General features: G+C 37.3%; 3 protein-coding genes, 1 long non-coding RNA gene and 4 pseudogenes across 8 annotated transcripts; 5 read left to right on the top strand and 3 right to left on the bottom strand.

Annotated features, from left to right (window-relative positions):
* Window positions 1-1,520: 1,520 nt before the first annotated feature.
* Window positions 1,521-2,116, bottom strand: LOC101710031 (elongation factor 1-alpha 1 pseudogene; annotated as a pseudogene).
* Window positions 2,117-24,646: 22,530 nt separating this feature from the next.
* LOC110348362 (uncharacterized) lies at window positions 24,647-32,850 on the bottom strand. Of its 4 annotated transcripts, none has more exons than XR_002393572.2 (4): window positions 31,880-32,850; window positions 30,529-30,712; window positions 29,526-29,727; window positions 24,647-28,933 (listed from the first exon to the last, which is right to left on the bottom strand). XR_002393572.2 is itself a non-coding variant. In XM_021255324.2 (2 exons), exons 1-2 carry the CDS (start codon window positions 31,148-31,150, stop codon window positions 29,576-29,578), a joined length of 774 nt encoding a protein of 257 aa, XP_021110983.1. In that variant the 5' UTR covers window positions 31,151-31,857; the 3' UTR covers window positions 29,051-29,575. The 4 variants fall into 4 exon arrangements, 1 of the variants encoding a protein (XP_021110983.1); XR_002393573.2 differs by having other exon boundaries at window positions 30,529-30,688; window positions 31,880-32,842; XR_002393571.2 differs by lacking the exon at window positions 31,880-32,850 and having other exon boundaries at window positions 30,529-31,857.
* Window positions 32,851-37,306: 4,456 nt separating this feature from the next.
* On the top strand, window positions 37,307-38,321 carry LOC101714113 (olfactory receptor 8H1-like). The gene has a single exon (XM_013070867.3). The coding sequence runs from the start codon at window positions 37,307-37,309 to the stop codon at window positions 38,252-38,254; it is 948 nt and encodes a 315-aa protein (XP_012926321.1). The 3' UTR covers window positions 38,255-38,321.
* A 24,828-nt stretch (window positions 38,322-63,149) lies between these two features.
* On the top strand, window positions 63,150-130,571 carry LOC147822140 (uncharacterized). Of its 2 annotated transcripts, XR_015445947.1 has the most exons (5): window positions 63,150-63,260; window positions 63,445-63,516; window positions 73,404-73,506; window positions 124,630-124,685; window positions 127,477-130,571. It is a non-coding gene; the product is annotated as an uncharacterized LOC147822140 (long non-coding RNA). The 2 variants fall into 2 exon arrangements; XR_015445946.1 differs by lacking the exon at window positions 73,404-73,506.
* Window positions 109,232-113,401, top strand: LOC101719769 (E3 ubiquitin-protein ligase TRIP12 pseudogene; annotated as a pseudogene).
* On the top strand, window positions 114,575-115,666 carry LOC110343854 (E3 ubiquitin-protein ligase TRIP12 pseudogene; annotated as a pseudogene).
* LOC110343862 (E3 ubiquitin-protein ligase TRIP12 pseudogene) lies at window positions 115,711-117,296 on the top strand (annotated as a pseudogene).
* An 11,091-nt stretch (window positions 130,572-141,662) lies between the features above and the next one.
* Window positions 141,663-142,741, bottom strand: LOC101719414 (olfactory receptor 5W2). The gene has a single exon (XM_004875400.3). It carries the CDS (start codon window positions 142,691-142,693, stop codon window positions 141,761-141,763), a length of 933 nt encoding a protein of 310 aa, XP_004875457.2. The 5' UTR covers window positions 142,694-142,741; the 3' UTR covers window positions 141,663-141,760.
* Window positions 142,742-144,179: the final 1,438 nt, after the last annotated feature.

The raw sequence follows: 144,179 nt of genomic DNA, 5'->3' as shown, positions 1-144,179 counted from the left end.
TAAGGCAGGAATTATTGATTTTGAATTCTAAATAAAGTAATATATCAAATTAGAGTGAAATTATAGGAAAGTGATATATCTTAATGTTCAAGGCAATTTGGAAAATAATTATTAAAGAAGAGAAATTCTATTTCCATTTTCACTGTTTTGTACATTTTTTTATGTCCTTGCTTATGAATATGTCTATATGTTTTTATATAATTCTTGTCATTTCTTGTGCTATCTTTGCTGGTTTTCTTTACTTACTTTAAATTTTAATATCTAATAATCTCTGTATAATTAAGACTTTCAGATTTACAAGTACTCAGTATAGGAGCACAATTGCCACTCTCATTGTGTAGTGCTGGATCCTGAAATGGTGTGAATTTAATCAGTGAGAAATAGTAGCTGTTAGTTGTCATCCTTTGAGCCATGTGGATACCAAACCTTTCTGTGACATGACAAGGGGTTTCAGCTGCCATCTTCTTTGCCTTTCTCCTCATGACTTTGGGTGTGTAGTTTTCTCAAAAAATAAATTAATCATTCTCTTGTTTGCCTCATGTGTTACACTTTTTAGATAGAGCTGATTTAAATGAAAGATTCAGCAATGAATTTAGAATATGTGAAACTCTATACGCTTAGATCAAGAAGAGATATAAAAATCTCCATATTGCTAAAAATATTTCTCCCAACATTTATAATTGTCATTTAAACTTTCTCTTAGCTATTTTAAAGTTATTGTATAATAAATAGCTCCATTTTGCAAGTAAGCTATTTAATCTTGAGTAACAATTATTATACTGATTATTTGACTCTAAACTTGTGATAATAAAAATTGTCTATTGTTTGAAATTAAAGTTATATTTTGTAAGCATATATTGCAATAGTTTAGATGCCTAAAGTGCAACATCTCTGCTTTTAGGTTTGTTTTATCAGTGTTTTCATAATTTAAAACTGTTAAGTGAATTTACCAAAATATTTAAAAATATACTATATTACTCAAATTTTCAAATCAATGACAAAATTATGACTTTACTTATAATTATATTGGTGAAAATCATTAGTTTTTTCCTTTGATATCTATATTTTCTAAAATCTATATTTGTAGTTATTCCTGATTGTCTTTCTTTGTTATCATCTTTAAGAATTTAATAAATATTTTGGTTCAATATATAGTTTGGGCTCTTCTCTCATTACATGAATGTCTTAGTGATTTCAGATATTCACAGGCTATTTCTCCTCTCTGGTTATTTTTTTCTCATTAAACTTTGTTTTAAGGGTCTCAAAATTCTGATTTTTGGTCAAGTTTTTTCCACTAAAAAGTGATTTTAAAAACTAATAACTTAAAATTGTCACACACAAAAAGAAAACAAATGGTCCACAAAACACATTCTCCTTTCCTCCTGAAGGTTTTATGATGCAGTATTATCAGTAAACCAGTCTTTTACCATTAAACTTAAATGGCCAATTGGGACAAACAGTTCTGAGATTGGTCTTCCTCCACTGATTAAAACTTTGGTGGCAGGTGTTAGGGATGATACTCATTTAGCCTCCTGAGCTTTCTGGGCAGACTTAGTGACCTTGCCAAAAGTTCCAAAAGCCTTCTTGTCCACTCCTTTGGTGACACCCACAGCAATTGTCTGTCTCATATTGCAAACAGTAAAGTGACCCAGAGGTGGATAGTCAGGGAAGCTCTCACACATGGACTTGCCTGAAACCATGTCAATGATGGCAACATCAACAGATTTCAAGAATTTGGGGCCATCTTCCAGCTTCTTACCAGACCATCAATCTTTTTTTTCAGCTCAGCAAATTTGCAAGAAATGTGAGCTGTATGGAAATCCAGTACAGGAGCATAGCCAGCACTGATCTGGCTTGGATGGTTCAGGATAAACACATGAGCAGTGAAACCAGCTGCTTCCATTGGTGGGTCATTTTTGCTGTCACCAGCAACATTGCCAGAATGAACATCTTTGACAGATATGTTCTTGATGTTGAAGCCCACAATGTCAACAGGAAGAGCTTCACTCAAAGCCTCATAGTGCATTTCAACAGACTTTACTTCAGTTGTGACATTGACTGGTGTGAATGTGACCTCCATGCCAGGTTTGAGAACACCAGTCTCCACTCTGCCCATATTCACAGGCTATTTCTCCTCTCCAGTTATTTTTTAAAAAGGTATAGTTTTACCTTATTTCATTTATGTGTACTTTATGGTGCAGAAAATATATTTTCAGTTTTTCTTGTATCAGTTTTTGTTGACAGAATGTATGACTTTGTAGACAACATTCAAGTTAAAGAAATTCTTTAATTTTAATTAAATTAGGCTAAGTCATTTTCTTTATTATATAGTGAGGAAAGCATTTATATTGTTATCACATGAGCATAATAGGATCTAGTGGGCTATTGATCTATTGGAGGCTTTCAGAGTACCCAGGGCAGCAAATGGACACTGGACATCCAAGGATCCAGGAGCCAGGCCTAGGAATTGAACCGTTGGGGATATGGTCTAGGGCTGTGCACAAATTATACAGACACCATGTTCTCCCCTCATCCTGGGTCCCAAGAGCAGAGGGGATGAGGGCAGCTGTGGTCCCAGCTCCCCAAGGGTAAAACTGGCAGAGGACAGAGGTTACCATGGAGGACACAGGTCAGCTTCAGACTGCCGGAAATGGCCTCTCCCACCTGGACAGAGGCTGAGAGGCAGACACAGGGAAAGACAATGTGATTTTCATGTTCTTCCTTCTATTAGGCCCTGTCCCACAGTGGAATTCTAGAGGTAATACTGGCCTCCAGTCCTGATGCCCCCACAAGGAGGCAGAATCATTGTTTGTGTTTGTGTGTGTATGTCTATTTGTGTGTGTGTATGTTTGTATAATTGTATAAGAATCAAAGCTACTATTTTTGCTGTTACCTTGTTTTGTTAGTTTCTCTCATAGCTGGAGTGTTTCATGTGTTTTTCTGTTATTCTATCAGATACACATATTTGGTAGTTTATTAATTGGGATTAAACTCCCTATAATTTTTCTCACTTTCCAATTGTATTCCCTTCCCTTCTCTTTTTCATTCCTTCTCTTCTCATACACTCTTGTAAGGATACAGGTCTGTAGGCAGGGAATGAATAGAAGTATTGTAGCAAATATAACTTACAGTGTTGTAGTTCTACATGGTATAATAGACTCAGGCCTAGAAGAATGGAGCACATAACCTGGAAGGTGGAGCCAGGTTTATTTCCCTTTCTGACTGATCAGGGACTTCTCCACAAAGCATTCAGTCCTGTCTGAACATTGTTTATATAGATTTGGTAAAAGAAGTTTGAGGATACAGTGGCAAGTCCCTTAACATTAGTTCATTAGTTAAAGTAGATACATTCAGTTTAGACAATAGGGTAGAATGGTACATTAGGATTCACTTTATTTACATATGGTGGGAAGCAGGGGTCACAGAAACTCTACTAGAACAAAGGACAATGGAGGAAAACATGTCCAGGCAAGTCTGAGTGAGATCTGGACATGTTCTAGGTGGGGGAGGGGTAGGAATTAGGAAGAGCCTTATGTTGCTACCTGGTTAGTTGCAGCACAGGCTTCTTTTGGTCAGAAATCATTTCTGTGTTCATCCCCTCCTCTTTGTGGATTACATTTGAATCTTCAACTTGTTTGGTGGTTTATGTTTTTGCATGTGTGTCAGCATTGGACCTTCAAGTTACCATCAGTTGGTATGATTATTGGATCTTAATGGAGTTATGGTGATGAGAAATAAACAATATGAACCAATTCATAAAGCATGGACCAATTGTTAATAAAATAACATGAGAATACCAAAGAGAGGTCTTAATAAAGCATCTCTCCATGTCTTCCAGTCAATGAGGACACTTTACCACTTGTCAGGGTTTTCCAGAGTCAATCTAAACAAGATAGGATAGCAAATACCAGCATAAAAGCCCAAGATTATAGCTAAGAAGAAACATCTTTGGAAAGTATTGCAGTCCTCTGGAGTAACAGTTATTAAGCCTCTGCCAAGAATAAAGGCAGTCACTATGAGGTAGACAAGAATAATGATGTCAGGGAAAGAACAAGTCTGGAAAGCCTGGCAGTGGTTCATGGGTTGAGGTTCTCAGGCTTCAGCTGTGCATTGGCCTGTCAGCATCCAGAGTGACAGGAGCAGGGCTTTGTGTTGTCTCCTCAGAGTGATCTTTAAGGGATTTCTCTTGTTGGTGTGGGCCTCCCTGGAGTTGTCATGATGGGTCTTCTTGTTTTGAGCTTAATGAATACACAGCTCTGAAACCTTAACAGCTGTGGACATTGTTCATGTTATCTGGATGGGTGGTCCATAGTTAGTATCTTCTGAGGGACCTTTGGGAATCTGCCAGAGAGTAGCCATGGCCATCACCCCTCAATTATCACCTCACTTTCCACTAGTTCCACACTATTATAGATTTGTCTCTGAAAGGAACCAAATTACCTATCTGGTCAATGTTCCACCCTCCATTAGCTTCAATGAGAGGGGGATTTATCAGAGGGCAACTGGAGAAACCTGTCCTCTGCTTTGAGAGTGGCAACTGCCATAAAGGCAATTATTAGCTGGCAGAGTAACCACTCTTTAGCATTTTATATGGGACATATAAAAGCTTGAACTGTCTTTATCAGAGTTGATTTTGCATGACAACCATTTTACAACATTTTAAAGTAATTAAATCCAACATATACAAAATGCAACATATACAAAACAAGAATAAAATGTAATTTTAAAAAAGTATAATGCAACAGAACACACCAAATCAGCGCACTGCAGACAGGCAGGTCTGTGCACACCCTACTGAGGTCCCCAGTGGTGCAGAATACACTGAATCAGCCCACTGGACACAGGAAGGTCTGTGCACACCCTGCTGAGGTCCTGAGTCATGCAGAAGACACCGAATCACCCCGCTGCAGACAGGCACACACCTGGTTCCACACTACAAAGACGCAGAGGACACCAGACCACCAGACTAAGGTACTGAGTCCCGCTGCTCCCAGCCCAGAGGAAAGGACTTTTGGGCCACCTTCTGTCCCACTGCTCCTGGCCCAGAGGAAGGGGCTTCCAGGCCACCATCCCTCCCACTGCTCCTGGCCCAGAGGGAGGGGCTTCTGAGCTGCCATCCCACTGTTCCTGGTCCAGAGGAAGGGGTTTCACAGCTACCATCCCTCTGGCTGCTCCCAGCCCACAGGAAAGGGCTTTTGGGTCACCATCCCTACTGCTGCTCCCAGCCCCTGTCCCACCTCACACAGCTCAGAGGAGGTAATCTGTGCAGGCACTAACAGCCACCCGCCCCAGTCAAAATGAGAAAACACATAAATAAGTCTCAAAACCAGACTTCCAGATCACCTACAGCAGCCCCAAAGGGAAATGAGATGGAACACTCTGATACTCAACCACCTGGACCCACTGAACTGGCAACAAAAGGGGATCTGGAAAAAATGAAATCAGAAATAATTTGTCAGATAACAGGAGAAATTGTGCCCCTAGTGCAAGACATGATTAATAAATCTAGAGAGGAGCTGAGGAACAGGATGGAATCCCAACATAAGAAACAAATGGAATCCATAAAACAGATGCAAATAGATTTCCAGGACATGAAAAACTCCATTGAAAATCTACACAGCAGAGTGAGCCAGTGTGAGGACAGAATTTCAGATATAGAAGATAAGATTGCAATTAGTGACCAGGAAAAGAAAAATTGCTTCAAAATTATAGGGGAACATGAGAAATCAATCCAGCAACTGCTAGATGATGCAAAGAAGAATAACATAAGACGGATTGGGCTCAATGAAGAAACAGGAGAGAGTGGAGATGACATAAAAAATCTCTTCACAGAAATAATGGCAGAAAACTTCCCAAGCAGGTTAAAAGAGCTTGACATACAGATAAATGAGGCATATAGGACTCCAAATAGCCTTGATAAAAAAAAATCTACACATAGGCATATAATTGTTAAGATTCCAGAAACACAGCAGAAGAACACAGTTCTCCAAGCAGTCAGAGAAAAGAAACAAATCACATACAGAGGAAAGCCCATCAGAATGACAGCAGACTTCTCAACACAAACCATCAAGGCAAGAAGAGCTTGGAGTGACATATTCCAAGCCCTAAAAGAAAACAGCCTCCAACCCAGATTGATGTACCCTGCAAAACTATCTTTCAAAATGGATGGAGAAATAAGATACTTTCATGACAAAGAGCACCTTAGGAACTTCGTGGATACCAAACCAGCACTCCAAAGAATTTTACACAATATCCTAGGAACAGACATTGAGGATCACAACCTCAGGAAGCAAAGCAGAATGAACTCATCTGGCATGACAAGAAATTAAATGTAAAGGGGGAGAACCCAACCAAAAGAAAAAGTCATGGCAATGACAAGTCAATATGTTTCAGTTATAACCATCAACGTTAATGGTCTCAATTCACCAATCAAAAGAAATTGACTGGCAGAATGGGTCAAGAAGCAAAATCCAACAATATGCTGCATACAAGAAACACACTTAATTCAAAAGGAAACTCATAGACTGAAAGTTAAAGGGTGGAAAACAATACTGCATGCGACAGGAACCCCCCAAAAAAGCAGGAGTAGTTATCCTCTTGGCAGATCAAGTAGATTTCAAACCAACACTGATTAAGAGAGACGAACAAGGACACTACATCCTTGTAAAGGGAGCAATCCAAGAGGAAGAGATGACAATCATAAATATCTATGCACCAAACACTAGTGCACCCAACTATATAAAACAAATACTAACGGACATGAAAAGTCATATATGTACTAATACAATTGTAGTGGGGGACCTCAACACCGCACTGTCACAAATAGATCAACGAGACTAAAAATAAGTAATGAAATACTAGAACACAATCGAACTCTTGAACAAATGAACTTAACAGATGTTTACAGAGTCTTCCACCCCACAAAATCAGAATACACATTCTTCTCAGCTGCACATGGGTCATTCTCAAAAATAGACCACCTACTCACAGATAGAACATGTTTAAGTAAGTGCAAAGGAATTGAAGTTATCCCATGTATATTATCAGACCATAATGCGATGAAATTGGAGATCCATAGCAAAAGAAACTCAAAAAACTTCATAAGCACGTGGAAATTGAACAACACACTTCTGAATAACCAATGGGTCACAGAGGAAATTAAAGAAGAAATCAGACAGTTTCTTCAATTAAATGACAATGACAATACAACATATCAGAATCTATGGGACATAATGAAAGCAGTCTTATGAGGGAAATTCATAGCAGTGAATATGCTAAAATAGAATGAACCCAATTAAACAACCTGATGCTGAACCTCAAGCTCCTAGAAAAAGAAGAGCAGGACAACCCCAAAGCTCATACAAGTGAGGAAATTATAAAGATCAGAGGAGAAATCAATGCAATGGAGACTAAGAGAACAATACAAAAAAATCAATGAAGCCAAGAGTTGATTCTTCAAAAGAATCAACAAAATTGATGAACTCTTGGACAACCTAGTCAGAAAAAGGAAAGAAAAGGCCCAAATCCATGCAATGATGAATGAAAAGAGTGAAATTACAACAGACCCAGCAGAAATCCAGAGGATCATCAATACTGACTTCCAGAACCTATACGCCAATAAGATGGACAACACAGAAGAAATGGACAGATTCCTAGATACATATGAATTTCCAAAGTTGAATGAAGAAGACCTAAAAATTCTGAACAACCCAATATCAACCAATGAAATTGAAAATATAATTAAAAACATATCACCTAAGAAAAGCCCAGGCCCTGATGGCTTCACTGCTGAATTCTGCAAGACATTTAGAGAGAAACTGCTGCCACTACTGTTTAAACTCTTCAAAGAAATTGAAAGGGAAGCAATACTCCCAAATTCATTCCTGGAAACAAGCATCACCTTGATCCCCAAAGCAGAGAAAGACCCAACTGAAAAAGAGAACTATGGGCCAATCTCACTAATGAACATAGATGCAAAAATCCTTAAGAAGATACTGGCAAACAGAATGCACAAGATCATCAAGAAGATCATACACCCTGATCAAGTGGGATTCATCCCAGGGATGCAGGGTTGGTTCAATATATGAAAATCAATTAATGTGATACACTATATCAATAGACCCAAGGACAAAAACCATATGATTATCTCCATAGATGCAGAAAAAGCATTTGGCAAAATCCAACATGCATTTATGATAAAAACCCTGCAAAAATTGTAATATATGGTCTCTACCTCAAACTGATAAAAGCCATCTATGAAAAAGCAATAGCCAGTATCATACTAAATGGTCAAAAACTGAAATTCTTCACACTAAAATCAGGAACAAGGATGTCCACTATCACCACTCTTGTTCAGTATAGTTCTGGAAACATTAGCCATGGCAATTAGACAAGAGAAAGAAATAAAAGGAATAAAGATATGCAATGAAGAAGTCAAATTGTCATTATTTGCAGATGACATGATACTCTATATAGAAGACCCCAAGAACTCCACCAAAAATCATCTAGACTTAATAACCAAATTCAGTCAAGTAGCTGGTTACAAGGTCAACACACAAAAATCAACAGCTTTCCTCTACACGAATGACAGACTCACTGAGAGAGAAATAGGGCAAATAATCCCTTTCACAATAGCATCCAAAAAACAGAAATACCTAGGAATCAACGTAACAAAAGAAATCAAAGACCTCTTCTCTGAAAACTATGGCACTCTGAAAAGAGAGATTAAAGATGATATCAGAAAATGGACAGACATCCCCTGCTCCTGGGTAGGAAGGATTAATATAGTGAAAATGGCCATTCTTCCAAAACTGCTATATAGATTTAATGCAATTCCAATTGAGATCCCAGCAGCACACTTCTTGGACCTTGAGAAAACAATCCAAAAATTCATTTGGAACAACAAGAGACCCAGAATAGCAAAAGTAATTCTAGGTAACAGAGACATGGCAGGGGGTATTACACTCTCCAACTTGAAACTATGCTACAAAGCTACTGTGATAAAAACAGCATGGTACTGGCAAAGAAACAGATTTGAAGACCAGTGGAACAGATTAGAAGATGCAGAAACAATGCCAGACACACTCAGCCATCTCATCTTCGACAAAGGAGCCAAACACCCTCACTGGAGGAAAGATAGCCTCTTTAATAAATGGTGCTGGAAAAATTGGGCTTCAACTTGCCAAAGATTAAAACTAGACCTGTATCTCTCACCATGCACTAAACTAAAATCAAAATGGATTAAAGATCTAAATATTAAAATAGAAACTCTGAACCAGTTGGAACAGAGGTTAGGTAGAACCCTTGAAGACATCGGTGTAGGAAAAGATTTTATGAATAAAGCCTCAGTTGCCCATGAACTAGCACAAGCAATCAACAAATGGGATCTCTTCTTATTAAAAGGCTTCTGCACAGCAAGAGAAACCACCAGCAGTGTGAAGAGACAATCCACAATGTGGGGAAAAATCTTCACCTCCTCTTCCTCAGACAAAGGTCTACTATCTTGAATCTATAAAGAACTTAAAAAGATCAGACCTCCCAAATTTAAAGACCCAATCCAAAAATGGGCATCTGAAATGAACAGACGTTTCTCAGACAAAGAAGTAGAAATAGTAAATAAAAACATGAAAAAATGTTCAACATCACTGGTCATTCGAGAGCTGCAAATGAAAACAACGCTGAGATTCCACTTCACTCCAGAAAGAATGGCTGCTATCATGAAATCAACCAATAACAAATGCTGGCGGGGCTGTGGGGAAAGAGGAACCCTGCTCCACTGCTGGTGGGAGTGTAGACTGGTGCAAGCACTGTGGAAATCAGTATGGAGATACCTCAAAGAACTAGGACTGGAAGTCCCATTTGACCTACCTATTCCCCTGGTGGGTATCTTCCCCAAAGAATTAAAAGAATCATACCACAGTGATATATGTGTGCCCATGTTCATAGCACAGTTTGTAATAGTTAAAACTTGGAAACAGCCCAAATGCCCATCAACTGGAGACTGGATAAAGAAAATGTGTTTTTTTAAATAAAATGGAGTACTACTTAGCCAGAAAAAATGAGAAATTAGAGACATTTATAGCTAAGTGGATGCACATTGAGGCCATACTCTTAAGTGAAATAAATAGGACACACCTGTGTAAATACTGAATAGTTTCTCTGGTGTGAGAAACTGAAAGTGTAAATAAGGACTAAATGTATAATAGCTCATGTGAAACAGGAAGAAAAGGGGCAAAGGGGAAGGAAGTGGGAGGGCTAGGGGAAAGGATAGAAGGGAATGGGATTAATATGAGAAAATGGAAAAATAGGAACAAAATCTTTGTAAATAGGGAGGACTGGAGGGGTTGAAGGGAGGGCTGGGCAAGGGTGAAAAATAAGAACCAAGAGAGACTATGTAAACATGCAAATTTCCAGTGATGAATGTCATTATATTGTATACCTAAAATTTACCATTAGAATGAATAATCAACAATGTAAAATAGGAAGAAAAGGTCCAAAGGGATAAGGTTAGTGGGAGGGGCAGGGGGAAGGAAAGAAGGGAAAGGAAAAATGCTGAGAAATGGAAAAACTGGAAATAAAGTCTTTGTAAATAGGGAAGGGTGGAGGGCGTGAAGGGAGGGCTGGGAAAGGGGAAAAAATAAGAACCAAGATGCATTATATAAAGGTACAATTCCCAATGAGAAATGTAATTGTGTTGTATACCTACAATGTACCAATAAAAGAATTTAATACAAAAAAATAAAAATGGAGAGACTGTTAGACATGTATAAATTACCAAAGTTGAATGAAGAAGACCTACAAATTCTAAACAACTGAATATCAATCAATGAATTTGAAAATGTAATTAAAAACTTACCAACCAAGTAAAGCCCAGTTCCTGGTGGCTTCACTTCTGAATTCCAAAAGACATTTAGGGAGGAACTACTGCCACTACTATTTAAACCCTTCAAGGAAATTAAAAGTGAAGCAATATTCCCAAATTCATTCCTGGAAGCAAGCATTACCTTGATCCCCAAAGCAGAGAAAGACCCAACTGAAAAAGAAAACTGCAGGCCATCTCACTAATGAACACAGATGCAAAAATCCTTACTAATATACTGGCAAATAGAATGCAGAAGATCATCAAGAAGATCAATCACCCTGACCAAGTGGGATTCATCCCAAGGATGCAGGGATGGTTCAACATATGCCAATCAATAAATGTAATGCACTATATCAGTAGAGTCAAGGACAAAAAACAAATGATCATCTCAATTGATGCAGAAAAAGCATTCAACAAAATCCAACATGAATTTATGATAATAACCCTACAAAAAATCAGACTAGAAGGTCTCTAACTCAATCTGATAAAAGCCATCTATGATAAACCAACAGCTAATATACTAAATGGTCAAAGACTGAAATCCTTCACACTAAAATCAGGAACAAGACAAGGATGTCCACTCTCACTACTTCTGTTGAATATAGTTTTGGAAACATTAGTCATAGCAATTAGACAAGGGAAGGGAATAAAAGGAATAAAGATAGGAAATGAAGAAGGCAAATTATCATTATTTGCAGATGACATGATACTCTATATCAAAGAGCCCAAGAACTCTACCAAAAGTCTTTTAATTCAGTAAATTAGCTGTATACAAGGCTAACACACAAAAATCAATAGCTTTCGTCTACATGAACAACAGACTCACTAAAAGACAAATAGGGCAAACAATTCCTTTCAAAATAGCATTCAAAAAACTGAAATACCTAGGAATTAACCTAACAATAGAAATCAAAGAACTCTTCTCTGAAAACAATAGCACTTTGAAAAAAGAGATTGAAGAGGATATCAGAAAATGGAAAGACATCCCCTGCTCCTGGGTAGGAAGGATCAACATAGTGAAAATGGCCATACTTCCAAAATTGCCATAGAGATTCAATGCAATCCCAATTGAAATCCTAGCAGCATACTTCATGCACCTTGACAAAACAATCCAAAAATTCATTTGGAACAAGAGACCCAGAATAGCAAAAGGAATTCTAGGTAACAGAGACATGTCTGGGGGTATTACACTCTCCAACTTGAAACTATGCTACAAAGCTACTGTGATAAAAATAGCATGGTACTGGCAAAGAAACAGACCTGAGGACCAGTGCAACAGATTAGAAGATGCAGAAACAACGCCAGACACACTCAGCCATCTCATCTTCGACGAAGGAGCCAAACACCCTCACTGGAGGAAAGATCTTTAATTAATGTTGCTGGAGGAATGGTGTTTCAACTTGCCAAAGACTAAAACTAAGCCTACATCTCTCTCCATGCACTAAACTAAAATCTAAACTGATTATAGATCTAAATATTAAAACAGAAATGCTGAACAGGCTCAAACAGAGGTTAGATAGAACTCTTGAAGATATTGGCGTAGGAGCAGACTTTCTGAACAAAAGCTTAGTTGCCCCTGAACTAGCATAAACAATCAACAAGTGGAATCTCTTCTTACTAAAAAGCTTCTGCACAGCAAGAGAGACCACCAGCAGTGTGAAGAGACAACCCACAATGTGGGAAAAAGTTTTCATCAGTGGACCCTCAGAAAAAGGCCTACTACCTCAAATCTATAAAGAACTTAAAAAAATCAGACCTCCCAAATCTAAAGACCCAATCCAAAAATGGGCATCTGAAATGAACAGACGTTTCTCACATGAAGAGGTAGAAATTTTAAATAAGCATATGAAAAAATGTTTAACATTACTGGTTATTCAAAAGATGCAAATGAATACAATGCTTAGATTCCACCTCACTCCAGAAAGAATGGCTGCTATCATGAAATCAACAAATAATAAATGCTGGTGGTGCTATGGGGAAAGAGTAACCATGGTCCACTGCTGGTGGGAGTGTAGAGTGGTGCAACCACTGTGGAAATCTGAATGGAGAAACCTCAAAGAACTAGGACTGGAAGTCTCATTTGACCCAGCTGTTACCCTGCTGGGTATCTTCCCCAAAGAAGTAAAAGTATCATACCACAGTGATATATGTGCACTCATGTTCATAGCAGCACAGTTTGTAATAGCTAAAACTTGGAGGCAGCCCAAATGCCTGTCAACTGGAGAATGGATAAAGAAAATGTGGTGTTTTTTTATTCAATGGGGTACTACTCAGCATCAAAAATGAGAAATTAGACATTTATTGCTAAATCGATGCACATTGAGATGACACTCTTGTGAAATAAATAGGACACACATGTGTACATACCAAATAGTTTCTCTAGTGTGAGAAACTGAAAGTGTAAATAATGACTAAAAGGTGTAATAGATAATATGAAATAGGAAGAAAAGGGGCAAAAGGGAAGGGGAAGTGGAAAGGGTAGGGGAAAGGAAAGAAGGGAATGGAATTAACATGAGAAAATTTAAAAAAATGAAACAAAGTCTTCTTAAATAGGGAGCATGGAGTGTTTGAAGGGAGGGCAGAGGAAGGGGGAACAAATTGGAACCAAGGGAGTATGTAAAGGTGCATATTTCCAATGATGAATATCATTTTATTGTACACCTAAAATGTACCAATAAATGGATATACCAAAAAAAAAAAAAAGAAATCCTAATAGTCAATCCTTAAAATGTCAAATGAGACTGTGAACCAGCTTAGCCACGTGGGCTGGGAGGTCCCCAGGCATCTGGATACCCGCTCCTTCTGGCTTACCATGCCCACCTGCAACCAGCTAGATCATGAGGACACCTCAACCCACTCACTGATGACAAGCTTAGCCACGTGGGCACCTGCAACCCCCACCCTCCACCCTGCCTCCCTGCCCCACCTCTTGCTTGCTGGGTGTGCCAATACTGGTTCCACACTATAGAGCCACAGGGGGGCAAAAAGGCCATTATTCTGAACTGCAGAAGTGAACAACAGATAGAGGGCCTCTCTTAGTAAACTTGATGAAAACTGAAGCCCGCTGGAAAACTGAAGAGAATCTCTGCAAAAAAGGCACACCAGACCACCGTACTTTGGTATGTTGGAGGGATCATCACCTCCCATCAGAACTTAGACTATCTTCGGGGAAGGAAGGACAGCTGGAACCTGAAGTAGAGCCTTGCAGAATTCAAACCTACAGGAGGACAGGGAGCTCAACCTGGGCCTTGCAGCCAGAAATATGCCTGAATTTCATGGGTCTGCAATTGGATTGCTGAGACTCAATGACTTATAACTGCGCATTGCTGTCCATGCTGTCTATTGCGACAGCAGAGACATACCGTGAAGGAGGCCCTTCATTTTTATCTTTTATTTATTTTCAAAATTATTATTATTACTTTTTTTGCTCTTATTTATAATTTATATTTTTTAATTTTTATTTTTTCTACTGATTTCATATTTTTATTTTTCTCTTCTTTATTTTCTCTTTTCTTTCTCTCTCTCACTCATTCCCTTGCTGTTCCACATTGTTCTTCATCTCCCTTTGTGTTCCTGTTATGCCCCTAATTTGTATTTTGTCTTTATTTTTCTTTCTCTCACCTGTGTCCTCTGGCCTCACTGCTAACCTTCCCCTATCCTTCTACCTAACTATCCCTCCCTCCCCAACTCCTACTAACTCCCAATCCCAAAGGGTAAAGTTGCTATATTGAAGAATTTAGACATATGTTGAGTTGGTCCTCAATTTTGATTTATTTCACACAGTTAAGATCATGGACTAATAACTACCACAAACTGTCATTTTCTAAGAATGTACTTGATGCTATGGAGTTGCTGATTTTATCACTTGGGCAAAGGTGTTGTGATTGATCTAATCAGTTGTCTTTCCTGGTATAATGAAAATGAGATTGACCCACAGTCATTAGAGACTCAAAACCTAAAGACCAGTTATATCTGGAAGACACTTCTGAAAAGCAATCATTCCATAAGTGTTCTAATTACAAGCAACAAAGATACTTACAATAAGCAAATTTGAAGTATCAATCCCAGAATTAAACCAAGGACATTACCAAAAACAAAAATGAGAAGACATTTAAGCAAGATATAATCTCAGACTTCCACCTCACCAAAGGCAAATTTTGGAGGAAATGAGGTGGAAAAATACAAAAATCAAGTCCCTGGACCCCCTGAACTGATAGCACAGGAAGTAACAAAACAGATGAATGAGGCTCTAGAAAAATTCAAAGCAGAAATAATCTCCCAGATAACTAGAGAGATGCTAAGCAGAGTGAAAGACATGATTAGTGGCTCCAGAATAGAAGCAGATAATAAAAATAGATGAGCTCAGAGCCATGCTGGAAGCCATGAATGCCCAGCATAAGAAAGAAATGGAAACCAAGATTGCCCAGTATATGAAAGAAATAGAATCCATGAAACAGATGCAAACAGATATCCAGGAAATTTAAAAACTCCATTGAAAGAATGCACAGCAGATTAAGGGAATATGAAGATAGAGTCTCAGATATAGAAAAAAAGATTGCAGTTAATGACCATGAAAACAGAGATTTCTTCAAAATAGTGAGTGACCTTGTGAAATCAATACAGCAGCTGCTAGATGATACAAACAAGAATAACATAAGACTCATAGGAGTCCACGAAAAAGCAGAAAGTACAATTGACATAAAAAAACCTGTTCACAGAACTAATAGTAGAAAACTTCCAAGACAGAGGTACAGAATTTGACATACAGATAAGTAAGGCACAGAGAATTCCAACTAGCCACCATAAAAAAAAATCTACACCTAGACATGTAATAGTTAAGATTAAAGAAACCAAACAGAAAAACAAAATCTTGCAGGAAGTTAGAGAAAAGAAAGAAATCACCTACAAAGGAAAGCCCATCAGAATCACAGCTGATTTCTCAACACAAACCTTCAAGTCAAGGAAAGCATGGAGTGAAATATTTCAAGCCCTAAAAGAAAATAACTTCCAACCTAAACTGTTGTATCCTGCAAAATTAACTTTCAAAATTGATGGGGAAATTAGACACTTTCATGACAAAGAACAGCAAGGAATATCATGAACAACAAACCAGCATGCAAAACAATTCTAAACAATTCCTTAGAAAAAGACAATCAAGTTCATAACTCCATGAGCCACAACAAAGGGAAGCCACCAAGCAAAGTAAGAAACTAAAGGGAAAGGGGGACGAATAAGAAATAAAACATCCAACAGCAGTAAAACATCATGACAAGGATGAGTCAATATCTACACTTATAACCATCAACATTGATGACCTCAATTCATCAATCAAAAGAGATAGACTGGCAAAATGGATTAAGAAGTAAAATCCAATAATATGCTATATACAAACAACACATCTAACTCAAAAAGAAATTAATTGACTGAAAGTAAAAGGATGGCAAACAGTTCTCCATGCCGTAGGAACCCAGAAAAAAGCAGGGATAGCAATATTATTTGCAGATAAAGTAGATTTCACACCAAAACTAATTAAGAGAGACAAAGATGGTCACTACATCCTTGTGAAAGGAACAATCCAAGAGGAAGAGATGACAATCTATCTATCTATCTATCTATCTATCTATCTATCTATCTATCTATCCCAAATAGGAAAGCCCCCAGATATACAAAACAAATATTAATGGACATGGAAAACCAAATAACCACTAATACATTTGTAGTGGAGGACCTCAATACCCCATTATCAAAAATAGACAGATCATCCAGAAAAAATAGTAACAACAAAATTCTAGAACTGAACCAAGTGATTAAACAAATGTACTTAATAGATGTTTACAGAGTGTTTTACCCCACAAAAGCAGAATGCACATTCTTTTTGGCTACACAATGGTCATTCTCCAAATTAGACAGCCTGCTAGCTCAAAGGACATGTCTAAGTAAATATAAAATGTTTGAAGTTACCCCCGTACATTATTTAACCATAGTGCAATACAATTGGAGATCAATAACATAAGAAACCACAAAACACCCACAAACACATGGAAACTGAAAAACCAAGGGTCACAGAGGTAATTGAAGAAGAAATTAGACAGTTTCTACAAGAAAATGATAATGCCAGTATAACATACAGGAATCTATGGGACACAAAGAAAGCAGTTCTATGTGGGAAATTCATAGCACTGAATGCTCATATTAGGAAAACAGAGAGAACTGAAATAAATAACCTAATGCAGAACATCAGGGTCCAAGAAAAAGAAGAGCATAATAAACCCAAAGCTCGTACAAGAGAGGAAATTATAAAGATTAGCACAGAAATCAATGCAATGGAGGCTAAGAGAATGATCCAAAAATCAATGAATCGAAGAGTTGTTTTTTTGAAAGAATAAATAAAATCAATGAACCTATAGCCAACCTTATTGGAAAAAGGAAAGAAAATGCTCAAATCCATGCAATTAAGAACAAAAAAGGTTAAGTCACAATTGACACAGCAGAAATCCAGAGGATCATAAACACCTACTTCCAGTACTTGTACTCTAATAAAATGGAAAACACAGAAGAAATAGACACATTCCTATATACATACGAAATGCCAAAGTTAAATGAAGAAGATATAGAAAGTGTAAACACCCCAATTATGATGAATGAAATTGAAAATGTAATCAAAATTTTACCAACAAAGAAAAGCCCAGGTCCTGATGGCTTCACTGCTGAATTCTACAAGACATTTAAAGAAGAACTATCACCATTACTCTTTAAACTTATCAAGGAAATTTAAAGCAAAGCAATACTTCCAAATTCATTCCTGGAAGCAAGAGTTACTTTGATTCCAAAACCAGGGAAAGACCCAACCCAAAAAGAGAACTACAGGCCAATGTCCCTAATGAATATAGATCCAAAAATCCTCAACAAGATAATGGCAAATAGGATACAGAGTGTCATCAAGAAGATCATACACCCTGACCAAGTCAGATTAATCTCAGGGATGCAAGGATGGTTCAAAATAAGTAAATCAATAAATGTAATACACTCTATTAACAGAGCCAAGGACAAAAGCCATAGGATCATCTCAATAGATGCAGAAAAAGCATTTGACAAAATGTAACACCCATTCATGATTAAAAAAACCCCTACAGAAAATTGGAATAGAAGGTCTTTATCTCAACCTGATTAAGGCTATCTATGAAAAACCAACAGCCAACATCATACTAAATGGTTAAAAACTGTAAACTTTTGTTCTACAATCAGGGACAAGTCAAGGATTCACATTATTACCACACCTGTTCAATAATAGTTCTGGAAACAGTACCCACAGTAATTAGAAAAGAGAAGGAAATAAAAGGAATGAAGATAGCAAAGGAAGAAGTTACACTGTCATTATCTGCTGATGACATAATTCTTTATGTAGAAGACGCAAAAAACTCTGCCAAAAGAATTCTAGACTTAATTTACAGATTCAGTAAAGTAGCTGGATACAAGGTCTACACTCAAAAAAAAATAGCACTTTTATACACAAATAACAGACTCACTGAGAGAGAAATTAGGAAAACAATTCCTTTCACAACAGCATCCCCAAAAAAATGAAATATCTAGGAATCAATCTAACAAAGGAAGTGAAAAACTTGTACACTGAAAACTACAGCACTCTGAAAGAAGAGATTGAACATGATATAAGAAAATGGAAAAATGTCCTTTGCTCCTGGGTAGGAAGAACCAATAGAGTGAAAATGGGCGTATTTCCAAAACCAGTACATAGATTTAATGAAATGACAATTGAAATTGCAATAATATACTTCCCAGAACTAGAGAAAACAATCCAAAAAATATTTGGAACAAGAACAGACCTAGAACAGCAGAGCAATTCTAGGCAACAGAGACATGGCTGGGGATATCCAATTCCCAACTTGAAACTATACTATGAAGCTACTGTGATAAAAGCAGCATGGTACTGGCAAAGAAGCAGACCCCAGAATCAGTGCAATAGATTAGAAGATGCAGAAACAACTCCAGACACACTCAGCCACCTCATTCTTGTCAAAGGAGCCAACCACTCTCACTGGAGGAATGATAGCCTCTTTAATAAATGGTGTTGGAATAACTGGATTTCAACCTGCCAAAGATTAAAACTAGACCCATACCTCTCACCGTGAACTAAACTAAGATCAAAGTGGATTAAAGATCTAAATATCAAGACTGAAATACTAAAGTTGCTGGCAGATATGTTAGGTAGAACTCTTGAAGACATTGGCATAGGAAAAGACTTTATGAACAAAACCTCAGTAGCACAGGAACTAGCACAAAGAATGAACAACTGGGATATCATCTTATTAAAAACTTCTGCACTGCAAGAGAAACCACCCACAGAGCTAAGTGACAACCTACAATGTGGGAAAATATTTTTAGCAGCTGTATCTCAGACAAAGGACTATCTAGAATATATAAAGAACTGAAAAAATTCAGACCCCCAAAATTTAAAGACCCAATTCAAAAATGGGCATTTGAAATGAACAGACATTTCTCAAAGAAATAAAAACAGCAAATAAACATATGAAAAAAATGTTCAACATCACTTTTCATTGGAGAGATGCAGATGAAAAGAATATTGAGATTCCACATCACCCCAGAAAGAATGGCTGCTATCAAGAAATCAACAAATAACAAATGCTGGCTGGGGTGTGGGGAGAAAGGAACACTTTTCCATTGTTGGTGAGAGTGCAGACTGGTTCAACCACTGTGGAAATCAGTATGGAGATACCTCAAAGAACTAGGAATAGAGGTCCCATTTGACCCAGCTATTCCCTGGTGGGTATCTTCCCAAAAGAATTAAAAGAATCATACCATAGCGATATATGTGCATCCATGTTTATAACAGCACAGTTTGTAATATCTAAAGCTTGGAAACAGCCCAATGCCCATCAGCTGGAAACTGGATAAAGAAGATGTGTATTTTTTAAAAAAATGTACTACTCAGCCATAAAAATTGAGTAACTAGAAACATTTATAGCCAAATGGATACATATTGAGGCATACTCTTAAGTGAATTAAATAGGACACACACATGTAAATACCAAATAGTTTCTCTAGTGTGAGTAACTGAAAATTTAAATAAGGATTGAAGTGTTTAAAAAGAATAATTAATAATTTGAAATAGGAAGAAATGGTCCAACATGGTAGGGGAAGTGGGAGGGGGGAAGTGGATTGGAAATAAGGGAAAGGAAAAATTATGAGAAACAAAAAAATTGAAACAAAGTCTATGTAAATATGGAAGTTGGAGAGGGTGAAGAGCGCACAGGTAATTGGGAAAAAATGAGAACCAATTTACTTCATGTGCAGGTACACTCACCCAAAGATAAATTTAAAAGTAGTGTATACCTAAAATGTACCAAGAAAAAAATTTAAGCAAAAAAAAAGTCAAATGAAAAATTCATTTGAATGTCTCAGCAATAGTTATGTTGTATAAAAAACAAGAGTGAATATTAGAATTAAATGACAAAGTGAGATGTGCTGGAACAATGGCCCAGCAAGAGAGAAAAGAAAGACAAGTAATGAGAAGATTATTTTAGAACTCTTTGAATATCTAAAAGAACAAAATGAAGACTCAAGTAGGATGATAAAGTACAGGCCAATAGCATAAGAAAACCTATTTATTAGAATTGTAGGAGAATATTTTACTAGGGAACAGAGGCAAACAAACACGACCAAAAAAGAAACTCCTCATAGAATATCAGTCAACTAACCAAAAATTTGGACCTAGTAGGTTAAAAGCAAATACAAAGAAATGTTAAATCATTCAGAATTGTTAAATCTGAAGGAAAAACAAAATTTTTCAACTGAAAATATAAAAGCCAGAAGGGCTTGAACTGATTTGTTTCAAGCCCCGAAGAAAATAAGTACAAACTTGCAGTGCTGTACCTAGTTAAATTGAAGGAAAAATGAAGACCTTCAAAGATAAGTCTAAGGAAATACTGAATAAAAAGTTTTGCAAAAATTCTAAAGGGACTTTTCAAAACAGATAAAGAGGGCAGTCACAGTCATGAGACTAAGGGGAAAAATTCATCTCATTGTGGGAAAAGATAAAAAAGAAAATGAAATAGATATGAAACAAACACTACAAAAAGAACAAAATGTAATAAATTTATAAAATCTATTTAATAATTTTTAATGAAAAAATTTTAAAGTCTACAGTGACATAAAATAACAGATTGGATCAAAACACAACACACTGGTATATGTTGCCTGAAAGAATTACATGTAGCCCCAAAAGACACTGATTGAAAGGAAAAGGACACTTCAGTCAGCTTGAAGGCTAAAACAAGTCAGAGTTGCTATGGTTAGATCCAGCAAAGCAGACTTCAGAAAGAAATTATTCCTTAGAGACAAAGGAGGTCATTCCCTATTGGCAAAGGGAGCAAGTTACCAGAGACAACTGTTGTAAATATATATGTACCCAACATTGATGTACCCAGTTTCCTGAAAGAATTTGATATAAGAGGTCACATAGAATTCAAGACAATAATTGTGGGTGTCTTCAGTATTCTACTATCACAAATAGATGGACAACTAGAATAAAATCAACAAAGAAAAATTAGACTTTGCTATAATTCAAATAGACAACAGAATACTGCAGAGATTTTCATTTAAAAACATAATAGTACACATTCTTTGTGACATCCTATGTAAATCCTCCAATATTTACAATATTTCAAGCCCATCAAGCGTTATTGAACTTAAAATATGAAAACTATCTCAAATGCCTCATAGTATCACAATATGATGAATGTATAAAGTAACAGCAAAGAAACCACAGAGGAAATACTGGCACAGTGATTGAATATTACACTATTGAATAATCAGTGGGGCCCTGAAGGTATAAAGGGAGAAATTCGAAAATTCCTATAATTAAATAATCAAGCAAATGCAATATATCAGAATCTGAAGGACACAATGAAGAGAGTTTAGGAGAAAATCTGGAGCTGCACCTGTGTTAGGAAAAAACTGATCATAAATAAATAACCTAATAATGTAGCTAAATATCCTAGAATAACAAGCAGTAATTGAATGTAATTACAATGGATGGAAAGAAATATATACCTATGAGAGATGAGTTTAAAGAGATGCAGGGATGTGGTGGGGAGGAGTGTACATAAACGAATTATGAAATATCATTTATGTGAAACAGCTCCCTGAGATTAAGCTAATCATTATGTACTACAAATATGTACCAATAAAAATTAAAAAATGAAAATTTTAGAAAATTGAAAAATTTGGAAAAGATTGGAAGTCAAGAAAACTCAATTGTTCATGGATTGACATAATTTACATTGTTAAAAACACCATGTCACCAAAAGTGATATGGAGGTGGAATGTAATTTCTACTAAACTACCACCATTCTTTATTATTCTAGAAAAAGCAACCCTGAAAATCATATGGAAACTCAAACGACACAGAAATTCTGAAATATTCCTGAGCAAAAAGAATGATTCTGAAGGCATAACACTATTCAATTTCAAATTAAAATGCATGCCATGGTGGAAAAACACACACACATATTTAATACTGACACAATAACAAATATGAACACCAGGAGAATAAGAAAGAAAACACAGAAACAACCACATGCACCTTCAGACATCTGATTTTTGACAAAGGGGACAAAATTTATTCAGGAAAAACGACAGCCTCTTTAGTAAAAGCCAGTAGAAACCTGGATATCCACATGCAGAAGGTACAGATAGGATTTCTATGTCTCAAGCTGTACTAAAATAAATATGATCAGAGACTAGATGTAAACCTTGAAAACTGCTGGAAGAATACTTATAGGAAACCTGAGAAGTTGTAGGCACAGACACAGAATTTCTAAATAGCACCCAATAACATCAGGAAGTAATATAATGAATCCATGAAAGGGACTATATCAAATTAAAAGCCAACTGAAGAGACAACCCACAGCATTGGAAAGCAACCACAGCTAGCTACACTTTTGACAGAGAATAATAATGTCTTATCAAAAAAAATTAACACCAGTAAAGAAAAAATCCCAAACAGTAAAAGGGTAAATTAATTGAGCAGATAGTTCTTAAAATAGAAGTGAAAATATCCAACATATATAGGAAAAAATACTTAACCAATTTAGCAACTATGGAAAAGCTAATTGAAATGAGATTCCATTCCACATCAAACAGAATGCCTAGCTTTGTTAATAAAAAAAAAATGAAGGCTGGCAAGAATGAGAAGGAAATGTGTCCTCTCTTTTGATGGGAAGGTAAACTACTACAATCAGTATGGTAATTGTCATGTACTTTCTAAAAAGAGAAAGAAAGAAAGAAAGAGAAAGAAAGAAATAAAGAAAGGAAAGAAAGAGAAAGAAAGAAAGAAAGAGAAAACTAAAAGAAGAAATGCCACTTGATCCAGTTATAAGAAAATGTCAATAGGATGATTCGGGAAACCATAATATTAACAAAATAAGCTGGAAACTATATATATCTCATGTTTCCTCTTATTTTAAAAATTTAAAAACAATGAATAAGAGAAGACAGAAAACAAGAAAATCATTTTTGCTGAATTTAGGAAGTGAATCTGGGAATGGGGAGGTAAATTTTATGATCAGATGAAAATATATTATATGCGTATATCCATATACTAAAACAAATCTCACTATACTGTATTACTAATTTTACTGTAATGTTAAAAGGTTTTACATGGCATATGCAACAGCTGAAAGAAAGACGTAAATATAAAAGGAAAGTGAATAATTTTTTTCTAAATGTAGAATTAAGAATGGACTTCCCTATAGAATAGGCATTAGAAAATGGGGATTAATGGCATAATAATCATCTGTGAGGTCAGAAGATCTCACATGGTCTCAGTTTTCATGTTCTCCCTGGCCTCTTTGTAGAGTATTTCCTTCCCTAGAGTACACTTCAAGACCCTTCCAGAATGGGGGTTAGATGACATACTTCCACATGAGGTAGGTCATAGAATTTCTTTGCGGCCAGCTTGTGCACAGGAATGGTGGTTCAAGGACAGAAAGCTATTTCCAGGTTATGAACTATTTGGAAGGACAGGAGTTTTACTGTATACGACCATAAGAATTTCAATGGTAATTGAAATAGCCAGCTTTGAGGGTGAAAGCAGGTCCTGAGAAGTATTATGAGAGGACGGTTAGAGGCCCTTCCCAACTCCTTAATTTCAAAGTTCTCAGTCTGCCAAAGAGATGTACTTTGTTCTATGATGTGCTATGTTCTGATCTGTAATAATTCTCCTAAGTGGAACTTCCATAGAAGTTTCACAAAAATTGAGAGTTGAGCATTGGCTATGGACAGGAGAAAGGGGTTAGTACATGGGGTATAAACTTTTCATAAAGGGACTGAGGCAGAGACAGGAAGGAGAATCGGTAAAGAGAAAAGAATGAACCTAATATTAAAACATCCAAGCACATAAAGACAAGTATACCGCATTCATTCAATTACTCTTCACTTAATAAATTTTTTCCAATCACATGTCCCAGACACATGCTCAAGTCTTTGAGATGCAAATCTGAAGCTGATAACACATTATCTAGCTTCATGAACTTGAGATCAGTATATTAGTTGATCTAAATTGTAAGCAAAACTCATAACCAAAATAATAAAATAAAGCTGTTAAGTGCTCAGAGAGAAAGTGCATAGTTACAGTGAAAATCAAATTATTTTCTAAATGAAAAGTGACTTAGCCATGAGGAATGAAGCTTTATTACATTGAATAATGAATATTCTCATTATTTTACATTATTTTATGTTGATCTAGAAAATAACAGATAATGAGAAAATGACTTTCTCTAACATTTGATTTCTGTGGTATTGACATGTAAAAAATGATCCTTGAATTTTATGACAAGTTAACTTAACATCAATACTTGAAGAATTTATTACTAATACTAACCAGATTTTTAAATATAATGATTTCACCCAGTTTCTCATTGTTCTTTCTCATTACCTAGATAATATTTATTTGGCTTAATGTCAAAGAACAAAACACTAATGTTCCAGAAGACAACCTTGACTAAAACATATCTTGAACAAATGCATGAAAAAAATCTGAAGGAATGAACCTGGAATGCTGGACAATTTTTGAATTTCATAATACAGCAATAGGCATAAATATTGTACAGTTAGGTTATCACTTTCTTCCAGAAAACTCTATAAAATATTATGATATGAGATTTAATTATTACAAATTGTGCCACTATAAATATGGGTGCACATACATCTCTGTGGTATGATTCCTTTAATTCTTTTGGGTGATACCCAGCAGGGGAATAGCTGGGTCAAATGGAACCTTTAATCCTAGGTTTTTGAGCTATCTCTGCAATGATTTCCACAGTGGTTGCACCAGTCTGCACTCCCACCAACATTGGAAAAGGGTTCCTTTTCCTCCACAACCCTGTCACCATTTGTCTTGGAAACAGCACAAATGATCAATACCTGGTGACTGGATAAAGAAGATTTAAAAAAAATATACAATGATATACTAGAAATAAAAAATATAGAATGATAAACTAGAGGTATTGATAGCTAAATGGATGCACATTGAGACCATACTCTTAAGTGAAATAAATAGGAAACACATGTTTAAATGCCACATAGTTTCTCTGGTGTGAGAAACTGCAAATGTAAATGAAGACCAAAATGTAAAATAGATCATGTCAAATGGGAGGTAAATGTCCAAAAAGGAAGCAGAAGTAGGGAAGGGTGGGGAAGGGGAAAGGAAAGAAGGGAAGGAAAAAATACGAGAAAAGAAAGAAAAAATGGAAACAAAGATTCTTTTTTTAAATAGGGAAGGGTGGAATGGTTAAAGGGACAAAAGGGGAATGGGAAAAAAGAACCAAGATATATCATGTATTGGTACAAATTATGAATGATGAATGTGATCAAAATCTATACCTAGAATGAACCAATAAACTTCATGAATGAAAAAAATACTATGACCTTGAAAATGAATTTGAAGGAATTATGATTCAGATCAGCTTAGTTTTCATTACATAAAATTGTGTCTATAATGGAGTCAGTGCTGTGTGCCTGAAAAATCAAAGTGCTTCAGTTTTAGAGAAATTTTGCATACAGATTTTGCTGCCTAATTTTGCTTCTTCCAATAAAGATGTGTGGATCCTTTTTCAAAGCACATACTACCATAAGTCCAGATCATTTTATCCTTACTATATATTCTTCCTTGGATCACCTCAAACTCTGTACACCAACATCTGTGCAGTCTTTTGAACTGAGGGATGTCTGTCTGGAACAACTTCCTCCCAGTTACTTGTAAGACACCTCTTTCATTTGTTTGCTTCCTTGATAACTTTCCATTGAATTTTACCTTGATTGTACTATTTTTCATTGCTCCCTACTGCTCCACCTACTGAACCCCATTTACTACTGTGTTCTTTCACATGTTGTTTCTTCAATTATTGTACATTTCATGATCTAATATGTTGTATCAAATACTTTTGTATTTTTATGCATTTGGGGAATCTATCATCTATGACTACTACTGTTTTCAAAACCAGATCACCAGATCACCGTTTGAATCCTTTCCTCATCTATGATAGTTGAATACAAGTGTTCTATAGATTTCAATGTTTGCAAAACTTACTTAAAATGAGTCATATTTTTACTGATGATGGAATAGAACATAAAATTAATATTTCAGAGATAAGAAGTGGTTAACTAAGATGTATTTTAAAGATAAATTCAGAACTTTATAATCTATTGAGCCATAAAAATGGAAAACAAACTTTATCACAGAAATGTACAAGAATAGTAGTGAGCCAAACCAAAACACGCAATTGAAAAATACAGTGACATGCATATGATAAATGGAAATATTTTAGTACCATGCAACATATATTTAAGGAAAGCAGCTCCTAGTATGAGATGCTACAGAGAAAAATAAATTCAACCTAGAAAATTTGGGGAAATAAAATATAGCAATGAAAATATAATTTTACCAAAAATTACATACTGTTCATCAAAAAAATGAAAAGATTAGCAGATGATTTAACACAAAGAAATGATAAAGGTGTATTTTGATAGATATGCTAATACAGTTCAGTTGATTCCTACTCATGCATAAATCAATTTATTACAATTTACCTCATAAATTTGGGTAAATATTGTGATTCAGGAAAGAAAGAAAATAAGAGAAATAAACATTTGATTTTTTTACCAGTTAAAGCTGAAAGAAATGAAAAACTACCATGACAATATTGTAGAGAATGAGGGAAAGACAGAAAGATAAAAGAAAAAGGATGTAAATGAAAGTAGGAATTTAAACTGTGATGAACTAGCAATTAAACCACACTAATGTTTACACTGAAAGGGATTATAAATCCTTGCTGTGACTTTGCTTGCTGCTGTGAACCAGAAGTTACCACAAGTGCTCTGTCATCTTAAGCATCTCTACACATGGACCAAATGTGTTGCATTGATAGAAAATCTTGAGTAAAAAATCTTCATCTTGGCATCTTGCAATCTCATGCCTACTGAGGTGATATTAGCTTAAAGATTCACTCCATCCTCTTATTTATCTTACACCTCAACTTTAGGGTTAGGGTGAGTGTTGTTAAGGTTATGATTAGGATTAGGGTTAAGGTTGTTAGGGATATTAATAGGTTTAGGATTAAGATTGTTAGGGTTAAAATGTGGATGGACAGCATTGGCTTTCTGTAAGTACATTAATAACATAATACTTTAAAGAAGTAGCTTTTATTTACCATGACACATTTTCTCTTGAAATTTTCAGGACACTTTTTTCCTCACAGAGCAACTTTCCTCTATAAATCACAGTTCATTTTATGAGATTTAATGTAAGATTCACAATATCTATGTTCCTTGATTCTCACTGTCTACTCTTTCCAATCCCGTGTTTGTTTCCTCTTGTTGGACAGATAATAATGAAATATTTTAGTCTTATTATTGTATTTCTATTTATTTTTATGTTTTTAAAATATTTGACTTAATTATGTATAACTAAAACCATTATTTTATCTACTGTATTCATTACAAAATTTATGTTATATTCAGTGCTGATTATGTCTTTCTGATCATTTTAGTTTTCCAAAATAGAAAACAAAATCAAGTTCCACAAAACAGGAAAACACATTCCACATGTATAAATTGTATATTAAGCAGATGACACAGACCAATTGGAAAGAAGGTTCCCTCCCATTTCTTTGGAGCTTCAAAATGTTCATTTATCACCTGCGAGTTGACAGTTCACTCAGTGAAGGATGAGGCAGAATAGAATATGTAACACATGGAGGTTTTGGTTAGTAAAAGGCTGACCTAACATATGTCATGTTAGAATATAGTGTTTTTGTTATAATATTAGGATGACTGAATACAATAATTATAGAGAGTGATAAGTACACATCCAAATAAAATTTATGGGCACAAAGGAAGATAAAGGGAAAAATTACTAGTATGTAAACAAAATGTTAATGAGTCTTGAATTCCTTGTCATCAGTGAATATTCCATTTTCTATTTTTTTCTAATGAATACACCTTACTTCTAGCATCATGTCATACTTCTAATTATAAACTCTTCCCTGGTGAAAATTGTGTTGTTCCAATCTTTATACACTGTCATGAATAAATATGTTTCTGGAAATGTGTTCTCCATCAACCTGATCCAAAAAATTCCCCATTGATGACTTCAATGTACACATTATTCTTTGGAAATTAATGTAGTTCTGTGTCAGTTTAAGAATTAAATAAAATGCAGTTCAGCCACTCTTTAGAGTGTCTCAAGAGAACATAAAGTGATTTTGATTTCAGGGTGTGGCTTCTGATGGAACAGGAAAAGTCTTTGTTTACTTCATCCTCAAAATCTTGTCCTTGGAATCAGGCCAAGTAATCCTTCCTAGGAAACTATGCCCTGTGCATGACCAAATGATCCAGTGTTCTGAATGGCCATTTAATGAGGCACCCTGAGGTCAACAGGTGTGAGGGAAGATGTACACACTTTGCTGTATACTCACTGCTTCTTCCTCCATTCTTTTCAGATGAAATTTCCTGGGGAAGTTTCCATGTGACCAGGCCCTGAAAAACAAAATGTCTACCATGATATAAATTTATCTCGTTAATAAATGAATGTACTAAAACAATAATTTATATCAAAAAATGCAAATATATCTGAGAAATTTTCAGCTTCTTATATGGATTTTATATTTTATTTCTCAGAGTAAGTTGAGGTTGAACATGTTCTACCCAGATAATCTTGGAAGAAATTTTATTTTTCAGCAACTTTTCATCACATTATGTTTCATTCTTCATGTTGGAGTGGTCTAGATCTTACAAAAGGGATCAAGTATTTCATCAGAAAAACTTGTATTCATATGTCTTTTAGGACTTACTGTGAGAAATGATAAGATCTGTGAAGCAAGAATATAGAGTTGTGGTTTCAAAAACTGCAAGCAATATACATATTTTGAAAATATAATATTTCGAAGAAATGTCATTTTGAGTGTTCAAGTTAGGAAAAGGTGGTAGGAGACAAACATCCATACTGCCCTCACTCCCACCCCCCACCCTCACAAAATTGGGAGAATATTTATTTTGCTTGAATGAAAAGTGTTTATGAATAGTTAGCTTCAAAGAAGATAAAGAGGCCTGTTATGCTTCAAATCCTTACCTCCCCCGGCCAGGGCTCCCAGGATTTTATATCCCTGTCATTCTCATGTCTCATCTTCTCTTGTCCAAATTAATCAAGATTTTGACTTCCTGATAGCTGGATCTGCATATTATTTTCAAAGGGATCTGATTATTTTCTGTCACATCATAACTCCTCTGCCTGCTCTTCTTAGCTGAGGTCAGGAGTAGTAGATAGTTGAGCTCTGAGTGGGAGAAATTTAGAGAAGCAGCATACCATTAAAAAAGAGCAATGCTTAAAAATTTATTTTACCCTCACACCAAAAATATCATACTCAGGCCAAGTACTAAATTTAATTATTCAACAGTTAATGGCAAATGAATACCATGGGTAGAAGGAACTTCACCAGTGTGCCTGACTTCATCTTCATGGGGCTGACAGATTTTGAAGATGTGCAGTGGGTCTTCTCCCTGCTCTTTCTCTTGATTTAACTGATCACTATGCTGGGGAACATGGGGATGGTACTGATCATTTGGCTTTATCCCCAGCTTCACAACCCAATATACTTTTCCCCTTACCTGTCATTTCTTGACCTCAGCTACTCAACTATCATTACTCATAAACCTTAGTGAACTTTCTGACTGCCACCAAAAATATCTCAATTTGGGGCTGCTTCACACAGATGTACTTTTTATCTTCTTGGGTGGCACTGAGTGTTTGCTTCTCTCCTCCATGGCCTATGATGGCTATGTACCTATTTGCAATTCTCTGCACTATCCAGTCATTATGTCCACAGTACTGCACTGTGCCCTACTTGCTGGCTTCTATATGTTTAGGATTAAGGAATACACTGTGACTGCAATTGCTTTTGGATCTATAGGAGTATACCTACGGAAGGCTTCCTGAATTCTTTTTAGGAAGGCTGCCGGGCTTTCGTTTGGTCCCTGTTGTACATCCCCTACATTGGCCAAATTGGTGGGCTTATGAGCAGCTGTTTTGAGACCTCCCAACAGAGTCTGGCGATAGACTTAGAGCCTCTCCTTACCTTCTGCTGTGTTGAAGTCCCACTCTGGTCGGGACAATGGGAAGGAAAGGTTAATAGTATTGAAGTTGGTAGTGAGTTGGTTATTGTCGCCAGGAACCAATTTTCTGGCCTCATTCTGGATCCTTTCGTGTTCCTCTGTTGTAAACAGGATCTGGAGGAGCTGTTGATAATCATCCCAGGTGGGCTGATGAGTGAACAAAACAGTTTCTAACAGGTTAATTAAATCCCTAGGGTTGTCTGAGAATTTGGCATATTGAGTACACCAGTTATAAAGGTCACTGGTGGTGAAGGGCCAGTAGTGATGAGGCTGGTTACCATGCTCATCAGGGGGCCCTGTCACTCCCAGCGGGAGAACAGTAGAGTCTGCTGGTCCTGCCAGTGAGGCAGCATGCCGGGTGAATGTTCTGGGTGGGGCCATCTCTACTAGCGGTGCCCACTGGGGCAGGCGCCTCCTCCTCAGCTGCCGCCGGGGCTCCTCCCTCTGCCCCCAATGGGGGCGGCGGGAGTGGAGGAGAGGGGTGTGGGTGGTAGGGAGGGGGAAAGAGGAGATCTTTATCAGTTCCTCCTTGGAGGACCGGGTAAAGCGGCACAGTCGGCTCGGTTTCGGTTTGCCTTTTTCCATCGCAAAGACTCTGGGAGTCTTTTCATAGGCTGCCAGGATTACCTCCGGCTGCTGTTTCTGTGGAGGCAAAAAGGGCTTGACCCATGGAGGGGGGTCACGTATTAGATTTTCTCAAGTGATGATGTAAGGCACCTGGTCAGGATGTCCCGTTTGGGAGTGGAAGACTGCCTTTCGGATCTTCCTAACCGTTCCGAGGTCAAATGTGCCCTCGGGTGGCCAACCCACTCTGTAAGTTGGCCACTCTGAACTACAGAGAGTGATTAGTTTCCCCCCACCTTTTTTTTTAATTTCTAAACTTAGATTATAAGCGTGCTCCCTAACTTTTTTTTTTTTTTAAATGGTCCGTCATGAGGGACAGGGGGGTGGTCGCTGTCTGTCCCATCGTCTCAGTCCAAGTCAAGTGACAACAATAATACACGGTGATAGACAGACAGCCAAGCACAACAGAAAAACAAAAGGCAAGACAAAACAGTCCTCCACTCGATTGGAGGCAAAACTGAAAGTAGGACGAAGGCCTCACGCTGTGCTGCGGGAGCGACCCGCACCGTCCTTCCAGAAATCGCAGATACTCACGGGGCACTCCGTCCCCTCCAGAAGGGTCTGAAACGTCTTCCAAGACCCCGGGTCAGCGGCCCACCAGCGCGTCGGCTTAGACCATTTGCCGACCTACTCAGAAATAATTGGACCCCCGAATTAGAGACAGACAACATTGCAAACACAGACACTCACCAGCTGGTACCGACCCTCTGGTTCGGAGGTCCTGGGGGTTTTGGGGATCCCTGACGAGCCCCCAAATGTTGTGCCCAGATCGTGAAGTCCCCAAAGACCACCAAGGAGCCGATTCTGATGCAAACACACAAGGGTCGTTTATTCCGTTTATTCAAGCTCGAGCAGGGACTCACAACCATCACCGGCGCAGCAGATCAGGATTGAGAGCCCCGAATTTTAAATCAGCAGGGTTTTTATTGTGGCTACAGCAAGGTTTGGGGATTTTCCATTTAGCAGTTACATGATTGGTTGATATTTAGCAAGTATGGGGTGTACGGGGGTGGGGGTTGAGGGGCAGCTACATGTAGATTTTATAAAAAAGGAATAATCAGCTCATTGACAGAATGTTCATGGTCAGCACATAGATAATGGGCCCGGGAGCATCTGTTTTCTGGGCAAACAGAGGATTGAGTTAGGAGTTGTGTCCTTTTTTTATCTGTTGTCCCAGAGCAAGGACATTTTATCATTACTTTATGGGCACAAAGGAGACTAGGGGAATAGTTGACTTCAGTGAAGTGGAATTTATGTCTAGGCCACTTTACTGCCTTATTCTAAGATGGAATCAAATTTTAAAATGGAGTTATTTAGGTCTCACAGAATGATCACCAAAAAAGAAGAATTCAAATCATAAAAAAATTCTGGTAAGGGTGTAATAAAAAAGAAACCCTTCTACATTTTGGGTGGGAATGTAAACTAGTGCAATGGGTGTGGGAATCAGTATGGAGCTTCCTCAAAAATTAAAAATCAAAATTTCATTTGATTCATTCATTTGATTTGGAGGTATCTTCCTGAAAGATTATGGGACATTATGATGCAGGCATACCCAACTTTATAACAGCACAACGCATAGTATCTCACTTTGCCTTGAATTCAGGACCACCTAGCACTCCCTATAAATATTAGCCTTGGTGCCTTCTGGAACATTTCCATCATTTCTTATTCCTGAAATGTCATTTTCCAAAGTACATATTGTGAGGCCTGAGTCAAGTTAGCCTCTGTGCCTCCATTTTTAGTAAAATCTCCATTTATGCATGGCACTGACCTCTGCCTGAACCCCCAGGTAGTTTATCAAGATAAGTGTTGTTGTCAAGATAAAAACTGCAGGGCTGGCATTTAGCTCAGTGGTTTCACTGCCTGCTGTGCAAGCGCAAGGACCCGAGTTCGATCCCAGGTACCAAAAAAAAAAAAAAAGAAAAGAAAGATAAAAACTGCAAAATGTACCATTCCCATAACAACCGATCTGCTTCTGTAACTGGACTTGCCACTCCCGCCCTCACCGCTTACTGTGCTAACCGATTGCGCCACTAGAGCTCCAGCGAGCCAACTTCCTGGTTCTGAAACTGCTTTAAAAACTGCAGCTGAAAGAAGTCCGGGGTCCTTCTCTGGGGCTGCGTCCTTGAGATTGGACCCTGGCCAGTGAAATAAAAACTTGGCTTTCAATCTTTTGACTTACTGACCATTTGTTGGCACAACAATATAGCTATCTATTTTTTAAAAAGAAAACTTTCCCTTACTGCTGTTTTTAAAATTGCATCTGTCCACATTTTCTTCTATGCTGTACAGTTTTTCACAAGTTATTTCCATCTGACCTTTCTATGTAATTCACCAGTTTCATTTGTTTTGAGCCTGTTTTCCCTGTTCATGCAACATGAACGTCTGTTCAACCAAAAACAGTAAACTCTATGTGATTCTGCAATCCTCACACCCACAGTGCCAGTTCAACTCCAAGTCCCCCTGGCTGCCAGCCTTGAGTGTGCTTAAGAGTGGGAGGTTCCTGCCCCTGTGTGTGCAATATGTGGAGACCAGGCCCTCCCTCAGCTGGTCCTGCTGAGATTTCCAGTCAGGAAACTGGCCAAGGCAGTGGGGTCATTAATTTGTGTGTTCTGCGTAAAGCGGGCACCAGAGATTTGTGACTCTTCCTTCCTGTTAGTGCTATGTCTGGAGCAATGCTGCTGATCTTAGACTCTGTGGTCTTAGGTATCTCAATGTTCAAATAAGCTTCCTTTGGTGGCTCCTGGAAGTTATTCATTTAACATTGTGTCCAAGTATAATCTTTTCAGATTCTCATTTACTAATTTCCATATGTGTACTTAGGCATCTTTATTGTTTAAATGTTTTGTCTCCTAGTATGTGTTTTACTGTTCACTCTGGATTATTGAGATTTTTAACAAATGTTTCCCCTGCCACTTATGATTTCATTTTACTCAATTCTCTTTTTATTATTTTTTTTCCTTTTTTTTTTTTTTTTTTTTAGCAGTTTTGACTTTCAAATCTGGCAATCTTTGTCTGCTCATCTTCAAAACTGACTCATGAAAAGAATATTCAGTGTCAAAGATAATCACTTAATCATATTCTGTCTCAGATGTGACCACTCCACTGAGTGTGTGCTACACTTTCTCTTAGGTATATCCAATTCACAGCACCTCCTACATCCCCTTCTCCCCTTGACATCTCTCCAGGATGTTTGTAGTTTCTAATATTATTCTCTATTTCTCTTCCACATAGTGAACCTTCAACTGTATTTGTAATTATAAATACATAAAAATCTTGTGCAAATACTTTCATTATTTAAATTTAAATTTGCTAATCTATATATTGATAAATTTTCATAATTATTTCCAACTTGTCTTTCAGGATAGAAAATAAAAAATTGATGAAAAAATTATTTGTATCTGTTACAGTTCTTTTCCAGGCATGTATGTGTGGAGCATACATACACACAAACACACACATATATACACATATTAGACATATGTATGTATAATTTAACTTATATCATTTCAATCTACAACTTAATATGAATAAATTATATATTGGTACCCATATTTCACAAAATTACATGGTCCATGAAATCTTACAAAATTTTACCTCCTATTTATCCCTCAGCATATTTGTTATTTTTATGCTTGTCTTTTTGATTGATAATTCTCCAAGAAGATCAAAATTTATACTTTAATTTTAATAGGGCATTTTATTAAAAAAGGAATAAAAGTTTAATCCATATTAAGTGTTTTTAAACAGGAACAAGTTGACACAGATGCAGTTTTGCGGTAGCCCATACAAAGCACAAAAACAACATATTTCTACTATATTGTTAGTTAAGCTGGCTTACAGTCCATGGACAGATGTGCTACAGTAATTATTCATTCCAAGTTAAGTTTGGGAGCTCTTTCCACTTCCATGCCAGTGAATGTTGGAAGACTTTGACTTTCTTTTCATTTGCACAGGGGCTTGTAGCTTAGAGTTTGCCTTGAATCTCAGAGGAGATTTTGGACTTGGACTTTTCAGCAATACTGAAACTATTAGGACTTTGGCAACTTTAGAGATGGACTAAATGTCTTTTGTGTATAGGAATGTACATGGGTCTTTGAGGGGCCAGGGGCGGAATGTTATGGTTTGGTTCTAGATGTCCCCCCAAAGCCTCATGTGGTCATAGGATTGATTGAGAGTATGTGAAGCTGGAATTGATTCATGATGCAATGCTAGGCTCAAGGGCACTAGGATTAAGGGTGTGAGTGCTACCTCCCCTAAGGAGTCTGAATAAGATAAAAGGGGCAAGGAGACACCAGTAATTCTCTCTTGTTACCTTTGCTACCTTGTGTGTACCATGTTGTTTCTGGTCTGCCATGCCTGTTTTGCATCCTACTTTGGAGTTGGCTGATTATGGACTGAAACCTCTACAAACTGTAAGCCAAATAAACTCCTTCTCATTGAACTTTGAATGTGTGGTATTTTGTCACAGCAATGAGAGAAAAGTAACTAACACAGTGACTAAAGGCTGCAGTATTTTGCATGTCCATTTTATAAGGCTCCCTGCAATTACCAGCCTTGGAGGGAAGGCATGAACTGCTCTGGTTATTTTTACAGTTTCTCCTTGAATTCTCTTTAGACAAAACTCCCTGATAAATTTTGCAGTGGATTACCATATGAACAAAATTTCTACTGTGATATAATTAACCTCAGAATGAAAAAGGAATACACAGAAACATAAAGTTAAATTACATCAGATATATAAATATTGTACCAATGGAAATTTCAACTCCTGAAATCTAAGTTTGACAAATTTCCAAGCAGATATTATTGGAAGAAGGTTTTTTTTTCAGCCTTTGTCTCACAGTAAGTATCATTTTTAAAACTGGGGAGAAATACACTAGTAAAATAAAACGAGAATTTTATCAGACTAATATACATATTATTTAAACCTTACCATGAATACTGTTATGATTTGCAAAGGATTAATATAGAATTGTTGGAAACAAGGTATGCAAGCAACGTACATTTTTTGAAAATGTAATTTATGCAAGAATATTGATTTTCAGTAGACGTTAAGAAAATATATCATTATTACAATTGATGGTCCTTGTTGCCTTCACTCCCTCCAAAATAGATGGAGAAAATTTAATTGGTGAAAAGAAAAGAGTTTATTCCTTGCTAAGCCAAAGAACACAGGCAGGTTCCCTTTGGCATCAGAGTTCTATCTCCAAGTTTTGAGGTGAAAGGGCTTTTATGTCAAAGTCACCCCAGGCTCCTTTCCTCCCTTGTCCAAATTAAACCAGACCTTGAGCTCCTAATGTTGTATCTGAATATTCTTTTCAGAGGTACAAACTATTTTTTTGTCAGATCATTACTTTTCAGTCCAATTGCTGAGGGGAGGACAGGAAGGGGTGCCTTTTCCTGCTCTTGGCCAGAGGACAGGGGAGAAGTAGACAATCTTTGAAATCCTAATGTGTAAAGAGTATTTTACTTTCTTGGTTCCCTCATCTTCAGGAATTTGACATTCTATGTGCTCCACAATCTTACTGTGCCTCAGTAAAGTCCCAAGTCTAGAATTATTTCAATTAGTATGGAAAAGCATTGGGAATTAAAACACAGGAAATAATATATAAAAATTCATTTTAGAATAAATAGTTAAGCATTCTTACTCAGATTTGCTAAAACTACTTATACCAGAAACACAATATTATAAGCATGTTCTCTGGGGTGAAAATATCTTGGTAGAATCACAGTGTCAACCTGTAATTGCTCTGATTTTACATTAGCAACATTTTCTGTCCTTTTTCTGCACTAAAATATGTGGGAAGGAGTCCCTGTGGTACATTATTATCATGTGAATTAAATGTGTTAATGAAGGAAAGGGTTTGCAATAGTATTGGGTTCATTCTGCACACAAGATGTTACCTTAGAATAAAAAAGAATCAAATGTCAATATATTCCCATAGCTATACTTAACAACTAAATATTTTTGCTCATATTCTGTATATTTTTACCCATGAAAAGAAACATATCACTAATTATAAAAAATGCCACTCATGAAAATAAAAACAATTTTTCAGTCAATTTAGCTAAATATCAACATTGATTATTCAACCATTAGTCCAGTAGAGCATCATGGGTAGAAGGAACTCGACCAGTGTACCTAGCTTCATCCTCATGGGGCTGATGGACTCTGAAGAGACACAGCTGGTCCTTTTCTTGCTCTTTCTCCTGATTTACCTGATCACAGTGCTAGGGAATGTGGGGATGATACTGTTTATTGGCCTGGATCTCCAGCTTCACACCCCCATGTACTTTTTTCTCACTCACTTGTCATTTCTCGACCTCAGCTACTCAAATGTCATCACCCCTAAAACCTTACAGAACTTACTGACTTCCACCAAGAGCATCTCATTCCTGGGCTGCTTCACCCAGATGTACTTTTTTGTTATCTTTGTTGCTGCCGAATGTTTGCTTCTCTCCTCCATGGCCTATGATCGCTATGTAGCTATCTGCAATCCCCTGCACTATCCAGTCATTATGTCCACAAGACTGTGCTGTGCCCTGCTCACTGGGTCCTATGTGATTGGCTTTGTGGGTTCCACTGTCAATGTGGTTTTCATGAGCAAACTGCATTTCTGCAAGTCTAATGTCATCCAGCACTTTTTCTGTGACATATCCCCAATTTTAGCCCTGTCCTGCAGTGACACATTTGAGGTTGAACTCATTGTATATATTTGTGGTGGATCCAATTTAGTGGCGTCCTTCATTATCATATCTGGATCCTATATGTCCATCCTCTCCACTATTCTAAAAATTAATTCCACTGCTGGAAAGAAGAAAGCCTTCTCCACCTGTGCCTCTCATCTCCTGGGAGTCATCATCTTCTACAGCACTATGATATTTACTTATCTGAAACCAAAGACGTCCTACTCCTTGGGAAGGGATCAGGTGGCTTCTGTGTTTTACACGATTGTGATCCCTATGCTGAACCCTCTCATTTATAGTCTCAGAAATAAGGAGGTGAAAAATGCTGCTGTTAGAATCCTGCAGAAGAGAGATACCTGCAGGAAACTAAAATAACAATGATGCTAGGCATTTAAACTTGTCCACTTGTTTTTGTTTTTTCTTTTTTCTGGGAAATTCTTTGTTCTCTTATGTAAATAGCTGATATTTTATCCTCTCCACTTGCCCTTGACTTAATCATAGACATTTCAAAGGACATTTTTTTTCAAATTCACCTTGGAATTTTCACTCTAGTTCAACTGTTAAATCTATCATGTAATAAACCTGTGATTTAAAGGCAATTATTGTGCAAAACAAGAAATTATTGTAATTTTAAAACTATATTATATAGTATCTGTGCATACTACAATGATAGAGAATTTTAGAATGAAAAAGCACTACATGTTCCAGAAATCATTCTGTTTATAGAGATTAACAGCAGCAAGATTTAGAGCATTAGATTTCAAATCAAGATTATATCATTTAGATTCTAGATCTGGTACATTTCAACCTCCATGAATTCACTGCACTGCAGAGGTCCAGTATTCCTACCTACACAGGGGATGCAGTAATTCCATGTCCTTCTAAGAAGAGTGTGGATGTAAAACTTTTCAGACACTAGCAATAAATACTGGTGAATATGGTCGGAGGAACTACAGTCCTATAATATTTCAATATACAATACATATTTCTGAAAAGTATTCCTTATTTTACCAATCTATAACACAAATTAATTTAGGAACAAACAGCAAAAAGAAAAAATAAGGCAGTAATTCTTGATTTTGAATTATAAGTAAAGTAATATATTAATTTATAGTGAAATTATAGGAAAGTGATATATCTTAATGTTCAAGGGAATTTGGAAAATAATTTTTAAAGAAGAGAAAAACACAACATCCATTGTTCACAATTTTGTGCATGGTTTTGTAGATCATTGTTTATAAATGTATATCTATGTTTTAATGTAATTCCTGTCATTTCTTGTAAAATCTCTGATGGTTTTCCTCACTTATTTTAAATTTTATTATCTAATAATCTCTGTGTAATTAAGACCTGTCAGATTAACATGTACTTAGTATACAAGTGTAATTACCATTCTCATTGTGTAGGGCTACTACCTGAAGTGGTGTGAATTTAATCATTGAGCAATAGTAGCTGTTAAGTGTGTTCCTGTTTTTTTTTCTTTTCTCATAGTTTTTCCATTCCCTCTTTTCCTTTCCCCTTCCCCTCCCTTCACTCCTTCATCTTTGGACCTTTTTTCCTATTTCAAATTATCAATTATTCATTTAAATCATTTTAACCCTTTTTTACACTATCAGTTTCTCACACTAGTGAAACTATTCAGTATTTAGATTAATGACACTATGAACAGTTCGAAGAAGTGTGCTCCAAGCCTCATTGTGGAAAACAATCACCACACTTGTTGGGAGATTATCTGGATACATCTTTGATATATTTTACACCATCCCCAGCAGGAAGCCCTCTCTCCTTTCTCTCATCAAATTTGTTGGATTCACTGAAGTAAAGCACCAGGAACATATCCAAGAGTACCCAAATTAAGGAGGTGGCTATGAAATTCTTTGACTGCTGGTGACTGACATGAGTGATGCTGAGCAATACAGAACCTACAGGCTGGATATTAAGAGAAGACTGGTCAGACTTTATAAGAAAAAGCAGAGAGATCTTGCTAAGATGAGAAAATGTCTCAGGCCAGAAGAATTGACAAACCAGATGAACCAAATAGAAACAAGCATGCAATATGAACAACTGGAAGAAAGCTTTCAGGAACTAGTGGAAGATTACTGGTGTGTTATTGAATGACTGGCTCAAGAGTAAGATTATTCTATTTTGTATGGGAAGCTCACAAATTCCTATACATTGTGCTGTGGAAAACCTGATGATAACTTTAATGTTAAGATCTTGTAACATTTTACTTACACTGAAAGTTATCTATGTTATCATTAGTTGAATATTTTCTTTTTGGAGAGATTGTATATTTTAAAATACTGTCTAGAATGTTTATGAGCATATATAGCATTAAAAAATATAGCTTCTAAAATAAAAAAAATGTGTTCCTGTGAGCCATGTGGACACCAAACCTTTGTGTGACATGTCAAGGAGTTTCAGCTGCCAGCTTCTTTGCCTTTCTCCTCATGTCTTCAGGCGTGTAGTGTTCTAAAAAAAAAAATCATGATTTTCTTGTTTGCCTCACTTGTTATACTTTTTACATAAAGCTGTTGTAATGGATAGATTTTACAAGAAATTTAGAATGTGTGAAACTCTATATGGTTAGATGAAGAAGAGATATAAAAATCTCCATATTGCCAAATTATTTATCTCAACATTTATAATTGTCATTTAAACTTTCTCTTTGCTATTTTAAAGTTATTGTATAATAAATACCTCCATTTTGCAAGTAAACTATTTTATTTAATCTTGAGTACTAATTATTATACTGATTATTCTACTCCAAACTTCTGATTATAAAAATTACTTGTTTGAAATTTGTTATTTTTTGTAAACATATATTTCTTTACTTTAGATGCCTAAAGTGCAACATCTCTACTTTAATGATTGTTTTATCAGTGCTTTAATAATTTATAACTGTTAATGAATTTACCCAAATATTTAAATATATACTATATTACTCAAATTTTCAAATCAATAGCAAAATTATGACTTTACTTATAGCAATATTGGTTAGAATCATTCTTTTCCTTTTAATTTATATTAAAAAAATCTATATCTAGTTATTCCTGATTGTCTTTCTTCATATCATAGTTAAGAATTTAATAAATATTTTTGTTCAATACATTGTTTGGGCTCTTGTCTTATAACATAAATATCCTAGTAATTTCATATATTCACAGTCTACTTCCCCTCTCCAGTTGTTTTTAAAAGGTACAGTTTTACCTTATTTTCATTTATATGTATTTTTATGATTTAGAATATATTGTGTCAGTTTTTGTTGTATCAGCTTTGGTGCTAGAATTTATGACATTGTAGACAACATTTAAGTTAAAGAAATTCTTTTATTTTAATTAAATTTGAGCTAAGTTACTTTCTTCATTACATAGGGAAGAAAGCATTTATATTGTTATTACATGAGCATAATATGACCTAGTGGGCTATTGATCTTTTTCCAGCTTTTGGAGTAACCAGGGCAGTGCATAGACACTGAGTATCCAAGCACCAGGGTGCCAGTCCTGGGAATTGAGGCACTGGGGCCATGGCTGTAACCTGCACACAGATTATGCAGACACCATATTTCCCCTCATTCTCACTCCCAAGAGCAGAGGGGATGAAAGCAGCTGTGGTCCAGGCTCCCCAAGGACAAACGTGGCAGGAGACAGAAGTCACCATGGAGGGCAGAGCTCAGCTGCAGCCTGCACAAAATGGCCTCTCCCACCTGGACAGGAGCTGAGAAGGTGACACAGGTAAAGACAACATGATTTCCATTTTACTCCTTCAAATAGACCTTGTCCCACAGTGGAATTCTATTGGTCTTTGGTACAGATGGCCCCACAAGGAAGCAGAAATACCATGTGTGTGAGTGTGTGTGTGTGTGTGTAATATTATAAGTATTAAAACTACTACTTTTGTTATTAACTTCTTTTGTTACCTTCTCTCTAGTCAAGTTGGGGGGAATAAAATAATAAAACAACACTTAAACAGTTATAAATTAAAAAATTAAAGATTATTTGTGAAAAAATGAAAAGTGTAGCAATGTATTCAACATAAACCCATGATATAGAAGCCTTGCACAGAAACCAGTGGCAGCCCTGCTGGACCACACAGTGTGGGCCATGCGGTATCTGAATCTGCACAGCAGAGGGGTGGGGGTGCAAAAGTCCATGGTTATGAGCCCCAGAACATAGAGCACAAATGAGTAGCAGAGAGGGCCTCTCTGAGGCTCCTTGGTGAAAATTGAAGCCCACTGGGAACATGAAGAAAATCTCTTCAATAAAGGCTCACTGGACCATCATGGTTGGTAAGTTGGTAGGATCAGCACTTCCTATACAAACCTGGACTCACTTAGTGGGGAGGACAGCTGGACTCTGCAGTAGAAACTTGTAGAGTATTTTTATTTTTTATTTTTTTCCCATTAAGTTTATTGGTACATTTTAGGTATAAAATATAGTTACGTTCATCATTGGGATCTTGTACTATTACATGAGTATCTTGGTTCTTATTTTTTTCCCCATTCCTCTGCCCTCCCTTCACCCCCTCCACCCTACCTTATTTGCAAAGACTTTGTTTCCATATTTTTCCTTTTCTCGTATTTTTTATTTTCCCTTTTTTCCTTTCCCCTACCCCTCCAACTTTCCCTGCTCCTTTAGACCTTACTTCCTATTACACAATATCAATTATACATTTTTAAATTTACAATATCAATATCTAGGAGACATTACCACAGATTTTACAGAATTTAAAAGGATATGGAAGGCATATTACAAAAATATTTTTTGAAATAAATTTGACAAATTCTAAGAAGTACCTTGGAGGACAAATTAATGAAAATAACCCTGGAGGAAATATAAAATATGAACAGCACCTATTAAAGAAAGTATATTCCTAGCATGAAAAACTACCTATATGACAACAGCAGGCTCATATACATTTTAACTGATAAATTATATAAAACAATTAAAGCAGAAAAAAGAAGGAACACTTCTCCCCTCATTTTAGGAACTCAACATTGTGCTAATCCTAAAACTGGATAAAGATAATAGAAGAAAAAAGTATGAACATCAATAGAAATTTGTTTAACAAAACAAGCTATTAGAAGTCAGATCTGGCAGTATGTAGAAACTTGTAGAGTTTAATCCTACAGAAGGTCAGGGACCTGAACTTGGGCCTTGCAGCCAGAAATCACCCTGAATCTCAGTACACTACAGCTGGCTTGCTGAGACTTAGCAATTTAGACCTGCACACTGTTGCCCACATTGTCTAAAAGGAGAGTAGAGACATATCCTGAGGGAGACCATAGTCTCCTTTTAGGTTCTATATTTCTCTCCCTCTTCCTGTTCCTGTCCCATTCTCAATTTTTTTCTTTCTCTCTATCATCTCAGGTGTCACTATTATAGCAAGGTGAATACAATTTGCAGCTTCCTTCTTGTTGCCAGTTTCTTCTGTACTTGTCCCTGTTCTTTCACTCTGTCTTTTCCTCCTGTATTCAACAAATTCCCATAGTTTGCATGATCTTCCCATGTCCATGAGCCTAACCTCTAACCTTTACCTCTCCTTCTCTCTATCCCTCCCTCCCAAACACATTCCAAATCCTTATCCTGAAGAGTAAATTTGACGTATGGAAGGGTTTATTCACTACAAACATATTTTGGGCTGGCCCTAAATTTTGATCTAGCTCCTGAGGTTAAAGGTGACAGATTAACTGCTACCACAAATTGTAGTTTTCTAAGCTGTATTTGAGGCTATTGTTGATGCTGATTGTGTCAATTGGACTAAGGTGTTGTGATTGATTTAATCAGTTATCCTCCCTGGTGTACTGAAAACGAGATTGCCTAAGAGTCATTACAGACTCAAAGGCTAAAAAGTCCAGCTATACCTGGAAGATATCTCTGAGAAACAATCACACCATAAAGGTTTTAAACACAAGTAATAAAGATACTTGCAATAAGAAATATTGAATTATCAACCCAGGAATTAAAGCAAAAAACAGCACCAAAAACAAAATTAAAAATGAGAAGCACCTTAGCAAGATGCAAAACCAGACTTCCAGCTCACAAAAGGCAAATTCTGGGGGAAAAGAGGTGGAAAAATATGATAATCAACCAACTGGACACCCTGAACTGATAGCACAGGAAATAACAAAACAGATGAATGAAGCTACAGAAAAATTCAAAACAGAAATATTTTCCCAGATAACTACAGATTTGGTGAGCAGAATGAAAGACATGATTAGAGACTCTAGAACAGAAAGAAATTAAAAAAAAATAGATGAGCTCTGAACCATGCTGGAAGCCATGAATGCCCAGCATAGGAAAGAAATGGAAACCATAAACACCTAACATAGGAAAGAAATGTAATCCATGAAACAGATTCAAACAGATATAAAGGAGATTAAAAACTGCATTGAGAGCATGCAGAGCAGATGGAGCAAATGTGAAGATAGAACATCAGATATAGAAGACAGGATTGCAGAAATCAGAGATTTCTTAAAAATAGTAAGAGACCAGGTGTCAATCCAGCAGCTTCTAGATGATGCAAAGAAGAATAACATAAGACTGATAGGAATCCACAAAAAAGCAGAAGAAAGTACAAATGACATAAAAAATCTGTTCACAGAAGTAATAGTAGAAAACTTCCCAGAGGGAGGTAGACATACAGATAATTGACATACAGATAATTGAGACATATAGAACTCCAATTAACCATGATCAAAAAAAAATCTACACCTAGACATATAATAGTCAAGACCACAGAAACCCAACAGAAGAACACAATCCTACAAGCAGTTAGAGAAAAGAAACAAATCACATACTAAAGAAACACCATCCACTGTGAAGCAGACTTCTCAACACATATACTCAAGTGAAGGAGAGCTTACAGTGAAGTATTTCAAGCCCTAAAAGAAAATAACTTTCAACCTAGATGGTGGTATCCTGTAAAATTATCTTTCAAAATTGATGACAAAATTAAATACTTTCATGACAAATAACACCTGAGAAATTTCATAGACAACAAATGAGCACTACAAACAATTCTAAACAATATACTAGAAAAAGACAATGAAAATCACAACTCCATGAGGCCCAATGGAGCAAAGCCACCAGGCAAGGAAAGAAACTAAAGGGAAAGGGTGAAAAATAAAAAAATAAAAGAGCCAACAACACTAAAACATCATGACAGGGATGACTCAATATTTATTCATTATAACCATCAATGTTAATGGCCTCAATTTATCAATCAAAAGAAATAGGCAGGCAGAATGGATTAAGAAGCAAAATACAACAATATGCTGTATACAAGAAACACACCTAATTCAAAAAGAAATTCACAGACTGAAAGTCAAAGGATAGAAAGCAGTTCTCTATGAGACAGGAACCCAGAAAAAAGCAGGGGTAGCAATCTTATTTGCAGACAAAGTAAATTTCAAACCAAGGCAAATTAAGAGAGACAAAGGATGTAATTACATCCTTGAAAAGGGAACAATCCAAGAGAAAGAGATGACAATCATAAATATGTATGCACCAAATACGAATGCCCCAAATATAAAAAACAAATATTAATGGACATGTAAAACCAAATAGGCACAAATACAATTGTAGTGGGGGATCTGAATATCCCACTGTCACAAATAATACATCATCTAGACACAAAATCAACAACAAAATACTAGAACTGAACCAAGCTTTTAAACAAATTGACTTAATAGATGTCTACAGAGTGTTTCACCCCGCAAAATCAGAATATACATTATTTTCAGCTGCACACAGGTTATTCTGCAAAATAAATGACATGCTAGCTCATAAGACAGGATTAAGTAAATTCAAAGGAATTAAAGTTACCCCCTGCATATTATCAGACTACATTGCAAGAAAATTGGAGATCAATAGCTTAAGAAACCACTAGAACTTCACAAAAACATGGAAATTGAATATACTCTCCTGAACAACCAATGGGTCACAGAGGAAATTAAAGAAGAAATTAGACAGTTTCTACAATTAAATGATACCACCAATACAACACACAAGAATCTACAGAACACAATAAAAGCAGTTCTACAAGGGAAAATCATACCAGTGAATGCCCATATTAGGAAAACAGAGAGAGCTCAAATAAACAATGTAATGCTGAACTTCAAGCTCCTAGAAAAAGAAAAGCATGACAAACCTAAAGCTTGAGCAAGAGAGGAAATTATAAAGAAGAGAGGAAAAATCAATGTAATGGAGACTAAGAGAATGATACCAAAAAATCAATTAATCAAAGAGTTGTTTTTTCAAAACAATAAAAAAATCAATAAACCCTTAGCCAACCAGATCAAAAAAAGGAAAGAAAAGCCTCAAATCCATGCAATTAAGAATGAAAAAGTTGAAGTTACAACAGATCCAGCAGATACCCAGAGGTTCATCAATACCTACTTTGAAGACTAGTACTCTATTAAAATGGAAAACAAGAAATGGATAGATTCCTAGATATGTACTAATTAGCAAAGTTAAACAAAGAAGATATAAAAATTCTAAACACCCCAATTACAATCAGTGAAATTGAAAACATAATTAAAAATTTACCAACGAAGAAAAGCCCAGGTTCTGATGGCTTCACTGCTGAATTATTTAAGAGACTTAGAGAAGAACTATCACCACTGCTATTTAAAATCTTCAAGGAAATTGAAAGGGAAGCAATACTTCCAAATTCATTCATGGAAGCAAGTATTATTTTGATTCCAAAGCCAGGGAAAGACCCAACCAAAAAAGAGAACTACAGGCCAAAATCCCCAATGAGCGTAGATGCAAATATCCTCAACAAGATAGTGGCAAACAGAATACAGAGGGTCATCAAGATGATCATACACCCTGACCAAGTCAGATTTATCCCAGAGATACAAGAATATTTCATCATATGTCGAACAATAAATGCAACACACTATATTAACACAGCCAAGGACAAAATCCATAAGATCATCTCAATAGATGGAGAAAAAACATTCAACAAAATCTGACACCCATTCATGATAAAATCACTACAGAAAATTAGAATAGAAGGTCTTTATCCAAACCTGATTAAGGCTAACAATGAAAAACCAACAGCCAACAGCATACTAAATGATCAAAAACTCAAAACTTTCATACTAAAATCAGGAACAAGACAAGGATGTCCATTATCATCATTCCTGTTCAATATAGTTCTGGAAATATTAGTCACAGCAATTAGAAAGAAATAAAAAGAAATAAAGATAGGAAAGGAAGAAGTTAATCTGTGATTATTTGCTGATATGATATCCTATATAGAAGATGTACAAAACTCTGCAAAAAGATTTCTAGACTTAATTGACAGATTTAGTAGAGTAATTGGATACAGAGTCAACTCTCAATAATCAATAGCCTTCTTGTACACAAATAACAGACTTTCTGAGAGAGAAATTAGGGAAATAATTCCTTTCATGATAGCATCCAAAAAAATGAAATATCTAGGAATCAATCTAACAAAGGAAGCAAAAGACCTCTACACTGAAAACTATAGCATTCTGAAAAAAAAAGATCAAACAGCATATAAGAAAATGGAAAGACACCACTTGTTCCTGGGTAGGAAAAATGAATATAGTGAAAATGGACATACTTCCAAAACAACTATATAGATGTAATCCAATGGCTATTGAAATCCCAAAAATGTATTTCAAAGAGCTAGAGAAAACAATTTAAAAGTTCATTTGGAACCAGAAGAGACCTAGAATAGCAAAAGCAGTTGTAGGCAACAGAGCCATGGCAGTGGGTATCATGATCCCCAACTGGAAACTATACTACAAAGTCACTGTGATAAAAACAGCATGGTACTGGCAAATAAAGAGACCTGAGCATCAGTGGAATAGATTAGAAGATGCAGAAACAACTCCACACATACTCAGCCACCTTATCTTTGACAAAAGAGCCAACCATCCTCATTAGAGGAAAGATAGTCTCTTTAATAAATGGTGTTGGAAAAAAACTGGATTTCAACATGCCGAAGTTTAATACTAGACTTTTATTTATCCCCATGCACTAAATTAGGGTGGAAGTGAATTAAGGACCTAAATATTAAAACAGAAACACTAAACTTGCTGGAAGATAAGTTAGGTACAACTCTTGAGGACATTAGTATAGGAAAAGACTTTTTGAACAAAACCTCAGTAGCATGGGAATTTGCACAAAGAATCAACAACTGGGATCTAATCTTATTAAAAATCTTCTGCACTGCAACACAAACCACCACCAGAGCTAAGAGACAAGCCACATGTGGCAAAATGTTTTAGCAGCTATGCCTCAGACAAAGGGCTACTATCTAGAATATACAAAGAACTTAAAAAATCAGACCCCCCCCAAATTTAAAGACCTAATTTAAAAATGGGCATCTGAAATGAACAGACATTTCTCAGACAAAGAAGGAAAAGTAACAATAAACATGCGAAAAAGATGTTCAATATCACTGGTCATTCAAGAGATGCAAATGAAAACAACACTGAGATTTCACCTTACCCCAGAAAGAATGGCTGCTATCAAGAAATGAACCAATAATAAATGTTGGTGCTGTAGCGGGAAGAGAAGAATCATTCTCCAGTGTTGGAGGGAGTGCAGAATGGTGCAACCATTGTGGAAATCAGTGTGGAGATACCTCAAAAAATTAGGATTAGAGGTTCCATGTGACCCAGCTATTCCCCCACTGGGTATCTTCCCTCCAAATTTAAAAGAATTATACAATGGTGATATATGTGTGCCCATATTTATAGCGGCACAGTTTGTAATAGCTAAAGCTTGGGAAAAGCCCAAGTGCCCATCAACTGGAGACTGGATAAAGAAAATGTGTGTGTGTGTTTTTTTTAATAAAATGGAGTACTACTCAGACATAAAGAATGAGAAATTAGAGACATTTATAGGTAAATGGATGCACATTGAGGACATACTCAAGTGAAATAAATAGGACACACATGTAAATACTGAACAGTTTCTCTGGTGTGAGAAATTGAAAGTGTAAATAAGAATTACAATGAATAATTGATAATTTGAAATAGGAAGTAAAGGTCCATAGGGTTATCAGAAGTGTGAGGGGTAGGAGAAAGGAAAAATATGATAAAAATGAAAAATGGAAACAAAGTCTTTGTAAATAGGGAAGAATGGAGTGGTTGAAGGGAGGGCAGGGGAATGGGGAAAAATAAGAACCAAGATATATCATGTAAAAGTACTAGTTTCCAATGATAAATGTAAATATACTGTATATCTAAAAGTACCAATAAAAGAGTTTAGGAAAAAAAACATAAACCCATGATAAAGGTGTAGTTTGATGGATATGTTAACACATTTGAGTCATATTCTCATATTCATGCATCTGAATATCCAAATCTACTTTATAATTTCCATAAATATGTAATTAAAAATTAAAATAAAATTAAGTCTTTCAAAAGGGATGAAAAATTATACTAAGAAAAATCCAAGAGAGAGAAGATGGTAGGGGCATAGAGAGAGAGATAGAGAACTACACATGACCTGATTTGGATTAAATGTTAGAAAATCTTGCATAAGAAAGCAATCCTAAGAGCAGCTTGCAATCACATCCTACTGAGGTGATACTGACAGAAATTCACTGTCACCCCCTCATTTGCCTGAAACCTCGGTGTTACCACTTAGTCACACAGTTGGATACTGGTATTTAATCTCCAAAGTAGCCTGTCAGTGTATAAACTAAATTATTGATGAATAACAATGTCTTTGAATGAGTGGAACATTATAATAATTAAGAGAAACAGATCCTGTATCCACAGTAGTCATCTCTGGTACTTTGGGGACATTTGCACATTTTCCTGAGAAAGTCATTTTTATCTATACATGAAAATTGATTTGTTCATGACTTTGTGCAAGATACACAATAGCATTTGCCTCAAATTCTCATTATGTACATTGTCAAATTCTCCCTTTGCTTCATCATCTTGGATTTTCATACTCAATAATATATTTCAACTTCACTACTATAAATTTTTTCTTATTGTTTTCAAGACAACATATAACTTGATTATATAGAACAAGAGCAAGTTTTTGCCCACTGAATTCATTACAAAATTTATGTTAGTGTCAGGACTAATAATGTATTTCCACTCATTGTTCTTTAATAAAATAAAAATAAAACGAAGTACACTAAAATAGGAAAACATCACACACAGATGGCCTGTAGATGAAGCCAATTGCACTCCCAAACCAGAATGGAGTTTCTTCTCCAGGCAGTTCTTACCACCAGTACATCTAGGGAAGACTGGGGTCTCCCCCAATGCATAATGCACGGGGGTGTTGGTTAATAATAGGCTAACATAGCAGGTCATGGTAGATTGTACAGTAGCCATGAGATGAGGACAAGATCCTGAATCCCCAGGATTCTAATAACTATGCAAATCTATAAGTGCACATTTAAAAAATTGTGTCAAAAATAATGCATCATTGGAAAAATTGCTCTTGTGTAAAAAAATGTTAAAAAGCCTTGAGTTGGTTCATTTCTTTTGAATTTTTTTTTATATTTTTTCTAATGAATATGTGTTATTTCTATGTCCAAATTAGACTTGTAAGAAAAAAATGTTCCTAGTGAAAATTTTATTGTTCCACTCAAAAATTTTATTGTTTGAGTATGTCAGTCATAAAATGAGCATGCCTCTGGAAATTGTTTTATTCTGCACCCTAGTCAAAACTTCCAGATTCATCCTTTGAATGTAATTATTATTCTCTGAAATTTTAAGTAAGTATGTGTCAATATGAGAAGTTAGCAAAATGAGTTTGGCAACAATTTAGAGTATCACAGAAGATCTGTATGCTCTTAAACATGGAGCTTGTAGGAGAAAAACAAACAAAAATTCTGTCCAATTCTTTGCAAATTTAATCCTCAAAGTTTGTCCTTGGAATTATGCCAAGCAGTCTTCATTTGAAATGGCTCCCTGAGGTGACCAAATGCTGCAGTTTTTCCACATGCCCATTATATAAGGATCCCTGAAATTAACACGCTTGGAGGGAAGGCATGAACTGCTCTGGTTATTTTTACAGTTTCCCTCTAGAATGCTCTGCAGACAAAACTTCTTGATAAATTTTGCAGTTCATTAACATATGAACAAAATATCTACTGTGATATAATTAACCTCAGAGTGAAAAAGGAATACACAGAAACATAAAGTAAAATTACATCAGAAATATAAATATTATACCAACAAAACTTTCAACACCTGAAATTTAAATTTGACAATTTTCCAAGCAGATATTATTGGAAGAAGATTTATTTTTCAGCCTTTGTCTCACAGTATCATTCTTAAAATTGGAGGGAATTACAGTAGCTGAAATAAAATGGGAATTTTATTGGACTATTATGCATGCATACACACATTATTTAAATCTTGCCATGAAGAATGTTGTGATTTGCAAAACAGTAATATAGAATTGATGGAAACAAAGTATGCAAGCAATGGACATTTTCTGAAACTATAATTTATGTGAGAATATTGATTTTCAGTAGACATTAAGAAAATATATCATTATCACAATTGACAGTCCTTATTGACTTTATTCCCTCCAAAATAGATGGAGAAAATTTATTTGGTGGAAATAAAAGAGCTTATTCCTCACTAATTCACAGAAGACAAAGGGGTTCCCTTTGGCATAAGAGTTCTATCTCTGAGTTTTGAGGGGCAAGGGCTTTTATGACAAAGTCACCCCAGGCTCCCTTCCTCCCTTGTCCAAATTAAACCAGACCTTGAACTCCTATGGTTGTATCTGAATATTCTTTTCAGAGGTACAAACTATTTTTTTGTCAGATCATTACTTTTCAGTCCAATTGCTGAGGGGAGGACAGGAAGGGGTGCCTTTTCCTGCTCTTGGCCAGAGGACAGGGGAGAAGTAGACAATCTTTAAAATCCTAGTGTGTAAAGAATATTGTACTTTCTTGGTTCCCACATCTTCAGGAATTTGACATTCTATGTGCCCCACAATCTTACTGTGCCTCAGCAAAGTCCCAAGACTAGAATTATTTCAATTAGTATGGAAAGGCATTGGGAATTAAAACACAGGAAATAATACATAACATTGATTTTAGAATAAATAGTTAAGCATTCTTACTCAGATTTGCTAAAACTACTTATACCAGAAACACAATATTATAAGCATGTTCTCTGGGGTGAAAATATCTTGGTAGAATCACAGTGTCAACCTGTAATTGCTCTGATTCTATATTAGTAACATTTTCTGCCCTTTTTCGCACTAAAATATGTGGGGAAGAGACCCTATGGTACAATATTTTCATGTGAATTAAATGTGTTGATGAGGATCCCCGTGTGGCTTGGAGCCCCTGCTCCATCCCCATGCTCTGCACAACTTGATCAATCAGCAAAATCTGAGGATCCAGGCAGCATGAAGCCCCCATTACATTCTGGGCTCCTGCATTTGCAGGGTGTGGACCTTGGCACTGCTTGGAGGACCCCTCTGTCCCTGCCTTCTGCTTAGCTGTGCAGGCACCTGCAGGTCCCAGACCTGCCCTGCCACCAGTCTTCATCATACAGCCTACTGCCTCTGGCCTCCTGGCTTTTCTGCTACTTGGTTCCACAATACATAAGCACGGGGGATCATAAAGTCCCTTGTTGATCTCCACAAGATAGAGCAGAAGTGAGCAACAGAAAGAGGGACTCTCTGAGGCTTCTCGATGAAAACTGAAGCTCAGGGGAAAAGTGAAGAGAATTTCTGCAATAAAGGGACACCAGACTACCATACTTGGTAAGTTGGAGGGATCATCACCTCCCATCAGAACCTGCACTATCTTCAGGGGAAGGACAACTGGAACCTGCAGTAGAACCTTGCAGAGTTCAAACCTGTAGGAGGACAGGGAGCTCAACTTGGGACTAGCAGCCAGAAATCTGCCTGAATCTTACAGGCCTGCTACTGGCTTGCTGAGACTCTTTGACTTGTATCTGCACATGGCAGGCCACTTTGTCTACTGTGACAGCAGAGGCATACCATGAAGGAGAACTTTCATCTTTATTTTTTGTTATTTGCAAAAAAATTCTCTCATTTTTAATTCTTAATTTTTATTTTTTTCTACTCTTCAAATTTTTATTTTTGCCTTCTCTTTTTTCTCCCCCCCCCATTCTCTCCCTGTCCAACATTGCTCTTCATCTTCCTTTTTCTTTTCTGGACTGAATCCAGATTTCTCCTTTATTTTTCTTTTCTTCTCTTTTTCCTTCTCTCAATTATCATTAGTTTTAAAGGAAAGTAAATACAGTATCTAGCCTCCCTAATGCTGTTAGGTGGCTATGTTCAAGTCTTTGTTCTTTTCAGCTTTTTCCTCTTGCATTCAACAGTTTCTTAGAGTTTGTGTGATCTTTCTGTGTCTTCTGCCCTCACCACTAACCTTTGCTGATACTTCTACCTACCTGTCCCTCTATCCCCAACTCCTTGAACTCCCCATGCTGAGGGTAAAATTGCTATATTGAAGAGTTGATTCACTATAAACATATGTTGGATTGGTCCTCTATTTTGATTTAATTCACACAGTTAAATGTGATAGATTAATAACTACCACAAATTGTCATTTTCTAAGCTGTGCTTGTCGCTATGGTGTTCCTGATTGTATCACTTGAGCCAAGATGTTGTGATTGCCTTCCTGGTATAATGAAAATGAGATAGCCTCAGAGTCATTAGAGTCTGAAAAACCTAAAAACAACATATCTGGAAGACACCTCTGAAAAGCAATCATTCCACAAGGGCTCTAAACACAAGCAACAAACATACTTACAATAAGCAATTTTGAAATATCAACCCAGGAATTAAACCATAGACAGTATGAAAAACAAAAATGAGAAGCTATTTAAGCAAGGCACAAACTCAGGCTTCCTCCCTACAAAAGGCAAATTCTGGGGAAAATGAGGTGGAATACTCTAAAAATCAACCACCTGAACACCCTGAACTGATAGAACAGGAAGAAACAAAACAGATGAATGAGGCTCTAGGAAATTCAAAGCAGACATAATCTCCCATATAACTACAGAGATAGTGAGCAGAGTGAAAGACATGATTAGAGCCTCTAGAGCAGAAACAGATAAAAAAAATAGATGACCTCAGAAACATGCTGGAAGCCATGAATATCCAACAGAAAAAGAAATGGAATCCATGGAACAGATTCAAACAGATAAAAAGGAGATTAAAAACTCCATTGAAAGCATGCAGAGCAGATTGAGCAAATGTAAAGATAGAATATCAGATATAGAAACAGGATTGTGGTTAAGGACAATGAAAATGGAGATTTCTTAAAAATAATAAGGGAGCATGAGAAATCAATCCAGCAGCTGCTAGATGATGAAAAGAAGAAAAACGTAAGACTGATAGGAGTCCACGAAAAATCAGGAGAAAGTACCATTGACATAAAAAAAACTGTTCACAGAAGTAATAGTAGAAAACTTCTCAGACAGAGGTGGAGAATTGGACATACAGATAAGAGAGGCATATAGAACTCCAACTGGCCATGATCAAAAAAAAAATCTACACCTAGACATATAATAGTCAAGATGCCAGAAACTCAACGGAAGAACAAAATCCTACAGGTAGTTAGAGAAAAGAAAAAAAATCATCTACAAAGGAAAGCCCATCAGAATCACGGCAGACTTCTCAACTCAAACCCTCAAATCAAGGACAGACTGGACTGAAATATTTCAATCTCTAAAAGAAAATAATTTCCAACCTAGACTGTTGTATCCTGCAAAATTATCTTTCAAAATTGATGGGGAAATTAGATACTACCATGACAAAGAACACCTGGGAAATTTCATGAACACCAAACCAGCACTCCAAACAATTCTAAGCAAGATCCTAGAAAAAGAAAATAAAGTCACAACTCCATGACGCTCAACATAAGGAATCCACCAGACAAGGTAAGAAACTAAAGGGAAAGGGGGAAAAATAAGAAATAAAAGAGCCAACAACAGCAAAACATCATGACAAGGATGAGTAAATATCTATCAATTATAACTCTCAATGTTAATGGCCTCAATTCACCAATCAAAAGAAATAGACTGATAGAATGGATTAAGAAGCAAAATCCAGCAGTATGCTGTATACAAGAAACACAGCTAACTCAAAAAAATTGATAGACTGAAAGTTAAAGGATAGAAATCAGTTCTCCACACAACAGCAACCCAGAAAAAGCAGGGGTAGCAATCTTATTTGCAGACAAAGTAAATTTCAAACCAAAACTAATTAAGAGAGACAAAGATGGTCACTACATCCTTGTGAAGGGAACAATCCAAGAGGAAGAGATGACAACCCTAAATATATGTACACCAAATATAAATGCCCCCAACCATACAAAACTAATATTAATGGACATGAAAAACCAAGTAAGCACTAATACAATTGTCGTGGAGGACCTCAATACCCCACTATCACAAATAAACAGATCATTTACACAAAAAATTAACAACAAAATTCTAGAACTGAACCAAGGTATTGAACAAATGGACTTAATAGATGTTTACAGTGTTCCACCCCACAAAATCAGAATACATATTCTTTTCACCCTCATATGGGCCAATTTCCAAATGAGCTAGACCACATTCTAGCTCATAGGACATGTCTAAGTAAATGTAAAATAACTGAAATTACCCCCTGTATGTTATTGGACCATAGTGCAATAAAATTGGAGATCAATAACATAAAAGAACCACAAAACTCCCACAAACACATGGAAATTGAATAGCACCCTCCTGAACAATCAATGGTTCATGGAAGAAATTAGACAATTTCTACAAGGAAATGATAATGCTAGTACAACATACAGGAATCTATGGGACACACTGAAAGAAGTTGTATGTGGGAAATTCATAGCACTGAATGCCCATATTTGGAAAACAGGGAGAACTCAGATCAATAACCTAATGCAGAACCTCAAGGTCCTAGAAAAAGAAGAGCATAACAAACCCAAAGTTCGTATGAGAGGAAGTTATAAAGATTAGACCAGAAATCAATGCAATGGAGACTAAGAGAAAGACACAAAAAATTAGTGAATTAAAGAGATGTTTTTTTGAAAGAATGAATAAAATTGATAAACCTTTAGCCAACCTTATCAAAAAAAGAAGGCAAAAGTTCAAATCCAGGAAAGTAAGAACAAAAAGGTGAAGTCACAACAGAATAAGCAGAAATTCAGAGGATCATGAATACCTACTTCAAGAACTGCTACTCTAATAAAATGGAAAAAAGCAGAAGAAATTGACAGATTCCTAGACACATATGAATTGCCAAAGTTAAATGAAGAAGATATAGAAATTCTAAACACCCCAATTACAATAAGTGAAATTGAAAATGTAATAAAAAATTTACTGACAAAAATAAACCCAGTTGCAGATGGCTTCACTGCTTAAATCCACAAGACAATTAAAGAACTATCACCATTATTCTTTAAACTCATCAAGGAAATTTAAATGGAACCAAGGCTTCCAAATTCATTCCTGGAAGCAAGTGTTACTTTGATTCCAAAACCAAGAAAAGACCCAACCCAAAAAGAGAACTACAGGCCAATCTCTCTAATGAACATAGATGAAAAATCCTCAACAAGTTATAGACAAACAATACAGAGGGTCATCAAGATGACCATACACCCTGACCAAGTTGGATTTATCCCAGGGATGCAAGGATGGTTCAACATTCATAAATCAATGAATGTAGTACACTATATTAACAGAGCCAAGGACAAAAACCATTTGATCAACTCAATAGATTCATAAAAGGCATTTGACAAAATCCAACACTGGTTCATGATAAAAACCCTACAGAAAATTAGCATAGAAGGTCTTTATCTCAACCTGATTAAGGCTATCTATGAAAAACCAACAGTCAACATCATACTAAATGGTCAAACACTCAAAACTTTCACACTAAAATCAGGAACAAGACAAGGATTACCACTATCATCACTCCTGTTTAATGTAGTTCTGGAAACATTAGGCACAGTAATTAGAAAAGAGAAAGAAATAAAAGGAATAGAGATAGGAAAGGAAGAAGTGAAACTGTCATTATTTGTTGATGATATGATACTTTAATAGAAGACCCAAAAAATGCTGCCAAAAGACTTTTAGATTTAACTGACAGATTCAGTAGAGTAGCTACATATAAGGTCAACAACCAAAAAACAATAGCCTTCTTATACAAAAATAGCAGACTCACTGAGAGAGAAATTAGGGAAATAATTCCTTCCACAATAGCATCCAAAAAAATGAAATATCTAGGAATCAATATAACAAAGGAAGCAAAAGACCTCTACACTGAAAGCTATAGGACTCTGAAAAAGGAGATCAAGGAGGATATAAGAAAATGGAAAGACATTCCCTGTTCCTGGTTAGGAAGAACCAATATAGTGAAAACGGCCATGCTTCCAAAACTACTATATAGATTCAATGCAATGCTGATTGAAATCCCAACAATATACTTCATAGAACTAGAAAAAATCCAAAAATTCATCTGGATCCAGAAGAAACCTGGAATAGCGAAAGCAATTCTGGACAACAGAGACATGGCTGGGGGTATCACAATACCCAACTTGAAACTATACTACAAAGCTACTGTGATAAAAACAGCATGGTACTAGCAAAGAAACAGACTCGAGGATCAGTGGAATAGATTAGAAGATGCAGAAACAACTCCAGACATACTCAGCCACCTCATCTTTGACAAAGGAGCCAACCATCCTCATTGGAGGAAAGATAGCCTCCTAATAAAAGGTGTAGAAAAAACTGGATTTCAACCTGCCAAAAATTAAAACTAGAACCATACCTCTCACCATGTACTAAACTAAATTCAAAGTGGATTAAACATCTAAATATCAAGACTAAAACACTAAAGTTGCTGGAAGATAAGTTAGGTGGAACTCTTGAACACATTGGCATAGAAAAAGACTTTATGAACAAAACCTCAGTAGCACAGGAACTAGCAGAAAGAATCAACTACTGGGATCTCATCTTATTAAAATGCTTTTGCACTGCAAGAGAAACCACCAACAGAGCTAAGAGACAACCTACAATATGGAAAAAGAATTTTAGCAGCTCTACCTCAGACAAAGGACTACTGTCTAGAATATATAAAGAATGGAAAAAAATTAGATCCCCCAAATTCAAAGACCCAATTCAAAAATGGGCATTGGAAATGAACAGACACTTCTCAGACAAAGAAGTAAAAGCAGCAAATAAATACATGAAAAAATGTTCAAGATCACTTGCCATTCAAGAGATGCAGATGAAAACAACACTGAGATTCCACCTCACCCAAGAAAGAATACCTACTATCAAGAAATCAACCAATAACAAGTGCTGGCGGGGGAGTGGGAAGAAAGGAACCCTTCTCCATTGTTGGTAGGAGTGCAGGCTGATGCAAAAACTGTGGAAATTAATATGGAAATACCTCAGAGAACTAGGGCTAGAGGTCCCATTTGACCCACCTATTCCCCTGCTGGGTATCTTCCCCAAAGAATTAAAAGAATCATACCACAGGGATATATGTGCACCCATGTTTATAGTGGCACATTTTGTAATAGCTAAAGCTTGGAAAAAGCCGAAGTGCCTATCAACTGGAAACTGGATAAAGAAGATGTGTTAGTTTTTAAAAATAGAGTACTATGCAGCCAGAAAGAATGAGAAATTAGAATTATTTATAGCTAAATTGATGCATATTGAGGCCATACTCTTAAGTGACATAAATAGGACACACATGTGAAAGTACCAAATAGTTTCTCTAGTGTGAGAAACTGAGAGTGTAAATAAGGATTAAAAGGATTAATAATGAATAATTGATAATTTCAAATAGGAAAAGGTCCAAAGGGGCAAGGCTGGTGGAAGGGGAAGGGGCAAGCAAAGAAGGGAAAGGCAAAATTATGAGAAAAGAAAAAAAATGGAAATGAAATCTATGTAAATAGGGAAGGATGGAGGGGGTGAAGGCCACACAGGTAATGGGGAAAAAATAAAAACTAAGATACATCCTGTACAGGTACAAGCACCCAATGATAAATGTAAATGTATTATATACCTAAAAGGTACCAATAAAATAATTCAAGGAGAAAAAAAATGTGTTGATGAAGGAAAGGTTTTGCAGTAGGATCTGATTCATTCTGAACACAAGATGAAACCTCTGAATAAAAAGAATCAAAGGTTAATATATTCCCATAGCTATACATAACAACTAAATATTCTTTCTCATATTCTGTACAGTTGTTATCAATGAATGTAAAATTCACACTAATTAGAAAAAATGCCACTCATAAAAATAAAAACAGTTTTGCAGTCAATTAACCTAAGTATCAACATTGATTATTCAACCATTAGTGTAGCAGAGAACCATGGGTAGAAAGAACTCCACCAATGTGCCTGACTTCATCCTCATATGGGTGACAGACTTTAAAGTAACAAAGCTGTTCCTCTCCTTTTTATCCTGATTTAGCTGATCACAGTGTTGGGAGCGTGGGGATGATATTGATCATTCATCTGGATCCCCAGCTTCACACTCCTATGTACTTTTTTCTCACTCACCTGTCATTTCTCAACCTCAGCTACTCAAGTGTAATCACCCCTAAAATCTTACAGATCTTACTGACTTCCACCAAAGGCATCTCCTTCCTGGGCTTCTTCACCCAAATGTACTTTTTGTCTTTGTTGCTGCCAAATGTTTCCTTCTCTCCTCCATGGCCTATGATCGCTATGTAACTATCTGCAACCCCCTGCACTAGCTAGTCATTATGTCCCTAAGACTTTGCCATGCCCAGCTTTCTGGATTCTACATGATTGGCTTTGTGGATTCCACTGCTAATATGGATTTCATAAGCAGACTGCATTTCTGCAAGTCTAATGTCATTCAGCACTTTTTCTGTGACATATTCCCAATTGTATCCCTGCCCTGCAGTGACACGTTTGAGGTTGAACTCATCAAATTCTTCTGTGCTGGGTCCAATTTAGTGCTGTCCCTCATTATCATTCTGGATCCTATGTGTCCATCCTCTTCACTACCCTAAAAATTAATTCCACTGCTGGAAAGAAAAAAGCCTTCTCCACCTGTGCCTCCCATCTCATGGGAGTCACCATCTCCTACAGCCCTATGATCTTTACTTACCTAAAACCAAAGACATCCTCCTCCTTGGGAACGGATCAGGTGGCTTCTGTGTTTTACCTGAATGCAATCTCCATGCTGAACACTCTCATGTACATTCTCAGGAACAGAGAGGTGAAAAATGCTGTTTTTAGAGTCCTGCAGAAGAGAGAGCACTGCAGGAAATTACAATAACAGTGGCACTAAGCATTTACACTTGTCCACTTGTCTGTTTTTTCTTTTTTTCCAGCAAATTCTTTGGTCTCATTCTGTAAATAGCTGATACTTTTTCCTCTTCACCTACCCTTGACTTAAGCATATAAATTTCAAAGGACATGATTTTACAAATTCATATTGTAATTTGCAGTCTGTATTAGGGTTAGGATTAGGGTTAGAAGAGTTGTAAAATCTCATATTGCTAAAAATATCTTTCCTCTACATTTATAATTGTCATTTAAACATTCTTTTTGCTATTTTAAAGTCGTTGCATAATAAATAGCTCCATGCTGCAAGTAAGCAAGTAATTGTGTAACAATTATTATACTGGATTGTTTTACTCCAAATGTGATTATAAAAATTATTTATTTTTTGAAATTTAAGTTATTTTTTGTAAACATATATTTCAATACTTTAGATGCTTACATCTCTGTTTTAAAGATTAAGTTTCATCATTGTTTTAATAATTTAAAACTGTTAATGAGTTTTCCCAAATATTTTTTAAAAATACTACTTTATTACTCAAATTTTCAAATCAATGAAAAAATTATCTTTTCTTACATCAATATTAATTCAAATCATTAATTCTTTTCTCTTGATATTTATATTTTCTAAAATCTATATTTGTAGTTATTCCTGATTGTCTTTCTTTGTCATCATGGTTAAGAATTTAATAATAGTTTTGTTCAGTATATTGTTTGAGCTATTCTCTCATTACATAAATATCTTAGTAATTTCACATATTCATGGGGTCTTTCCCCTCTCCAGTTATTTTTAAAAGGTAGAGTTTTACTTTACTTTCATATATGTGTATTTTTATGATTTAGAAAATATATTGCATTAGTTTTCATGCTATCAGTTTTTGTTGACGGAATGTGTGACTTGTAGGCAACATTCAAGTTAAAGAAATTCTTTAATTTTAATTGAATTAAAGCTATATCACTTCATTACACGAGGAGTAAAGCATTTATACAGTTATTAAATGATCATAATATGACCTAGAAGGCTATTGATCTATTGGCCACTTTTAGAGTAATGAGAGCAGAGCATAGACCCTGGACATCTGAGCATCTGGGACATAGGCCTGGGAATTGAGGCACTGGGGCCATGGACAGGACCTGTGCACAGGTGATGCAGACACCGCATTTTCCCCTCATCCTGGCTCTCAAGGGCAGAGGGGATGAGGTCAGCTGTGGTCCAGGCTCCTCAAGAGCAAACCTGGCAGAGGACTGAGGTCACCACGGACAGTGAACCTCAGCTCCAAACAGCAAGAAATGACACAGTGAAAGACAACGTTATTTCCATGTTGCTCCTTCTATTAGGCCTTTTCCCACAGTGGAATTCTAGGGGAAATACTGGTCTCCAGTCCAGTTGCCGCAAACAGAGGCAGAATCACAATGTGTGTGTGTGTGTGTGTGTATGTGTGTAACTGTGTAAGAATTAAAGATACTGCTTTTGCTGCTATAGGTTGTTACCTTCTTTTGTTAGGTTCTCTCATAGCTAGGTTTATTTCATGTGGTTTGTTTTCTGTCATTCTATCAGATACAGGTAGATTATTAGTTGGGTTCAAACAATCTATAATATTTCTCAATTTCCAAATATATTTCCTCCCATTCTCTATTTTATTCCTTCTCTTCTCATACTCTCTTGAAGTGATACAGTTCTGTGGGTAGGGAAACAATAGAAGAAGGGCTGCATTAGGTTTTATTAGTAGGAAATTAGTAGGTAATCTCACTCAAAGTGGCTTTGTCCTCTGAAGAGATTCACTGGCTAATCCTGAGAAGAAATGTCACAACTTCACTGGAGGAATTTCTTAGGAGAGATTGAAAGGACACAGGTAGAGAAGGAGAGAGAATGAAGATCTAGAAATGCACCAGAGAGCACAATGAGAATAAGAGTTTACACCTAAGGATGGAATTCTCTATAAGGAAGAGACTGATCAGAAAAGGCACTGACAGGCAAAGGAGAAAGCCAGAGCAGGAGAGGCCCCGCTTTCAATGAAATGCAGAGGGGACATGGATGGGGCAGCTACCTAAAGAAAGAGAAAACAGCCATTTAGTTTATAAAATACAAACACATATATTCCCTCTAGGGTCACTATGTTACCACACCAGGCACACACACTTCACCTCAATAACTCTAAAAGCTCCCCTGCAAGCCCACACATTTTTATGCATCACACAGGGCAGGAAGGAGCCCAACAAATCCTCCCAAAAGGAACCTGCATGTAGGCAAGGGTGCCTGGCAAGGATCCTGGGACCTGAGGTCCAGCCAAAGACAGGGTAGGAAATACACCGTGCCCTGTCCAGGTGCTGTGACCTGGGATGGAGTGTCCTAACCCTAATTAAAGAGGCCCAGGGACAGAGGCTTTCAACTGTTCATCTTTTTCCAGACCCTGCCTTCTCTCATGAGGGGAGCTCATTTCTGTCTGCTTTTTTTTTCTTCTTTCCCACAAATAAAGTATCTTCCTTTCTTAAACTTCATCCCTCTAATTCCTTTTGGTGCTGAGTTTTTGATGAGGCTGGCTGCTCACCCTAGCTATGTGTCACTGCCATAATAGAATCATAGTTTTATTTACAATATTTTTCCTGAAGAAATTTTTATCATTCCATCCATAATGTCAGGCATAAAATAAATGTGTTCCTTAAAATTTCATCTACACTCACTTAGTAAAATACAACATCAACAAAAACACAATACAACAAAACAAAACAAAATGCTGACAGACCACTGAATGTAAACATTATTCTTTGCAAATTTAAATAATTATGTGACAAATTAAAAGTAAATGAAGTTTAGCTACGACTCAGAATATCATCTGGGATTGTGTTTCTGCTCTCCTTTGGAACTTTGTAGGGAAGAGGGGAAATTCTTTGCTCCTTTATTCTTAGAACATTGGTCCTTGGCCCCATGCCCAGTGTTCCTCCTTGGATTTGGGCCCAGAGGATGACCACATGCTTTAGAGCCCTGCATGCTCCTTGATGATGCCCTGGTATCACTAGGCAGGGAAGCAGAGTGCACAGTGTTCGGGTTAAATGCGCACTTGCTCTCTGGGACTCTTTTCAGACAAGACTTACTGGGTAAGTGTCCATTTGATCAAGACCTGAACAAATGTGCTAAGGTGATTTAATTTATCTCAGAATTTAAAAAAGAGAAATGCACAAAAATATAAGAATGACTTATATAAAAATATGAAAGTAGTTATACCAGGGAAAAATATTCCTGAAAATCTGTTTTTTATATTTTTATTATATTTTCTTTCAGAAAAAATTGAAATTTTCAAATTTCTAGACAGACAGTAATGGAAAAATTTATTTTCACCAACCTTGAATCACAGTAAGTACCGCTCTTAAAATTGGAGTGTTTTAGAAATTATATAATGAAATAGGGACTATATCATAAGAATATGCATATACATACATTTAAAGATTATCAAAGTAATATTAAAATATTAGAAGCAGGAAAAGAGAGAATATAGAATTACAATCAACAGTGCAAAATGAAACTTTAAAGCTTAGTTTTTTTTCTCTCTCTTAGAGAAAAGTGGCTTCCTAATGTCAAAAGCATAAACACCCTGCCCCAGGAATGAGGAGCAATACCCTATGTTTAAAAATATCTTAATTTTCAAAAAGTTATTTTACCCTCTGAGTTTTGATTGATATATTCAGCAATTCATTACTATATGCAGTATATAATCTTACTGTGCCTCAGCTAGGTTTACTAAACTGTGAAATTGATTTGTAATTAATGCCCAATATCACTGGAAACTAAATGAAAATAAAAAGTAAAATGAAGTTATTTTAATCATAATTTATTCCATTTCCTTTCTCAAGACTGCAAGAGCAAGTCATAAACATGAACACAAAACTTTTTGCCTTCTCTCATGAGGCAAAATATCTTGGTAGAATTCCAGTGATAAGAAGTAATTGCTCTGATTTTACAACAGTTCTTTTCTCTGCTCTTCTTTTGATCTTAAAATATGTGGATAACAGTGACTAGGGCATAAAACTTATGTGTGAATTAAATGTTTTAATAAAGAAAACAATTAGGGTGTATCATATTTAAGCTAATTCTATAGGATTGTAACTTTTTATTATGTCAGAAGCAAATGTTAATTGATTCCTTGTCCTCTATCTGATACTGGAATTTTTTTGTTCATAACAGCAAAGTATTTGTCAATTCCCAGAAAGAATAAACTAATTAAATTAAATTCTGGGCCACTTATGCAAAAAGAGCTGTTTTACTCACTCAAGGTAACTATGGAAATTGATTTCCCACTAGTTTAAAACATTTCACCATGAGTACATGGAACTCCACCAGTGTGCCTGAGTTCATCCTCATGGGGCTGACAGACTCTGCACAGGAACAGCTGGTCCTCTCTGTGCTCTTTCTCCTGATTTACCTGGTCACATTGCTGGGGAATGTGGGGATGATACTGATCATTTGCCTGGATACCCAGCTTCACACCCCCATATACTTTTTTCTCATTCAACTCTTATTTCTCGACCTCAGCTACTCAAGTGTCATCACTCCTAAAACCTTATAGAACTTACTGACTTCTATCAAGAACATCTCCTTCCTGAGCGACTTCACACAGATGTTCTTTTTTATCCTCCTTGGTGGCACTGAATGCTTTTTTCTCTCCTCCATGGCCTATGATTGCTATGTAGCTATCTACACCCCCCTGCACTATCCTGTCATTATGTCCAAAAGGCTGTGCTGTACTCTGCTCACTGGCTCCTATATGATATGTTTTATTGAATCCACTGTGATTGCCATTTGTATAAGTAGATTGCACTTCTGCAAGTCTAATGTCATGCAGCACTTTTTCTGTGATATATCCCCAATTTTAGCCCTGTCCTGCATTGACACATTTGAGGTTGAAATCCTTATATTCATTTGTGCTGGATCTAATTTAGTGCTGTCCTTCATCACCATACCTCGATCCTATGTGTCCATCCTCTGCACTATCCTGAAAATTAATTCCACTGCTGGAAAGAAAAAACCCTTCTTCACCTGTGCCTCCCATCTCCCGGGAGTCACCATCTACACCGCTATGATCTTTACTTACCTAAAACCAAAGATGTCCTACTCCTTGGGAAGGGATCAGGTGGCTTCTGTGTTTTACACAATTGTGATCCCCATGCTGAACCCTCTCATTTACAGTCTCAGAAACAAGGAAGTGAAGAATGCTGTTGTTAGAATCATGCAGAAGAGTAAGGGTTGCAGACAGTTTATATCACAGTGGTGCTAAGCATCTACACTTGTATTTTAATTTTTTAATGGGAAATTATTTAATCTGTTTTTGAACCAAACTTTGTGTTTGTTTTTCATCTCCAGCTGTTCTTTCATTAACAAACTTGATAGTGGCCATTTCCAGGCACAGATGTTTAGACATTTAAATTTCTCATGGCAAGCATGAAATATTTGATGTATCTGTGAGGAAATACATGTTGCTTCAAGGGCAACTAATGGGCAAGTCAAGAAAATATCCTTGTTGTATTGAAAATGACATCATACCATATTCATGTGTGCTCTAATTTTAGAGAATTTTATGCTAGTCATTCTGCTTATAATAGAGATTAATAGCAACAATGGTTTGCAAAATGGCTTTAAAATCAAGATTCACTCATTTAGATTCTAGTCCTGCCACCTTTCTAGTGTACAACCCACATTAATTCAATGAAATTCTAACAGTCAGTATCATCAACTGCACAGGATATGTAATAATTTCATGTCCATCTGGTCATGGAAGGTGGTTGTAAAACATTGAGGGCTATAACAATGAATACTGGCAATCATTAGATGCCTTACATTACTATAATATTTAATTTGTAATACATTTTTGAATAATATTTCTTCATGATTTATGAATTTTTGTTAATTTAATATGCAAACATACACTTAGAAAGGAAAGAAAAGAAGCCAGGAGTTCCAATTTTGGATTCAGAATAAAGTTAAATATTGAATTAGAATGAAGTTATAGGAAAGTAATGCATCTTAATGTTGAAGACAGTTTGGAAAATGACAATTAGTAGAGAAAAGAAAGACCTCATATTAATTATTGACATTCCTATACATGTTCTTCTAGATCACTGGTTATGAATATGTATATGCATTTAATACAATTTTTCTGTAATTTCTTGTATAATATTTGCTGCTATCTTTACTTACTTTAAAGTTTTATATCTAATAATCTGTTCAATTTTATCTCACAAGATTAACATATTTTCCATATATGAACAATATTCATACTCTTAGTGCAAGCACTTTGATACATTTATAAGATGTGGTTTTCTGTGGCATTCATTTTTATGTATTTGTATGAGCAGAAATTTTACATTTTTGATTTTTTGTTGGCAAACTTGACAAAACAATCTCTGACTTGGAAAACTATTTAAAAATGAAGAAATTACTAAATTTTAAATAAATTAGTGTTATTTTATTTCTTTTATTAAATAAGATACAAATCATTTATATCATGTTATCAAATAAAGATAATTTAATCTCTTGGCCATAAGAAACATTTAATCATTTGCATTTGCCCAATCATTTGTTTCTCATATCACTACATGGCTCATGTAATGGAAGTTATTTCTCTGAAATAATGTGACACCTCATGCCCTCTTTCACAGGGCCAGGTCAGTGTGGTATGGAATATAAATATGATTTTTTAAAAGATCATGACTCAGTACAGCAAACTACACACACCTTGTTTTGCTTCCTAATAATTAATAGCTAGATGGCAACACTGCTATTATACTTTACTAAAATGACAGTCACTGAAATGTGTGCATGTCTTAATGTTTTGTACAGTTTCTAATAGAAGACACTATGCTTGACATTGGGGCCTAAAGCTTCAAAGTCACAAATATGAACTTAGATACAGAAAATGAACTTGGTAAAGGAAAGAATAACTTATCAGATGGTGGATGATGGCTGGCAGGGTAATTGTATCAGCAAATAGTTTTCCCAGTGTAATAAAATATTTAGGAATAGACTCGCTCAACACAAAACAATATTAATGGCTATCGCCTGAATTTATTGGTGTTTCTTACTCTGTTGCTCAGATTACTTTTGGATTGGCTGTTTTTGGCAGGTAACTCAGTGCTCAGATTCTATCTCTTGGCTCTGTTATCTTCTCTCACATAGTCAGAGGGAATTCATCCAATATTCAGTGTGAAGGACAGGTGAGGATTTATTTTACAAAGAAAAACCCATTGCACAGATTTTATTCATATGAATGTTTTTCATAAAATACTTTCATTTATAAGTGAATAATTACTCATATTACTTATTTCTTCTAATATAACTTTAAAGAACTTTACTTTTTAATCATCAAGTTCATCAGCAGGATGTCTTTACAATATATTTTACTTTTCACTTTCATTTTTGTGAGGATTGGTGATACCTTTATTTTATATTTGATATTCAATTTATTGCTTTCCATGCAGTCACAACCTTTGTTTTTAACCCCATATTATACTAATGTCTACCAATTGTATATATGTCATATATATATGATACATATATGATATATATATATCATATATATATAATAACTTTTTTTAGTGCTGCAGATTAAACACAGGTCATGCAAAACTAAAGGGAAGCACTTTACCATTAAGCTACATATTCAGCCCTTATTAAACAATCAGCAATGAAAGACCCCTTGAGTAATATTGATCAATTTTTCCACTTCTTTGCTATTTTTCTTATAAATGTTTTTTATGTAGATCAAACTTATAATGCAATTGTTCAATTTTCCTTCAGTCCTCTAGTTTTAAAGTAATTGAAATTAAAATTTCCAATATTTTACACATTTAATTTTATGTTATTACATTTGTCATTTCTTTTTCTGCAAAGACTCATGTCCTTGATAGTTATCCTTCTCAGAATCCTTTGAACTGCTTAGCCAATGGTTTCCTAAATTTCTTATTGTTAAAAAATTGTTGAGTAGTATATCCTCACATTTTTCCTATTTCCTCACTTCCTTACATTACTTTATACTTTTATTCATTCCATTTTCTTAACATTCATTCTACTTAGATAAGTTCCATTGTTTCATTTTCAACTCCATCATTATTTCTTTTTTCTTTTTTTTGGTACTGGGGATCGAACTTGGGTCCTTAGCTTGTGAGGCAGGTGGTGGAACCACTGAGCTAAATCCCCAGCCCTCCATCATTATTTCTTAATCTGCAGTAACTCCACTGATGACCCTGATGTAGGATTTCATGTATCTGATTTTGTGTGTGTGTGTGTGCATGTGTGTATGCACGTGAATTTCCAGTGTAATACCAGAAAATTTCCATAATTTCCATCTACCTAGTGTAAATTCTGACAATTTCATGCTTGTTGTTTACCCTCTCCACTAGAATGCTTAATCAAGTGAATATCATGCCTTTATACAAATACTACCAGGAATGAGTATTTGAACAAGTTGATCATATTATTTATTCTTATACATGTTTGATAGTGATGAAAAGAGAAGATTTGGAGAGCTAATATAAGCTCTCTCAATTACAGGTTCACTGGTTTTCACATCTGCTCATGGTTGGCTTTAACTATGGTTTAATATGTAGCTGAAATTGCTCTGTGCTTGCAGTGTTTACAGCTTGCTTCCATGCTTTGCACAAAGTGAGCAATTTCATGGGTTTCACATATTTTTGAAAGGGACTTGTCTTTGGAATTTAGATTATATGAATAAATGTGAATTTGAACTTAGGAAAGGCTCACTGAAAATTATGATTTTGTTATTAACTGGATTTTTAAAAAAAGGATTCAGGAAGTTTTATTGTAGATTGTATGTGCAAAGGGAACCTCTTATTCATTACTATTACTTCAAGAATCTTTTCTATGTATAACACCACATTTACCAGTGCACTATCCACTTCTGAATCTTGAGAATGTAATGTATCTCAACTCAGCCCTTTTCTAACTGATCCTACCCACTCTGTTCTTTTGGTGCTACATTGTTTCTTTGCTCATTCCTTCTTTTATTCATTCTTTCATGTTTCCTCCATCCTTCCTTCCTCTCTACCTGTTGTACCTGTTCCTTGCTATGTTCCTTCCTTCCTTCTTTTCAATCCTCCTTTCCTTCCTTCATTTTTCTTATATTTTTGGGACTTCTTCTATTAACTCAAGCCCAAAATATGTAAACACTACATGTCCTAATAAATGCTATAACGTCAAATCCAGTGGAAATCATTTCTACAAAGTATTTTGTAATCATTAATTTTCTGTCTTCTTTCTGTCATTGAGATAATGTAGATCTTGAATGCCAAAGTGAAAATACCAGGCAATTTCTATATTTCTTTATATAAAGTAAACTTAAATGCAGGACTTCTGTTGCTAGGCAACAACTTTTAATTTGAATATAATTCTATAGAGCTATGTGACATTGAGCCAAGCACTTAAAAATTTTTTGTACGGTTTTCTCATCTGGGATAAAATGAGATAGTACAAGAATTTCATGGAGATGTAATCACAGAAAGTACAGGCATTAATAAAGTAGTCCAGTAGTCAATAAGCTACATGGATATGTACTTTACTCCTGTTGCAATGGAGGAAATTTTTCTTGTCAGGATTTCTGGTAAGTTGTGATAATGTTAAGACAAAGACAATTTAACTATGATGAGTATGCAAATTTATTCCATAAAATTTTACATGACAATAGGCTAGAAAATGGCAAGGCTAAGGCAAGTGCCCCTCACAATTCATTTCAAAGTATTTTTAACTGATATTTATCAATATTGATCATTTTAATCATCCTAGCCCTTCTGTCCTTTCTCCATTATTTCTTTTTTGTTTTTGTACAATAGATGGAACTCAGGACCTTGCACTTGAAAGGCAGGTGCAGGGCACTGAGCTAAATACCCAGCCCTGCCCTCTCCTTCCTTACTATTCCCTGATCCTATGTCCCATGATGAAAAATAATTCTTTTTTATTATTTCATATTCTCTCTCTCTCTCCCTCCCTCCTTCTCTCTCTCTCTCTCTCTCTCTCTCTCTCTCTCTCTCCCTCTGACACAGGGTCTCACTACATGCTTTAGTTTAGGCCACGGACTCAAGATGTAGGCCACTGGAGAGGATCTTCTGACTCCAGATTCCTGAGTGCTTAGATTTCAGACTGATGTCATCATGCCTACCTGTAGGTTTTCTTCCTTTTGTTTTTTGATGGGGAAATCATTTGACAAAATGCCTTGCTATGTAGTCCAGGCTGACCTCAAACCTGTTTCCCATGTGCAGTGATTACAGAGCTGCACCACTATGCATTGCTTTTCTTTCTTGTTTTTTTTTCTTTGCTCCTCACATTATTTACATATTGTGTTTATCATATAAGAGAAGTCATGCAGTCAAAGATATTTGCCAAAGTCAGCAGATACTAAGATGAGGAGACTAGGGAGCCACAGCATCCCTAGGTTGGGAGATGAGAGAGCTAGCAATCAGGTAAAACTCAGATATATGGTATTTAAAAAGAGGAGTAACTGAAGTACTTCACAGGCACAGAATAAGTGATTGCTCAGTGTGGAGGAGAATTTGCACTTGCTTATGATGATAAGAGAGAAACTTCCCCATATTACAAGTGCCAACTTTGCTACAGAGATAGAGCCTGAGGAGGAGAACTGAGTTGAGCCTAGCACATAGGAAGGTAGTGATGCTTCCCAGTATTTCCCTGTGCAGTGAGACAGGCTTGGGTCTGGTGCCATCTTGGAAGCCTTCTCTCCCTCTGCCTAAGTAGAACAAGCAGCAGAAGGAATTCAACAAAACTCCTACTGAGAGGTATCTGGAATCAGTTTCTCTATTTTGGTAGGTAGAATAGGAGACCAGTCACCCTCTTGGTTTCTGGTCCTCAAGATGCAACAGCTACTTCTCTCCACACAGGCAGTGAAATCTTCTTAAAAGTTAGCTTGGATCCAAAAGAAGGGCAGCTGGGACACAAAGAATGAAATCGAGGGACTGAGGCAAATGGCTTAGTGCCTGGGTTGCTGAAGAGCAGACACCAGGGTGGGAAATTCTCCATGGAGTGAGACAGAGAGCAAAAGCCCAGCTTGTGGTGAGCACATCCAGCCCAGTGAAGGGAAACAGCAGAACACAAAAGGCCAGGATATAGAACACAAGGTGCTCTGAACACTGCTGCAGGACAGCGCTCAGGCTCAGGATGATTTGTGGGATGTGGGATCTGAGGCTGGGAGCAGAGCTGCAGAGAGGTGTGGAAGGCAGGGAGTGGGCAGCTCCTTATCTCTGTGAAGATCCTGATGCCCCAGGCCCTTTGCTCTGCTGTAGTCTTTCAGAGTAACCAGGGCAGCTCATAGACACTGGGCATCCAAGCATCTGAGATCCAGGCCTGGGAATTGAGGCACTGGGGCCATGGTCAGAAACTGTGCACAGATTATGCAGACCCTGCATTTTCCCCTCATTCTCACTCCCAAGAGCAGAGGGTGGGAGGGCAGCTGAGGTCCAGGCTCCCTAAGGGCAAACCTGGTCATCTTGGAGGTAGAGCTCAGCTCCAGACTGCTGGAAAAGGCCTCTCTCACCTGGACAGAGGCTGAGAGACATAGGGAAGGACAATGTGATTCCCATGTTGCTCCTTCTATTAGGCCTTTTATCAGAGTGGAATTCTATGGGAAATCCTGCTCTTCAGTGCAGATGCCCCACAAGGAGGTAGAATCACCATGTGTGTGATTTTGTAAGCATTGTGCTGTTGTGTGTGCACCTAAAGGGTCTTACCTTGTTTTGTTAGGTTCTCTCCTGCCAGAGTTGTTTCACAGGGTTTCTAACATTCTAGCACACAGGTATCTGCTAGTTCTTTAACTGGCTTCACTCTCCCCTACTTCCCTCCCTTTTCATTTATATTCCCATCCTTTCTCTTCTTTATTTCTCCCCTCCAACCCCTATTGAGTATCCCCTCCTTCCCTCTTTTCTTATATGTAAATGTTCTCATTAAGGCCTTTCCCCCAAGCCTACCCCAAGAACTTCCTCCCTCCTCCTTTCTCATCCTAAATTACCAAAAACATGGGAAAGTTTCTCAAACAAATTATAAATTATACATCGGTGAATGGTTTGTTCTTTATATCTTGCCATTAATGATGATTATTCTGTCTTTGGAAAGCAGTGCTAAGAATTCAACCTCATAGAAAAGTTCTGCAAGAAGACCCTAAACCTAACTCTCCTTAATCCTTAATAAAATATTTTGGCTTTACTATTGTTTTAATTTCTTGTTATTCTTCTCAAAACAACATCTTACATGACTATATATAATGAAGCAGGTATTTTCCCAATAATCATTATCAATTTTATGGTAGTATCCAGGCTGGCTATATCTTTGTGCTTATTTTTCTTTATAAAATAAAAAAACCAGGTACTCTAAAATTATAAAATATCTTACATGAATGTAGCCTGTAAATGAAGCCAGCCAGCCAGACAAATCAGAAGGTAGGTTCTGCCTCATTCCTGTGGGAACAGATGATCCTTATTTATCCTCTCAGTTCTGTTAGTGTAGATGGGAGTCCTGTCCAATCCATGAGACATGAGGGGGCTCTTTAGTAATAGGCTAAAATACTCAGTCCTGGCAGAATATATAAAGCCATAAAATTAGAATAAAATACTGAATGCCCTGTATTATAATAATTATGCAAACTTAAAGATACACATCCAAATTAGTTTTTTGTCACAAAAAGAAAATAACTGGAGGAAATTATTATTATGTAAAACAAACTGAAACAAGTCTTGTTTTCTTTGTTTGAATTTTAATATTTTTACTTTTTTCTTTTTGCCTTTTTTTTTTTGGTACTGAGGATCCAACTCAGGTCCTTGCACTTGCACTGCAGGTAGCAGAACCACTGAGCTAAATCCCCAGCCCTACTTTTTTCTAATGAATATGCATTATGTCTATGGTCATTATTTTAAATATAACACATTTCTAGGTGAAAAAATTTATCGTTCCTTCCTTCATAATGTCACTTGTAAAGAAATTATGACTCGTAATTTTTTTCTCTAACTTCTTAGTAAAAAAAAATCCTGGTTAATCACTCAAATGTAAACTTTATTCCTGGAAAGTTTATATAAAATGTGTCAATTTAAAAAGTACATAAATGAAGTTCATCAGAAACTTGGAGCATCACATGAGGAGGAGAAGTGTCCATGTTCTACATGTGAAACTTCTAAGGGAAAAGACAAAATCTTGTGTTCATTAAATCCTTGAACTTCTCTCCTTGGAATCAGGCCAAGATATCGTCCCTGGAAATTGCTCCCTGAGGATTACCAAATGCTGCAGTGTTCTGAATGCGCAGTATATGAGGCCGACTGCGAGGAGCAGCACACACTGGTCTGTTTCCATTCACAGTTCCTCCCACAGACTCTTTTTAGAGGAAACTTTGGGGTGACATTTCCATCTGAGCAAGGCTTGATCACAATTTCCAGGGTGATATAGTTTACCTCAGAATAAAAATATTAACACAGAAAAACATAATTTACCCCTAGAAAAGCAAACAGATTACAATAATTTCTACCTCATGATATGGTTTCCTATTTTATTTTTGAGAATATTTTGTGCTGGGCAAATTTCTAAACAGGAAACATTAGAAGACAGTTTTTTGACCAATTTGAGTGCACAGTAAGTATCATTCTGAGAATAGGAGGGGATTATACAAGATAAAAGAAAGGGTATTTTATCAAAAAACATGTACACAGATATCCTTTGGACCTTGTGATAAGTAATGCTATAATTTGCAGAAAAAGGAACAGGGAGTTGGTGAAATCAAAGTATACAAACAATGTACATATTCTGAAAATATGTTTTGAAGAAAATTGAGTTTGAATGCACAAGTGAAAAAATACATTGTTACCAGAGGTGATGGTCCATACTACCCCTGACTTCCTCAAAAAGGAGGGGAAATCTTATATCAGTGGAAAGAAAAGGGTTTATTTACTCCACAGGAGAGACAGGAGCCTCTGCTCCCCCAAAATCTCTGTCTCCCTGTGTTAATTTCTGCCAGGGCTTTTGTGTCCAGCTGACTCCAAGCTCCCTGCATCCTTTTTCCAAGTTCAAGCAGACCTTGACCTCCTGGGGTTGTATCTGAATGTTCTTCTCAGGCAGTCATGATATTTCTGAGATTGAGCATTACTTCTCTGTCCAGTCATTTGAGTGGGGACAGGAAGAGTATTCCTGCTCTGGGCCAGGGGAAGCTGGAGAAGCAGTCTATTTTTAAAAATTCAAAACTTTTAAAGATTGATCTTTTTGTCGGAGTTACTATAACTTCCAGAATTTAATATTCATGTGAATGACGTAATTACCCAGACAGAAATTACTTTAATTAGTATAATGAGTAATTTTGAACAAAAGTACAGTGACTAGTACAATAATTTTTTTTAGCATTTTCAATAATATATCCTAATTCAAGATTGGTAAAATAGGTTCTGATCAGGAACACAGTATTGTACGTCTGTTCTCTGAAGTCAAAAAATCTAGCTGGAATCAGTGGTAATAGGTACCTGATCTTTTTTCATAAGTTTTTTTGTCCCTTTTTTCAAAGGAAAAGTATGTGTCTAAGAGTCCTTATGGTATAATATTTTCCTGAGAATTGAATGTGTTAGTAAAAGGAATGAGTTTGAAGTACTATTAGTTTCAAGCTAAAAACAAGATGAAACCCTTAAATATATCAGGAACAATTATCATTTTATACCCATATCTATACATTGCCATTGTATTTTTTCAGTCTTCTTCACAATGGTTTTAATCAGTTTCTAGGAGCACTAGAAATTTACTGAGCCATTCACACAAACAAAAGTACTTTTGGAGACAGAGTAATTTTTAAGATTCATTATTCAACAGATAAGTGTAGCAAAACACCATGGGTAGAAGGAACTCCACCAGTGTGCCTGGCTTCATCCTCATGGGGCTGACAGACTCTGCAGAGACAAAGCTGGCCCTCTCCATGTTCTTTCTCCTTATTTACCTGATCTCGGTGCTGGTGAATGCAGGGATGATACTAATCATTTGCCTGGATCCCCAGCTTCACAGCCCCATGTAATTTTTTCTCACTCACCTGTCATTTCTAGACCTCAGCTACTCAAGTGTCATCACCCCTAAAACCTTACAAAACTTACTGACTCCCACTGAGAGCATCTCCTTCCTGGACTGCTTCACCAAGATGTACTTTTGTATAGTCTTTGTTGCTGCAGAATGTTTCCTCCTCTCCTGGATGGCCTATGATCGCTATGTAGCTATCTGCATCCCCTTGCACTATCCAGTCATTATGTCACAAGACTGTGCTGAGCCCTACTTGCTGTCTCCTAATTCAAATGAATGCTGGACCACTCATAGAAACAAAGGCTATTTTAGTCACTCAAGTTAAGTATGGAATTTGATTTCTCAATAGTTTAAAACATTGCACCATGAGTAAAATGAACTTCACCAATGTGGTTGGCTTCATTCTCATGGGGCTGACAGACACTGACACAATTATATGTTGTTCCATGATTTGTTCTCTAGATACTGACATTACTGATGACTGTTCTGTCTTCATAAAGCAGTGCTAAGAATTCAACATCACAGAAAAGTGCTATAAGACCCTCAAACATTTCTAAATTAACCCTTAATAAAATATTTCAGGTTAACTATTATTTTCTAATTTCTTGCTAATCATCTCAAGATAACATCTTATGTGACTATATATAAAAAGCAGTTATTTTCCCATTAATAATTTACAAAATGTATGATAATATCCATGCTGTTTATGTCTTTCTGCTTACTTTTCTTTCATAAAATAAAAAAAATCAGGTACAGTAAAATGACAAAGTATATTACATGAATGTAACCTGTAGATGAAGCCAGCCAGTCAGTTAAACCAGAATGTAGGTTCTGCCCCATTCCTGTGGGGCCTGAGGATACCTATTTGTCCTCTCAGTTCTGTCAGTGAAGACTGGAGACCTGTCCAATGCATAAGACATGGGGGATTCCTTAGTAATAGGCTTACATACACAGACCTGGCAGAACATATTCAGTCAAAAAATTAGGATAAAATATTCAATACACTGGAGTATAATAATTATGCAAACTTAAAATTACATATCCAAATTAGATTTTTTTCACAGAAAAAAGTGGAAGAAATTACTATTACATAAACAAAGTGTAACAAGTTTCAAATGTTTTATTTTTTTATTATATGGTTTTCTATTTTTTCCTAATGAATAAGCATTATATTTATGGCCAAGTCATTCATGCAAGTATAAAATATTTCCAGGGCAAAATTTTTATTTTTCCATCCTTCATAGTGTCAATTATAATGAAAGTGCAACTGAGGAAATTACTTCTCTAACTTCTCAGTCAAAAAAATCATGATTGTTCACTCAATGATAAATATTATTCCTGGCAAGCTTATATAACTATGCCAACTTTAAAAGTAAATAAATGAAGATCAGCAGAAACTTGAAGCATCACATGAGGAGGTGAAGTGTTTATGTTCTAAATGTGGGGCTTCTAAGGGAAAAGACAAACTGTAGAGCTTATTAAATCCTTGAACATTTCTCCTTGGAATCAGGCCGAGAAATATTTCCTGGAAATTGCTCCCCAAGGATGACCAAAGGCTACAGTGTTCCGAATGAGAAGTATATGAGGCTGACTGGGAGGAGAGGCACACACTGGTCTGTTTACATTCACAGGTTCTCTTGCAGACTCTTTTCAGAAGAAACTTTGGGGTGGCCTTATCATTTGATCAAGACTTAAAATTTCTAGGTAATATAGTTTACCTCAGAGTAAAATATGAATGCAGAACAACATAGAGATAAATTACCCCTAGAAAAACAAACAGATTACAGTAATTTTCAGCTCACTATATGCTTACATATTTTATTTCTGAGAATATATTTGCTTGAAAAATTTCTAAACAGACAACATTGAAAGACAGTTTTTCAGCATCATTGGTGCACAGAAAGAATCATTCTGAAAACTGGAGGGGATTACACTAAGTAAAGTAAAAGGTGATTTTATCAAAAAATATGAGCACACACATCACTTATGTCTCACAATAAGTAATGCTAAGATTTTCAGAGAGGAATATATGGTTTATTGAATCAAAGTATAATAGCAATGTGCATATTCTAAAAAAATAATGTTTTCAGGAAAATTGATTTTGAATGGGCAAATTAAAAAATATGTTGTTATCAGACCTGAAGGTCTACATGGCCTCTGAGTGCCTCAAAAAAATTTGGGGACAAGTTGTTTGGTGGAAAGAAAAGGGTGTATTTTCTCCACAAGAGAGACGGAAGCCTCTACTCCCCACAAATCTCTGTCTCCCTGTGTTAATTTCTGCCAGGACTTTTATGTCCAGGTGACTCCAAGCTCCCTGCCTCCTTTTTCCAAGTTCAAGGAGACTTTGACCTTCTGGGGTGGTATCTAAATGTTCTTCTCAGGCAGTCATGATATTTCTGAGACTGAGCATTAATTCTCTATGCAGACATTTGAGTGGGGACAGGAAGAGTATTCCTGCTCTGCACCAGGGGAATCTGGGGAAGCGTATTTTTTTTTAAATCCAAAGGTTTTAAAGATTGATTTTTTCTGCCTGATTTATATATCTTTAGGAAATTAACATTAATGTGAATCACCTAATTTCTCAGAAAGAAATTAATTAGTATAAGTCATTGGGAAGAAAGGACAGTGAATAATATGTTAAAAATGGTTTTCACCTTCCACCACTCCCAGACCAGAGGTAGAAGCTTCTGGACCACCATTTCAATGCTTCCAGTCCAGAGGAAGGGGCTTCCAGGCCACTGTTCCACTGTTCCCAGCTGAGTTAGGGGCTTCTGGGTGGCCTTTCCACCACTCCCAGCTGAAGTATGGGCTTCTGGGCTGCTGTTCCACTACTCCCAGCCTAGGTAGGGGCCTTCTAGACTGCCATTCCACCACTCCCAGCCCAGAGGAAGGGGCTTCCAGGCCACTGTTCTACCACTCCCAACCCAGAGGAAGGGGCTTCCATGCTGCCTTTCCACTTCTCCTAGCCAAGGTAGGGGTTTCTGGGCTGCCGTTCCACCACTCCCAGCCCAAACAAAGGGGCTTCAGGGCTGCCTTTCCACTGCTACCAGCACAGGGGAGGTGAGCCATGTGGGCACCCTTCACCCCATCAAAATGAGATGACTCATAAACAAGTCTCAAAACCAGACTTCCAGAAAACCTACAGCAACCCCAAAGGGAAATGAGATGACACACTCTGAGCTTAATCACCTAGACTCCCCAAACTGGCAACCAAAGAGGATCTGTAAAAATTGAAATCAGAAATAATTTCTCAGATAACAGCAGAGATTGTGTTCATAGTGCAAGACATGATTAAAAAATCTAGAGAAGAGCTAAGGAACATGATGGAATCCCAACATAGGAAACAAATGGAATCCATAAAACAGATGAAACAGATTTCCAGTAGATCAAAAACTCCATTGAAAGTCTACACAGCAGAATGAGCTAATGTGAAGACAGAATTTCAGATATAGAAGATAAGATAAGATTGCAATTAGTGACCAGGAAAAGAAAACTTGCTTCAAAATTGTAAGGGACCATGAGAAATCAATCCAGCAGCTGCTAGATGATGCAAAGAAGAATAACATAAGGCTGATTAGAGTCAACAAAGAAACAGGAGAGAGTGCAGATGACATAAAAAAATTGTTTAGAGAAATAATGGCAGAAAACTTGCTAAGTAGGGGAAAAGAACTTGACATATAGACAAGCAGGGCATATAGGACTCCAAATAGCCTTGATCAAAAAAAATCTACACATAGGCATATAATTGTTAAGATACCAGAAACCCAACTGAAGAACAAAGTTCTACAAGCAGTTAGAGAAAAGAAACAATTCACATAAAAAGGAAAACCCATCATAATCACAGCAGATTTCTCAATGCAAACCCTCAAGGCAAGAAGAGCTTGGAGTGATGTATTCCAAGCCCTAAAGGAAAACAGCCTCCAACCCAGATTGATGTACCCTACAAAACTATCTTTCAAAACTGATGGAGAAATAAGATACTTTCATGACAAAGAGCACCTTAGACTCTGAAGAGACACAGTTGGTCCTGTCTGTGCTCTTTCTCCTGATTTACCTGATGGCTGTGCTGGGGAATGTGGGGATGATACTGATCATTTGCCTGTATCCCCAGCTTCACAACCTCATGTCCTTTTTTCTCACTTACCTGTCATTTCTCAACCTCAGCTACACGTGTCATCACCCCTAAAATCATACAGAACTTACTGACTTCCTCCAAGAGCATCTCATTTGTGGGCTTCTTCACACAGATGTTCTTTTTTATCCTGTTGGCTAGCACTGAATGATATCTTCTCTTCTCAGTGGACTTTTATCACTATGTAACTATCTGCAGCCCCTTGCACTGTCCGGTCATTATGTCCACAAGACTGTGCCATGCCTTGCTGGATGGCTTCTATCTTATTAGCTTTGTGATTTCCACTGTGAACGCAGTTTGCATAAGCAGATTGCACTTCTACAAGTCTAACATCATCCAGCACTTTTTCTGTGACACAGTCCCAATTTTAGGCCTGTCCTGCAGTGACACATTTGAGGTTGAAATTATTATATTCATTTGTACTGGGTCCAACATGTCATCACCATGTCTGGATCTTATGTGTCCGTCCTCTCCACTATCCTAAAAATTAATTCTACTGCTAGAAAGAAAAAATAAAAGAAAAAAGCATTCTTCACCTGTGCCTCCCAAATCCTGGGAGTCACCTTCTTCTTCAGCACTATGGTATTTACTTACCTAAAACTGAAGATATTCTGCTCCTTGGGAAAGGATCAGGTGGCTTCAGTGTTTTACACTATTGTGATCCCCTTGCTGAACCCTCTCATTTACAATCTCAGAAACAAAGAAGTGAAATATTCTGCTTGTAGAATCATGCAGAAGAAAGAGGACTGTAGGCAGTTAATATCACAATAGTGCTAAATTTTACATTGTCTTTTCTTTTTTAATTGGGATATTATGTAGTCCATTTTTTAACCAAAAATTTTTTTTGCTCTTTTGTCCTCTCCAGCTCTCCTTGCCTTAGCAAACATGATCATGGATATTGCCAGGCACAGATTTTAGATATTTATATTTCATCTGGCAATCATGAAATATATGTTAATCTGTGAGTAAATACAGGTGGCTTCATGGGCAACTAATGTGCAAACAAGAAAATATGTTTGTTGTATTGAAAATGACATCATACCATATTTATGCATACTCTAAATTTAGAGAATTTTGTATTAGTCGTTCTGCTTATAATAGAGATTAATAGCAATAATATTTTGAGAAATCTCTTTAAAATCAAGATTTGGGCATTTAGGTTCTAGATCTGCCAGCAATCTAGTGTACAACCTACATTACTTCACTCAAATTCTAACAGTCAGTATCATGAAATGCACTGGATATATAATAATTCCATGTCTGTCTGTTTAGAAGGTGGTTGTAAAACATTGAGGGGAATAACAATGAATACTATTATCATCAGATGGCTTGCATTATTATAATATCTAATACATAAAACATTTAAAAAAATTTCTTTAAGTCTTATGAATATTTTGTTAATTTAATATATAAACATAACACATATAAAGGAAAAAAATACAGCCAAGACTTTCCAATTTTGGATTCAGAATACAGATAATATTGAATTTAAAAGATGTTATAGGAAAGTAATATGTCCTAATGTTGAAGATAATATGGAACATGATAATTACTACATAAAAGAAAAAATTTGTATTAATTATTGACATTCCTATGCATGATCTTCTAGATCATTGCTTATGAATATATGTCTCTATACATTTAATATATCTGTAATTTCTTGTATAATATTTGTTACTTTATTTACTTTCAAGTTTTATATCTAATGATCTGTTTAGTTGTATCTTGCAAAATTAACGTTTTCTGTATATGATCAATATTCAGAATCATTGCAAAAACTTTGCTTTGATTTTGTATTTTTCTTGCATTCATTTTAATGTATTTGTATGAGTTGAAAAATTTATACTATTAATTTTTGTTGGCAAACCTGTCAGTAGAATCCCTGATTTGGAAAACAATAGTTAAATTGAAGAAATTCCTAAATTTGAAATAAATTAGTCCTATTTTATTTTCTTTACTACATAGAATATAAAGTATTTATATCATGTTATTAAATAAATGTAATTTAATATCTTGGCCATAAGAAACATTTAAACTATTTCCATTTGCCCAATCATTTATTTCTCATATCACTACATAGATCATATAATGGAAGTTATTTCTCTGAAATAATGTAAGATTTCATGCCCTCTATCATGGTGCCAGGTCAGTGTGCTACGGAATAGATATATGATTTTTAAAAAGCTCATAATGCAGCACAGCAAAATAGGAACACCTGGTTTTACTTCCTAGTAATTAATGACTAGGCAGTAACACTGCTATTATGCTTTACTAAAACAGCAGTCACTGAAATGTGTGCATTGTTCAATGTTTTGTACAGTTGCTAATAGAAGACACTGTGGTTGGCACTGGGGGCTAAAGCTTCAAAGTCACAAATATGAACTTAGATGCAGAAAATGAATTTAGTAAAGGAAAGAATAAATTATCAGATGGTGTATGATGATGGGTGGGGTAATTGTATTAAGAAACAGTTTTCCCAGAGTGATGAAACATTCAGGAATAGACGTGCTCAACACAAAACTATATTCATGGCTATGGCCTGAATTTGTCGTGTTTCATGCTCACCCTGTTGCTCAGATTACTTTTGGGTTGGCTGTTTTTGGCAGGTAACTCAGTGCTCAAGTTCTTTTATCTTTTGGCTCTGTTATCTTCCACATACTCAGAGGGAGCTCATCCAATATTCAGTGTGAAGCACAGGTGAGGATTTGTTTTATAAAGAAAAAACATTCTGCAGATTTTATTCATATGAATAATTTTCATAAAATACTTTAATTTATTAAGTAATTACTCATATTACTTATTTCTTCTAATGTGCCTTTAAAGAACTTTGCTTTTTAATCATCAAATTCATCAGCAGAATATTTTCATAATTTATTTTACTTCCTATTTTAAATTTTGTGAGGACTTGTTGAAATCTTTATTTTATTTTTGAGATTCTATTTTTTGCTCTCCATGCAGTAACAACCTTTTTGTTAACCCCATATTATTCTAATGTCTACCAAATATATATACAACTTTTTGGTGTTGGGGATTAAACCCAGGTCATGAAAAACAATAAGCAAACACTGTACTATTAAGGTACATATCCAACCCTCACTAAACAATCAGGAAAAAGATCTCTTGAATTATATTGATCAATTTTCCCCACTTCTTTATTTTTCAAATAAATGTTACCTTTATATGTGGCTTAGATACATTATACAATAGTATAATTTTCCTTCAGTCCTTTAGTTTTGAAGTAATTGAAATTAAAATTTCCAATATTTGCCACATTTCCTTTTATGTTATTACATTTGGCATTTCTTTTTCTGCATAGACTCAAGTGTCTATAGTTATCCTTCCAAGGATCCTTTGAACTGCTTAACCAATGGCTTCCTAAATTTCTTATTGTTAAAAAAATGTTGGCATGTATATCCTCACATTTTTCTTGTTCCATTACTGTTTTGTGTTACTTTATACTTTCATTCATTGAATTTTCTTAATATTCATTCTGTTTAGATACTTCTGATGTTTCATTTGCAGCTTCATGATTATTTCTTAATCTGTAGTTACTCCACTGATGACTCTGTTGTAGGAGTCTATGTATCTGATTTTGTATGTGAATGCATGCATGTGTTTGCATGTGTATTTCCAGTGTTCTATGGAATACTTTCCATAACTTCCTACTACTTAGTACAAATTCTGACAAATTCATGCATGTTGTTTCCCCTCTCAACTAAAACACTCAAATTATCCTGGATGCCTTTAGACAAATACTACCAGAAATGAGTATTTGAACAAGTTGATCATATTAGTTATTATACATGTTTGATAGTGATGAACAGAGAAGACTTGCTGAGCTAATATAAGCTCTCTCAATTACAGGTTCACTGGTTGGAATGGAAGTTATTTGCTCACATCTGCTCATGGTTGGCTTTACCTATGGTTTAATATGTAGCTGAGATTCCTCAGTGCTTGCAGTGTTTACATCATGCTTCCAAACTTTGCCAAAGTGAGGAATTTCATGGGATACACCTATTTTTGGAAGGGACTTGTCTTTAGAGTTTAGATTATGTAAAGAATGTGAACTCAAAATTGGGAAAGGCTTACTGAAAGTTATTTTTTTTTAAAAAGGGAGAGGAAGTTTTATTGTAGATTTTTACAACTTATGTGCAAATGAAACCTCTCTTATCCATTGCTATTGTTTTGAGAATCATTTCTATGTATAACATCACACTTACCAGTGTGCAATCAACTTCTGAAACTTGAAAATCCATTGGTACCTCAACTCAGCCCTTTTCTAACTGATCCTATCCACACTGTTCTGCTGCTACATTGTCTCTTTGCTCATTTCTGCTTTTATTTGTTCTTTCAGGCTCCTTCCATACTTACTCTCTGTTTTCTCTGTTATGCTATTTTCCTTCTATTCACCCTCCCTCTCTCTCTTCCTTCTTCTTTCCTTCCTTCCTTCTTTCTTTCCTTCCATCCTTTCTTCCTTCTTTACTCTTTTCTTCCTTCTTTGTTCCCTTCTTTTTCTTTATATTTTTGGGACTGTATTCTATTAAATCATGCCAAAAATGTGTAAACTCTATTTGTCCCGATGAATGTCATGACCAATCAAATCCAGTACAAAATATTTCTACAAAGTATTTTTTATATATTAATTTTCTGTCTTATTTCTGTTACTGAGTTAATGTATATCTTCAATACTTAAGTGAAAATATCTAGAAATTCCTGATTGTGGAGTCATAGGGTCACTAGGTTCATACATGAGAGAACTAGCAATCAGGTAAAACTCAGATATAGGGTATTTATAAAAGGGAGTAAGTGAAGTACTTCACAGGCAAAGAATAAATGGTTTCTCAGTGTGGGGAAGAATTTGCCCTTGCTCATGCTGATAAGAGAGAAACCTCCTCATATTACAAGTGCCAAGATTGCTACCAGAGATAGAGCCTGACTAGAAGGAACATAGTTATGCTTCCCAGAATTTCTTTGTCCAGTGAGACAGCCTTGGGTCTGATGCCATGTAGGAAGCCCCCTATCCCTCTGCCTAAGTAGAACAAACAGGGGAAGGATTTCAACAACACTCTTGCTGAGAGGTATCTGAAATCACTTTCTCTATTTTGGTAAGCAGTGTAGAAGACCAGACACATGCACATTTTCTGGTCTTCATGATGCAAAAATCACGTCTCTCCAGACAGATGGTGAGACCCTCTTAAGAGTTAGGTTGGAGTCCAAAAAAAGGGGAGCTGGGACACAATAGAGTGAAAACAAGGGACTAAGGAAAATGGCCTAGTGCCTGGATTGTGGAAGAGCAGAAGCCACAGTGGGAAATTCTCTGTGGAGTGAGAGAGCATGAGCCCAGCTTGTGATGACCACATCCAGCCCACTGAAGGGAAACAGCAGAACACAAAAGGCCAGAATATAGAAAACAAGGTGCTCTGAACACTACTGCAGGCCAGAGCACAGGCACAGGATAATTTGTGGGATGTGAGAGTCCAAGGCTGGGAGCAGGGCTGCAGAGAGGTGTGGAAGGCAGGGCATGTGCAGCTCCTCAACTCAGTGAAGATTCTGAAGCCCCAGGACCTCTGCTCTACTCAGAGGCTTTCAAAGTAATCAGGGAAGTGCATAGACATTGGGAATCCAAGCATCCTGGAACTAGGCCTGGGAATTGAGGCATTTTGCTGTAGTTGGGACCTGCACACAGATTATGCAGACCCCATGTTTCCTCTTATCCTCACCTTCAAGAGCAGAGGCCATGAGGGCAGCTGTGGTCCAGGTTCCCCAAGGGCAAGCCTGGCAGAGGATAGAGGTCACCACAGAGGGTGTAGCTCAGCTCCAGACAGCAGAAAATAGCCTCTCCTACATGAGGCTGAGAGGAGACAGAGGGAAGGACAGCAGAATTTTCATGTTCCTCCTTTTATTAGGCCTTGTCCCATAGTGGAATTCTAGAGGAAATACTGGTCTCCAGTCCAGATGCCCCCATAAGGATGCAGAATCACAATGTGTGTGATTTTGTAAGCATGAGGCTATTGTGTGTGCACATAGAGGCTCTTACCTTGTTTTGTTAGGTTTTCTCATGCCTGGGATATTTCAAAGGCTTTCTATTATTCTAGAACACATGTATCTGCTAATTGTTTAATTGAATTCACTCTCCCCTACTTGTATCCCTTTTCACTTATATTCCCCTACTTTCTCTTCTTTCTCCCCCCTCCTCCCATACCTATTGAATATTCCCTCCCTCCATCTTATCTCTTTATACATAAATGTTCTCATTAAGGCCTCCCCCCAGCCTATCCTACCTAGTTCCTCCCTTCTCCTTTCTTATCTTAAATTAGCAAAAAGTTGGAAAATTTCTCATGTGGTAGCCAACCAGACTCCATCTTGAGCTTCACTCCTATTTTGTGCTTGTGACAGACAAAGTAGAAAAAACCCCCACATCCTGTTTGGCAGAAAACTTGGTGAAGCTGCAGGATGTTGTGTAGCTCACCTAGTTTGTGAAACTTCCTTTTGCTCCCCACTAATCTGGCACTGCTCTGCTTCTATGAAATTATGCTTGCTCTCCTTTTGAGCCCTCCCCAACTGAAAGCATGATTTCAAAGGCCAAATCAAACCACATCTCTCAGCCAAGTGATCTTTCTAAACACTAGCCTCTCTGGGTCACTGGCTTTGAATAAATGGACTCAAATCTGACTCAGAGTGTGGTGCATCTCTAATTGTTTCAACTGTCTTGGTAGAACAGCTGGAGGCTCCAGAATGATTGCCATGAATGGTGGACCAGTCTTGCTGTGGTCCCTTCGGTCTGTGGCAGTAAACTCTAGGGGAGGTGTCCTCTGAGATGTTCCAGGGCTCTGTAGGCTCACTGCTGACACTGATGGGACTGCAGAGATGCCTGAGACACTTTTCAAATTTTCTGGAATCCATCTGGTCTGGTCTGAATGTGCAGATCCCTCTGGTTGTTTTGGAAAACAGTAGTCCTTGAGGAAGGCATTCCTCATACCACTCCTAAGGTCAGGACACTGACTGAGGTGGCCTACTACTCTGGTCTGGTCTGGCTGAAACTCTGCAAATGTGGGAAGTCCCCAGGGAAGGGCATGGAATGGTTTAACCTCTGAATGGCTATTGTATGATCAGGAGAGTGACTGTAATGGGCAGCATAAATTAGGGGCTGTGCCCACAATGAAGCAGGAAACTTGTCTTCCATGGAGTTATAGGCTCTGAGTGATGATATACTGTGATTCCCTGGATGCATCTAAGAAACACCAAGTGGGTGCTCTTGCAACAAGATAAATACACCCTAAAGCCTGGACGGTGCTTCAAGTGGCTGAGAGGCCCACAGCCAGTTGACCAACTGAGTGGTTCCTCCCCACAGAGGAACACCCTTTCCCCTTGTCTTTCTTGATATCTTTCAAGGGTGCACCACACAAACAGGCTTTATTCTCTATGTCCAGATCCCCCCATTGTCCCCAAACACTGGGAGCTGTCTTCTTTCTCCTAATTGTGGCTGACCTCTTGACACCCAGATTCCCCTGACTGCTTTCTGGCCTGTCTTATTCTCCCCAACATGCTCCCTTCTGTGCCTCACACATCATACTTTGGGACAGACCTCATTGGCTCTGACAGGGCCAAATTCTCTATCTTCTGGGCCTGTGTCCTAAGCATTCTTCCCTTGATCAGAAGCTGACTGATTGGCATAATGGAGGTGCCTTTCAGGCTTGGCATCAGGCTGATTTTGAGTCCCATTTTCTAGTGCATCTTTTCTGCCACCTTTTCACTTTCCTTGTGTCCTGCCCATGGCCAAGTGCAGGAGAATATTTAAATCAGTCAGTTCCACTTATGTGCTTTATTTTTGTTTTTTTGAAAGCTTTTGTTTTTGTTTTTGTTTGGTACCAGAGATCGAACTTGGTTCCTTGCACTTGTGCAGCAGGTGGAGAAGCCACTGAGCTAAATCCCCAGCCCCCACCACTTATCTGCTTTTTACTGACCTCTGGCTTGAGTGACTCCAGCCTATGTCCATCAGTGTTTTCCCACTTGGGTTTGTAACTCCTTAAACTAAGTTTTGAGGACATCCTCTGACCATTGGTGGCTTTGTGGTCCTAAAGGAACCTTTTCCCCTCCCTTTGAACTCTGGACCCTTGTGGACTTTGCAGATGAGGTCATCCTATGACCCTTATAGAGGAAGCATTTTGGAGCCTCTTCACTTTTCTCCAGTGGAAATATCAGTGTCATCTGAGCCTTAAACTTCAATACAGGGTTCATGGTTCCTCCGGAGGCTTGCAGAAACTCTTAACAGAGATTCACCTTTATCACCCTACAAATCAATGTACTGTCAGGCCCTTCTAAATGGTGACCCCTTTGATATCTTCTCCCTCATGTTGCTCAGGCTTCTTTTTTCTCATTTGTTCTTCTAACTCCTATCTTGGGTATAACCTGCCTGCCCTAAGTCTCTCTACCATGGGGTCATCATCCACACAACCTGTTATGCCCTGGATTTGCGTGCTTAGAAATATTTCCTCAGAATTTTCTGATGAGTATGGGGTGAAAATGTCAAAGAACAAACTTTTTGTTTGCTTGGACATTTTGTGAACTCAAGTGGCCCTCTTTCAGTGTGGGCTGGCTCTCTGAGGGCTCCCTTGCCCCTGCCATGGTCCAAGCACTTTAGAGGGTTGTTACAGGGTCATCAGGACAGCTTGATCATTTCCCTTACATCAATTCCTGGTTTAACCTAGTGCAGCACCCTCCACCATGGTTACAGGCCTGCACCTGAAAGACCTATTCAAAGGTGCTTCTTTCTAAAAGCTGTTGTGCCCCTCATGGGCAAACTCCAGAAAGGCAGAAACTTGCCCTGTAGCAGTCAAATGCTGCAGAAGTCCTCCCCTCTCCAGCTCCAAATAGCCCTAGTTCACTCCTCTCTTCTGTCCATCCAGACCCTCTTGTCCCCAATTCTCTCCTTTCTTCCCCTACTTCTCATGCTACCTCTCCTCCCATATGAGAGCATCTCTGATCCCATCAGGAGGTCACCACCTCAGAAAGATGCAGTCCAGGGGCTCTTCTGACTTTGAGGGAGGCCCCTCCTCCTGATGGGGCAGGCCCAGGAACTAGCCCATCCTGGTATATGTTCCCTAGTCCACTTCTGACCTCTACAACTGGAAAACCCAGAATCCACCATTCTCTCAGAAATGTAATTTTCCCTGATAAATTCGATCTTTAGGACTCTTCTACCAACCTGAGATGACTGGCAACAGTTGTTATTGACCCTGTTCACCACTGAGTAGTAGGACAGGACAAGGTTTGACATTGGAAAGGTTTTATTGAGAGGGAGTTCATAGGAGGAGGCCCATGAATTGCTGAAACACAGCTTCCCCTTGGAGGACCTGAATGGGACCCAAATTCTTCAAGGGAAAAAGAGGCTTGGATCACCTTGCACCAGAACTTGTTGAACAAGATCTGAGTGGCAGCTCAGAAACCCATAAATCTGTCAAAAACCACTGAAGTAACACAGGGACCAGAAGAGTCCTCCGCTGTGTTCCTGGAGAGACTCTGAGAGGACTTCCAAATTTATACCATATTTGACCCCTCAGATCCAAAGAACCCAAGAGCTATAAATCTGGCCTTTATTACCCAGTCTGCACCTGATATTCGGAGGAAATTACAAAAATTGGAGGGTTTCCAGGAATGAAAGTGTCTCAGTAGTTAGAAGAGGCTCAAAAGTTTTTTGATAATAGGGATTCAGAAAAACAAAAATTGGCCACAGCTATGGCAGACAGACCAGTAAAGAAACAAGCAAAGATCTTTGGCAGTAGGAATCAGAGGAGACTCAGTGGGACCCAACTCCAGGAAACTCAGAAAACAGGTGCCTAGAAATCCAGGAGGATGCCCACCATTGGGCAGAAATCAATGTGCCTATTGCAAGGAGGAAGGGCACTGGAAAAATGAGTGTCCCCATGGGTCTTTTGCCAAGGTACTATCCCTCCCCACTTCTGGGGGAAAGAAAGATTCAGGTGGAGGGGGCCAGGGCTTTTTCTCTTTTGGTCCCAGGGAGCCCCTGGCAAATGTTGAAGTAGGGCCCAATGGGTCCATTTCTTGTTGTACACTGTCAGTGTAAAAAACTCCTCTGAGAGAGATTTCATTAGAAACCACTCCCATCCAGGGGGCCACAGGAGCAATCCAAAACTGCCTGCTCATGAGTGAGCAAATGGTGGGCTTGGAATCAAAACATGTTACTCTCTCTTTTCTTGTAACACTGGAATGCCCATTCCCCTTGCTGAGATGAGACCTCCTTAATAAGCTAAGGGCAATCATTTTTTTCACTCAAACTGAGGCGCAGATGTTCTACCCTTCATATCAAATATCCTTAACTACCACCCTGCCTGAGGAGTATCTCCTCTCTGGGGAAGAAAACCCAGAGAAAACAAGCCCTGGGGGCTTATTGGATAGACTACAGGTGGAATTCCCAAACATGTAGGTCCAAACTAATCCACCAGGTTTGGATGCTCACCACCCTCCAGTGATAGTTGAGCTCTTGTGAACAGCCATGCCTGTGTGAGTTTGACAATACTGCATCTCTCAGAAGGCCAGACTGGGGCTAGCCTCACAGTAAGAGGTTGCTAGACTTTAGGATATTAACTCCCTGTCAGTCCGCATGGAACACCACGTTCCTGCTGGTAAAGAAACCAGGAATGTCAGATTACAAGTCAGTCCAGGACATGAGACAAGTCAACCAGCCAGTGGTAACTCTGTTCCCTACTGTCACAAACCCATATACACTCCGGAGTGTGCTGTCTCCTGAGGAGCACATATATACTGTGCTAGATTTAAAGGATGCTTTTTTCAGCGTGTGCCTTGCCCCAGCTAACAAGCCTATGTTCTCCTTCAAGTGGACTGTTCCTGTTTCCAGCCACTCATGCCAGCTCAGCTGGACCTGGCTGCCTCAAGGAATCAAAAATGCACCCAACCTGTTTGGCAAGCCCCTCTAGAAGGACTTTGTGAGTTTTCTATCCCACCACCTGAACCTCAACCTGCTTCAATACGTGGATGATTTGTTACTATTTGGAATGCCTGCAGGGGTCATGACAGCTTGTTCAGCTACTAGATGTGTTAGGCTACCATGTTTCTGCCAAAAAGGCACAACTCTGTGCCCCTAAAGTCTCATACCCAGAGTATGAAAACTCAGAAGGAAGAAAAGCTTTGACCCAGGCCAGGAAAAGGTCCATCCTCCAGATACTCACACAAACTACCAAGAAACATGTATGATAATTTCTAGGTTCACCTCCATACAGTCACCCATAGATACCTGGGTTTGCTGAGATAGTGCAGCTCCACCATTCTTCTATGGGAGGAAATCAACCCCTAGAATGTGGAATAGATGAAGAAAAGGCCTTACAGGATCTGAAAAGAGTTCTGGTATCAGCCCTGGCCCTGGCACTGCCAAATGTTGTCAACCCTTTTCATTTCTTCATCCATGAGGTAAGAGGGATCCACAAGGGAGACCTGACACAGTCCTTGGGATCCTGGAAGTGCCCTATGGCCTTTCTCTCTAAAAGATTAGATCCTGTGTCTACAGGATGCCCTTCATGTCTTTGGGTGGTAGCTGCCACAGCTTTATTGGTCAAGAGGGATGATAAATTGACCCATGAACAAGATCTAGTCCTAACTGATCCTCACTCAGTACAGACTGTTCTCGGGGGGGGGGGGTTACTAATAAATGGATGCCACTCAGTATCAAAGCCTCTTGCTCAACCAGCCTCACATCCTCTTGTCAGCAGGGGTAGTTCTCAATCTGGCCACACTGATGCCAGATGATGACCCCAACACCCCAATTCAAAACCATGAGGAAGTGCTGGGCCAGATGCAGGGTGGCTGATTGAACTTAATGAATTCCATCTTGGCAGAGGCTGATGCCATCATCCTCACAGATGGAAGCAGCATGGTGATAAGCAGGGTGTGAAGGACAGGTGCTGCAGTGACTACAGTTGATCAAGACATTTGGGCCCAGCTTCTGCCTGAGGGGACCTCAGCCCAAACTGCATACCTGATCACCTTGGCCAGGCCTTGAGATGGGGAAAGGAAAAGAAGATAAATATATACACTGATAGTAGGTATGCCATTGGTATTTTACATGTCCATTCGAGCATCTACAAGGAGAGAAAGGCCCTAACAGCCACAGGAAAACTGTCAAGAACAAAGAGGAGATGTTGTCTCTCCTAGAGGTGGTATGGCTTCCCAAGAAGATATCCATCTTTCATGTTTGGTGTCAACAAAAGAACAATACACCTAGGCTAAGGGAGGTCAACTTGCAGATTCTGCAGCCAGAGAGACAGCCCTGAGGCTAGCTGAACCCTTAATCATCCTGCCTACTATGAGTTCTCCTCCCCCTTTTCTCCTGACTGACTCACTTACAATACAGAGGAAGGTAAAGAAGTAAGCCTGCTTCAAGCAAAGAACAATCCCTAGGACTGGTGGAAATGTCCAGACAGTTTCATCTACTTCCCCCAGGCATTAGGAAGATAGCTCATCCAGCAGCTGCATCCAGTCATGCACCTGGGGAGCTCCAAGATGACTGAATGTCTAGCTCCAAGTTACTTCTTTCAAAGTTGCAGGAGCTGGCTTGCCAGGCCTCTCTAGGTGCTGGACCTGTGTACAAGTAAATCCCTGCTAGGGCCCTTCTTCACCTTTATGGTAATATTCCAAGGTTTGAATCCTGGAGAAAACTGAGAAGTGGGTTTCACAGAGATCATACTACAAGTGGGTGGCTATTGCTACCTCCTGCTTTTCATAGATACTTTCTCAGGTTGGTAAGGGGTCTATGTTACTTGGTGGGAGAGTGCCACTGTGGTGGCCAAAAAGCTTGTTCAAGAATTAATACCCAGAGAGAAGGTGAGCTGGTCCCAGAACTCAGAAGGAAGTTCCCCTGCCACCATCCCAAGCTCCTAGGGCAGAGAAGCTGAGCCCATCCCAGCACCCAGAAGGAAGCTCCTGGACTGCCATCCCAAGCTTCTAGGGCAGAGAAGGTCAGCTGGTTCCAGCACCTAGAAGGAAGCTCCCCCGCTGCTATCTCAAGCTCCTAGGGCAGAGAAGCTGAGCCAGTCCCAGCATCTGGAAGAAAGCTCCCGTGCCACAACCCCAAGCTCCTAAGGCAGAGAAGGTGAGCTGTGCAGGGGCAAGAAGCAGCCCCCACCCCCGTGGAAATGAGAAGACACATAAACAAGCCTCAGAAACAGACTTCTGGATCACCTACAGCAACACCAAAAGGAAACGAGATGGAACAATCTGATACTTAACCACTTGGACTCCCTGAACTGGCAACAAAAGAGGATCTGGGAAAAATGAAATCAGAAATAATTACTCAGATAACAGCAAAGATTTTGCTCATGGTGCAAAACATGATTAATAAATCTAGAGAGGACACAGATAAAAAAATAGAGGATCTGAGGAACATGATGGAATCCCAACATAGGAAACAAATGGAATCCATAAAACAGATACAAACAGATTTTCAGGAGATTAAAATCTCCACCAAAAGTCTGCACAGCAGAATGAACCAATGTGAGGATAGAATTCCACATATAGAAGTTAAGATTGCAATTAGTGACCAGGAAAAGAAAAATTGCTTTAAAATTGTAAAGGAACACAAGAAATCAATCCAGCAGCTGCTGGACAATGCAAAGAAGCATAACATAAGACTGATTGGAGTCAATGAAGAAAGAGGAGAGGGTGCAGATGACATAAAACAACTGTTCACAGAAGTGATGGCAGAAAACTTCCCAAGGAAGGGGAAAGAACTTGACATACAGATAAGTGAGGCATATAGGACTCCAGCTAGCCTTAATCAAAAAAAAATCTACACATAGGCATATAATAGTTAGGATTCCAGAAATCCAACAGAAGAATAAAATTCTACAAGTAGTGAGAGAAAAGAAACAAATCACATACAAAGGAAAGCCCATCAGAATCACAGCCAACTTCTCAATGCAAACCCTCAAGGCAAGAAGAGCTTGGAGTGATGTATTTCAAGCCCTAAAGGAAAACAGCCTCCAACCCAGATTGATGTACCCTGCAAAACTGTCTTTCAAAATTGATGGAGAAATAAGATGCTTTCATGATAAAGAGCACCTCAGGAACTTCATGAATACCAAACCAGCACTCCAAAAATTTTAGACAATATCCTAGGAAAAGACAATGAGGATCACAACCCCAGGAAACCCAGCAGAATGAATCCATTTGGCATGACAAATTAAATGCAAAGGGAGAGAATCCAACAAAAAGAAAAAGTCATGACAAGGCTTTTAAAACTTTTAACTTCATCTCCCTAATGAGTGTATAATTCAATCTAATTATTGTACTCATTAGTATTTTTCTGATTCTAGATTTGGACACCTTTCTTTGTGCTATATGGGCTATTTGTCATCTTCTTATGTCTACTTTTTAATTGGGTTGTCTATTAATGAGCTCTAAGAATTCTTTATATATTCTGGTCATAGGTTATATGCATTGTAAATATGGTCTGTTTCCGGACTAATTTTCACTTTAATGATGTCATTTAAAGTTCTAAATTTTGATGGAATCTCATTTATCATTTTTTTTCTTTTATACATCATGTCTTTTGTATTCTAGGTAGTTCTTGCCTGCCCTGAATTCATAAATATTTTCCCTTATAATTTCTTCTTAAAGTTTTACACTTTTAGGCTTTCATATTTAGGTTCATAGATCCCTTCAAGTTATTTTCAAGTATGGAAAAAAAGGGTTGAGGTTAATGTTTTATATACAGATACCAGGTGTTCTAGTGCCATTTGCTGAAGACACTATCTCTTCCTCGGCTCTTGAATCGAGTTTATATTCTATAAAATGCTAATGTTAAATAATCTTTCAAAACTCAGTGGACCATATATGTGTGGTTCTATTTCTAGATTCTCTGTTTTATTCCAAGGATCTATATGTCTTTCCTTACACCAACACTGCCTTGATTACTGTAGCTTTAGAAGAAGTCTTAAAATTAGGTACTAAACGTCTTCCAACACTGTTTTTGTTCTTGTTTTTTTTTACTTTTCTAGATCCTTTTTACCCCTACAAAACTTTTAAATTTCAATATCCAATTCTTCATTTATAGCACATATACACAGACCTGAATTTTTATATATACCTTGTGTTTTCTAATCCTGCTAAATTCAAATACAAGTTCTAGGGGCTCCTAGAGTTTTCTTAGTATTTTCTCTGTAGATGATCATTTCATCTACATATAAAGATTTTGCTTCTATCTTGCCAATCCTATCCTAATTGTGCCATTTTATTGCCAGACTATTTTGGTGGGGACTAGGTTTTAAAGTTTAATGGACAGATAAAGAGTAAGCATATCTGCCCTTGTTCCCCACCTTAAGGAGAAAGCATTGTCTCTTCTCCATTCATATAAGGCATTCTCCCTGGAAGTATGGAGTACATGTCTTTAATCTGTTGAGAAGTTTCTGTTCTACTTCTAGTCTCCTGATAGCTTTTACCATGAACAGCTGTGGAATGTAGTCCAATACTTTTTCTCCAACTAGTGACAGGATTATATGGCTTTTTCCTTTCCTCTGTTAAAATGATGACTTTTGGGGGTGGATCTTCCAATGCTGAATCAACACTGCCATCCCTAAAACAAAACCACTTTCTACATGCTGCCAGATCTGACTTCTAAGAGTTTGTTTTGTTAAACAAATTTCTATCGATGTTCATACATTTTTCTTCTATTATCTTTATCCAGTTTTCGGATTAGCACAATGTTGATTTCCTAAAATGAGGGGAGAAGTGCTCCTCCTTTTTTATACTTTAATTGTTTGATATAATTTATCAGTCAAAATGTTTATGAGCCTGCTGTTGTCATATAGGTAGGTTTTCAAGCTAGGAATATACTTTCTTTAATAGGTGCTATTCAAATTTTATATTTCCTCCAGAGTTAGTTTCATTAATTTGTCTTTTAAGTTACTTCTTAAAAGTTGTCAAATTTATTTCAAAACAGATTTTTTGTAATATGCTTTCTATATCCTTCTAAATTCTGTAAAATCTGTGGTAATGTCTCCTAGATCTTAATATTGTAATTTAAAAAAAGATATCACTGATATTGTGTAACAGGAAGAAAAGGTCTAAAAGAGCAGGGGAATTGGGAGGGGTAGGGGAAGGGAAAAAAGGGAAAGGAAAAAATATGAGAAGAAAAAAATGAATACAAGGTCTTTGCAAATAGGGAAGGGTGGAGGGGGTGAAGGGTGGGCAAGGGAAGGGGGAAAAAAATAAGAACCAAGAGACTCATGTAATGGTACAAGACCCCAATGATGAATGTAACTGTATTTTATACCTAAAATGTACAAATAAAGTTAATGGGGGGGTAAGGAAGTATATTCCTAGCTTGAAAACCTATCTATATGACAACAGCAGGCTCATAAACATTTTGACTGATAAATTATATCAAACAATTAAAGTATAAAAAAGGAGGAGCACTTCTCCCCTCATTTTAGGAAATCAACATTGTGCTAATCCGAAAACTGGATAAAGATAATAGAAGAAAAATGTATGAACATCGATAGAAATTTGTTTAACAAAACAAACTCTTAGAAGTCAGATCTGGCAGCATGTAGAAAGTGGTTTTGTTTTAGGGATGGCAGTGTTGATTCAGCATTGGAAGATCCACCCCCAAAAGTCATCATTTTAACAGAGGAAAGGAAAAAGCCATATAATCCTGTCACTAGTTGGAGAAAAAGTATTGGACTACATTCCACAGCTGTTCATGGTAAAAGCTATCAGGAGACTAGAAGTAGAACAGAAACTTCTCAACAGATTAAAGACATGTACTCCATACTTCCAGGGAGAATGCCTTATATGAATGGAGAAGAGACAATGCTTTCTCCTTAAGGTGGGGAACAAGGGCAGATATGCTTACTCTTTATCTGTCCATTAAACTTTAAAACCTAGTCCCCACCAAAATAGTCTGGCAATAAAATGGCACAATTAGGATAGGATTGGCAAGATAGAAGCAAAATCTTTATATGTAGATGAAATGATCATCTACAGAGAAAATACTAAGAAAACTCTAGGAGCCCCTAGAACTTGTATTTGAATTTAGCAGGATTAGAAAACACAAGGTATATATAAAAATTCAGGTCTGTGTATATGTGCTATAAATGAAGAATTGGATATTGAAATTTAAAAGTTTTGTAGGGGTAAAAAGGATCTAGAAAAGTAAAAAAAAACAAGAACAAAAACAGTGTTGGAAGACGTTTAGTACCTAATTTTAAGACTTCTTCTAAAGCTACAGTAATCAAGGCAGTGTTGGTGTAAGGAAAGACATATAGATCCTTGGAATAAAACAGAGAATCTAGAAATAGAACCACACATATATGGTCCACTGAGTTTTGAAAGATTATTTAACATTAGCATTTTATAGAATATAAACTCGATTCAAGAGCCGAGGAAGAGATAGTGTCTTCAGCAAATGGCACTAGAACACCTGGTATCTGTATATAAAACATTAACCTCAACCCTTTTTTTCCATACTTGAAAATAACTTGAAGGGATCTATGAACCTAAATATGAAAGCCTAAAAGTGTAAAACTTTAAGAAGAAATTATAAGGGAAAATATTTATGAATTCAGGGCAGGCAAGAACTACCTAGGATACAAAAGACATGATGTATAAAAGAAAAAAAATGATAAATGAGATTCCATCAAAATTTAGAACTTTAAATGACATCATTAAAGTGAAAATTAGTCCGGAAACAGACCATATTTACAATGCATATAACCTATGACCAGAATATATAAAGAATTCTTAGAGCTCATTAATAGACAACCCAATTAAAAAGTAGACATAAGAAGATGACAAATAGCCCATATAGCACAAAGAAAGGAGTCCAAATCTAGAATCAGAAAAATACTAATGAGTACAATAATAAGATTGAATTATACACTCATTAGGGAGATGAAGTTAAAAGTTTTAAAAGCCTTGTCATGACTTTTTCTTTTTGTTGGATTCTCTCCCTTTGCATTTAATTTGTCATGCCAAATGGATTCATTCTGCTGGGTTTCCTGGGGTTGTGATCCTCATTGTCTTTTCCTAGGATATTGTCTAAAATTTTTGGAGTGCTGGTTTGGTATTCATGAAGTTCCTGAGGTGCTCTTTATCATGAAAGCATCTTATTTCTCCATCAATTTTGAAAGACAGTTTTGCAGGGTACATCAATCTGGGTTGGAGGCTGTTTTCCTTTAGGGCTTGAAATACATCACTCCAAGCTCTTCTTGCCTTGAGGGTTTGCATTGAGAAGTTGGCTGTGATTCTGATGGGCTTTCCTTTGTATGTGATTTGTTTCTTTTCTCTCACTACTTGTAGAATTTTATTCTTCTGTTGGATTTCTGGAATCCTAACTATTATATGCCTATGTGTAGATTTTTTTTTGATTAAGGCTAGCTGGAGTCCTATATGCCTCACTTATCTGTATGTCAAGTTCTTTCCCCTTCCTTGGGAAGTTTTCTGCCATCACTTCTGTGAACAGTTGTTTTATGTCATCTGCACCCTCTCCTCTTTCTTCATTGACTCCAATCAGTCTTATGTTATGCTTCTTTGCATTGTCCAGCAGCTGCTGGATTGATTTCTTGTGTTCCTTTACAATTTTAAAGCAATTTTTCTTTTCCTGGTCACTAATTGCAATCTTAACTTCTATATGTGGAATTCTATCCTCACATTGGTTCATTCTGCTGTGCAGACTTTTGGTGGAGATTTTAATCTCCTGAAAATCTGTTTGTATCTGTTTTATGGATTCCATTTGTTTCCTATGTTGGGATTCCATCATGTTCCTCAGATCCTCTATTTTTTTATCTGTGTCCTCTCTAGATTTATTAATCATGTTTTGCACCATGAGCAAAATCTTTGCTGTTATCTGAGTAATTATTTCTGATTTCATTTTTCCCAGATCCTCTTTTGTTGCCAGAGTCCAGGTTGTCGAGTATCAGAATGTTCCATCTCGTTTCCCTTTGGGGTTGCTGTAGGTGATCTGGAAGTCTGTTTTTGAGGCTTGTTTATATGTCTTGTCATTTCCATGGGGGGGGTGCTTCTGGCACCCACGTGGCTCACCTTCTGTGCCCTAGGAGCTTGGGATAGCAGCAGGGGAGCTTCCTTCCAGGTGCTGGGACCAGCTAAGCTTCACTGCCCTAGGAGCCTGGGATGGCAGTGGGGGAGCTTCCTTCCGGGTGCTGGAACCCACTGAGCTCCTCTGTCATAGAAGCCTGGGATGGAGGTGCGGAGCTTCCTTCTGGGTGCTGGGACCGGCCAAGCTTCACTGCTCTAGGAGCCTGGGATGGAGGCGGGCAGCTTCCTTCCAGATGCTGGGACTACCCAGCCTCACTGCCCTAGGATCCTGGGATGGAGGCAGGGAGCTTCCTTCTGGGTGCTGGGACCGGCTCACCTTCTTAGCCCTAGGAGCCTGGGATGGCAGTGGTGGAGCTTCCTTCTGGGCACTGGGACTGCCTGAGCTTCACTCAGACACTCAGGAATATACTTTCTTTAACAGGTGCTATTCAAATTTTATATTTGCTCTAGAGTTATTTTCATTAATTTGTCTTCCAAGGTACTTCTTAGAATTTGTCAAATTTATTTCAAAAAATATTTTTGTAATATGCCTTCTATATCCTTTTAAATTCTGTAAAATCTGTGGTAATGTCTCCTAGATCTTGATATTATAATTTAAAAAATGTATAATTGATTTTGTGTAAGAGGAAGGAAATGTCTAAAGGAGCAGGGGAAGTGGGAGAGGTAGGGGAAAGCAAAAAAGGGAAAAGAAAAAATATGAGAAAAGGAAAAAAATGGAAACAAAGTCTTTGCAAATAGGGAAGGGTGGAGGAGGTGAAGGGAGGGCAGGGGACGGGGGAAAAAAGAACCAAATACTCATGTAAAGGTACAGCATCCCAATGATGAATGTAACTGTATTTTATACCTAAAATGTACCAATAAACTTAATGGAGGAAAAAAAAGAATTAATATCCAGATTTGGACTACAATTGTCTATTGGATCTAACAATGGCCCCCCCCTTTGTAGCCTTTATAACTCAGTCTGTAGGGCACTGGGTATAAATTGGAAACTCCACTGTGCCTACCTACCCCAAAGCTTGGGGCAAGTGGAACAGATGAATCTGATCCTAAAATCTACTCTGACCAAATTGATGTTGGAAACTGGTGAAGGGTAGGTCAGCCTGCTGCCATTATCTGTCATTAGAGTAAGGTGCACCCCTTATAAAGTAGGTTTTACTCCTTTTGAAACTATGTTTGGAACACTGCCTACCCTTTCTCCCCAAGGCTAAAAGTGAGGTACTAGAAGAATTTTCTAACCAGTTCCTGTTAAAGTATCTCCAGTCTCTCCAACAGGTATAGAAAACTGTTCACTCCCAGGTATGAGCTACTCAGCTCCTGTCCAGATTTATGCAGTGTTACCCTTTCCAGCCTATTGTCTTCATCAAGGCTTTTTGGAGTGAAAGACTGACTCAGGCCTGGAATGGATGCTACATTGCTTTCCTCACAATGCCCTCAGCTCTCAAGGTTGATGGAATCTCAACATGGGTTCACCATTCTCATGTCAAGTGGGTGAAAAAGTAAATGCTGAACCAGGATCTTACCCTTTAAAGCCAAGACTAGCCAAGTCATGATTGTGAGGCTTGTCCTTATTGTCTTTGGACTGAGGAAACCAAGCTCTGGGGAAATGCAATGGGGAGAGAGGTACTCCTTTCTCCTCATCTCCTTTACCTTGCAAGAAATTGTAGGTAATGTTACCTTTGGTACCATCTGCCCTTGGCAACTTCTTAAGTTGCCTGTGTAAATTGGTTAGGCAAGATTTTGGGGGCTACTACTGTTATTCTATTGACCTGGGAGGCCATTATTTTTACACATGTCCAGGATTCAATCCATCTGGACAGCATAGCTGTGGATCCCTAAATGTTTTCCATTGCCCTAGTTGGGGCTGTGAAAAGGTCAGCTCCTATAGCAGGGGACCAAATACCACCAATGATCTCATAGTATGGAAACATGGGTGTTGAGTCATGATCCTGATACAAAGACCCTGGGTCTTTAAATTGCCCACAGAATGGAATCGGGACTTATGCTTCTGGCACCCCAGACTAATTTCTGACCCGGGACAATCATTAACTTTCAGACCTGGTTACTAAGCTGGGCACCAAGACAGCTAATAGACCCCTAATAAAAGTAAAGGACCACTTGCTTGAGCCTTGCCCTGTTATCCCTCCCTTGAAGTATCCACCCTTAGTTATGAGTAAAGTGGACCCCTCACACATGCTCTCTCCCTACCTATTCTCCATGCTGGGAGATGTCCATGCTATGTTGAACCTCATGAAACAAGATTTGGCTCAGGACTGTTGGCTCTGTCTAAAAGCAAAGCCTCCTTATTATGTGGGTGTGGGAGCCTTGGACCCAATCAATACCTTAAACACTGCCTCAGCATGAACCTCTACAAATTCCCCATTGACAATTGGTGAAATTTATGGAAATTCAGCCTGTCTGGCAACTTCTAATCTTATGAGTCAGTTCATTTTGCATGCTGTATGTAGCCAAATCTTGACTCTGGAGATCTTGAAGGCTTATATTGCCCCTAACAGCACTAGGCTAGCTGGTACCTCTGAGCTCACTAGGTATGTCAAAATTCCTGAGGGAGTAACTAGACCTGAGGTTTTGTGCATCCTGGCCCAAGTTCTCCCTCAAGTATATGTGTACAAAGGACCACAGGGATAGGATTTCATAGCACCCCCAGGACTACCATACAGACAGAAGAGAGCAGCCCCCACAGATATCCCAATTTTGATGGGGTTAGGGGTAGCTGGTTCTATAGAACTTTGAACTGCCACATTGGCTATAGGAGAATTTAGACTCTCAGCTTTATCAGAACAGGTAGATACTGACCTAGGAAGCCTGCAATATGCCCTTGAGACTCTTCACTCCCAGGTAGAGTCACTAGCTGAAATTGGCCTCTAAAATCAAAGGGGACTTGGTCTAGTGTTCTTGGCACATGGAGGAATATGTGCAGCTCTAGGGGAGGCATGTTGTTTCTATGCCAACAGGTCTGGTGTAATCCAAGATACTCTTCAAAAGGTCAAGGAAAATCTAAATAGACTTCAGAAGGAGAGGGAAAATAAAAACTCATGGTATCATAACCTGTTCAATTGGAGCCCTTGAGTAATTACCCTCATCATTGGACTGGCTGGTCCCCTCATCCTGTTTTTTCTGGGGCTCTTGATTGACCCCCATATTCTTAATTGCATAATCAACTTTGTAAAACAATGCTTAGCCTCTGTTTAACTGATGTATATGAGGTGGTACTATTATCCCTTGTACACTCAAAAGGCTCTAATTGAGTCAACTCTTTGACATCATGGTTACAAGAGTTGGGGAGGTGAAAGCCAAGCCACCTCCATCTTGAGCAACATCACCATTTTGTGCTTGTTCTTGGACAAAAACCAAATATCCACATCCTATTTGGCAGAAAACTTACTACAGCTTCAGGATGTTTTGCAGCTCACCTAGTATGTGAAACTTCCTCTTGCTCCCCCCACTAATCTGCCTTTGTTTTGCTTCTGTATAATTCTGCTTGCTCTCCCCTTAAGCAATCCCCAACTGAAAGTATGTTTTAAAAAGGAGAAATCAAACCACTTCTCTGGGCTCAGAGATCTTTCCAGGCACTAGCTTCTCTCCATAGCTAACTGTAAATAAATGGAATCAAATCTGACTCAGTGTGTTGCACATCTCTACAGTTCCCACTCAGGAAGAATACTTAAACAAGTTGTAATTTATGTGCTTGTGAATGATATGTTCTTTAGATATTGACATTAGAGATGATTATTCTGTCTTCATAAAGCAGTGCTAACAATTCACCATCACAGAAAAGTTCTGCAACAAAACCCCAATCCTAACTCTCAATTAACCCTTAATAAAATATTTCAGCTTTACTATTATGTTTTAATTTCCTCTTATTCTTCTCAAGATAACAACTTATGTGAAGATATAACAAAGTAGGTATTTTAACACTAATCATTACAAAATGTATGATAGTGTCCAGGCTTTCTGTTATGTCTTTCTGTTTATTTTATCTTTTATAAAATAAAAAAATCAAGTAAATTAAAATGATAAAATATATTACATGAATGTAGACTGTAGATAAAGCCAGCTGGCCAGACAAACCAGAATGTAGGTTCTGCCCCATTCCTGTGGAGCCTGAGGATGTCTATTTATCCTCTCAGTTTTGTTAGTGAAGACTGGAGTCCTGTCCAATGCATAAGACATGAGGGGGCTCCTTAGTACTAGGCTAACATACCCAATCCTGGCAGAATATATTGAGTCATAAAATTAGGATAAAATACTGATTATACTGTATTATAATAATTTTTCAAACTTAAAAGTACACACCCATATTAGTTTTTTTCCACAGAGAAAAAGACTGAAGGAAATTACCATTATTAAACAAAATGTAACAAGTATTGAATTACTTTATTTTTTCTTTGAATTGTAATGTTTTCTACTTATTTCTAGTGAATAGGCATTATGTCAATGGCCAAGTCATTCATTTCAGTATAAAACATTTCCAGGTGAAAAATTTGATCGTTCTCTTCTTCAAAGTGTCAATTGCAAAGAAAGTATGATTCAGGAAATTTCTTCTTTAACTTCCTAGTAAAAAAATCCTCACTAATCACTCAAATGTAAAGATTATTCCTGGGAAATTTATATAACTATGTGTGAATTTAAAAAGTAAATAACTGAAGTTCAGAAGAAACATCAATTATCACATGAGAAGATGAAGTGTTTATGTTCTAAATGTGGGGCTTCTAAGGGAAAAGACAAACTCTAGAGCTCATTAAATCCTTGAACTTTTATCTTTGGAATTGGGCCAAGAAATCTTCCCTGGAAATTGGTCCCAGAGGATGACCAAAGGCTGCAGTGTTCTGAATGCACAGTATATGAGGCCAACTGGGAGGAGAGGCACACACTGGTCTGTTTCCATTCACACTTTTCAGAGGAAATTTCTGTGAGACCTTTCCATTTGATCAAGACTTGAACAAAATTCCTAGGATGATAGAGTTTACCTCAGAATAAAAATAAGAATCCAGAAAAATATAAAGATAAATTATCCCTAGGAAAAAAACCAGATTACAGTAATTTTCAGCTCAGTGTATGGTTTCCTATTTTATTTCTGAGAATATTTTGTGCTTGACAAATTTCTAAACAGACAACATTGAAAGACAGTTTTTCAGCAACTTTGGGGCACAGTAATATTCTTGAGAACTGGATAAAATAAATGGGATTTTATCAAAAAATATGCACACACACATTATTTGAGCCTCACCATAATGTTAAGTTTTGCAGAAAAAGTATTATAGAGTTTGTGAAATCAATGTATTCCAGCAATGTACAATTTGATTTTGAATGGGCAAGTTGAAAAATACATTGTTACCAGAGTTGAAGGTCCATATTGTCTCTGGCTGCCTCAAAAAACATGTGGAAGAGCTATTTTGGTGGAAAGAAAAGGGTGTATTTCCTTCACAAGAGAGACAGGAGCCTCTGCTCCCCACAAATCTCTGTCTCCCTGTGTTAATTTCTGCCAGGGCTTTTATGCTCAGGTGACTCCAAGCTCCCTGCCTCCCTTTTCCAAGTTTAAGCAGACCTTGACCTCCTGGGGTTGTATCTGAATGTTCTTCTCAGGCAATCATGATATTTCTGAGACTGAGCATTAATTCTCTGTGCAGTCACGTGAGTGGGGATAAGAAGAGGACTCCTGCTCTCAGCCAGGGGAAGCTGGAGAATCAGCCTATTTTTCAAAATTGAAAAGTTTTAAAGATTAATTTTTTCTCTCTTACTATATTTTTGGGAATTTAAAATTAATGTGAATCACCTTAGTACCCCCCCCCCATTGCTTTAAATAGTACAAGTCATTGGGAACAAAATATAATGAATAATACACTAAAATATTTTTTAGCATAGTCAGGTATATATTCTTAATCAGTATTGACAAAACAATTTCTGATCAGGAACACAGTATTTTAAGTCTGTTATCTGATGTCAAAGTATCTAGCTAGAATCAGTGGGAATACGTAACTGCTCTTTTAAACAATCTCTGTGCCCTTTGTCTGAAGCTAAGGATGTGAATGAGTGTAGGGAACAGGGGAAGGGGACATTACCAGAACCTCTGCAGTGAGTCCTGGTCTCCTGCGAGCCATGGCAGCACACGGCGAATTACAGGAAAGGTAGAAAAATGAGACTGAGAAGAAGCTGAGCTTTGGGTCTGATCAGTGCTGCTCTGGGCAGCAAAGACAAAAGTCCCCAGCTTACTGCACCTTTTATTCAGTACATCGGGAGAGCCAAAGGTAACAAATGGCTTGGAGAGAGTTCAGTACATCCGCATAAACAAGATGGTAATGTTGTGCCCAGATTACGAAGTCCCAAAGACCACCAGGAGGCCGTTTCCGATGTAAGCAGACGAGGGTCATTTATTCAAGCTTAAGCAGGGACTCTCAATTGTCACCGACACAGCGGATCAAGATTGAGAGCCCCGAGTTCCAAATTAGCAGGGTTTTTATTGAGATTACAGCAAGCTTCAGTCATTAGCAGCCATATGATTGGTTAACATTTAGCAAGTATGAAGTGTAGAATTTTGATTGGCTACGCTCATTGGGGGTTGAAGGGGATTACGTATAGGTTTTTACAAGAAAAATGGGGACAAAGGTAGGTTAATGGTCTACTGTCATGTACTGATGGTCAGCAGACATCTTGACTCATGGTCATGACCACCTTGTGTGGATAGTCAGCATGTTAACAGGTTGTCCTATAGATAGTGGGCCCGGGACACTTGTTTCTAGGGCAAACAGATGGCTGAGTAATGAGCTTAGGAATCTTGAGTTACAGATCATGTCTTTTGTCCCAGATTAAGCACATTTAATCATTAATTTGAAAGAATAAAGGAGACTGCTCCATTTTGGACAAAATGGAGTCATTCTGGTCTCACATTAGCAAAATGGAGTCACTTTTGGTCTCACAGTAAAGGTCCAAGAATAATGAGGAACTGAGTGGATGTTTTGTTCCTCCCAGGATGTTTTCAGCTCCCAGGATGTTTCTTGTCCTGGAGAATCACAGCATCACCAGATCATTGAGGTCTCAGTTGTGACCAGAGGCCAAAATGCAATTATGTCTCAGAATTCCATAGCTGGGCTGTAGGCAGGAGAACTAGGCTAACCAAATGATTTTTCCCTAAAATTATGTAGCATTGCTCCCGACAAATGAGTACTTATGATATAATAATTTCCTGAGAATTGAATGTGTTAATAATGGAAAGAGTTTAGAAGTGTCAGTTTCATGCTAAAAGCAGGATGTAACCCTTTAATGTATCAGAAACAAATGTCATTTTATACCCGTATGTAAACCTGGTGATTCTGTTTTTACACTCTTTCTTCACAAGAGTTACCATCAATAACCAGGAACACTATGAAAAATACTGAGCAATTCACATAAACAAAAATATTTTTTGAGACAGGGTAATTTTTAAAATTTATTATTCAATGGATAAGTTCAGCAAAACACCATGTGTAGATTGAACTCCACCAGTGTGCCTGGCTTCATCCTCACGGGGGTGATGGACTCTGCAGAGACACAGCTGGTCCTCTCCATGCTCTTTCTCCTGATTTATCTGATCACAGTGCTGGGGAACACAGGGATGATACTGATCATTCACCTGGATCCCCAGCTTCACACCCCCCATGTACTTTTTTGTCACTCACCTCTCATTTCTTGACCTCAGCTACTCAACAGTCATCATCCCTAAATCCTTACAGAATGGAATGACTTTCACCAAGAGCATCTCCTTCCTGGGCTGCTTCGTGCAGATGTACTTTTTTATATTCTTTGGTGACAGTGAGTGTTTGCTTCTCTCCTCCATGGCCTGTGACTGCTATGTTGCTATGTGGAGTCCCTTGCACTATCCTGTCATTATGTCCACAAGACAGTGCCAAGTCCTGCTCACTAGCTCCTATATGTTTTGAGTTTATAGATTCCATTGTTAGTGCAGCCTTGAAGAGAAGTCTGCATTTCTGCAACTCTAATGTCATACATCACTTTTCTGTGACTCATCCCCTATTTTAGCCCTGTCCTACAGTGACATGATGTTGAAATCACAATATTCACTTGTGGTTGATCCACCCTAGTGCTGTCCCTCACCACCATACCTGTATCCTATGTGTCCATCCTCTCCAATATCCTGAAAATTAATTCCACTGGTGGAAAGAAAAAAACCTTCTTCACTTTTGCCTCCCATCTCCTGGGAGTTACCATTCTTTATGTCACTCTAATCTTTACTCATTTAAAATCAAAGACTTCCTACTCCTTGGGAGAGGATCAGGTGATTTCTGTGTTTTACACAATTGTTATCCTCATGCTGAATCCTCTCAGAAACAAAGAGGTGAAAAGTGCTGTTGCTTGAATCATGCAGAAAAGAGTGGCACTAAAATAACAGTGATGCTAAATATTTATACTTGCCTTTTCTTTTTCCTTTTGAGGAATTCTTTGATATCTCTCATATCTTTTTTTTTGCTGAAGCTGTGATTTACTTAACTTTTATTTAACACATTCTTTAACATTATAATGAGCATTATTTTAGAAATTCATTTTAAGTGGAAATAATGAAGTCTGTGTGGTCCATTATGGAATTTCCTGTGATTTTAAGAGCAACTAGTATGTGACATAAGAAAATGTACTTGTCATTTAAAAAACTTTTTGATATCATTTTAATATCATAGAATATCCACCTTAACTCTATCTTTAGAGAATTTTATAATAAAACAGAGCTCTACATTTCTCATAACATTGTGTGGCTACTACAGTGAATAAGAGCTGATTAGTAGAAACCAGGTTCAAAACAAACATTCTGGTATTCAGATCTTGGGTCTCCCACCTTTTCAGTTTATAACCCTCATTAATTTACTGAAATGTTATGGCTCAGGTCATCCACCTGCACATAGCAATTCTACATCCACCTCATCAGAGCATCAGTGTAAAACCTTTGGGGCAATGATGTGAATTCTGGACCTTATCTTCAGAAGACTGGGATTCCTACCATATTTTAATACCTAATAAATTTTTGAAGAATATTTGTTCACATTTTACTAATTTTTCTTGGTTAATTTAATTGACCAACACACAAATTGTTAGAAGAAAAAAACAGAAGCCATTTGTTCTCAATTTTATATTCAGAATAAAGCAATATACTGAGATAGAATTAATTATAACAAAGTGGTGCATGTTATTGTTGTAGACAATGTGGAAAATAACGAAAACTCTTAAAGCAAAGATATACACCATAGTGATTATTGAAAGTGTTCTGCATAGTCCTCTAGATAACTGGTTATTAACGTACATTATTGAATATGACTTCTGACATTTCCTGTGTGATCTTTGCTGCTTTCTGTATTCATTTTAAAGTTTATCATCTAATAATTTCTTTGTAACTGAAATCAATGAGATGAACAGATTCTCAGTATATGAGCTAAATTAATACTGTCATTGTATATTGCTTTGAAACAAAAATACTGTGAACTCACCAAGGTTAAAAATCTGCATGTGGTAATATCGTTTAGCTGTATTTTTGCTAACCATGCTAAAACCATAACTTTATGTGACATGCAAAGAGCACTCAGCGTTCTGTGTCTTTGCCTTTCACCAGATGTCTTTGAGTTTGTAATGTTATGTAAAAATAAATTACAGAACTCATTGTAAGCATCACTTACATTACATTTTAATGAGATAATTTGGCCAAAAGGATTGAGAATGAATTTTGAATATGTTACATGGAATAAACTTAGGTCAATAGCTTAGGTCATTTGTAATATTTTCTCTAAATTTCTATAAATGCATGTTTCAATTTCTTTTCTGTATTTCAGGTTATTTCATATTATATAGTTTCATTTTCTAAGTAAATATTTTATTTCAATTTGATATTTTATTATGTTATTTTAATCCCAGCATGTGATCATTTAAATTATTTATATTTTAAAAATTGTTACTTTTTGTAAATTATATTTGTTTACTTTTATTGTCTAAAGTGCAACATCTCTATTTTAAAAGTTAGGAATTTATTGATGTATTGCTAAATCAAACAACTAGTTTGTAAATATCATGTAAATATGTAGTATATTATTCAAATTTCTGAATTTTTCACAAAGTTATACCTTCTCAATATTACCTCAAATTATTATTTATTTTTTCTTTGATACCTATGTTTTAAAAAATCCATTTTATAAATATTCCTGGTTGTCTCTGTAATTCAAATCAGATTTTAATAAGCATCCATTGTTCCATATGTTGTTTGGGCCCATCTGTCATCACATATATATCTTCATAATTTCATATATTTATGGTCTCTTCCTGCTTTCCCATCATTTTGTAAGATGTGGATTTATACTGTTCTAATTTTTATGAATTTCTATTATTTAGACAGATTATGCTTTTTTTGGCAAAGCACTCAATTGATATTGACTTTATAAATGCCATTTACTTGAAAAAATTCTTAAATTTTTATTAAATTGAAACTGACCAATTTTCTTTAAAACATATCCTGGAAAGTATTTATATTGTATTATTAAATAAGCATAATACAATTCAATGGCAATTTGAAACAAATATTTAAATGACTTACAATGCCCAGTTACTTTATTAGATCACTGTACAGCTCACATAATGGAAGTTATTTTTCTGAAATAACTTATTATCAGCTGTTACATGGTGACAGGTCAGAATGTTATACAATATAAATATAATTTTTAAAAGAACATAATACAGCATAGCAAAATATGAACAGCTGTTCTACACAGTCAATATAGAGATACCAGTAACATGCTATCTTGCTAAACACCAACCATGTTTCAGACAGCAATTGAAGAAACTGAAAACATCCAATTCACGTACTTTATCCTTACAGAGCAACTCTCAGGTAAGTACTGGTGCTATACAAATTTAGGGTCATGTAATAGAAAATCATCCTTTCTTAGTTCAAGCAAAGGCTTAATAATTTTTTTCTGGAATTTTCTTTATATCTTACCCAGTTCCTATCATTTTCATCAGAATAATTTGATTCTTAACATAGGATGTTTTTGGAGTCTACTTCATCACTTTCTCTGTTACTGTCTTGGAATGAGGATCAATCATTTCAGTTTTAAATTATTGCAGTAGCACCTTAGATTCTCTCTGGCTTTACTTTGTCAATTATTAAGCACACTGAAGAAAACTCTAAGGAAATGAAGGCAAAACACAGAGTCAAAGGGCAGTCTCATCTCTACCACTGGACAGTGATATTGCTTTGTGGAAGTATATCATTTTCACAAACCCTACAAGACTTCATCACATGAGACATATATGTCTAGGCCTTTATAAGGACCCAGGCTAAGAAATGATGCTGTTCACTCCCTGCACCTCTAACTCTCACCATACAGTGCTCTCACTCTCCTAGTTTCCACTGAGGGATCTCCTCAATCTTCCCTGGGAAATGTAGGTCCCCAAATGAACCAGAAGAATTTCAGTGGTCTGGCTTCAAACTTTATGGTGTCAAATATAGCAGTTAAAAACAATTCTACCCCTCACCACCTTATTTGTAACTGAATCTGTCTGCATCCCTCTCTGTGCTTTCTTTTCCATAGCAGTTTTGTCCCATCTTTCATTCCATATCCTTTGCTGTTGTCTACTGTTGTGTATCTATTTTTCCATGTGATCATGTAAGGCTGTGGGCCCAGATATTTCCTCAGCACTTACAGCACGGTTGTAGTAAGTGTATTTTGGAGACTGAATTTGTAGAGGATGCCACTGGGTAGAGCACAGAAAAGTTAAATGACTCATTTGCGGTCTCTCCGCTGGTTACAACTCACACTCATTTGAACTTTGAGCAGCAATACTGATCATTATCTAATACATGATGTTATTTATAATAATATGCTGTTAAAATCAGGTTGAATTCCTTAACGCATTAAGAAAAACAATACAATAGGGTCATTGATTAGTGTACATTGTTGTCAATTGTTTTGTGGAATTTCTGATATAAGATACAGTGATTTGGTATTAGTAGTTAATTTTTTGAAGTATACAAGTACAAACTTATTTACAGAAAAATTAACTTGGTTAAGCAGAGAATGAATATATGATGGTTTGTGAGGGGAAGGTTAACTGTGTTAGCTAGAAGGCAGGCTTTCCTAAAATAACAACAGGACTCAGGAAGACTGGCTTAACATAGAAAGATGCTACTGGATATAACCTGAAGATTATTTGGTGTTTAATTATTTATTCTTCTGCTCTAATTATAACTTTGGGACAGCTATATTTGGCAAGCTAATTCTGGGATTCAGGTTTTTCTCTGCTTTTGCTGTGTTACTTTGTAACTGTTACCCTCCTACCCAAGGATAAATAGTTAAACCATTACTTGTCCACAATTTCCATGTGAGGAATAGGTGAGAATTATTTTAAAAAGGAAAAACTATTACAGTTTCCTTTCAGACAAATGAATGGCTCTCATACAACAATGTAATTTATTAAGATAGATATAGGACTATTCAGATGACCTATTTCTTCTAATGTACCTTCAAAGAATTGTACTTCTTACTTACCAAATTATTAGCAAAATTTGCTTTACAACATGTTTCACTTTCCATTTTGAAACTTTGATTTCTAAAGTGAGAATTTTATTTCATTCTTGATATAACAATATTTGTTTCTCTCTTTGAAGTGGTAACCTTTGAATATAAAATTCCAGAATGTATTAATTTCTACTTAAAATAGTATTTAAGATGACCTTTAAAACAAGACATTTTGAGTAGAACAGAAGAAATTTTTCTTTCCAACTCTTGGTGATTTTTGACAAGGATTTATTTCTATGTTGGGTTTAAATACATAATGTATTAGTATAATTTTATTCTATTCCTTTATTTTTAAAGTAATTGTAATTATGTTTTCCAATATTTTTCATACTTATATATGTATTTTATACTTTTAATCTTATTTCTTTATTTTCATAGAGCTTTTCATAAAAATTTCTTTGTATTGATCCTTCTAGTGTCCTCTGACAAACTATACAAATGATTTCATGCATTTATTTAAAAGTTACTAACTAGTATTTCCTCAAATTTTTCCTGTTTAATATTTTCTGTACATTAGACTCTTTAGTACTTCTCCATAATTATTGTATAGTTTTATTACTTCCATTTTCTTAATATTCTTTTTTAGTCAACTTCTACTGGTTTATTTTCAATTTCACAATGATTTCTCAATCTGCACTGACTCTACTGGTGAGCCTGTAGGAAAGCCCTAGGCCTCTGATGTCTGATTACTCATATGTGTGTGTGTTGGTGGGGTGGGTTTTGGAGGACTGGAGTCTTCTTCTGGAGCTGGTGTCTAGTTTCTCCTAGTTTGGAACAATGAATTGAACAAGACAAGCACAAATGGTAACAAAGTTCATTTGAAGAAGTAAAAGTGAATGATAAGGAGACATTGGCTGTGCACAGAGCACTTGGGCTGAACAACAGAAGGAACAAAACCTACATCCTGAGGAATGAAGGGCAGACCCCTTTGCTGTGTCCTTTTATGCTGTCCCTACCTGGTGGTAATCTCTGAGGACTTCTACATACAAGGTCTTGAGAGTCAGGTGCTGCTTAGTCTCTGGGATCCCAACATGCCATTTTTCCCAGCCAGAGGCCCTTCTCCTGTCTCATGGATGTGTGTATTTCCCTATTTCACTGGGCTCTGGCAGCTTCCATCTGTCTAGGGATAATACTGGTATATTCATGTGTTTATTATCTTCTCTGGAAAATTGTTTTTCAAGCCACTCTGAATGCCTGTAGACAAATACTACATACAGGAATGGCTGTATTTGAACTAGCTGACTTTATTAGTCATTCTGATATGTTTTTGACTGTGACCTGCAAAGAAGACTTTGAGAGTAAACAGGCTCCACATTCTCCACTTTTGCTATGTGCTCATAGTTGACATTCAGTTCTAGGCCAGGTTCAGTTATATAATGAGTTTAAGGCCAGTCTGAACTACATAGTGAGACTCTCTCTCAAAAAAAGAGCAATGTATTTTAAATTTTTAAATGCAGTTTTTTCACCTGTGATAAAAGGAAATAATATAGTAATTTCTTGGAGATGTTACTAGAGAATATATATACATTAAAATATGAAAAGTATTAGCAAAATTGTCATGCACATAATAAGCTTCATATAAATGCAGGTTATTTTGCATGGGAAGAATATTTCCTTGACCATTCTAGGTTTTCTGCCAGTAAAAATAAAACAGGCAAAGACAGTTTACCTAGAATGAACATGTAAAGAGTGGTTCTGGGTCTGAATCAACCAGTGCTAAAGAGAGATCTACAAAGCCTACCAAGCTGCCTTCAAAATCCACCGCCTCAGTCAAAGCTGGGTGTAGCACCATCACTGATTCTTCCACTGACGCCTCTACTTCCTCCTCATCTTCTGCTGTGGCATTGGGCTCCTCCACTGTGCCAGCAGGTGGCAGGGTGAAACAAGGAAAAGACCAAAATAAGGCCAGGTATTCCCATTCAGCATCCAGTCCCAATCCCAGAAGGGGTAGCAGGGAGAAGGAACAGAGTAAAACTGGTGGCTCTTCAAATTTGATTGGGCTGATCATTTCAGCCCTAAAGTTAGACTTCCTAAAACAAAACTGCCTCTTCCAGGGTCTTTGAAGTCAGAGACATCAAAACCTGGACCTTCTGGATTATAAGCCAAATTAGCAAATTTAAGAAAATCTACCAAGAAGTGCAGTGAGTCCCCACCTGCTGAGCTCCCCAGTTTGAGGCAGAGCACACACCAAAAGACCATGGGCTCCTGTGCTAGTACCAGTCAATGAGGCTCTGGTTTGGGCAAAAGAGGAGCAGCTGAGGTGCATTGACAGGAGAAAATGGCAGACCCTGAAAGCAGCCAGGAGGCCATGAATTCCTCAGCTTCCCCAACAGATGAGGCCCCCCAAGGAGCACCAGCCTCCAGTTCTGTTGCAGGGGCTGTTGGCATTGTTGTATCCAGATCGTGAAGTCCCCAAAGACCACCAAGGAGCCGTTTCCAATGTAAACACATGAGGGTCATTTATTTAAACTCGAGCAGGGGCACTCAACCATCACCGATGCAGCAGATCAGGATTGAGAGCCCCGAATTCCAAATCAGCAGAGTTTTTATTGTGGCTACCGCAAGGTTTGGGGATGTTCCATTTAGCAGTTACATGATTGGTTGATATTTAGCAAGCATGGGGGGTTGAGGGGTGGCTACATGTAGAGTTTATGGAAAAAGGAACAATCAGCACATTGACAGAATGTTCTATAGATAATGGGCCCGGGAGCATCTGTTTTCTGGGCAGAGGATTGAGTTAGGAGCTGTGTCTCTTTTTTTATCTGTTGTCCCACAGCAAGGACATTTTATCATTAGTTAATGGGCACAAAGGAGACTAAGGGAATAGTTGACTTCAGTGAAGTGGAATTTATGTCAAGGCCACTTTACTGTCTTATATTTAAGATGGAGTCAAACTTTAAAATGGAGTTAGTTAGGTCTCACGGCATGCTCACTTCTGGGGAGAGTGAATCAGATGATTCTGAGACGGGTTGATTACAAGCTCTATTAGAGGCCAGGGGTCTTCATCCTTACCTGTTTGCTTCTCTTGGTCCTCAGATGTCACAACTTTTCCATAGAACAATTGGAAGCAGAGCTAGTTCTAAGGCCCAGCAGCTTCTGCAAGGAATACAAGCCAGAGATGAAAGTCAGTAGGTTCATTCAGTTGTTGAAATGTGTCAGTTATTGATAATGGGAAATGAGGAGACACTGGGAGGGTTTCCTGTGAAGAGTAGTGTTCCAGCTTTGATAACATTACTGCAAATGGAGCATAATTTTGATGTTATGAACCATGCTTGCCACACCTTAACATACATGATGGAAGCACTTCCTTGATCATCTGCTGTTGAGAGCAATGCTACATAATTTTAGGGAAAAATCATTTGATTAGGCCTAGTTCTTCCACCTACAGGCCACCTATGGCATTCTGAGACATAATTCCATTTTGGCCTCTAGTCACAACTGAAACCTCAGTGTTCCTGTGATGCTCCAGGGCAAGACCACACCTGCAGGAGACACCCTGGGAGGAACCACATCTTCATCTGTGTATTTCCTCATTGTTCTTAGATTTCCACTGCCCCCCAGTCTTTTGTTACACCTTGTTTATCCCAATGTGAAGTACTGAACTCTGCATTTCATTTGTTACATTTGTTTCTCCCGATGTATTGAAAAAAAGGTGCTGCAAGCTAGGGGCCTTTGTCTTTGCTGACCAGAGCAGCACTGATCAGACTCAAAGCTCAGCTTCTCAAAGTCTCATTTTTCTACCTTTCCCATAGTTTGCTATGTACTGCCATGGCTCACAGGAGACTAGGACTTACTGCAGAGGTTCTGGTAACATCCCCTTCCCCTGTTCTCTACAATCTGCTGTTGTAGTGGATGCTATTCCTGTCTTTTTAGAGAAACTGCAAGTTATTCAGTGTATTGATGTGGCAGAACAGGCCTTGGCTGCCTTGGAGATGTTGTCATGAAGACAGAGTAAAGCCATTCTATAGGCGGGTGGTTTGGCAGACTCCTTGCTGCATCTAGAAGTCTTCAGCATAAATGCCCAAAGAAATGCACTAGCAATTTCAGCCAACTGCTGCCAGAGTGTCACACCAGATGAAATTCATTTTGTGGCAGATTCCCTGCCATTGCTTACCCAAAGGCTAACCCATCAGGACAAAAAGTCAGTAGAAAGCACTTGCCTTTGTTTTGCACATCTAGTGGACAACTTCCAACATGAGGAGAATTTACTCCAGCAGGTGGCCTCTAAAGATCTCCTTACAAATGTTCAACAACTGTTTGTAGTGACTCCACCAATTTTAAGTTCTGGGATGTTTATAATGGTGGTTTGTATGTTTTCTATGATGTGTTCCAACTGTCCAATCTTAGCATTCAACTTATGAAGCAAAATATTGCAGAAACACTTCACTTCCTCCTGTGTGGTCTCTCCAATGGAAGTTGTCAGGAGCAGATTGATGTCATCCTGTGAAGTCCTCAAGAGCTATATGAACTGACATCTCTGATTTGTGAATTTATGCCATGTTTACCAAGAGAAGACATTTTTGCAGTTGATACCATGTTGAAGAAGGGAAACACGCAGAACACAGATAGTGCAATATGACAGTGGTGTGACAACCAGGGCCTCTGGCATCCCTATAACAGATTGACAGCTGGATCATTGAGGAAGCCCATCAGGTCAGTGAGGATGAGATAGGTTTGTCTACTCTGGGATGAGTTTATACTATTGATTTTAATTCTATGCAGCAAATCAATGAGGACATGGGAGCAGCATGTGCCATTCAGAGAAAACCTAACCCCTTAGCCAAAACTAACACTAGTGGATATTCAGAGTTAAGGAAGAATGATGTTCAAGCACAGCTTATGAAAGAAGATCTAGAACTGGCTAAGTTTTTCATTAAGATGTCATTTGGTGTTCTTTATGAAGTGTACAGCTCAACAGGGCCTGGAGTCAGACATAAGTGCTTTAGAGCAGTTCTTAGGATAATATATTTTGCAGATGCCAAACATCTGAAGGATATTCTGAAAAATCATGCTGTTTCAAGTCACATTGCTTCCATGCTCTCAAGCCAAGACCTGAAGATAATAGTTGGAGTGCTCCAGAAGGCAGAGATCTTAAGGCAGAAGTTACCTGATATATTCTGTGTCTACTTCAGAAGAGAAGGTACAATGCATCAAGTAAAATATTTAGCAGAATCAGAGTCTTTGTTGACAAGTCCACCAAAGATGTATACAAATGGGTCAGGATCCTTGGGGTATATGACATCAGTCAGCAGTAGAACAGCCATGGCCACCACTAATGCTGGAGCTGATTTGGGATCCCCCGGCTTGCAGCATAGCAGAGATGACTCTCTAGATCTCACCCCTCAAGGTCGATTTAGTGATGTTCTAAAGAGAAAATAACAGCCAAAACGAGGGCCAAGAAGGCCAAAGTACTCACCTCCAGGAGATGATGACAAAGTAGACAATCAAGCTAAAACCCCTACCACTACTCAGTCACCTAAATCTTCTTTCTTGGCAAGCTTGAATCCAAAAGCATGGGGAAGGTTAAGCGCACAGTCCAATAGCAACAATATTGAGCCAGTATGAACTGCAGTAGTTAGTGGTCTTGCCAGGGCTACCTCAAAAGACACCATATCCAATAATAGAGAAAAAATTAAAGGATGGATTAAGGAGCAGGTGCACAAATTTGTAGAGTGTTACTTTACTTCTGAGAATATGGACAGGACCAACCCTGCACTGAATGTCTTTCAGAGACTTTGTGTTGCAACTGAACAACTCAACCTCCAGGTGGATGGTGGAGCTGAGTGCCTTGTAGAAATCTGTAGCATAGTCTCAGAGTCAGATGGTTTCATCATTTGAAATTCAGCACAGTAGATTTGTGAAGCAGTTGTTGCTGTATTTGACATCTAAAAGTGAAAAGTATGCTGTGAGCAGAGAGATCCTATTGAAGAGATTCCTTTATGTATTTTTTTCTTCTCCACTTCCTGAAGAAGAGTCCCTTGGGAGAGTGGAGCCAGTGGGTAATGCATCTTTGTTGGCTTTAGTTCACAAGATGAACAACTGTCTCAGCCAGATGGAGCAATTTCCAGTCAAAGTGCATGATTTCCCTAGTGGGAATGGTACAGGAGGCAGCTTCTCTCTTAACAGAGGATCACAGGCTTTAAAAATTTTCAAGACACATCAGTTAAAATACCAGTTGCAGAGACATCCCAACTGTGCAAATGTGAAGCAGTGGAAGGGTGGCCCTGTCAAGACCGACCCCCCTGGTTCTGGTACAAGCTATTGAGAGGTACCTTGTCATTAGAGGATATGGAAGAGTCTGAGATGTGATCTTAAGTTGTCAGACTGCTCAAGCATTGAGATAATGCACAACAAACTATTAATAGCAGCAAGAGAAGGGCAGCAGTCATACCATCTCTCCTGATCACAAGAAGAAATCAGTGTCTGCCTGTTACAGCAAAAGAAAAAATCATGATTTCTTTTCTAAATGTATCATCTGACTGAAGGAAACATATTATACCTTCTTGTAGGAAAAACAGCTTGCAGATTATAAAAGAGACACTTGGCTGATATTCATTAACAGCCCCATAGTCTTAATGTGATCAGGCCCTAAAATGTTGTTGCAATGAGGTTTCTTTAGCAAGTTCTTGTTTAAATTATCATTTATTTGATGAGTGACATTTTTAACTTGCTTTGCTGTGTGAAATTTAAAAAGGGATGTTTTATCCAGGCTGAAACAATAAATGTTGCTGTGCCATTTATTTAAAAAATTTAAAAAGAGAAGCTCTTATATCCCCTGCAGACATTCTGAATGGATAGGTGCAGCTAATAACAAACCATCCACATAGGGAAACAGGGTGAGGTTATGGTAGTGGGATACAAAACTCACCAAGTCCTTCTGAGGGGCCTCACTGAACAGGGTGGGTGTATTTTTCAATCCTTGAGGATGCTGGGTCAAGGTGAGTTGGCATGTGTCCTGGTAAACTGGGTCAGGCCACTGGAAGGTGACACTAGGCTGGATAGTTGGGTCAAGGGGCACAGTGAAAAAAGCATCCTTTAAATCTAGCACAGTATATACTTAGTGCTCAGGAAACAGCAAACTCAAGAGGCTATATGGATTGGGAACAATAGGATGCAAAGTTACCACTCTCTGGTTAACTTTCTCAGGTTCTGCACCTGCTTATAATCTGATGTCCTCAGTTTTTGTACTGGGAGGAATGAGGTGTTCCATGGAGACAGACAGGGACTTCATATCCCAAAGTCCACCAATCTCTTAATGGGAGGGGCTATCCCCTTTCTGGCCTCCTGAGAGATGGGGTATTGTGGAGGGTTCATCCCAGCAAGGGGAATGCCCAGTCCAGTATGGCAGTTTTGGACTGCTCCCATGGTCTTCTACCTGGGGATGGTTTTGGATGAAAGCCCTTCTAGAAGATTTTTTAACACTGAACTCTCAGCACCAGTATCCACCAGGAAATGGGCCACTTGGCCCCCTACTTCAACATTTAACATGGGCTCCAAGGCACCAAAGGGAAGGAGCCCTGGAAACCTCTGTCAGAATCCTCCTTTCCCTCAGATGAGGGGAGGGATATTGGAAGAAGACCTGTGGGGGCATTCATTTTCCAGTGTCCTTCCTTCTTGCAATAGGCACAGTGAGTTCTGCCCAATGGCAGATGTCCTCCTGGCTTTCTAGGCATCCACCCTTTGGGTTTCCTGGGGTTGTGTTCCTTGGGGTCATCTCTGATGGTGGCTTCCAAGATCTTTGCTTGTTTTCTGGATGATCTTTCTTCCACAACTGTGGCCAATTTTTGTTTTTCTCAATGCCTATCATCATACGCCTTGTAAGCTACTTCTAACAGCTGAGGTGGATCATTCCTTGGGATCCCTCCAGTCGTTGTTATATTCTCCTAATATCGGGTACACACTGAGTAACATAAGTCTAACTTATAGCTCTATTGTTCTCTGGAACAGAGGGGTCGAACAGGGTATAAACCTGGAAGGTGTCTCTGAGGCTCTCCAGAAATGCAGTGGGGGACTCCTCTGGTCCCTGTGTTACATCAGTAGTTTTTGACACATTTATGGGTTTCCAAACTACTGCTCAAATCCCCTTCAACATGTTCTATAAAAAGTGATGAAAGCCTGTTTAAACCCTGAGGAAATTGGATTCCATTCAGGGTGTTCCAAGGAGAAACATTGTTTCAGCAATTCCTTGGCCTCCTCCTCTTCATGCCTGACCTATAAGACCTTTCTATCCTGAATACTTATCCTGTCCCATTTGTCATCAGTGAACAGGATCAATAACAACTGCTGACAGTTATCCCAGTTTTGTAGAGGAGTCCTAGAGATAGAGTCTATCAGAGAAAACAGAACCATGGGTTTCTCAGAGAATGGTGGACTCTGAGTTATCCAGTTTTAGAGGTCAGAAGTGGACACAGGAACCTATACCAGGATGGGCTGGTTCCTGGGCCTGCCCCATTGGGAGGATGGGCCTTGCTCAAAGGCAAGAGAGTCTCTGGATCGCATCTTCCTGAAGTGCTGATCTCCTGCCTGACTGGGAGATGCTCTTCTATAGGGGGAGAGGTGGCAAGAGAAGTAGAGAAAAAAGAGGGAGTTGGTGGTAGGAGGGTCTCGAAGGACAGAAGAGCAGGGCAAAACAGGGATATATGGAGGTGGATGGGGGAGGACTTCCTTAGCTTATGACTGTTGCAGAACTGACAGCCTAAAGGCCATGGGTGTCACAGGTTGTGAAGATGATGACCCCATGGTAGAGAGACTCAGGGCAGGTAGGAGGCTGCCAAGATTAGAAACTGCAAGATCAAGTACAAAGAGAAGACATCTGGACATAGAGAAAGAAGCCTTAGTGTTTATGTGGTGCACCCTTGAATGATGTCTCAACAGAAAATGGAAGGTGGTGTAGCTCTGTGGGTGGAACCACTCAGCCAGTTGACTGGCTGGGGGCCTCAAAGATACTTTAAGGATGATCCAGGCTTTAGGGTGAATTTATCTCATCATGTCAGCACCCATTTGGCCTTTCTTAGATGTGCCCATGAACCACAGTGTGACCTCATTCAGACCCCTTAACTCTGATGGAGAAACCTCCTCATTGTCAAGGGGAAGACACAGAAGATTCTGTAGTTTACTCTGTGTGTTACCATTCATTCACCCATTGAAACAGTAATCATTTAGAGGTTGAACACATTTCACACCCATCACTGGGGATTTAACAAATTGGCTGACTTGCAACAAGTCCAAACAAGACAAGCCCAGACCAGAAGGCCACCTCAGTCTTTTTGGTGACCTTAGGAGGGACCCAGGGACCACCTTCCTCAAGGATTATTTTTCCCCACCAGAATCAGAAGGATTCTTCCCTGCAGACCAGACCACCTATAATGCAGAAAATTTGGAAGATGTCTCAGGAGTCTCTGCAGTCACCTCAGTGTCAACAATGAGACTATGAGGCCCTGGGTGGTCTCAGGGGGTACCTCCCCTATAGTTTGTTGCTGCAGAGAGGAGGAACCACAGGAAAGCCAGTCCACCCATTGGTCTCATCTTGCTGGGGCCTCCAGCTGTTACGGATGAGTGACTTACAATAATGAAGATCATCACACTCTGCCAGATTTGAGACCCTTTCTTAAAGCTGTGGGCTGAATGGGGGGTAGTGCCTGGATAATTCTCTTGGCAATGGGAAGTAGTTTGATTTCTCCTTTCAAATCATGCTTTATTTTGGAAAGGGCTTAGGGGAGAGCAAGCAGAATCTTTTTTAAAGTTTATTGGTATATTTTATGTGCACAATACAATTACATTCATCATTGGGATCTTGTTCCTTTACATGATGTATCTTGGTTCTTTTTTCCCTCCATTCCCCTGCCTTCCCTTCACACTCTCCACCCTTCCCTATATACAAGTCTTTGTTTCCATTTTTTCTTTTCTCATATTTTTTCTTTTCACTTCTTTCCTTTCCCCTACCCCTTTAGATCTTTTCTTCGTAGTACACAATATCAATTATACATTTTGATCCTTTTCACACTTTAAGATTTTCACACCAGAAAAACTATTTGGTATTTACACATGTGTCCCATTTATTTCACTTAAGAGTATGGCCTCAATTTGTATCCACTGAGCTATAAATGTCACTAGTTTCTCATTATTTATGGCTGAGTAGTACTCCTTTTTATAAAAAAAAAAATTACCTCCTCTTTATCCAGAGGCAGAACCATGCCAGGTTATTGGGGGACAGAAGAAAGTTACACAGACTAGCAGAGCTAATAAACATTCAGCAGCTGCAGCAAGTTTACTGCCAAATAGGATGTGGATTTTGAGTGCTTTGTCCAAGCACAAGCTCTTTGTCAAGTACAAGTGTATGTTGAAGTGGAGACTTAAAATGGAGTCAGGATGGCTATCACATTCCCAACTCCACTAAGCATGATGTCAAAGCATTGACTCAATTACAGCCTCTTAAATTGGGCAAATGATTATCCAATTGATTATAGTAGGATCTCACATATATCAGTTTAACAGAGGTTATGCACTGCTGCCCAGCTTAGCAACATGGTCTGAAAAGTAATGATTTTTCCTGGATATAGTAGCCCTCCAGATAGCCAGAAGTAGAATCCCCAATTCCATCCTTTGGCCTATTCAGAGTCCAGGCACCTTTGTATCAGAATAATGCCTAGGGTCCCATGTTTCCAAACCATGATATCCTTAGTGACATTTGGTCTCCCATTGTAGGAGGCAATGTTTACACAGCCCCAGTTATGACAGTAGAAGTGAGTTAGGGACCCACCACCCTGCTGTCCAAATGGATTGAATCTGGGACATGCATAAAAATCAGGAATATTTAGGATCAGCATGATGGAGAGCACATTTCCAAAGACACATTTTCTTAATGACAGACTCTAAAAGATGGAACAATGCAATTTTCACCAGAAAACATTTTTTATTTAGAAGTATGACATGATGCTTGAAGTAAGGCATATTCATTAGAAAAAAAAAGAAAACAGAAAATTCATTGACAAAAATGAGAGAATGCAAAACTTAACATTTTGTTTACATACTAGTAATTTTCTCCATTATTTTTCTTTGTGCCCATTAAACTTATAGCTCTGTAGAAATACAGTATTCAGTCTCATTCTAATATTATAAATAAAATACTATAATCTAACATGACATATGTTAGGTCAGCCTTGCACTAACCTCCCTGTGTTACATACTTGATGGTGTATCATTCTTCACTGAGTGAACCATCTATTCACAGTTGATAAATGCACATTTTGAGGCTCCAGAGGAATGGGAGTGAAGCGCCATTCTAATCATCCAGGGTCATGTGTTTCACCTAGAAACTATATGTGTGGAATGTGTTTCTTGCTTTGTGGCACTTGGCTTTGTTTTGTATTTTACAAAAGTAAAATGATCAGAAATACAAAATCAGCATGGAGCTGGGGATTTAGCTCAGTGTTTCTGCAACCTGCCTTGCAAGCAGAAGGACCTGAGTTCAATCCCCGGTACCAAAAGAGAGAAAAAAAACAAAAACCCACATATTTGGGCTGGGGATTTAGCTCAGTGGTTTTGCTGCCTCCTGCTGCAAGCACAGTTCAATCTCCAGTACCAAAAAAAAAAAAAAAAAAAATCAGCACAGAATCTAGCATACATTTTGTAATGAATTCAATAAACAAAAGCTTGCTTTGATTATATATAATCAAGTAAAATGTTTTGAAAAGATAAAAATAAATTAAAATATAATAAGAAAACTCTACTATTTCCTTCATTATTATCTATACAAGAAAAGGAATCAATCAGAGGATTGGAAAAAGTAAACAGTAAGAATTAAGGAGCATAGATATTGTGAATCTTGCACTAAATCCCAATAAATCAACTGTGATTTACACAGAATAGTTGCCCTCTGAAAAAAAGTGTTCTGTAAACTTCAAGACAAAATTTGTCATGTTGAATAAGAGCTACTTCTGTTAAGTATTATATTTTTCAAGGACTTGTGGAAAGGCCATGCTCTTCATTCACATTGTAAGCCTAACAATCTTAATCCTAAACCTAACCATAACCACAACAATCTTAACCTAATCCTAACCATAACCTTAACAACCCTCAGCCTAACCCTAAATCCTAACCCTAACCCTAAATGTAACATTGAAGTTAAAGCCAAATAAGAGGATGACAGTGAATATCTAAGCCAATATCACCTCATTTGGCATGAGATTGCAAGATGCCACAAGGAAGAATATTTTACTCAAGAGGTAAAGAAGCATGAGTTCAGCTTTTGCCAATGTTGTTACAGTGTTCCCAGGAAAAAACACAGCAGTTTAATCAACCGTATTCAAAAAATGCAGTCAATGTTGATGCTTTGGGAGATTTAAGACCATACAGTGAAGTAAGTAAGTAAAATAAATATGAACAGGGTTCAGCTACCAGGAATAAGGACAGAAAGACTAACATCTCACTTTTATTTACTATGTTAAATGTAATCTGAATCTAATAACCAATGACCACTTTGTTTTGGATCTGTTTGAATGTGAATGATCTCATTTGTCATTTGTATAAAGATTGTGATGGGATGAAAATAGAATTAAGATGTGTTTTGTACATGTCCTAACTCCCCAAGGAATATAATCTTATGTACTGCAAACAGGGACTGATAAAAATATAAATTAAAACAGACCTATTTGGAAAGGTGTGATTATTTCCACTTTTCAGTTTTGAAGCTCAGTGAGAACTATTCTTATATTTGTAAATAATGAACCACATCATAGTATTAAATATTAAATCTATGGCTTTATCCATTTTGAATATTATGTGTAATGTTAGTGAAATTACTGCACTTAATAAGCATTGATAAATATTTTGCAGTTGTAAATTTGGTTAGCATAATCTGTTTAGTGGTTTCTTTAATAGCTTCTCAAATGCATTTTGTCTTGAACTCCAAAGAAACATACTGTGCTTTTAGATTTCATCCATTATTTAATGGAGATATTCATCCTGGTAATTCAAACAGTTTTTGAAGTCATTATCCTAAGTGTATTGAACTTTCTCTTGGAAGAGAGACAATATGAGATTTGATCAAAAGATGAATGTGTAAATTGAAAAAATTACAGTAAGTGACACATTGCCAAGAAAAATGGGATAAATGTACTCTAGTTGGTGGGAAGCAGTTTTAGTATTTTGAGGGGGTTGATGCCAATGTGTATTTTACTGTATAATTTTTAAAATTTAAATGTTTGCCATGTTTTGGATTCTGAAAAGTAGTACGGTATTTCCTTATCCATCTTACTTACCAGATCTGGCACAGTTTAATTTCTTACCCTTCCCCAAAATGAAAATGACCATAAAAAGTTAGTGTTTTAAGTCAGTTGAGGACATCAAGGCAGCCACCACAGAGTAACTAAAGACAGGAAAGAGGACTTGTGGAAATGCTTCAGAAAACAGCAGGCATGATGGGGTTGTGTGTTGGAAATGCGGGGAAGTATTCTGACAATGCATCTTACCATAATATTTTTGTACTACTTATACATAATTAATTGATAATATAGCCCATTTCCAGTGCTTGTTTGACCTGCTAGTAGTGGAGTATCTTTATGTATTTTATTATGTATTTGATACTTCTGTATAATTTTAAAGCACCTTCATAAAACTTTTTTTTTTTTTTTGCAGTGCTGGGGATCAAACCCAGACCCTTGCACATCCCAGGCAACCATTTGACACCTGAGGTACATCCCTACACCATTCGTTTCTTTCCAATAATGAAATTCACTTGAATATCATAGCCTTCATGTTTGCAAAGCAAGAGCTTTCTCCCTTCCCATAGTTGCTAAGTCCATGTAAACTAGGGATTTCTTTTGCTTTGAGTGTTTCCCCAGGACTGAGTTATATGATGGCTATCTAGAAAGTGAGTTAAATTTTAATTCCATTGTATTTTAATTGGTGCATCAGAAAGTGATCCCATCCTGTAGGCATATTTACATCAAGGGTGAAGAAGTAGTGAGGACTTTATTTAACAGTGGTGTGTATTGGAATGTGTGGATCTGAGTTTTTGGGTAACGCAAGTGATGCTAAACTCAAGTAATATTAGAGTGACAGAGGTGTTTCTTAGATGAAAACAGACATTGCGAGAAAGGCATACAATATTAGAACCAGGTTACTGTCCAGCCTAATGAGATACTCATTACTGAAGTTCCAAACAGCAGTGGGGGGGCATTCTTCAGTACGTGGATCTGCTTAGCCTGTGCTTGCCTTCTTGTCTTTGGCAGCCTCTAGTGTGTGCTCAGAAGCCTGCTGTGGCCTCTGGCGGAAAGAGCGCTTCACAGTGACTCTGGCAAGCAGTCCATGTCCAAGAGAGTTCCCTGGAAAGACCAAATCCTTAAGGCTGGTACACTGTGGCTGTTTTAGGAATCTGAGTGGCAGCATTTTTTTTCTGATAATTTTCTATACCACATTACTTGCAAGTTCCTTAGTATAAGTCCTCCCATGCCCCTCCCTTCCCACCTGAATTCCTGCTCTAGAAGTCAGTGTACTATGGACTGCATTTAATAAGTAGCTCATTCTAGATGCTTTTTGCTAGCAAGGTGGCATATGGTGGCACATGGCAGTAATTCCAACTACTCAGGAAGCTGAGAGTGGAGGATCTTAAGTTCAAAGCCAATCTAGGCAAGTGAGAAAAATCTTGTTTCAAAAACTAGTGAAATTAAAATAAATACTCAAGACAAATTTCAACCTGTGGTTTGATGTGGATTTGCTTTTAGTATTTTTTTCTTTTGCTTATTTTCTACCATCACTTTCTCTTATTTAGTATTTTTTAAAATATTATTTTATTGGTACATTTTAGGTATGCAATATAATGACATTCATCATTGGAAATTTTCACCTTTACATAATCTCTCTTGGTTCTTATTTTTGCCGCTTCCCCTCCCCTCCCTTCAACCCCTCCAGTCCTCCCTATTTACAAAGACTTTGTTTCCATTTTTTCATTTTCTCATATTAATTCCATTCCCTTCTTTCCTCTCCCCTATCTCTCCCCTTCCCCTTTGCCCCTTTTCTTCCTATTTCACATTATCTATTATACCTTTTAGTCCTTATTTACACTTTCTGTTTCTCACACTAGAGAAACTATTCAGTATTTTCATGTTTTTCCTCTTTATTTCTCTTAAGAGTATCTCCTCAATGTGCATCCATTTAGCTATAAATGTCTCTAATTTTTCATTTTTTATTGCTGAGTAGTACTCCATTTTATTAAAAAAAAACACAACACATTTTCTTTATCCAGTCTCCAGTTGATGGGCATTTGGGCTGCTTCCAAGTTTTAGGTATTACAAATTGTGCTGCTATGAACATGGTTATACATATATCACTGTGGTATGATTCTTTTAAATCTTTGGGGAAGATCCCCAGAGGGAACTAGCTGAGTCAAATGGGACTTCCAGCCCTAGTTCTTTGAGGTGTCTCCATACTGATTTCCACAGTGGTTGCACCACTCTACACTCCCACTAGCAGTGGACCAGGGTTTCTCTCTCCCCACAACCCTGACAGCATTGGTTATTAGTTGATTTCATGATAGCAGCCATTCTTTCTGGCGTAAGGTGGAATCTCAGCATTGTTTTCATTTGCATCTCTCAAATGACCAGTGATGTTGAACATTTTTTCATATGTGTATTTGCTATTTCTATTTCTTTGTCTGAGAAATGTCTGTTCATTTCAGATACCCATTTTTGAATTGGGTCTTTAAATTTGGGAGGTCTGATTTGTTTGAGTTCTTTATAGATTTGAGATAGTAGACCTTTGTCTGAGGAAAAGCAGGTAAAGATTTTTTCCCACATTGTGGGTTGTCTCTTCACACTGTTGGTGCTTTCTCTTGCTGTGCAGAAGCTTTTTAAAAAGTAGACATTCCACTTGTTGATTGTTTGTGCTAGTTCATGGGTAACTGAGGTTTTCTTCATAAAATCTTTTGCTACACCAATGTCTTTAAGAGTTCTACATAACCTCTGTTCCAACTGGTTCAGAGTTTCTATTTTAATATTTAGATCTTTAACCCATTTTGATTTTAGTTTAGTGCATGGTGAGAGATACAGGTCTAGTTTTAATCTTTGGCAAGTTGAAGCCCAATTTTTCCAGCACCATTTATTAAAGAGGCTATCTTTCCTCCAGTGAAGGTGTTTGGTACCTTTATTGAAGATGAGATGGCTCAGTGTGCCTGAAGTTTTTTCTGCATCTTCTAATCGGTTCCCCTGGTCCTCAGGTCTGTTTCTTTGCCAGTACCATGCTGTTTTTATCACAGTAGCTTTGTAGTATAGTTTCAAGTTGGGGAAGGTGATACCCCCTGCCATGTCTCTGCTGCCTAGTATTGCTTTTGCTATTCTGGGCCTCTTCTTATTCCAAATGAATTTTTGGAATGTTTTCTCAAGGTCTGTGAAGTATGCTGCTGGGATTTAAATTGGGATTGCATTGAATCTATATAGAAGTTTTGGAAGTATGGCCATTTACACTCTATTCATCTTTCCTTCCCAGGAGCAGGGGATGTATGATGGAAAACACAGAATAAATGGACAGATTCCTACATATGTATGAATTACCAAAGTTGAATGAAGACCTAAAAATTCTAAGTGATCCAATATCAATCAATGGAATTGAAAATGTAATTAAAAACTTATCAATTAAGAAATACCCAGGTCCTGATGGCTTCACTGCTGAATTCGAAAAGACATTTAGAGTAAGTACTGCCACTACTGTTTAAACTCTTTAATGAAATAGAAAGGGAAGCAATAGTTCCAAATTCATTCCTGGAAGCAAGCATCACCTTGATCCCCAAAGCAGGGAAAGACTCAACCAAAAAAGAGAACTATATTCCAATCTCACTAATTAACCTAGATGCAAAAATCCTTAATAAGATACTGGCAAATAGAATCCAGAAGATCATCAAGAAGATCATACACCCTGATCAAGTGGGATTCATCCCAGGGAAGCAAGGATGGTTCAACATATGCAGATCAATCAATGTCATACACTATATCAATAGAGCCAGGGACAAAAACCATGTGATTATCTCCATAGATGCAGAAATGGCATTTTACAAAATCCAACATGCATTTATGATAAAAACCCTACAAAAAGTTGGAATAGATAGTCTCTACCTCAAACTGATAGAAGCCCTCTATGCAAAATCAATAGCCAATATCATGCTAAATGGTCAAAAACTGAAATCCTTCACACTAAAATCAGGAACAAGACAAGGATGTCCACTATCACTTTTGTTCAATACAGTTTTGGAAACATTAGCCATTAAAATTACACAAGAGAAAGAAATAAAAGGAATAAAGATAGGAAATGAAGAAGTCAAATTGTCATTATTTGCAGATGATATGATACTCTATATAGAACAGCCCAAAACTCCACCAAAAGTCTTCTAGACTTAATAACCAAATTCAGTCAAGTAGCTGGATACAAGCTCAACACACAAAAATCAATAGCTTTCTGCTACATGAACAACAGACTCACTGAGACAGAAATAGGGCAAACAATTCCTTTCACAATAGCATCCAAAAAACTGAAATACCTAGGAATCAACCTAATGAAAGAAATCAAAGACCTCTTTGAAAACTAGAGTACTCTGAAGAGAGATTAAAGATGATATCAGAAAATCAACAGACATTCCCCTCTTATTTAGTAATTTATGTCTATTACATCCCACCTGGTGTCTAAAAAACTGTTGTAGATCATTTCATTGCCAAGGACCTTTCATTCCACCTTTGGGGTGAAATTAAGTCCAATAAACTTAATCCAACCAGAAACATGTTATGGCTTAGTATTTCCTAAGGTTTTTGCAAAGTGTAGTATTCCTTCAGTTCCCCCTGTTTCCAGGATATGGCCATCAGGGCTTTCACTTATCAAACTGGGTTAAATTTTCATCTTCAGAAAGAGATGAATATAAGAATGTCCCCTCATGTTTTTAGAGGTTTGGGCTCATATATTTAATCTTCTGCCACAAGTATTGCTAGAGTATGTTGAACATTGCAGCAGTCAATTCACATGTTTGGAGATCTTGCCATCTCCAGCTGTGGACATCTAACCATTTGCCACTGCCAAATCATATGCATTTTATTTTGACCACACTAAAGCCTACTTAAAAGGACCCAGACCTATATTATTAGCTGTTCCATGTGCCTAGGTCAGTGAGCACTCTCAGAAAGTATAGTTAAGGAAGGCCAGGGTTGAGCAACATTTCCTTCCAGGGTTTTATATATTACTTTTATCGTAAGAATGCAAATCCATAGCAGATCTTTCTAATCTTTAGTACTAAGACACCTAGGAAATTCCACTTTGCTTTTGCATTATGTTGTATTGTTTGTGCCTATTGCATGCTAAAATTGGAATTTTTAAAATAGCATGTGTTTGAGGTTCCTCATATCTCTGCTCTTGACTTTTCCATGCTATTTAATTTCCCAAACTCTGAACAAGTTCATATTCTGGCTCTGATCCTGCACAAGTCATATTCCACCTTGGATCCATACTGGTAGATGAATACTTACAGGGATGTCAGAAAGCCTTCAGCTCCCCACCATATGGGTTCCTTTTTCATCATGTGCACTCATGCTAGTCTCTGTTGTTGAGTATATTTGAAACAGTGTAGATTCCCTTAATATAATCAGAGTAAGAACTTTAAGATGAAGTGTGGATTGTTCTCTCAACACTTTTTTTTTTGGTACCAGGGATTGAACTCAGGATCATGCATTGGCCAGGCAGGCAGCAGAACCACTGAGCTAAATCCCTGGCCCTGTTCCCTCAACTCTTAAGAGACAAGTTCTCTTAACTCTTAAGAGACAAGAACACCATGAAAACCATGTTGGGGGAGAGAGCACCACACTGTAAATAAAGAGGAGATATGAACTCAGATTTGACCTCCCAATAATCTAGACTCTTTTTAACATCACTTATATATTGAATTCTACAGAAATTCTAGCCCTCAAAATTAATCACAATGAGGTTGGCTGATCACTTTTCAGTCTTGGTTCAGAAGTAGATGGTCATGTTGGACATGAGCTTTAACAAGATTCCCACTAATATACTTCAAATATAAGCATGAGTAAGAACAAAACCTTTATATTGTCCAAAATTAAAGTCTATTATGTAATTGCCAGTATTAATATTTACAACTAGCTGTTAAATATATTTGTTTTAATGAAATTATCATATGCAATGGATATCAGATGTTTAGATTGATGTGGAAATTCTATTTACTGAATGTGATGAGCTTGCAGGGATCTTGATGTGCTGTGGAATTAGGTGCAGATTTTATATATGTATATATACTTATATTTATATTTATCCTTCTATCCTTCTATCCTTCTCTCCTGTCAGGAAGTGTCTAGGTTTTACCAATGACACTACTTGTCTCACTTCATTGTGCAAATCAAAGATATTTTATCAACTTACAGTACTGGTAATAAAGTATAATAAAGTACAATAAAGTGTAGAAGTTGTATTTTTAAACATTAAACTTAGATGGTAAATGCTATTTTAAAAAACCTCAATATTCCTGGGAGTAAATATTTTTCAGGTTAACTCAGACATTATTTGTGTTTAATTACCAATGTGTTTTTAGAAAAAAAAATCACAATTACAAGCATTCCCTAGACATCTCTAGGAAAAGAACATGTTTTTAATCTCTCCATGATTAGATCCCCAATGACACGAGAATGCATATAAAAGCCCTTAGTTCGTCTGGTGAGATTGTTTATCTAGAGTCTGTTGGAAACAGCTCCTTCCTCTGTAAGTTGCTTCTGTTTCCTGGTCTGGCTTGCATGATTGCCCCTTTGGGGTCAGGGGCAGTGCAGTGTTCCTGTCTTACCTTTCCAAGGGGGATGAGGATCTGTGAGAGCCAGGGATGTGTCCAGAGTGGAGGGAGAGCATCTTCATCACACAGTGACACTGCCAAGAAGTGCCCATCTGGTCACTCAATCTGGCCTAGCTTCTGTAGGGATCTAACACATCTTCCTTTAAATGTACCTTCTGTTCTAGATAACAAAACACTTGTGAGTGTTTACTCATAATTTGGGTCAATTTATTTTATAACCTAAGCTTGTTTTTTAATATGTTTGGGAAAATTTTCCTGAAGCATTTTGATTAGAACTATTGGTCAATTACTTTTTAAAACAAGAATCCAAGATTCAGTCTTTCCTAACTCCATCATTGGCATCTTCATTAACTTTCATCACACCTCTAAGTAGAATTCATAGAGTATCAGGAGGGATCATCATATTATAATTCCCAGCACCCTAATGTCATTCTCATGGCCTTTCCCCAATAAGCACTTGAATTTGAGTAACGGTTGTGAACACTAGGGCAATGGCCTTGGGAAATCATTGAAAGCATCAATATTTTCATCCAGGATAAGACATAGTTTATAGCTTGGAGTTTTAGAGATTTAAATTCAGCATCTTGTACTCCACCCCCTGTCTCCGTCATTCTCTCTCTCTCTCCCCCCCACCGAGACAAGGTCTCACTGTGTATTTCAGGCTGACCTTGAACTTACTATGTAGCTGAGGCTGTCCTTGAAGTCATGGTGATCCTCCTGCCTCAACCTACCAAGGGCTAGGATTACAGACATGTGCCACCATGCCTGACTATATTATAAATCTCAAATTTCCATTTTCTTAGTTTTTCAAAACATAAAATTTGATAAAAATAGTAATTCCATCATAATTTTGTGGGTATTTTATGACAGTTAAGTTATAGGTAAGGTATTTAGAATATCATATTGTGTATAACATGCATTATATATGTAATACAAGTTGTTAATATAAATCTGAACAGAAGTCTGTAGTCACAAGAAGGAAGTGCTGGTGTTTACCTGTTGTGTCATTATCTACCTGGAATGATACCAGGAAGGACAAAGAGATGTACATGTAGGTTGACAGATAGATAGATAATTTTCCTAATTTAAAACATTCAGAATTATTGCAAGGCATTTGTCCTCATTATTAGAGTATGGGTTAAAATGATTTATATTAAATTACATAAAGTCACACAGTCCATATATGGACAAAGTAGACTGTAAACAAATCTTTAGTAACTCTAAAGCAACATCTTTTCATTGCTAACTATCTTTTTAATTTTGAAAACTGTCAAAATAAGAATAAGTACTATCCTGGAGTACATTACTCCATTCCCATGGAAGGCAATAATGTAACTTCCCTGAGGAAGTGCTTCAGTTCTGATTATCATCCTTCTAATATTCAATGTACCCATGACATAGGGTGATCTTAGTGATTAAATGAGACAAGAAAAATCTTTAGTACTGTGACTATCATGATATTTATTATAGAGAGTCATGATCCAGAAAAAATTTTCATTCCTTTCTGGCCAATTGAGGCAAAATAACATAGTTACTGCATGTTTTTCATGTTTACTTCTTTGATTCATTTGCAAGTCCATTTTTTCTAAGTCAAATTTAAATTCCTGCTATTTCAAAATCAAGTTAATTCAAGTTCTTCAAGTACACAGTTGTGTTCACAGTTGTGTGTATGATCCTCTTGATGACCCTCTGTATTCTGTTTGTCAGTATCTTGTTGAGGATTTTTGCATCTATGTTCATTAGGGAGATTGGTCTGTAGTTCTCTTTTTGGGTTGGGTCTTTCCCTGGTTTTGGAATCAAAGTAACACTTGCTTCCAGGAAAGAATTTGGAAGCCTTGCTTCCCTTTCAATTTCCTTGATGAGTTTAAAGAGTAATGGCGATAGTTCTTCTTTAAATGTCTTGTAGAATTCAGCAGTGAATCCATCAGGACCTGGGCTTTTCTTTGTTGGTAAATTTTTTATTACATTTTCAATTTCACTCATTGTTATTGAGGCGTTCAGAATTTCTATATCTTCATTTAACTTTGGCAATTTGTATGTATCTAGGAATCTGTCCATTTCTTCTGTGTTTTCCAATTTATTAGAGTATAGGTTCTCAGGGTAGGTATTGATGATCCTCTGAATTTCTGCTGGATCTGTTTTGTCTTCACCATTTTCATTCTTAATTGCATGAATTTGGGCCTTTTCTTTCCTTTTTTTGATAAGATTGGCAAAAGGTTGATTGATTTTATTTATTCTTTCTAAAAACCAGCTCTTGGCAAATTTAAAGACTCAATTCAAAAATGGGCATCCAAAATGAACAGACATTTCTCAGACAAAGAAATAAAAGCAGCAAATAAATGTATGAAAAAATGTTCAACATCATTGGTCATTGGAGAGATGCAGATGAAAACAACACTGAGATTCCACCTCACCCCACAAAGAATGGCTGCTATCAAGAAATCAACCAATAATAAATGCTGACAGGGGTGAGGAGAGAAAGGAACCTTTCTCTATTGTTGGTGGGAGTGCAGACTGGTGCAACCATTTTGGAAATCCGTATGGAGATACCTCAAAGAACCAGGACTAGATGTCCTATTTGACCCAGCTATTCCCCTACTGGGTATCTTCCCCAAAGAATTAAAAAAATCATAGACAGCGATATATGTGCACCTATGTTTATATTGGCACAATTTGTAATAGCTAAGGTTTGGAAACAGCCCAAGTGCCCATCAACTGGAAACTGAATAAAGAAGATGTGATTTTTTTAATAAAATGGACTGCTACTCAGCCATAAAGAATGACAAACTAGAATCATTTATACCTAAATAGATGCATATTGAGGCCATACTCTTAAGTGAAATAAATAGGACACACATGTGTAAATACTGAATAGTATCTCTAGTGTGAGAAACTGAAAGTGTAAATAAGGATGAAACTGATTAAAACAAATGATAATTTGAAATAGGAAAAGGTCCAAAGGTGGAGGGGTGATGGGAGGGGAAGGGGAAAGGGAAGAAAGGAAAGGAAAAATTATGAGAAAGAAAAAATAAAGGAAACAAAGTCTATGTAAATAGGGAAGGGTGGTGGGGGTGAAGGGCACATAGGTAATGGGAAAAAAAAAGAACTAAGATACATCATGTTCAGGTACAAACACCCAATGATAAATGTAAATGTATTGTATACCTGAAATGTACCAATTAATATAAAAATAAAAAAAGTACTGTTCACAGAAATAATGACAAAATTCCCCAAGGAGGGGAAAAGAACTTTACATACAGATAAGTGAGGCATATAGGACTCCAACTAGCCTTGATCAAAAAAAATCTACACATAGTCATATAATTGCTAATATTCTAGAAACCCAACAGTAGAACAAAATTCTACAAGCAGTTAGAGAAAAGAAACAAATTACATACAAAAGAAAGCCCATCAGAATCACAGCATTCACAGCACAAAGCCTCAAGGCAAGAAGAGCTTGGAGTGATGTATTCCAATCTCTAAAGGAAAATAGCCTCCAACCCAGATTGATTTACCTTGAAAAGCCATCTTTCAAAATTGATGGAGAAATAAGATACTTTCATGACAAAGAGCACTTAAGGAACTTCATGAACACCAAAACAGCACTCCAAAAAATTTCAGATAGTATCCTAGGCAAAGATAATGAGGAGCAAAACCACAGAAATCCCAGAAGAATGAGTCCATCAGGCACTATAAGAAATTTAACTCAAAGGGGGAGAATCCAACAATAAAAAAGTCATGACAATGATGTCAATATGGATCAGTTATAACCACCAATGTTAACGGTCTCAATTCACCAATCAAATGAAATAGATGGACAGAATCGGTCAAGAAGCATGATCAACCAATATGCTGCATAGAAGAAACACACTTAATTCAAGAAGAAACTCATAGACTGAAATTGTAAGGGTAGAAAACAGTTCTCTACACAACAGGAACAACCAAAAAATCAGGAGTAGCTGCCCTTTTTGCAGATCAAGATCAAGTGGATTTCAAACCAACACTGATTAAGAGAGACAAAGAAGGACACTATATCCTTGTAAAGGGAAAAATCCAAGAAGAAGACATGGCAGTCATAAATATCTATGCACCAAATGCTGGTGCACCCAACTATATAAAACTAATACTAATGGACATGAAAAATCATATAAGCACTAATACAATAGTAGTGGGGGACCTCAATACCCCACCATCACAAATAGATAGATCAACTAGAAAAAAAGCAAGCAAAGAAATACTAGAACTCAAACTCTTGAACAAACATACTTAACAGTTGTTTACAGAGTGTTCAACTGCACAAAATCAGAATACACATTCTTTTCAGCGGCACATGGGTCATTCTTCAAAATAGACCACATACTGGCTCATATAACATTTTTAAGTGAGTGCAAAGGAATTGAAGTTATCCCCTGTATATTATCAGACCATAGTGGGATGAAATTGGAGATCCATAGCAAAAGAAACTGCAAAAATTTCATAAATACGTGGAAATTGAGCAACACACTTCTGAATAACCAATGGGTCACTAATGAAATTAAAGAAGAAATCAGACAGTTCCTTCAATTAAATGGCAATGATAATACACCAAACCAGAATCTATGGAACACAATGAAAGCAGTACTTATGAGGAAAATTCATAGCAGTGAATACTTATATTAGGAAAACTGAAAGAGCTCAATTAAACAACCTGATGCTGATCCTCAAGCTTCTTGAAAAAGAAGAGCAGAACAAACCCAAATCTCATACAAGGGAGGAAATTATGAAGATCAGAGCAGAAATCAATGCAATGGAGACTAAGAGAATGATACAAAAAAAAATCAATGGAGCCAAGAGTTGGTTCTTCTAAACAATAAAAAAAAATTGACAAAACCTTAGCCAACCTTATCAGAAAAAGGAAAGAAAAGGCCCCAAACCATGCAATTAGGAATGAAAAGGGTGAAATTGCAATGGAGCCAGAAGAAATCCAGAGGATAATCAATACCTATTTCAAGAACCTATATGCCAATAACAAGGAAAACACAGAAGAAATGGATAGATTCCTAGAGACATTTGAATTACCAAAGTTGAATGAAGAAGACCTAAAAAATTCTTTAAAAAAAAGAATTTATTGCCTATGTAAATTCCATTTTGCTCCCCTCTTCTCACATTTTATATTTTTCATGCAGTAATTTGTTATCATCTGTATGCTTAGTAAATTATTGTAACTTATTTTAATAGTTTTTAAAATATTTTATACTAGAGAGATAATTACCTCATCAGTGTGATGGAATTAAAATATTTTGTATTTGACAATGTATTTTTATCACTGAGGTTTTTTTTACATCACGTGGTACTAATTACTGTCCTTTTGCTTTTAGCTTGATAAAAAATACAATAGTATTCCTTTTTTTCTCAGACTGTATATCAGGCTAGCCTTGAACTCACTATGTAGCCTAGGATGGCCTTAAGCTTATGGTGATCCTCCTGCCTCAGCCTCATCAGTGTTGGGATTACAGGGTTCCACCAACACATCCAGCCCTTTAGAATTTTATAAGATAGTCTAGTGCTGGTAAACTATCTGGTATTATTAATCTTAGGAAGTCTTCATAAAACCTTCATTTTTAAGAGATAAATTTTCTGGCTACATAGTCTTGATTGGTAAGTATCCTTCATTCTAAGTTTCTGAGTCATCTCAGTTCCTTCTGTTCTTCATGGTTCTTGATGAAAAATCTTCTGACAAGATTATGATGATGCCTTTGTATGCAACAGTTCCCTTCTCCTGTGCTGAGTCCAGAAATTCTGAGTTTCTTTTTAAAATTTTGCACATTTATATTTTGATGTGTCCCAGAAAGAACTTTTTAGATACCTTCTAGTTCTTGCCCATGGCTTGAGATGATTTCTGTCTTATTTTTTAATATATGTCTGTCTTTTTCTCTGTCTCTCTTTTCCTTCTGGATCATGGAAAATGCATTATGTAGTTAAGCTTAGTATTGTCCTATAAGTCTCTTAAATCCTCCTCTATTATTTTCCCCTTTGCAATTCAGATTGTATAGTTTCTGTTTAACTGTGTTTAGGTTCTCAGATCATTACTTTTGAAATATCTCATCTATTGAATCTCTCTATTGAATTTTAAGTTCAGCTGTAAAAATCATTCTACTCTCATATTTCTATTTGTGATTGTTTTTACCTTTTCTTCATTGAAAATTCCAGTTTATTTCTGCATTATCTTTAGAACTCTGTGAGCATTTTCATGAGCACTGTTTTAAGTTCCCTGACAGATGAATCACGTATCTCACTCCACACTACTCAGTTTCTAGACATTTATCTTTTTATTAAAATTTGGAATAAATGTGCCTCTTTTTTCTTTTTCTTGATTCTTTTGTTGCTACTCTGCATTGGATAAATCAGTGATCTCTCTCAGTGTGCTCATGCTGGTTTCCAGTGGAGAACTGGCTCACTACCCATTGGTCCAGAGAATATAAAGTGCTTCTCAGGTCCTTTTATTTGTCCAGATTGATATTTTTGATGCCTCTGGAGCTAAGCATGTGCAGTATCCTGTGAGCCCCTCTGAGTGTGGATGTAGCAGGAGGGTGTGGGATATCACACATGCACTCCAATTCTCCATTTATGGTGACCCTAAGAATGAATGTTCACCTGGAACTGTCTTTAATAAGCTGGGAGAATGATCTGTGAAAATATTGAAATTCATGCACAGGCCAGACTCTATGATGTTATGGAGAGGCTTGCTGGAACTGGAAATGCATATTCTCTCTCTCTCTCTCTCTCTCTCTCTCTCTCTCTCTCTCTCTCTCTCTCTCTCTCTCTCTCCTCTCTCTCTCATCCAGGGAGGTCAGAAGCCTTCTCTCCCTATGGAGAATGTGAGTGTTAGGAATGTCTTCCTCACTTTCATATGACACTCCCAAGACAGATTCCAGCTAAACATTTGATATAGATGTTTTCTCAATTTCCTAGTGGACTGAACCCTCTCCATTGGTCTCTGATTTTCTTTCAAGGGAATTGATTTATCAATAGGTGTGTATTTGGCATATCCATGGTAAATGGGAGGATTAGGTGACTATTTTGAAATGTTGCTGACATCACTCCCTCAACATTAGGTGGACAGTTTGATTGAAATATGCACTGGTGTAGTTGTCTTTGGATCAAACCTAACTAGAGGTTAGAAACTTGAGGTTTCTGCACTTGCATATTTATATTTTTCTCCAGATTTGGTTACTTTCTGATCATTATGTTTTACATAAGTTTGCTCTCTCTTTCTCTTTTCTTCTTCTTTAACTCCTGTGATGTGAAATTAGCTATCTCAATGCTCTTTCATAAATCTTACAGGCTTTCTTCATTCATTCTTCATATTTCACTTCTTTGGTTGTATATTTTCAAATACCTTGCCTTAGAGTCACAGATTATTTCCCCTTCTGATCATTTCTGTTGTATTTTTCAGCTGTTGTATTCTTTCATATCTCTTACAGATCTTCATTGTTCACTTATTGATTTCCTGAATTTGTTAAATTATCTCTTTGGGTATTTTTGATCTTCACTACCATTCTTAAAAATGCTTGCTTAATTATGTGCCCAGTCATTCTCAGATGTCTTTTCTTTGGAGACAGTTACTTAAATTTTATTTGTTCTCCAATGGAGATAAATTTTCTATATTTGTATGTATGCATTTTGGCTTATTTTGCTGATAGCTGCCCATGTGATGAAGTGGTCACTTTGTAGATTGTTTTGCCTGGCTTCTCTGTGGAAAGACTTTCCCCTGTGGAACAATATGAATGCCCTGTCTTAGTGGGAAGCGTGACTCTTCCTGCACTGAGGGAACCATGATGGTTTCCATGAAGCACTATCGTTTGTGTCATTGGCAGATACTGCAGGGATCCCCAGGATCAACTCTGGGTAGCAGTGAGGGCCATAGGTGTGTTCAGTCACAAAGGCTCCATGGTTTTCCATTCCCTTTTCTCTAGTGGTGAAATCACTGCCAAGGGGGCTGCTCCAGGCACTGTCACTCCAGGGACACTGAAGCTAAAGTGACCCCTGTGGCTGACAGGCAATACCCATGCAGTGAACAAGCAGTAGTACACATGTAAGGGCTGCAAACCTGAGCATCAGCATGGCAATAGCTTCCATCACTGTCATCATGTGCAGCATGAGTGCTGCTGAGTGCTGGTTCTTACTGCAGCTTTAATAAAATGCTTTAGACTGGGCAATTGATAAACAACATGAATTTATTTGCACAATCTGGGAGGTTAGGAAGTACAAAAGCAGGAGGCCAGCAGTCACTGGTGAAGGCTTATTTTTCAGAAATGGCGCATTTTAGTGTGCTTCAATGGCACCAGAATAGACAAAAGCTATGTTCTTACAAAGCAGAAGAGCCAGAGAGATTTCTCACCTCCTTCATAAGGATACCATGAGTGGATGAAGGCAAAGCCCTTATAACTAATAATTTTCCAAAATGCCCAAATTCTTAATAACATCAAAAGAGGATTGAGGTCTCAACCTGAACATTAAAGGTAACTTTCTGACTATGGCAGCAGTTGTCCAAAGCATGCTTGTGCGCACACACACACACACACACACACACTCACATAGGTGACTGTGGGCTGGGGTGAATGCAGTGCAGCTGCAAAGCCAGGGCCAAGCATGAGCACTGACTTGCTATTGCATGGTTCTCAAGTCTCTGGCAAGGGTGCACACAATTTGGCTGTGGAACTGGGGTCTGAAAGGGGGATGTTCATGAAAAAGCTACAGCTCTGCTGTCAGGGCACTTGTGTATTTTAAGAAGGAGATGGCATCTCTATCCCTGGTATGGCACAACAGCAACTCCTTACGGACAGAGGGGCAGCAGCATCTCCCACTGCAGGAGTCCAGAGAAAGGCTCACTGTTGCAACCTCAGAGGGCAGAGATCCCACTGCTGTCTGCAGAGTTGCCTTTCTGGGGAGGAACATAGTGCCCACTCTGTGATGAATAAAGATAGCTCCCATCCTCCTCCTCTGTGTCTATCCAACTGCAGATATTTCAAGTGTCCTGAGCTCAGTGCATTTGTCTGTGAGATTTTCCTCCATTTTTACTTATGTATTCTTGATTAGTTCTACTGTGTCCCTGCAGGTTTATAAATAGTCACAGGAGTCCTACTCAGAATGCTAGAATACTATGACTACTAGAATTTCTATGTAGTTTTGTATTTGTGGTTTTTTTCTGGGGGGATGGAAGTTTGCATCTGCTCTGCCAACTTGCTGATATAATTTCCTTTAACTCATCAAGAGTGAATTTTGGCATCAAAGGGTGAAAAAAGAGGCAGCTGCTCATAGCATTACATCTATTAGTAGATGCAATGGAATTTTGATTTCCTATCCTTGCAATTTTAGAATCCACTATTTATTTTTAAGAGGAAGTTTTTATGTATAAAAGAAAGTCATTCCTTGCATCAAAGAACTTAATAATAATTTATTAAAATAGATTATGATGGCTACTTGTCCCTTTGAAATGCTCAAGCTAATGATTCAAGAGGCAAACTCCTATGATCTATATTGGGGGCCTTGTATTACTTTGATCCTATTAGTAAAAAGTTAATAAGATACTATAGAGAACAAAATTTAAGAAATGACTAATTATGTGGATACTTCAGCAATAACAGCTTGCATATATTCATCAGACAAGAATCAGTAACAGCTACAGTGCTGGTACCAGCCCTAGGACCACAGGGAGAGGCCACTGGGAAACTGCAGGGAATTGGTGCCTCTGGCAAATGCTGACTGTGCCAAATCTATAATAAATCAAGTGTCGCTATTTTCCTTAGTTAGGGGAACTTGACAAGCCTCTGCAGCATCAGGTGATGAAACATAGGATCCTCCCTGTAAAATGAGGCAAGAGGGCCCATGAATGCTTAGCAGATGAAAGAGCCCTCAAGGTTCATAGACAGAAGGAACAACTGCATTTAGGTTTCCTCTCTCTAAGTGCTGCTACAATTTGTACACTGTAATCATTTGTGGACCTCGAAAAATTATGGGGACATGCTATTTTTCACCATTTCCTTATTTCAAAATAATTGTATTGTCTCACATGTGATATAATATTTGGTAATATAATCACTGAGTCACATGGCAGTAATAGAGCAACAATAAGATTTACATATGCAGCTTGATGCTATTCATTTTAAATGTAAAGTATATATAAGGATCAAAGTGTATAATAGTGAATGTGAAAAAGGAAGAAAAGATCCATAGGGAAAGGGGAAGTGGGAAGGGTAGGGACAAGAAAAGAAGGGAAAGGAATAAATATGAGAAAAGAAAAAATGGAAACAAGGTCTTTGTAACTGGGAAAGGGGATTGGAGGGGTTGAAGGGCACACAGGTAATGGGGACAAAATAAGAACCAAGATACATTACATAAAGTTACAAAATCCCAATAATGGATGTCAGCATATTGTATACCTAAAATGTACCAATAAAATTAATGATTTAAAAAATTTTAAAAATAAAGATTGCCATTTTTTTGGACAGAAACAAATAAAGCTCTGCCTACATTCCCTTAATCACTAAAGCAAGCATATTTTTCATACCTTCATGCAGCTAAGCCTTTGTTCTGCTTATAAGATTTAAAAATTTTGCCCTGCAAATAGTCAATAATATATTTATGAGAGTTTTGAGGAAGTATGAATTAATTCTCCATTAATTTTTGTATTCTACTGAAACATAAGATTCACATGTGAATAAACTAGTAGATTTGCTAAAACACATAAGTATATGCAAAGTCAATCAATAAACCCTCACTTAACTTTACTATAATTAAACTGAATGGAAGAAAGAACAAATAAAATTTTGGCACACTTAAAAATGTTAGCAAAATTTATCTACATAAAGAGTAGCACATATTTATTCAAGACAGATAAGGTAGAGTGACACAAAAAATAATCACTGTAAATATATGAGTATGCACTTATAAGAGAATTGCTTAAAACCACCTTTTACTTCTCAGCTTTTCTAGAGCCTTCTTCACATCCTTGTTCCGTAGGCTGTAAATCAGAGGGTTCAGCATGGGAATCACCAGAGTGTACAACAGTGAGGTCCTTTTGTCCTGATCTAAGGAGTAGGAAGAACTGGGCCGGAAGTACATGAAGAGAATAGTTCCCTGGAATATGGCAACAGCAGTGAGGTGGGAGGCACAGGTGGAGAAAGCCTTGACCCTCCCTTCAGCAGAGCAGATCTTTAAGACAGATAAAATGATGTACCAATAAGAAACAAGGACTCCTGAGATGGTGCTCAATTCAATAAACCCAAAAATGATAAATATCACCCATTCATTGATCCATGTGTCTGAGCAAGATAGTAGAAGGAGAGCAGGGGCATCACAGAAGAAATGATTAATTTCATTGGACCCACAGAAACACAAGCAGAATGCCAGTACTGTATTTATCAAGGCATCTGCCAATGCCACCAGGAAAATCCAAGCCTGAAATCGGGAGCACATCTTGCTGGACATGTGGGCTGTATACAGGAGGGGGTTGCTGATGGCCTTGTACCTGTCAAAGGCCATCACCGCCAGCAGCATGCACTCTGCATCTACAAACATGATTACGGTGAAGAACTGCAGAGCACAGCCAACAAAGGGAATCGATTTCCTCTCAACTAAGAGGTCCACCAGCATCTTGGGTCCGATTGCAGAGGAACAGCACAGGTCAGAGAAAGAGAGGTTGCTGAGGAAAAAGTACATGGGAGTGTGGAGCTTGGAATCCATTCTGATTAATAGGATCATTCCAAGATTTGCCAGGAAATTAATGAGGTAAACAAGTAGAAAAATGGTGAAAAGGGTTGCTTTGATGTCAGTGTTATTGGTGATTCCCAAGAAAATGAATTCTCTCAAGGAGGAGCAATTTCCTCTGTCCATTCTTCTTTTTTCTCTTGTAACCTAAAGAAAAATTGTTAAAATAGATACATGTTTAATATTTCTGCATAATCCTCAAATTATCTCCAAGATAGATGACTTTCTGCACCTACAATTTTTGCTTTTAACTGCAGAATATTATTCAGTTGTTTCTCATTCTTTAAAGAGCCTTTCATTTATTGGCAATACTTTAAAATCCTTAAACATCAACTGAAAAACTTCTGGTTAGAATCTAGACTCCATTCATGAAGGATATCACTTTGTACATGTTGTTTAATGTCTCTGTACCTTACTTTACTTCAGAAAGCATAGTTTTAATGGGCCAAAGTCTCAATACATATTTAAATTAATGTGGAAGAAGCATCACTCTTAAGGATACTAAGCAGCAAGATGCAGGGTTAAGCAATTGATAGTTTTGAAAACATTAACGTTGACACAAAATAACGCCAATTACTATGTTTCTCAAAAATCACAGTTGGCTTGAAAAAACGTTGTATTACTTCTGGAAGCAATGAATATATTATTGAATAATACAAAGCAAATTATATTCTATAGTTTCTGATCAGTGTGTTATTTAGTTTTGATAAGACATGGGATAAGTTGTGCATATTATTGACTTTTTGCTTGAGATTCATGTTATCATTTTGCCTCAATATCCTGTTCCCAGGGGCATTCTGCTGCCAAATCCTGACAAGTAAAAAATGATGCTTACAAAGAAATTTAAGCTTAATAATATAGGTATGCATTTGCATTATGACTGATTTTAACTGGACTTTTTATCTGAAAAAACTGTAAGGTACAATAAACAGTTTTATGATATTTAGCCCTCACTTCTTTCTGTATACGTGTATGATTTCCTCCATTTGTACATATGAATCTCTTCACTGATGGGAGAATTAGAATACAGGAAATGTATTGTTGAATTTTATCATTCCCAATTTATGTGTTTGTTATTTTTTGCCTAGACAATTATAGTATGTGGTTCATAGGGAGTTAAATTATACATTTTATTACGTGCAACTATCATTTCAGGTTTTCTTTTTAATTAGCACAAAAAAACAAGAACATTAAATGAATGTATGTACTTACAGAATAATGAGTAAATACTTGTTTATGAGCACAGATTGAAATATAATAATTAAAACACTGCTTTGTGGAAAATAATTTGTCAGTGTTTTCCAATTCTGAGCATAAATTGTTGTTTTTGGTCATTAGATTTTAAAATTTAATGCAGTTGGCATAAAATTATTCATTGATAAATCTTTTTTCATAATGATAATTTTAACCTTACATTTTTGAATTTGGTAACTCAAGAACTTACCTGAAATGAGCAATTAGTTTGGTAGTTGGATAACAAGTACAGAGGATATTATTATATCAGGTAGCATTTGGGACTTAAATTCTCTAAAGCTACTTCCCTAAGGCTTTAGTGTTTTGCAAAGATGTCGATAATTATATCTAAGGTTCTATATTTTCCCTTGTGAACACA

Source organism: Heterocephalus glaber, unplaced genomic scaffold, assembly GCF_053883595.1.
Source record: "Heterocephalus glaber isolate CG9 unplaced genomic scaffold, H.glaber_assembly_v1.0 deba00001673, whole genome shotgun sequence".
NCBI classification, from domain to species: Eukaryota; Metazoa; Chordata; class Mammalia; order Rodentia; family Bathyergidae; genus Heterocephalus; species Heterocephalus glaber.
The sequence above is the reverse complement of the archived record's forward strand: the minus strand, read 5'-3'. Positions and strand labels throughout refer to the sequence as shown.

What these genes read in the sequence shown, in the direction of transcription:
- LOC110348362 (XM_021255324.2), bottom strand. Translation starts at nt 31,150, where the DNA reads ATGGAAAAAGGCAAACCGAAACCGAGCCGACTGTGCCGCTTTACCCGG. An exon ending in GGACTTCAACACAGCAGAAG is followed by an intron (nt 29,728 to 30,528) that starts GTAAGGAGAGGC and finishes TCTCCCACTCAG; the next exon opens with AGCTCAACTATCTACTACTC.
- LOC101714113 (XM_013070867.3), top strand. Translation starts at nt 37,307, where the DNA reads ATGGGTAGAAGGAACTCGACCAGTGTACCTAGCTTCATCCTCATGGGG.
- LOC101719414 (XM_004875400.3), bottom strand. Translation starts at nt 142,693, where the DNA reads ATGGACAGAGGAAATTGCTCCTCCTTGAGAGAATTCATTTTCTTGGGA.